General features: G+C 35.7%; 17 protein-coding genes and 2 long non-coding RNA genes across 31 annotated transcripts; 11 read left to right on the top strand and 8 right to left on the bottom strand.

The window, feature by feature from the left end:
- The first annotated feature begins 12,154 nt into the window (after positions 1–12,154).
- On the top strand, positions 12,155–27,896 carry LOC109010978 (nudix hydrolase 3). 3 transcript variants are annotated; one of them, XM_018991969.2, is made up of 22 exons: positions 12,155–12,383; positions 13,182–13,361; positions 14,107–14,184; positions 15,249–15,345; positions 16,134–16,267; positions 16,719–16,794; positions 17,394–17,480; positions 18,285–18,391; positions 19,679–19,850; positions 19,931–20,184; positions 20,287–20,368; positions 21,905–21,970; positions 22,836–22,913; positions 23,160–23,255; positions 24,865–24,971; positions 25,135–25,303; positions 26,276–26,359; positions 26,791–26,885; positions 26,971–27,061; positions 27,143–27,289; positions 27,461–27,533; positions 27,676–27,896. In XM_018991969.2, exons 1-21 carry the CDS (start codon positions 12,298–12,300, stop codon positions 27,512–27,514), a joined length of 2,340 nt encoding a protein of 779 aa, XP_018847514.1. In that variant the 5' UTR covers positions 12,155–12,297; the 3' UTR covers positions 27,515–27,533; positions 27,676–27,896. The 3 variants fall into 3 exon arrangements, with proteins under 3 accessions (XP_018847514.1, XP_018847511.1, XP_018847513.1); XM_018991966.2 differs by having other exon boundaries at positions 16,713–16,794; XM_018991968.2 differs by having other exon boundaries at positions 16,713–16,794; positions 27,670–27,896.
- A 1,860-nt stretch (positions 27,897–29,756) lies between these two features.
- On the top strand, positions 29,757–33,110 carry LOC109010979 (tubby-like protein 8). Its single transcript, XM_018991970.2, has 9 exons — positions 29,757–30,413; positions 30,502–30,616; positions 31,316–31,492; positions 31,653–31,708; positions 31,824–31,920; positions 32,047–32,136; positions 32,225–32,317; positions 32,489–32,556; positions 32,699–33,110. The coding sequence occupies exons 1-9, from the start codon at positions 29,953–29,955 to the stop codon at positions 32,772–32,774; spliced, it is 1,233 nt and encodes a 410-aa protein (XP_018847515.2). The 5' UTR covers positions 29,757–29,952; the 3' UTR covers positions 32,775–33,110.
- Positions 33,111–34,884: 1,774 nt separating this feature from the next.
- LOC109010998 (AP2-like ethylene-responsive transcription factor At1g16060) lies at positions 34,885–38,328 on the top strand. Of its 2 annotated transcripts, XM_018992004.2 has the most exons (8): positions 34,885–35,268; positions 35,417–35,499; positions 35,666–35,674; positions 35,949–36,037; positions 36,338–36,411; positions 36,562–36,612; positions 36,815–36,891; positions 37,504–38,328. In XM_018992004.2, the coding sequence occupies exons 1-8, from the start codon at positions 35,120–35,122 to the stop codon at positions 38,037–38,039; spliced, it is 1,068 nt and encodes a 355-aa protein (XP_018847549.1). In that variant the 5' UTR covers positions 34,885–35,119; the 3' UTR covers positions 38,040–38,328. The 2 variants fall into 2 exon arrangements, with proteins under 2 accessions (XP_018847549.1, XP_018847550.1); XM_018992005.2 differs by lacking the exon at positions 35,666–35,674.
- Positions 38,329–39,948: 1,620 nt separating this feature from the next.
- LOC109004300 (probable folate-biopterin transporter 3) lies at positions 39,949–44,506 on the top strand. The gene is made up of 5 exons (XM_018982816.2): positions 39,949–40,427; positions 42,186–42,445; positions 42,882–42,977; positions 43,051–43,221; positions 43,682–44,506. Exons 1-5 carry the CDS (start codon positions 40,061–40,063, stop codon positions 44,270–44,272), a joined length of 1,485 nt encoding a protein of 494 aa, XP_018838361.2. The 5' UTR covers positions 39,949–40,060; the 3' UTR covers positions 44,273–44,506.
- Positions 44,507–44,618: 112 nt separating this feature from the next.
- LOC109010997 (aspartyl protease family protein At5g10770-like) lies at positions 44,619–48,532 on the bottom strand. The gene is made up of 2 exons (XM_035683553.1): positions 48,198–48,532; positions 44,619–46,750 (listed from the first exon to the last, which is right to left on the bottom strand). Exons 1-2 carry the CDS (start codon positions 48,370–48,372, stop codon positions 45,486–45,488), a joined length of 1,440 nt encoding a protein of 479 aa, XP_035539446.1. The 5' UTR covers positions 48,373–48,532; the 3' UTR covers positions 44,619–45,485.
- Positions 48,533–50,164: 1,632 nt separating this feature from the next.
- On the top strand, positions 50,165–56,348 carry LOC109010983 (phosphatidylinositol-glycan biosynthesis class F protein-like). 2 transcript variants are annotated; one of them, XM_018991976.2, is made up of 8 exons: positions 50,165–50,581; positions 50,661–50,726; positions 51,029–51,071; positions 51,618–51,672; positions 52,141–52,189; positions 55,007–55,074; positions 55,251–55,359; positions 55,602–55,866. In XM_018991976.2, the coding sequence occupies exons 1-8, from the start codon at positions 50,366–50,368 to the stop codon at positions 55,638–55,640; spliced, it is 645 nt and encodes a 214-aa protein (XP_018847521.1). In that variant the 5' UTR covers positions 50,165–50,365; the 3' UTR covers positions 55,641–55,866. The 2 variants fall into 2 exon arrangements, with proteins under 2 accessions (XP_018847521.1, XP_018847520.1); XM_018991975.2 differs by lacking the exon at positions 55,602–55,866 and adding an exon at positions 56,051–56,348 and having other exon boundaries at positions 50,169–50,581.
- A 142-nt stretch (positions 56,349–56,490) lies between these two features.
- LOC109010985 (protein HEADING DATE REPRESSOR 1-like) lies at positions 56,491–60,960 on the top strand. Its single transcript, XM_018991977.2, has 3 exons — positions 56,491–56,884; positions 60,053–60,381; positions 60,545–60,960. The coding sequence occupies exons 1-3, from the start codon at positions 56,776–56,778 to the stop codon at positions 60,743–60,745; spliced, it is 639 nt and encodes a 212-aa protein (XP_018847522.1). The 5' UTR covers positions 56,491–56,775; the 3' UTR covers positions 60,746–60,960.
- On the bottom strand, positions 60,785–65,326 carry LOC118343980. The gene is made up of 2 exons (XR_004797796.1): positions 65,239–65,326; positions 60,785–61,567 (listed from the first exon to the last, which is right to left on the bottom strand). It is a non-coding gene; the product is annotated as an uncharacterized LOC118343980 (long non-coding RNA).
- Positions 62,387–66,754, top strand: LOC109010981 (putative leucine-rich repeat receptor-like serine/threonine-protein kinase At2g24130). Of its 2 annotated transcripts, XM_018991973.2 has the most exons (3): positions 62,387–62,993; positions 63,139–65,601; positions 66,053–66,754. In XM_018991973.2, the coding sequence occupies exons 1-3, from the start codon at positions 62,945–62,947 to the stop codon at positions 66,463–66,465; spliced, it is 2,925 nt and encodes a 974-aa protein (XP_018847518.1). In that variant the 5' UTR covers positions 62,387–62,944; the 3' UTR covers positions 66,466–66,754. The 2 variants fall into 2 exon arrangements, with proteins under 2 accessions (XP_018847518.1, XP_018847517.1); XM_018991972.2 differs by having other exon boundaries at positions 62,387–65,601.
- Positions 66,755–71,219: 4,465 nt separating this feature from the next.
- LOC109010982 (heat shock 70 kDa protein-like) lies at positions 71,220–73,888 on the bottom strand. The gene has a single exon (XM_018991974.2). It carries the CDS (start codon positions 73,410–73,412, stop codon positions 71,466–71,468), a length of 1,947 nt encoding a protein of 648 aa, XP_018847519.1. The 5' UTR covers positions 73,413–73,888; the 3' UTR covers positions 71,220–71,465.
- A 1,433-nt stretch (positions 73,889–75,321) lies between these two features.
- Positions 75,322–76,086, top strand: LOC109011001. The gene is made up of 2 exons (XR_001999285.2): positions 75,322–75,504; positions 75,610–76,086. It is a non-coding gene; the product is annotated as an uncharacterized LOC109011001 (long non-coding RNA).
- Positions 76,087–76,877: 791 nt separating this feature from the next.
- On the bottom strand, positions 76,878–82,356 carry LOC109010986 (shikimate O-hydroxycinnamoyltransferase-like). 2 transcript variants are annotated; one of them, XM_018991978.2, is made up of 3 exons: positions 82,229–82,356; positions 80,838–81,366; positions 76,878–78,031 (listed from the first exon to the last, which is right to left on the bottom strand). In XM_018991978.2, the coding sequence occupies exons 2-3, from the start codon at positions 81,246–81,248 to the stop codon at positions 77,132–77,134; spliced, it is 1,311 nt and encodes a 436-aa protein (XP_018847523.2). In that variant the 5' UTR covers positions 81,249–81,366; positions 82,229–82,356; the 3' UTR covers positions 76,878–77,131. The 2 variants fall into 2 exon arrangements, with proteins under 2 accessions (XP_018847523.2, XP_035539779.1); XM_035683886.1 differs by having other exon boundaries at positions 80,838–81,358.
- A 6,493-nt stretch (positions 82,357–88,849) lies between these two features.
- Positions 88,850–91,361, top strand: LOC109010987 (chaperone protein dnaJ 8, chloroplastic-like). Its single transcript, XM_018991981.2, has 3 exons — positions 88,850–89,425; positions 89,725–89,793; positions 90,986–91,361. The coding sequence occupies exons 1-3, from the start codon at positions 89,201–89,203 to the stop codon at positions 91,166–91,168; spliced, it is 477 nt and encodes a 158-aa protein (XP_018847526.1). The 5' UTR covers positions 88,850–89,200; the 3' UTR covers positions 91,169–91,361.
- A 918-nt stretch (positions 91,362–92,279) lies between these two features.
- LOC109010989 (magnesium transporter MRS2-1) lies at positions 92,280–97,140 on the top strand. 7 transcript variants are annotated; one of them, XM_018991988.2, is made up of 7 exons: positions 92,280–92,461; positions 92,541–92,660; positions 93,284–93,890; positions 95,305–95,433; positions 95,792–96,124; positions 96,221–96,268; positions 96,585–97,140. In XM_018991988.2, exons 3-7 carry the CDS (start codon positions 93,300–93,302, stop codon positions 96,813–96,815), a joined length of 1,332 nt encoding a protein of 443 aa, XP_018847533.1. In that variant the 5' UTR covers positions 92,280–92,461; positions 92,541–92,660; positions 93,284–93,299; the 3' UTR covers positions 96,816–97,140. The 7 variants fall into 7 exon arrangements, with proteins under 7 accessions (XP_018847533.1, XP_018847534.1, XP_018847535.1 ...); XM_018991989.2 differs by having other exon boundaries at positions 92,281–92,461; positions 92,547–92,660; positions 93,281–93,890; XM_018991990.2 differs by having other exon boundaries at positions 92,281–92,461; positions 92,547–92,664.
- Positions 97,141–97,196: 56 nt separating this feature from the next.
- LOC109010988 (putative receptor-like protein kinase At1g80870) lies at positions 97,197–99,890 on the bottom strand. Its single transcript, XM_018991982.2, has one exon. The coding sequence runs from the start codon at positions 99,571–99,573 to the stop codon at positions 97,411–97,413; it is 2,163 nt and encodes a 720-aa protein (XP_018847527.2). The 5' UTR covers positions 99,574–99,890; the 3' UTR covers positions 97,197–97,410.
- A 720-nt stretch (positions 99,891–100,610) lies between these two features.
- LOC109010999 (probable N-acetyltransferase HLS1) lies at positions 100,611–103,181 on the bottom strand. Its single transcript, XM_018992006.2, has 3 exons — positions 102,848–103,181; positions 102,478–102,608; positions 100,611–101,535 (listed from the first exon to the last, which is right to left on the bottom strand). The coding sequence occupies exons 1-3, from the start codon at positions 103,055–103,057 to the stop codon at positions 100,665–100,667; spliced, it is 1,212 nt and encodes a 403-aa protein (XP_018847551.1). The 5' UTR covers positions 103,058–103,181; the 3' UTR covers positions 100,611–100,664.
- Positions 103,182–106,364: 3,183 nt separating this feature from the next.
- LOC109010991 (photosynthetic NDH subunit of subcomplex B 1, chloroplastic) lies at positions 106,365–109,016 on the bottom strand. Its single transcript, XM_018991991.2, has 6 exons — positions 108,290–109,016; positions 107,925–108,115; positions 107,576–107,833; positions 107,230–107,335; positions 106,821–106,906; positions 106,365–106,688 (listed from the first exon to the last, which is right to left on the bottom strand). The coding sequence occupies exons 1-6, from the start codon at positions 108,872–108,874 to the stop codon at positions 106,523–106,525; spliced, it is 1,392 nt and encodes a 463-aa protein (XP_018847536.1). The 5' UTR covers positions 108,875–109,016; the 3' UTR covers positions 106,365–106,522.
- A 579-nt stretch (positions 109,017–109,595) lies between these two features.
- Positions 109,596–114,319, top strand: LOC109010992 (DNA-3-methyladenine glycosylase 1-like). Its single transcript, XM_018991992.2, has 5 exons — positions 109,596–110,357; positions 112,462–112,519; positions 112,652–112,735; positions 112,958–113,099; positions 113,488–114,319. Exons 1-5 carry the CDS (start codon positions 109,904–109,906, stop codon positions 113,776–113,778), a joined length of 1,029 nt encoding a protein of 342 aa, XP_018847537.1. The 5' UTR covers positions 109,596–109,903; the 3' UTR covers positions 113,779–114,319.
- A 108-nt stretch (positions 114,320–114,427) lies between these two features.
- Positions 114,428–116,326, bottom strand: LOC109010993 (probable WRKY transcription factor 40). Its single transcript, XM_018991994.2, has 5 exons — positions 116,074–116,326; positions 115,918–115,977; positions 115,456–115,800; positions 115,213–115,329; positions 114,428–114,977 (listed from the first exon to the last, which is right to left on the bottom strand). Exons 1-5 carry the CDS (start codon positions 116,155–116,157, stop codon positions 114,615–114,617), a joined length of 969 nt encoding a protein of 322 aa, XP_018847539.1. The 5' UTR covers positions 116,158–116,326; the 3' UTR covers positions 114,428–114,614.
- Positions 116,327–116,861: the final 535 nt, after the last annotated feature.

The raw sequence follows: 116,861 nt of genomic DNA, 5'->3' as shown, positions 1-116,861 counted from the left end.
CAAGCAAAACATACATCCTTCATCACTATTGAGGCGCACGCGGAAGTTGATCAAATAAAAGGAAATGTCCAAACGACTTAAATGAACTTTTTCTTCTTCAATCACTGGAGGGAGAGCTCTAGAGAGAACATATTATCCAGTAAGTAGATCTTATACTCCCATTGTACAGTAATAAATGAGAGTCTATGAGAGACTGTAAACAAGTATATTATAGTAAATTTTTTTCTCAAATGCTCGTGGACGTAACCAACATGTCGAACCACGTAAATATGTGTGTTCATTTTTCTTTATTTTCTATGCACTTGTTTTCTATTCACCGTTATGAATGTACACACCGACATCGTATAGTCTCACCAGATCACTGTCGAGGCTTCAAACAATACTGATCGAGGCCCGAATCCTCATAGCGGGCCGGGAATGACTATTTTTCCCATTCTAACCTGTTGTGCGATTTTTCATGCATCAATAAGTTGGTTTATACTTTATAATTTTCTTATACTTATTTTATAACTCATTTATAAATATAACTGTGCCATTTTATTATTTATAGAATTCCTTTTACAACTTTTTATATAATTATATTTTAAAATGAAGATATTGTATGCCTATAATTTTTTTTTAAATAATTTTAATTTTACATGATTTACTTATAAAATAAGTGACAGTTTATTATTTTCCTTCGATATTTCTAGGCAGGGTTGATGTGGTGCTTAATTAGATAAATAATTGAGGTAGTAAAACTATATTTAATAATTGATTAGTGAATCTATGAACCAACCTAATCAAGTTTTTTCACATGCATAAGTGCTCAGTCTAGCATGGCTCGGTGTGAGTTATTTATCCTAACGTTAAAACTTCGACCAGATGACGTGTGTACTCAATCAATTCCCAATGTAGGTCCCATGACCCAAAATCTGATAAAAAAAGTGTAAAATAAGACACATCGGGCTGGTGATTAGATCCCATTTGAATATAAAAACGAATTTATTTTATTTCAATATTATAAATTTTTTAAATTTTTATATAAAATATAATAAATAATTTAATTTTTTTAAAATTTTAAAATAATATTAATATTAAAAAATAATATTTTAATAATATTTTATTAAACTTTCAACTTTCATATAAAACCATTACACCTCATCTCATTAGCCAAACGGGCCTATTGAATTTGGATCATCACATTAGCCATTATCTTTGGCCAAATGAGGTCACAAATGTATTTGATAAGTTTATAAATGTACCGTGAGACTATCACTTATTTTAAAACTGGAAGTGCAACTCTCTCTAAAAAATCTTCATCGTCAATGGTGCCCTCGAAAGGAAGAGTGAGAACCACGGCATTAGGGATGTGATACGAAGTCTTCAACCTTGTCAAGTCCCAAGTAATAAGTGTAGAGCGTCACGTGAACCCCTCAAAGAAATGTAGAGTTTGACCATCAAAGGATTCAAGAGCAGAGTTGGAGGAAACCATTGGTGGGGCTTTGGTAGAAGCTCGACGGGGAACACGAGAAGAACCACATTGAGCCATTGCTGTCTAAACTGGAAGAAACAAGATTGAAAATGGTGAAGGGTTGCAAGTTTTTCTATAAACTTGAGAAGAGGAAAGCACAAACAGAGGGTTATCACTACAATCATCCAAAGTATTGTTTGAAAAAAAGAAAATAAAAGAAAGAAAAAATTCTTCGTGAAGGTGGAGCTGCTGGAGGCTTTGAAGGTGAAGGCGTGGACAAGAATGCGTCATGCATAGTACTTTGCCGAAAAGCATCCATGAACTGGCATGAAACCTCATCAAGTCTGAAGGCATTGTGATCCAACCGCCTCAAGTCAATTCGAGGATGTGCCAGTAGGTGAGGTCGTAAGTGGGCTATGCTAGACCCATATCCATATCCAAAGGCCCATATTTATTATTTTTAAATAGTAATATGTATTATGTAGAATTTTTACTTAATATTTATTGTTTGTTGTAGTGTAGTATGGTGTCTCTTTTATAAATTGTCTTGACAATACAAATCTCATATTTGAGCAATGTGAGATTCTTGTATTGCCTTGACAGAGATTTACATAAAGTATGTACTAAAAAATTTTAAAACTACATAATTTTTAAATTATAATCATATTTATAAATTTAAATTTATAATTTGGATCAAAAAATTTATTTTTGATCACTTTTAGACCTATAAATAATTTGTTAGCCTAATGAATTGTAATCAATTATTGAAGTGAGTGAGATGCGGGGGCGGGGTTTGGGGGTGAGAACCCCCCCATCATGCAGGGTGGGGCAGTTAGGGGGCTACATAGTGTTGTAGTGTGCAGGTAGCACCCTTATTTAAAAGTGTAAGTTGAGCAGAAGATAAATTTAATTATTTGTATTATATTTTTAACATTTTTTTAGTTTATATAATTAAATAGAATAAAATGAAGAATCAGAATAAATTTAAGATCATTTCTATCGTGATATAATATGAAATCATTACTTATCTAAAATTAAAAAAATATATAATAAATTTAATTATTTATATTATATTCATCGTTCAATAAGGGATTTGATATTATGTACAGCAAATATCATTTGGAAAACGACAATGTGAATATAATTCAGTATATCACATGATATCTGGATCGAATCCCCATGTCAGGGGTTTCCAATCATACTGCGTGCACACCCCCATAAGAAGCAAAAACGCAAGTCGTTCTCACATCACATGAAATTCTTCGGATAATCACGTCAAATTGAGCTTGGTTAAAAGTTAGAAAAATTAAGTTAAATTCTATACGTTATATTATTATTTTATTTTTATCTTATTATATAAATTATGGTATATTTATTATCATTTGATGATTATTTATTTGATAATTTTTTATTATTTAATAATAATAAATATATCAAATCTTATATAATAAAATAAAAATAAGATAAGAAATCGATGTATTTTATTAATCAAAACGTAAACATTGACATCTTACCAAAGAAAAAAAAAACACGAAAATATAACGTGAAAAATAGAGATTAATCGAGCAGGCTGCAACTGCAAGATAGATTAGTAGTTATGACTTCGTTGACGGTACAAATTTCAAAGCAGAAGCAACAATAATAGCGGTGTAGTACTTTTGATTGCTTAAGAGCCACGATGCAATTACATGATCTCATACTCATGATCAGACTGAAACTGTTGGGAAGATTGCTTTCGCCATTGCAATTAGAGACAACATCTTATTATAAAAATGAGTTAATAATAAACCACACATCCATCATTCACGTAAATGAAATTTAAATTTTATAAATGAAATGAAATTATATTGTGTGATGCGGAGAGACCAGCTTCAAATAACTACCATTTTGTGGTAGGGTCGGGATCGATGTGGACTAATTTCGGTACCCAGCACTGATTAGAGGTAGCTGGGACGTGTTAGTGCCGGTGGAGGATCAGACAGATCGATGAGTCAAATGAGAAATTAGTCGCTTGCTTAAGTAGTCGGAAGTTAATCATTACGTAATTAAAGTGGTGTGATCATGAGATGAACTCACTCACTAGCTAGTGCATGCACTACTACTCGGGTCCTTTTTTTTTTCCTCCACTACTACGAAATTGTCCGACGGCTGCGTTTGGATATTGAGTTGTGTTGAGTTGAGATGATAAAGTATTATTTTTTAATATTATTATTAATATAAAATTTAAAAAAATTATAATGATGAGTTGAGATAGGTTGATGATCCAAACGTACCTAATCATCATGACAGACCGTTAGGTCTTGTTTATTTTCACAAATTTTTTCAACTCATTTTATTTAATTATTATAATTTTTTTAAATTCTTACACAAAATAAAATAAACAATTTAATTTTTTTAGATTTTAAAACTAAAATAATATTAAAAAAATATATTATAATAATATTTTATTCAACTTTTAACTTTAATCTCAATTCATCTCATCTCATCTATAAAATAAAAAACAAACAAGGCTTATTCATGCAAATTACATGCATGGCTGATCTGATCTATCTAGGTAGCTGCTAGCATCAGAGTTTCAAATCGAGCTGTTGAATCTTAAATTTGCTCGACATATAGAAATTAATTAGGTAATGGCATGCATGCAGGGTTCCTCTAAAGATTGAATTATATATAATTAGTAAGAGATGTGTCGAATATTGATCGACATTATAAAGATCTTAGATAATTAATGTTGCCGGAAAACCTCAATTATACAATTGATTATTATAATTTCAAGAAAGATTAGATCGCGATGGACAACCAAATCATCAAAATATCTCATGTACTTATAATAATTAATTAGAAGCTATGATCAGATCATCAATTGTATTCGTTCGCCATGATCAATGGTTCTATTAATAAAATTATGAAATATCAAGCTCTTTCTTTAAAAAGAAACAAAAACAAAAACAAAAAACAAAAACCATATAATCATCATATAATCAAATGTACTTTTGGACCAAAAAAAGTAAAAGAAAAAGAGACAAATTAGAACATCCCAGACAGCGAAGTACATACTTCTCTTTGATCATGATCAGAAGGCCGTCTGATGCTAGCTCGATTAATGATCATATTACAGGATCACAGGAGCTTATAAAATAAGGGACTAATTTAATTTACGAATTAAGGACAGCCTTCTTAAGGTTCGGCAGCACCATCTATCGAGCGGTACGGTACTTAGATGTCGTAAACTATTTTGAGAAAAAAAAAAAAAAAACATGATGACTGTCAATTCAAATTTCCTTCTCAGCTTAGAACTCACTGGAATTCGAATTCACACATATACATGATGCTGATATACGTGGAAATAGAAACACAGAAAGTAGTTAACAAGCTTAATATCCCATATATAATAACTCCTCATATTTTATCCATCTGCAAGTTTGCAGTACATGAAACCTCTGATGATCGATCAGAATCTCTAGTTTCTGTTTGAACTATAAGAAGAGAGAGACAAGTGGTGGAGGAGGATCAGGAGGAGGAGGGGGGACTTTCTTTCTAACCTCTAGCTTGGGAAGAAAACTGCAGAATCACACATAAAAAAGTACGTACTAATTACAAGAAAACAAGTAAAACCAAATTAACTACCTTAAAAACTTCCTAGGCTTCGAAGGAGTAATTCTAATAACAAGTCCGGGGAAGACATCATCTGGGTCATGAATATGAGGGTTCTGCTCAACTATAAAGGGGTCACCGCACTTATCACTGATGGTGTGAAGCGTTTCGCCCTCTCCGACCACGTAAATTTCGTCGCAGGGTCGTTCCAAGAGCTGGGTGCCCTTCACAGCCTCGAACACGTGAGTGGTGTCCCTAAAAGTGCTTAGCAATATAAGCGCTACCAGAACAAAGGCACAGTACCAGGAGGCTGCATCCGCTGCATGAGATATTGATGCCATGAGTACTACATGAGGCCGTGTCTTTGCTTGCTTGGAAGCCATGATGACCAGGAACGAAAAGAGAGTGACGATGATCAAATTAATTAAGCAGAAAAAGAATCTGAGAGATCAGAGAAGCAAGTTGGTGTTTGTAGTTGATAATAAAGAGAGGCAGTTGTGTTGAGTAGTGGGCATGGGCGGTGTGAGGGTCAAGTTTGGCGGTTTTTTATGGGGGGAGGGAGTTGGGAAACTGTAGAAGATGTGACACGACGGTGTTACGTGAATCACCTTCTTTTTCTTCCCCAAAACTACCCGAAAATGACCTTTTAAGAAAAAAAAAAAAAAAATCAGAGACCTTTTTTCTTTTAGTTCATTGGCTTTGCTTTATCCACAATTATAAATGGACAGCAAACTTCAGAAAGTAGTCATGTTGATACTTGCAAATTCCTCGTTCGTTCGGATAATTAAGGTGGCTTAAGGCTTAATACAGACAGCCAACCGTAAGTCCAATTGCCACCGCCTTTGTTTACCAACTTGCCATCACAGGCGACAATTACTATAAGTTGGTCGCATCACAAATGATGAGTTACAAGAATCATGTATAGATATTCTCAACCATAACTCTGCTATACCTTTAGTCACTCATAAGCAGAGCAACACACAAATAGCGCGCAGACATGCATTCTAGAATAAAACTGCCGAGGCACTGCACCGTTATTCTCTACTGTGATTTGTAATAAACTTATATTCTCTTTTATTCTTTCCACGGTGTATATATACATACTGCACTACAATGAAATACAATGAGAAGAATTCCTTTTCAATTGTACTCTGTTTGACATGGTTTCATAGCTGATCAACTAACAGTCACTCTGATCCATTGCTGCACCATCTTCTGCCCCTCCTCCTCCACTCTCCTCCATTACCTCATCCTTCTCACATGTTGTCACCACAAAGCTGTCTATTGAAAATTACCTTCTTTGGAAGGTGTAAACATCTACGTACCTGCGTGGTCATGATCTCTTTTCCTTTCGTTGATGGCTCATCTTCTTGCCCTTCCGAATTTCTTCTTGATGGTTCTAATGCTATCTCAAAAACCAATCCAACCTTCCTCTCTTGGCGACGTACCGACCAACTTCTCTTGAGTATTCTCTTCTCCTCCCTTTCAAAATCCATCTTAGGACATGTACTCTCCTCTACTATAACTCAAGAACTATGGACTTCACTTTCCTCTATGTTTTCCTCCCATTCCCAAGCCAAAAAGTTTCAAGTTTGTTTTCAACTCACAAATCGCACACAAGGAGATCAAACAATCTCAGATTACTTTGGGAATGCACACTTACTTGCTGATTCACTCACCGCCACTGGTAACCCTTTATCTAATAAAGAACTTATTACTTATCTACTGAATGGCCTAGGACCCTCATACGAGTCCTTTGTAACTTCTGTCACTACAAGGGTTGAACCTCTCTCCTCGCATGAACTTTACCAACTTCTCCTTATTCATGAAAATATAATTTCTCACAATAGTAGAACTATAATCTCTTCTTTTAAGCCCCCTACAAACTTTAGTTCAGCAAGCAAAGACCAACATGGTTGCACTTTCACTCGAAGTGGACGATAAGGTCGTAGCAGAGGCCGTTATCCTTACAATGGACGTGGCAGACACTCACCTTCTTCAAACAATCCATCACAACAATATAATGCACAGTGCCCCACTTGTCAAGTATGCAACAAAGTTGGGCATGTTGCCCTCCAATGCCGACATAGATTCAACCACTCCTACCAACTTGAAGCCCCAAGGACCTTCTCTGCAAATTATATTGCACAAAGTTCACTTCCAGATTCGGCTTGGTATCCCGATTCCACAGCAACTCATTACATTACTAATGATTTATCTAACTTGAATTTATCCTCCGAGGCGTATACAAGTGGTGAGACAATTCGAGTGAGTGATGGCACAGGGCTTCCCATCCAAACCTTTAGTGACTCTTCTCTTCCCTGCAATTCTTCCTCCTTCATTCTTCGCAACTTATTTTATGTTCCCTTCATCACTAAAAATCTTATTTCTGTTCTTAAATTTTGTATTGATAATGCTTACTATTTGGAGTTTCATTCCACTCACTTTTTTGTGAAAGACAAGCAGACGGGAATACTCCTCCTCACCGGTCCCATCCGTGATGGCCTCTACATTTTTCCTTCTAAGATGCCTTCCCCGTCTCCATCAGCTCATGTTGGTGAGAGAACTTCCCTTGATCAATGGCATTGACGGCTTGGGCATCCCTCCTTAGCTATAGTCTCTCGTGTATTGTACACCAAGTGCTTGCCCCTTTCTCACACATAATCTATTTTTCAATACCCTGAATGTCCCCTTGCAAAATGTCATCAACTTCCCATTCATGCAAGTCAGGCCCATTACGCTTGACCTCTAGAATTATTGTGTGCTGATCTTTGGGGTCCAGTCCATTATGTCTCTCGTAATGGTTATAAATATTATATTTCATTTGTTGACTATTATACTCGTTTCACATGGCTCTTTTCCCTTAAATTAAAATCTGATGTACTTCAAATTTTCTCATCTTTTTTACCGTTTATTGAACGATTGTTTAATACCAAGTTAATTACTCTTTAAATGGATGGAGGTGGCGAGTTTAAATCTCTCACCACTATGTGTAAACAACTTGGTATAACTCATCATTTTTTATGCCCACACACACATCAACAAAATGAGCTCGTAGAAAGAAAGCATCGCCATATAGTTGAAACCGGACTTGCCCTTTTGGCCCATCTCTTCCTTTCACTTACTAGGCCGAGGCCTTTGAAACGATCGTTTATTTAATCAATCTACTCCCCTATCTTGTACTAAAAAACAAATCTCCTTACTCATTGGTATACAAATTTGATCCTGATTATAAATTTTTAAAAGTATTCGGTGTTGGCCCAACTTAAGATCATATACTTTCCATAAATTAAATTTTCGATCCACCTCTTGCTTACAGCCCAGCTCGTAAAGGATATAAATGCTTGGGTCTTAAAACCAACAGGTTGTATATTTCTCGTGATGTCCTTTTCAATGAGACTTCTTTTCATTTTTCAAAGATGTGGCCTACTAACCTTTCTTTCAATTTGTTCCAGATAAGGCCTTGTTACCTCTTTTACACCCTTACATTTTGGGCCCTCATCCAGATCCATCCACTCAAGTCTCAATCCCGTCACTACTCGGCCCGGGCCCAGTCCTTTTATCATAGATCTCACCTACCCCACAAATATCTTCATCTCCTTCCTCTCGACCCTTTGCTCCTACTAATTTCGAATCTTCAATTCATTCGATTCCCAATTCTTCTTCTACCATTCTTGTTCCACCGCGATCCCCTATAATCACTCTGGCTCAAATGAATTCCCCTCGTCCCCGACGGTTTACTAATGGAACCACACCGTATCCCGCTCGACATTGTCTCACCGTCTCTGCAAATGTCCTAGATGATCTTTCAAGTTTTTCAGAAGCTGTTAAGTTCTCATAACGGAATGATGCCATGGCTCAAGTGTATGATGCACTCATCCAAAATCATACTTGGACTCCTGTGCCCCTGTTCCTCACTCCAATGTTCTCGATTGTGGATGAGTTTTTCGCACCAAAACTCATGTCAATGGGTCTTTTGAAAGAAGGAAGGCACGTCTAGTTGCCAAAAGTTTTCATCAATAGCTCGGCATTGATTTTCATGATACCTTCAACCTGGTGGTTAAGCCCTCTACAATCTGCTTAGTCTTTTCCATTGCAATGTCTCGAGGGTGGCCTTTGTGCCAAACTGACATACAAAATGCTTTTTTGTATGGTTTACTAAAGGATGATGTTTACATGTAGCATTCTCATGGCTTTGTTGACTCTACTCGGCCCAGTCATGTGTGTAAGCTCCACAAAGCCATATACGGCTTCAAGCAAACTCCAAGAGCATGGTTCGCCCAGCTAAGTTCCTGGTTACTTGACTATGATTTTCTTGCATCTAGAGTTGATCCATTACTTTTCATTCTCACTTACAATGAAATTCAAATTTATCTACTGGTTTATGTGGATGGCATAGTCATCACTTCATCTACATAAAGTCTATCATTACAACTTTAATACCTGATTTAGGAATTGCTTGTAAAAGACCTTGGCTAGCTTTCATTCTTTCTTGGCATCGAAGTAGACTATACCAATGATGACATTCTACTATCATAGCGAAAGTACATCAACAACTTGCTTGCTTGAAGCAAAACCTATGTCCTCCCTCATGGCAGCCTCTCTAAAACTATCCAATCATGATTCTCCTGACTTTGAGGATGTCACTTTGTATCACAACCTTGTGGGTGGTTTACAATACCTATCTATAACCAGACTTGTCATCTCTTTTACAGTAAATAAGGTCTGCCAATTCATGCACTACCAAAACTTCTTCACTAGAGCAATCAAATGTATTATACGATATTTAAAAGCCTCCATCAATCATGGCTTGTTTTTTGCATCAAAGTCTAGCCTTACTCTCCAAGCTTACTCTGATGCATATTAGGGTGGGAGTCTAGACGACCGTAGATCAACAAGTGGATTTTGCATATTTTTGGGAAAACACCTCATCTCATAGAGCTCCAAGAAACAACAAACTGTGGCTAGATCATCCATCGAAACATAATACAAATCCATTGCTTCCTTTACTGCTGGACTTATTTGGTTGCAAACTGTCATCCGTGAACTTGGCATCTCATTATCTCAAGCTCCAATCTTGTGGTGTGACAACTTTGGAGATATATATCTCTCGGTCAATCCAGTGTATCATTCAAGAACAAAGCACATGGATATCGACTATCACTTTGTTTGAGATAGAGTGGCTGCCAACACTTTTAGAGTCTCCTTTACCAATTCTAAAGATCAAATTGCTGATGTGCTTACAAAGCCTATTGTAGCTAACAAGTTCCTTCAGTTTAGATTGACTCTCAATGTTGTAGATACACCACTGGACTTGATGGGGCATATTAGACTATATAACTCTGCTATGCCTTTAGTCGCAAATAATCAAAGCAACACACAAACAACAGACATGCATTATAGAATAAAACCGTAGAGGCACTGCATTGTTATTCTCTACTGTGATCTGTAATAATAAACTTATATTCTTCCTTTTCAATTGTACTCTATCTGACACTCAATTCTAATTGAATTGTTTGATACGATATTAAATGTTAATGTTGGATTTATATATATTAATATTAAAAAAAATTTAAAAAAAAATGTTAAAAGATCATGTAAGACACATCCGACATATGCGTATATCTCTCCAAGATTAGACGGTCCAATTTGTTTAGAAAATTGAAAAACATATTTATTATATATGTTTTTATATATACACATGCATATATTATTCTTTAATTTTACTTTCCTAGACTTTAAGGTAGGGGTGTTACCTGCATCATACAGTGCGGGGTAGCCCCCACCTTGCCCCCCCGCCCCGCATGAGGTGGGGGATGGGGTTTTCACCCCTGTCCCCTGCCCCCACATCCTGGGGGCGAGTTGCGGGGTGGATTTCCAATCCACCTTATTTCATGTCTACTTAAAAAATAGACTACATTCCATTAAGTTTAAAAATTATTCCTAAGCCTAAAAGTGATTAAAAATATATTTTTAGACTCAAATTGTAAATTGTAAATTTTATAAATATGACTATAATTTAAAAATTATGTAGTTTCTAAATTTGTTAGTGCATATTTTGTGTAAGTTGTAGTGTATTAATTTTTAAATTATGTAATTTTTAAATTTGTTAGTACATACTTTGTGAACAAGTCTAATAGATTGTAATATATATTTATATATACATAATTTGTACAATATAAATATATATTTATGTTTATATAATATATATATATATATTTAAACATGTAAGCGGGGCCAGAGCGGGAGAAATGCAAAGCTGGGCTGACGGGGGCATGGCCCCGCTGCCCACCCCTACTTTAAAGGAGATGTTTTGGAATAAAGTAAAAAAAATTGAGGCAAAATTTTCTTGACATATGTAAATATCATATTGTTTATAAAAATGAGTAATGAGGATTTACAAAATTGTATTGTGGGTCTAATATCTCACTCTGTATAGGAGATAGATTTTTTAAATTGAGATCCTCTCGTAAAATTAATAGCCAGATGCAGAAATAAATAGATATAATATTAAATATTTATATAAATTTATAACGTTAAAAATCTTATATGAAGTGTTAAACATTATAAAAGTGACAAAGTGCATAATTTTATATATACAATTTTAAGGTATGCAAATTTCACATATTTTTATTGAAAAATTATGATAGAATCTACTATTAAAAAATTAATTTTCTCATGTTAGTCTCATATTTAACTGAATAATAATATATATATTTATAAATTGTGCAAGCGATGCGCATTACATTTAAAAAATAATGAGATTCATTATTAAAAAAATAATTTATTTATGTAAATTTCATAGTTATCAATTTTTTTAATAAAAGTACGTGTCATTTGCATATTTTATGATTATATCTAATATTTTTTTTAAAAAAAAATATACAATACTAATACACTCTAAAACTGTAAATATCATTTCACTTATCACTTCCTTATAAATTAATAATTTATCAACAGCAACTTGCGTAAGGCCGTTTTAAGTTGCGCTAGGGAAATGGTGAACTTGAAATTAATTTTTAAAAAGTTTAAGGTCTATATGGATACAATCAAAATTCCAGGGGGTAAAATTGAAATTCAAAAGTTTAAAGGTTCAAGATTGACTTGACGAGTTACGTCGGACTGTCGGAGTGCTGATTGGGACTTTCAAGGATCAAGATTGAATTGCGTGGGAGTGCCGATTGGGAATCTGAATTCGCCTGTAACACAGGGTTTCCGTGATCAACAAGGAAGTTAACGGTCACAAGCAGATGGCTCAGGAAGCTCATCATCTTCAGGAAGAGCACCTCGACGTCCTCACCGAGTCCGGTCTCAAAACCGGCATTTCCAAACCCAGGCATCTCTCTCTCTGTATCTGATATCAGTTCGCCTTGTGTTATGCGTTGTAAATTTCACTTCAACCTGCAAAACAACGCGAATCATGCGATTTTCATCTGCTTTATTTTTTATGAAGAGTTTCTTGGATGAGAACAAACAAGCTTTTGGGATATGGTCGCGCTGGTGTGAACATATTAAATAACTTCTTCATTATGGCAGAGAGCAATCTTATTATTTGAGTTATCAGCATCGCAGGAATATGCGAGATTGTATTGTATTGTGTCAGTAAATGTACATGAGTTGATTGACTCAATCCGGATTTTATTTGTTCAATTCCACATTAGTTGGAGTACGTTCTATTTCGGTCTCTTGCTCTTGTATAGTTGTATGCTCTGCACTGATATGCAAAGCCTATTTATGTTTCTGCAAACTTGAACTCATGCATGTACTGATACTTCTCAAGTTAAAGTTTGTCAAGTTTATTTTGTGTTTTGTAATGTTTTATCATCTTCCAAGAAAGTTACATAATTTATGCTAGTAATTTTTGCTAGACTAGTTCGAGTGGCATGTATTAAGGTGAAAAAGCCTTGTTATAAGTTAGTCAATATTTATCCTATCAGTGTAATATAAGAAATTTCAAAAGCCTTTTTGAGTTTTGAAAATTTAGATTTGTTAAGTACTCATGGCTCATATCTATCTACACAATATGGGAAATATTAATTCCTTGTGTCCTTTTGACCTTTTCTTTTTACCTATAAATGTTAGAAACCTATGAAATTTTGACTCTTATTTTTTTTTGATTATTTTCTTTTCATAGGGGTGATATTCATCGAGATGGAGATTACCATCGAGCTGTTCATGTGTGGATTTTTGCCGAAAATACTCAAGAACTTCTTCTCCAGCGTCGTGCTGACTGCAAAGATTCCTGGCCTGGGTTGTGGGATATCTCCAGTGCTGGCCACATATCTGCTGGTGATTCATCGCTTGTGACAGCTTGGTAACAAATTAACAATACTTATTTCTCTAGATGAGATTTTCATTGATGCTATTTTGTGCAAAGATATTATTCATTTGCAGAAGATCCCATTTCCTTTATATTCTTTGCTATATCAGCAATGATGAGAAAAACATGTCTTCCATATCCCATGCCATGACTTCCTTATAGAAATAATACTTATCTAATTAAAATAAGAGTTATAAACCTCTAGAGCATTCCTTTCTTAACCAGGCATTTTCTGCATCAGGCTGTTGTGGCAATGGAGATAGAAACATTTGCTCTCTTTTTAGTATGAAGTGGCTGTAGGAGAAAAGGGTGAAACTGGAAACTGTTAAAAACATCTTTTAATAAGAACTAGCATAGTAAACATGTTTGCTAAAAACAAGGTACCATCGCCTCACTTTGCGTAGTTTGACAAGTGAAGTTTGCATTATGTTCAAGTGGGCATAGAAGGGTTGCTATTCTAGCATTTATTTGTGAAAATTTACGTTTCCTTTCTTCCTCCCCACCTACTCCAAGATTTGTGGCAAATCTACCCGAATAGAATACATTTAATTAAAAAAAAAGCATTTTATATTCCTTCTTTTACTTAGATCCCTTGTTTTTATTTTTCAAATAATGTCACTATGTTTGGTACAGTGATTTTTTTTTGGTTTACTTGTTCAAGTACTTTACTGCTTGATGAATTAAATTTACTGCCTGATGTATAACGCTTATCACTAAAACAAGTAGTTTATGCTTTTAGGAGGGAGCTTCAAGAAGAGCTTGGTGTAATCCTTCCTAAGGATGCATTTGAAATGATATTCATTTTTCTTCAGGACTGGTTAGTAGATCAAAACCCCTTCCTCCAGTGCCGTCATTTGAGCTCCTTTGTGTTTCAGGTTTAAAAATATTTTTTATTTTGTTATAAATGATGCTTATTGCTAGTTAGGCTTTTCATTTCGAGATAGAAACACTTGTTTTTAATAATATCATGAACGGGTCCGTTCAGGCTTTCATGGCTTAACAAGTCCTATATTTTTCTTAAAACAGACTGTTAAAAGGGTTTATTTTCAGTGATGATATATTGAAGTTTAATAATTATGCAAATATTTTAGGAATCAAAAGATGAAAAGCTTCTTGTTGGTGTAAGATATTTATACCTTATAAGTATGTCTTGCTGAGAATTCGCCAGTGCTAAATCTGTAATTGCCCATTCATGTGGCCTGTTACAACTACTTATGCTGCCAAGAGTAGTTATCTCAAGTTTGATTTGTTATGTTATAGCATATATCTTGAGCTTCACCTTCTCTGCTGATGGGAACCTCTGTTATCAGTCTTCTTCTTTTTTTATTCTTTTTTCCTTGTGGTTCCTCTGTGATTACTCATTTCTTCTTCTAGTCTTCTCTAATGCTGGTGTTGTGCTGGTTGAAAGAAAACTCGCCGTACAATCTTAAACGTGTTTAGAATATCGAACAGACTTGAACATGGATATGTAACTGATCTGCACTGGCTTTATAGACAGCTGTGTACAGTTTGTACCTCTAAAGGAGGGAAAAAGATCAATTTGATTATAACAATTGAAGAGTATAATAATGTCTGTTCTTATTCTATTGATGGATACAATGATGGTTTCAGTTGATAGAAGGAGAAAGCTATATGTACATACTTATGTATATGCCTCTATTTGTATACGGGTATGTGCATGCATGGGCCTTATATCAAGTTTTCAATTAAAAGAATAATTGTGATTTGTATAGGTATGTATGAAGGAACATATAGATATATGTTTCCTGTGTGTACTTATAAAAAAAAAAATGTTTCCTGTGTGTGTTACATTTTGTAATTTAACTCGCTAATATATGCTTTGAATTAAATAATGTTAGGTTAACGTTTTTGAAAATGCAGTGTCATAAATGACGGAAAATTCATAAATAAAGAATTTAATGATGTTTACCTGGTTACAACTTTGGATCCAATCCCTCTGGAGGCCTTTACTCTTCAGGTGAGAAGGTTATTGATTATTGTCAGATGAACTTCCATTAAATTGATATATATTTTTCTTTGTTCCTTACATAGATGCTTTGAAACCATCTCTCTCTCTATGGGTCCATTGTCTTCAGTGAGAATCATTGAAGACAACCTGCCCTGTTCTTTTTCCTTTTTGGTATCAGTGAGGACTGAGGAGCCTACTGCCATTTTTAAGGAAGGAGGTGGATTGTGCTTTAGAAATTAGAAGCATTGGATTTAGTCTTTCATTCTTACGGGCAATTAGAACCTGCTTGGGACAAACCGGCGACATTAACTACCCTTAGGCAAATTACCTAGCATGTTATGAGAAAAGGAAAATTCATGATTCATGGGCCGCGTGTGCCACGGGATTGAAGTGATTTTAAATTTGCCATTTTGGATTTGTTCCATACATTTTCCTTGGAATCTCATAGTCAACTTAGTTGCTTCACAAACCCAACCATGTTTGTTTAAATTCAGTGGAATAGAATGGAGTTCAAGAAAGGGGATAAGACACTATATTTCAACTTGAACAATTCATTCCTCTTAAATTAAGCATTTTTGTTTTATAGATTAAATTAATTTTCAGTTAGCTATATTGGGTGATGCTATTGTCTGTTTTAAATTTGTTTTCTAGGCCTTTACTTTTAAGTAAAGACGTTTTATGAATTTTCCACTGTTGCAGTTTTGGCCAGCAAATACAGCTTTCTTTCATCTCATGGCATAATCTGCTATTAGATGGCTCAAGAATCTGATTGTGTCTTGCTTGTTCTTTACTTATAGGAAACAGAAGTCTCTGCGGTTAAATACATTTCTTATGAGGAATATAGAAGCGTACTTGCTAAAGAAGATCCGGAATATGTCCCTTATGATGTAAATGGACAATATGGCAAGCTTTTTCATATAATTGAACGGAGGTATGTTCAACAGAGATCTAGTCCCTAATCATGGCTGCCTCATATGAATATATTGCTATTGTGTGTTTTTTTTTTCTTTCCCGGTGTGTAAGAAATTAATTGATTAGGGAACCAATTTACCATTGATGTCCAAGGTTGCATCTAGTTACTTCTCTAGGATATGCTTAAGAAGTCAACGAGTTATCTAGAAAACAAAACATTCAACTACTTTTTTGAACGTAATAAAATGTACTTTCAATGTTGAATTCAATGTTTTTGGTTACTTGCTTCTTGAAACTTGTGACATGTTTCCTCACTGCCAAGGTATTTATTCATCATTGGTGTGTAGAAATTTTCACTGGGTAGCTTTGGATTTTGTACCCTGTAAAAGAGAGTTAAACATGGGTAAACTTTGCCATCTGATCTCCATGGTGTTGAAACTTTCAAAATAAATATTTTGTTGAAGGTACAGAGAAAGCACTGTGGCACGCAGTTTGGCTCTACAGAAGCAACTCCGTCGTTATGCTCCTGTTTCACTTGATGCAGAGGTTCTCAATCTTTTGGCATTTATTTACATCTATTTTCTGCCTTCTATTATTGGATATATTTGTTTAGGGTATCGTTAACTTCAATTTTTTATTCCTGTCATTTGAGATGGTGCGGTATCATGTTTTTTATTTAATCAGACCATGCTCCATATTAGTTGGCATTTGCTATTTTGAGGCTTTGAGCACATAGTCACACTTAAATGGATCTTCAAGTTATTTTGTCTGCCATTGTGTTCTTTTATTGCTTATGCATCCTACGTACTTTGGAGAAGAGAATTCTGTATATCATTGTGCCTAGTCAATTTTTTACTTTTTTCTATAGACTTATCACTTCTCTTTATTTCCTTAGTATGTGTTGAACACTACATGGAAGTAATTTAGAAGTTATAGTAGAGATTACAAATTAAGAGGAAAAATAACATTTTTCTTTTTTTTTTGTTGATTTAGTGTACTGTTAATTTGATCTTTTTTCAAAATTTAGTTTACTAAGCTGTTGGTCTTTTTTCATTTTGTAGTTATTTTCTGCCTCATGCATCTTATGAATTCAAAATGAATTCTCTAATATTTTTATATATTTTCGTCTATTTAACTTGATGCAGTTGACTGGGCTTACGGATGCAGACAGGGAAGCTTTGGTTTTACTTGTCAATGCTGCAAAAGTTATGGACACAATATTTTACCTGCAGGTTGTATAGACAACACACTCACAAATTTATTTATGCTTCCAATATATCTAAGTGCATTTAGATACTTCGTATTCATGACTACTCGTGAAAAAGATATTCATGAACGTGATTTTCCTGTTGTCTGGCACACTTGACTACTGCTATCTGCTCTGCATATGATGGGATTTATAAAGGGAGTTCATTTTCTTGATTTAGATAGTGTTTTAAGCCTTTTTTTTTTAATGTAATAACCAAAAAGAAGTTTTCAAGGTAGTGCATGTAAATTACAAAACAATAAAACATAATTAAAAGCTTATCATTTTAATATATCCCTCCATTGAAAAAAGAAGGTGACTATAGTTGTTGTTTCATAGTCCAAACATACGGTCAGCACATCAACCACTGTAGCTATGGTTCACCGTATACTTCTCTTATCAATTATGTTTGTTGGGTTTAATACTCACTGCATTGGTCGATTGCAATTGCTTTTAATGGCATGTCTTTTCATGACTTCCTTGTATCGCCAATTAAATTTTTTTTACTGATAAAAAAAATACTCACTGCAAATGAAAAGGATAGTTTCTACTTCTGAAAGGCTGCAGAAGGAGCTTTATATTGCATACTTGTGCTTTCTTTAAACAATCAAATAGCTGTTTTGTTTTGGACCATCCATTTGGACTTAATTGAGGTTGCTATAATCGATGATATTCACTCAATTGTTTTGTACTGTTACATATATATAAAAAGATTGTTTAGTACTGTTAGGTTACCAAATTGGCGCCTTTTACTAAAATTTAGTTTGTCCTCCTTGATTTTTTTATTCAGGTCTGGTATAGTAATCCAGCTTTAAGAGATTGGTTAAAGGAGCATGCTGATGCATCAGAGTTAGACAAGTTAAAATGGATGTATTATGTGATTAATAAGAGTCCATGGTGAGTCTTTCTCAAAGTGACACACTGTAGCTTTGTCTCTGGTGTTAGAACAAAACAAGTGCACACGCACATACACACAGACACACCTCTTGAAACACACAGAAAGTCATGTTCAAAATGCTTGTTACAGAATGTGTATTAAAGACATGAAAGTTATTGGTAAATTTATCGAATAAATTTGATTTTCTTCAGAAAGACATAAAAAGATTAATCATTCTCTGACTTTGAGAGATATCCCTAAACAAAACACGTGCACACGCACATACACACAGAGACACACACCTCTTGAAACACAGAAAGTCATGTTCAATATGTTTGTTACAGAATGCGTATTAAAGATATGAAAGTTTTTGGTAAATTTATCGAATAAGTTTGATTTTCTTCAGAAAGACATAAAAAGATTAATCATTCCCTGACTTTGAGAGATATCCCTTGTTAGGGGAGATTGGATCCTTTGAGCTTTATTTTACTCATATCCTAGTTCCTATTTCCCTGACTCATTATTGCAATCTTCTCTTCAAAGCCAGACCCGGCCTTAGAAAACTGCAGGACCGGGCTTTCTTCCTGTGACCTGACTGACTAAAGCCTTTTTTAGGCCTTCGAGTAGAAGGAAGCAGTTTCCTTGCCTGCCAAAAACAAAATTATTTGGTTTGTATCTTCATTACCAAAATATAGAGATTTGTACCAGGCTCCTTGATCTCCTCTGTTTTCTGCTAAAAAGATGACCTCAAGAGGTTTTTGTCAATCCTAATATTAGACACTACCACAATAAATTTTTAGCCTTTGCATCGGGTTTCTACTCTCTCTCTCTCTCTCTCTCTCCCTCCATATATGCATATATATATATATATATATATCTTTCTCCTTCTGAACCAGACTTGCAAAAAGTACAGAGACCTAGCCTATTTTTTTTTTTTTCAATTTTCTGGACACTTCTTGACCTTAATTCATAAAAAGTTGGCTCTTCAAAGTTTTACTCTTAGCTAAGTGTTATGTGCATTTAATCATGACTCAAGACTATTACAAATGTACAAATGTATCCACATACATAAATGATAAGCAATGCGATCTCATAAAGAAGCAAAAAGGACCCTGCAGCTAAGGGGTAAAAAGTGATGGGAATGAGGAGCTACACAGCGTTGACACTTATTGTATTCACACATACTGCAGTCCAACTGATTCTTTCTGTTGTGAAATGTGTAAAAATCTCTTGATGAAGAATTTGTCCAATTTTTTGATAAGTACATTTTTAAGGAGAAAATCTCTAATATTGTTCCTTATCAACAGGTCTTGCCTCGATGAGAATGAGGCATTTTTAACAACTGCCGATTCAGCCATTAAGTTGCTTCCTGAGGCCACAAGGCGAGTTAGTCATTGGAAGGGCCTTGAATATAGAGCTGCATTCCCCATGCTGAAACCACCTGGTGCAAACTTCTATCCTCCAGACATGGACAAAAGGGTATTTTCTGGAAAGTTCGTCATATGCATAAAAAAGTAATTGTTTTACATACATAAATACGATTAGTTTCTCTTTTACAGGAATTTGAATTATGGAAGAGCAGTCTAACAGCGGATCAACAACAGGATGCAACTGGCTTTTTCAATATTATCAAAAGGCATAGTGAATTTGGTCTGGAATCTTCTTTGTCTCATGATACAGCTAACATAACACAACATTTGGTTGGTTCCACCCATGATCTGTACATTGTTCCTTTCCCTCAAGAGTATAAGCCCTACCTCAAAAAAGCCTCTGAATTACTGCAAAAAGCTGGGGATATTACTAGCTCATCTAGGTAATTTTGTTTTCAGATTTCTGTTGATAGTTCGTTGTTTAAGCATATGCTGATCTTTATTCTACTCACAAATACGTGCTGAGTCTTTCTTGCCTTGTGTAGTTTGAAGAGACTGCTGCATAGCAAAGCCAATGCTCTGTGTTCAAATGATTATTATGAGTCAGATATAGCCTGGATGGAGTTGGTTAGTATTTGGCATATAGTTCTCCACTTCTCCTCTCCTTTGTAATTCAGTTCATAATAATGCATGCCCAAAGCAAAGTTTTACGCATAAGGAGAGTGACATCTATTTGTTGATTCTTTCTAAATAACTTTGTGTCAGTTTCCTAGTATGTAAAACCTGATTTCGACATAGCAGCTTGAAGAATTAACATTATGATCTTCTTAGTCGCTTCTTTTACCTAGAAAGAAAGTAAAAGATTTCATGAACTTTCCTGATTAACCTCCCTCTCTCTTCCTCCACATACACACATTCTTATAATAATGTATATCCAGTTTATCATATAATAACAACATTCTAAAATGAGGTCCAAAACTTCAGGTGAATCTAGAAATTTGAATAGAAACGGACACAAACACCAAGACTAAAAATGAAACAGGAGTTCCCAGAACCTGAAAAATGATATGCCTCTTATGTAAACTTGACTTTGTTGCATGTTAGAAACCACTAATCCTAAAAGTTTGAGCTATCAGAAAGTAAGCCAACAATACCGATTACGTGCATCATATGCTAACAAATTGAAAAATGAGGGGGGAAGGGGAGGGAGGATCAGTGTATGATTTGAGAGTGAACGTTGTCCTAGATAAACAAAGAACTATTGTGGTGCTGACATATTTAGCCACATTTATGGCATGGCTTCGCTTACACTCCCGTCCAAATACTTGCGAGATGCCTGATTAATGGATTTAAAAAACTCACCTTAGCATTATCTTACTAATGATGGCCGTCATTAGGAGCACATACTGTCTAGGGAATTGTTTCTTTCCGCAGAATTGTTTTTTGAGAAACCTAATTAAAATTGACATTTTAGGCTGAAATTCAATGGCCGTGTATTGTAATCTTCATCAAAGTCAAAAAGTTTGTCGTATGATATTTATGCTGGTCAAATTCCATTGAAGACGTTGTCCTTCTATACATATTTAAGAACAGTATTGAAGTCCCAGGATAAAAGTTCACATGGATCCATCAAGTTGGCTGATAGAAATATTAGTCCCTCTTGTAAAGAGAATGAAGTTTGCAGTATGCTGAACTCTGATTATGAACTACTTTTTCCCACTTTTTTTGAGGGGTTTGCGTTTCTAGTTCACAATCTTTGTTGATTTCCATCACTTGTTTCATCAAGTTTTACATATTTTGAAGCCATTGCATTTCCAGGACATCAAACTATAAATAAATAAGCATATAGGCTAGCTTGAAGAGAAAGTTTAAAGTGATGTGTTTTTTATTGCCAACTACCAAGTTATAAGAGTCTAATCAAGGCATTGATTGAACTTTTACATGCATCGCTATATTAAAATTGTAAAATTTATATGCTGATACAGGAAAGAAGAATATGATAACACAGGAAACACAAAAGACACAATTGTGGAAGATTCATTGTAGCTTTTCATCAAATATCAACCAGTTTTTTTCTGTTGCTATGGTTTCAAAATTTTAAACAAATATTTGTAATAGTCTTTTGGTTTCACTGTTAATGTCGATTTGGTCCCTTTGGTGTAGGATTCCAAGCTGGATGTTACTATTGGTCCCTATGAGACATATGAAGATACACTTTTTGGGTACAAGGTATTATTTTTATGGATAGCCTGTTCATGTTGCTCGCATTTTCATCACCTTTACTTGTAGTGTAAGATTGAGTTTCTTTTCAGTCGTAACACTATTCTGCATGTGCCTCGTGGCCTTTAAGCACCAAGTCTATGGATGTACAGTGAGTTTATGTATTCTAGTCTCATGGGCTGTGTGGGTTGATTACCACCCTTTAGCTAGTTAGATGTCTCTCTTGTATACTACTTGTATACTCGAGTAACTCCATTTTTGATTCAACAAAATCTTATCCTATATAAAAAATAATCTTCATTGTGTGCCTATACAATGAAAATTGCTTTAAAGTTAACCAAAGCTCGAAGGATAGGATACAAGAGATGACTTTATTTTTCTGCCTTTGCTTGATATTTATGAGTAACAGATCCTATTGGAGCCCAAAATCAAAATTAGCTTCGGTAACATGTAATCATATTGAAGTGTTCTGAAATTGAGTAGTACAATCCGTTAAGGGCGATCACTATTGTTATCTTGTTGGGGATTTTCTCTGGCTACTTTTGGATGAAGATTGGAATTGCTATTGCCATGTCATATGTACCTAGCCGGTTGACTTGTATGCCCAGCATTGCTTAAAACTAGTAATGCTTGAAATAGATATTACTGTTATTCTGTTGGTGAAATGATTGCTGAAGTGAGGATAATGTTACATTTTCTGAAAGACACATGGCAGGGCTGCAGGAGTCTTAGAACAAAACTGAGCTTTGTAGAAAGCATTAAACCTTGTTTATCTTTTTTCTGAAGCTGGAATTTATCATTGATCACTCATATTCTTGTTCACTGTACTCAAATAGCACATATAACTTAATAGTTACATTGCATTTAATTGCAGGCTACATTTGAAGCATTTATTGGAGTTCGGGATGACAAAGCAACTGCTCAGCTTAAACTCTTTGGTGATAATTTGAAGGTATTCTTATCCTCTTCTGTTCTCATTCACCCTCTTCTGTTCCCATTCACTTTTTTTCATCTTAGCAATTGGTTGAAGAACTCTAGCCTCATAAACCCCACCAACTATGGGTTGAACCGAACTTCTCCTTTCAGATAAGGATATGTACCATTTGGCTGATGGGTCAGTGGCCTACCAGAGGTGTAATAGCTTTCATTTTTCCTCTAATTTTACTTTACAATTACTAAAAAGGATTCTATTATACAGATTCTTGAACAAAATCTGCCAATGGAAAGTGTGTACAAATCTGAAGATGTGACTGCTGCTCCTATTCGGGTCATTCACCTTCTTTATAATGCAGGGGTGAGTTTGTAAAATGTGTGAAAACTGAAAGGTATCTTCCATGATGGTTCTATTCTATACCCAATTTATACTTCTGTATGCCATGAATCAAGCATGGTAATTCAAATATAACTAATTGTAAGATATCTGCAGTGCATTAGGGGAAGCTTAGAAAGCTCATTTATCAACAAATAATAATGAAGATCATAAATGATGATCCAGTAATATTGGTATCCTGACAACCCACTTAATTACAAGCTCTGTCCTAAAATTATGGTTTCTATCCATCTTTAGTAGTGTCACATAATGAGAATAGGCCCAGAGTATGCATTAATTTGAAATTACTGTAATTTTCTTTTAAAAAAGTTTCCCCTTTTTTTCGTCTTTCCTCTGATCTAATTTTGCAATCTCCATTCGCAATAAGTGCCTGGAATGTGTAGGGGTCTCAAAGTTCTGAACTTCTGGTTAGGGTCAGCTGAGTGTTGTACAGTAGTTTAATATAACATATTTTAGTCTACACTTGTGCAGGAATTCTTTGCAATTAAATCCTGCCACTTCAAATAGTTTATAAACCCTAAAATAATTACCTCTGTTATCCTAAACTCTAACCACAAAGCTCATGTAGGGAGGTGTCCTAAGCTGTCCTTTGTCAGAGACAAAAAGCGAACTAACGAAGATAAAGATGCAGATGTTAGAAATATTAGTGTAGCATATATGCTTATATCTATGTGGTTTTACCATATAGTTCAGTGTATCCGTTGGACATAAATATGCTAATATAACCCTTAATCTGCCATCCCAGCCTTAATTTTTCCCCAATTTTCACACCGTAGTCATAGGATGCCTTTAAAATTTGTGTAGGTGTGTCTGTGCCTGACCCAATACCTACAAATTTGAATTTCGGTAATTAGTTTATATCAAGATTTGTAGCCTGTATGGATGCTGTCCTGCCATGGACGCTAGGATGACTTGTACTTTGTCTTGGCTTTTCTGGGTTCTTTTTCTTGTCAATGAGAGTCCATAGGCTGTTTTCCTTTTTGAGTCTATTTTGCTCATTCCTCAGTGAGTGCTGACCTTGGATCACTTCCTGAGATTAAAATGATGGTTTTCCCCAGTTTTCAACCCTCTAGAGAAGTTTCTAAGATGATCTGCATTTGGCTGGGGCCCAACTATATGAACTTATGGTTTGAGCTTAATTTGCTTAGACATCTCTCTTGGGTGGTTTGGTTTTTGTGTCTTTTTGTACACTTGAGGACTACCTGGCTTATTTTGGCATTAAACAGTTTAACTTTTAAAATTCTTTGAGTTGGTGATAGTGCACCATGAGATTGAGAGACAGGACCTGGAATTAATATATTAGTTAGATGTGCTTGCACTCTTTGTACAAGTATTATTTGTGTGTTGAAAACTTAGCTATGGTTAAAACCAACAACGTAATTAACTTACTGTTTGGAGAGCTATAATTTGCTCTATGTTAACTGGTATTGGCAACTTTAGTCTGTTTGTTTTCCAACTATAGTTTTTTTCTTGTGTTAATTTTTTGTTCTTTTTATCCACACTTAATTGTTCTGATCTAAGTGTAGTATTATTTAATAAAAAAGAATGCTGATGAGATTAAATTTTGCCTCAGGATGTAAAGGGCCCTCAAACCGTTGCTTTCAATTTGCCAAATGATGAGCGTATAGTAAAAGATCGAGGAACATCAATGGTCATGCTTAAGAATGTTTCGGAGGCTAAGTACAATTCCTTCCTTGGAATTTCTGTGATCATTATGCTTTTTTACTGCCCACTATTTACATTTATTTTGATTAATTGATTTCCATCATCGCTTGCTTTCCTGAAATCTGGGCATTTCATGTTGATAATTTTTTTTTGAATCTGACGTGCCTCTACTCACCAGGTTTAAGCATATTCTTCAACCTATAGCTGATGTTTGCATTACAAAGGAACAACAAGGACTTGTAGATTTTGAATCCTTCTTCACTCACACAATTTGCCATGAGTGTTGCCATGGGATTGGGCCCCATAGCATAACACTTCCAAACGGTGAAAAGTCTACAGTCAGATTGGTCAGTTAAACAATTTTTATTTCTTAATATGTTTCTTTCTTTTCTGTGGTTTCACTTCTTCTTCTTCTTTTTTATTTATTTTTTTAAATTCATACCCAATTAAATTTAGTATTAGAACTTGTTCACATAGTAACTCATCTACTTCTATATTGAAGTAGAACTTTTACATGAAGTTAAGTTTCTGTTCATTTAATAGCTATACACCCATGTATTGGGCTATGCGCACTTCTCTCATCAATAAAGTTTTTCTTTAGCAATAAAAGAAAAATGACCATTTGACTATTTAGACCAAAAAGTGCAACTAATGTTAAGCAAAATAGAACTTTTAAAATTGCGACACCATAACACCAAGTCAACATGATATATATATCAGCATGAAATATGTTAGCTGCTTTAGGTCGTTTATTGTGTATACATCACATGTACTATGATTGCAACCCTTACTGCACTTTTCAATTAGATTTATCACCTATGAAAGAAAGAAGATGTATTAGCTGCATCTCTATGTTTCTTGGGTGAAGGCGAAAATAATTTGGTCATGTGTGGCAGAAGTTTTGAGGAGTTCCTCTTTGTTTGCAACTTGATATGGGTTTGTGTACTTGTTGGGCCTCTTGACTTTTAGGTTGGATGCTCCAACTTTATATCAGTGTTTGGTCTTTTTTGTTCTTGAACTCCAGGTATTGCCTTTATTTTGGATTTTGTTGGTCATTGGGCCTGTTTGCCTTAATTTTGGTGTTGTTTGGGCATAGATGTGAGAGGATGCGTTAAGTGACTCATATTAGTTGTGTTTAGGACTTGGAACCTGTTTATGTACTTGTTGAGCCAATTCACCTATTATGAGTTTTTAAAAGCTTACAAAAGTTTGAATTTTTGAGTTCGGATGTAATGTCATTTCCCTTTTTTTTTTTTAATTTTATTAAATATAGTATTATATCTGATTCTTCATGCTTTCTATATTATACTTTGATACAGGAACTTCAAGAACTCCACTCAGCTTTGGAAGAAGCAAAAGCTGATATAGTTGGTCTTTGGGCTCTACGTTTCCTAATTCACCAGGTCATTAATTAGTTATGCAATTCACAATTATTTTTTATGAGTCTCATTAATAGGATCATTTTCACATGCTTTAGACAATGCACTTATTTTGTATCATTAATTCCCTTATCATTATACAACATACATGGGAATGAATCAGAAGTAAATTTATTTATTTTTATAGGTAAATTTAACAGAGAAGTAAGTTTAAAATAAAAGGCTGCAGCTGTTCTATAGGCTATAGTCATAATTGGCTTCTAATTGATCGAAGGAAATTTAAAATAATATTGGTATTTTCGTCAATAGCCTTTCATCTAAATGGCACCACAGGGTGGGTGAGTTGCTTTCAAATAAAAAGGATGGGTCTTTTGTGGATTTAAGTTCCAAAGCTCTATTTTGATGGTGGAAGCTTAAGAATGATGTTCTTACTTATATCTCTGTGGTGAGACTAGGATTGGCTTCCCAAGAGTTTGTTAGAGTCCATGTACGTTTCCTTCCTTGCTGGATGCTTCCGTTCAGTACGTTTTGGCTTACAGGAAGCTCATGGGTGAGCTAGCTATTCATCCTATGATCATCCACTATTTTAACTGCTATCACCAAGCATCTTATGTATTTGCAATATATATCTTCAGGAAAGGACAAGCATTGCAATTTAACTGGCTATATGACAAAGGAGCCTTCATTTTGCATCCCAATGAGACGTTCTCTGTTGATTTTTCTAAGGTATAAGTATTCCATAATTCCTCTTCCATGGTTCTTCTTTCCTTTTCTTCTGGGCCATAAAGTTTGTTCTACTTTCAAAAGGTTGAGGATGCGGTCGAAAGCCTGAGTAGGGAGATACTCACCATACAGGCAAAAGGTGACAAAGAAGCTGCAGATGCGCTTCTTCAGAAATATGGTAAAATGACACAACCATTAAAGATTGCTCTGCAGAAATTAGAGGACATTCAGGTGTGAGCCACAACAATCTGTTACTTTCTCACTGCCAGTATTTTCATTAGTCGAAATGTATCCAGGGTTTTCTTACTATGAGAAATGCTACTTATCATCCTCACACCAAACACCGACATGCAATTTGTCATTTTTGTCCTTCTATTCTTTCATTTTCTCTTTGTATCTCAGGTTCCTGTGGATATAGCTCCCATCTTTCCCATTGCCAACAAAATATTGGAATGAAAAAAATGCCCCATCAACGGTAATCCTTCAGTCTGATTTTTTTACCGCTACTTTTGATACCAAATCTTCATCTTGTGCCAAATCTTCAATGCGTTAAAACTTAAAATCTCGACCATTATAGTCCTTCCTTCCCTCACATTTCTCTATAATTCTAGCTGCAGGTTGTACGTTGTCAATGGAAGATTTGATAGAGCTGTGCATGATTTAGCCTTGTGGCTGTTGTAGTAAGGCTCTTATCAGTGTCTCCGGAGTTGGGTGCTGGGTAGTTGTTTTAAATCTTTTTTTAAAGGTACTATTACTTTTGAATTTATCTTCAACGAATCAGGCTTATGCACTTTTCAATAATAAGTTGATACGTTAACTTTTTGCTTAAAAAAAAAAGGTTCATCCCTACTGAATAAAATTTAATCTACAAAAATAAAATAATAGAATGGCTGCCCACCCTCAAAGAGTCAAAAGGGGTTGGTCTTGCCGGATGAGGCCCAATCACCTTAGGTTCTTGCCACTTTGACACGGTAGCCACAGAACCACTCCAGGAGGGCTTGTTTGTGTTCCCCTCACATTGGAGTGGAGGCCACCTCTGTTGCTACACAAAATCTGTGCATTTACACACCACTTATTATGAGATTAATTTTACTTTAAGAAAAATTAAAATACTAATTATTTTTTAAAACAGTTGATGTGGTGGTGTGTTGATTGCACAAAAACTGTTTTTTCACGTGATTAATTATTCTATCTTGTATTTGCAGCACCTTGCAGATATTTACTTTTTATAATTTAACGAGGCAAATACAATATTTGGACTTCATTACATTAAATATTGAGAAAATCTATTTATAAGTTTTATTTTTTGCACACTCAACATGCACGCTGATGTAGAAATTTTTTACATAAATTATGCTAAAAATGATTGATGTTTTAATTTTTTTTAAAATTATAATTGTTCTCACTGTAAGTTATGTTTTAACACTTAACACACAGGTTAGTGTATAGCAAAATTCATAAATATTATATGTGAAAAGTTTGGATTTCACCATTAAATACAGTAATGTTTATATTTTTTTAAATTGTAAAAAAGTATTTAACTACGAAAATTTGATTCCATAGGCTTTGTAGATTGTTTTTCGTCTGTCTCGTGCAAATAAAACATTCCCACTCATTAGAAAAAAAAACATATGATCCAACATAATATGATGAGAACAATTTTTTAGATCTGTTTAAATAGTAAAAGTGTTCATTTTATTTTATCATTATAATTTTTTTAAATTTTTATTTAAAATAAAATAAATAATTTAATTTTTTAAAATTTTAAAATAATAATAATATTAAAATAATATTTTATTCCATTTAAATTTTATTTAAAATCATCTCGTCGTCATATTGCTATTCCAACCGCGACTCCTCTCGGTAAACCTCTTTTCTAATAAAACCCCCTCGATTCGGTCTCCAACACAGGATCTCAAAGATAAAAGGAAAAAAGGTCAAAGATTTTGAATAGTTACCGTTAGTATTCCGACCAAGCAAGCAAGCAAGCGCACGCACATAAGAGCATTGGCAATGGTATAGCCATTGTCAAGTCTAAAGTTTGGCTAGAATCTTAATTTTTAGCTATAATATCAATTTTTTACTAGGTGAGTCCACATTAGACTAGCCATTATAAAGTTAAAATCATAATATAATATTATATTTTTTACTTTTATTTTTATTTTTTTATTTGTAAATACAATTTATATATTTCTTAGGTTTTCATGTTTTGTAGAAATAATGTGTCTACTCTATCAATTAGTAGAAATGATGTGCATGCCATGCATGTTTTACCATTTAAAGAGAGAAGGAAGTGATGAAATAATTAAATATTGCTTTCCATTGTGAATAGTAGCTAGCCATATTTGGAGAGGACTTAAGATTTACTATTCATCAAGTCTTAAACTTTGGACCATTGGCTAGTCCAATGTGGAGGCTTTTTCTCACATCTAGCTAAAGTTTGGACTTGCATTAGTATTTGGCTAGTCCATTGCCAATGCTCTAAGACATTAGTTCCCACCATCCAAAAACAAAACGCTCACATTTCCCAATGACCATTCAAATTCAAAAACATCCTTTCGATCCGCATCACTCAGTTGCATCATATCTCACCCCCACCTAAGTCATTGGGGTCCACTGAAATGTACTGTTTCTACCCACCCTCACAGCAATTGGGGACCCACTCAATGTACCTACGTGGCAAAATCGGAGCCACTGAACTCTTCTCAGACAAAATCATCTACGCACAAAAAGTAAGTCAAATCTTTCCCAAAGCAACACATTTCAAAATCAATCTCCGTGCCAGATGTGACTCGTTTCAAGAAGTCTACCAAAATCCCAAAACCAGACACAACGTCCAGCATTCAAATCCAATACGTCCAAGGATTAACGAATTTTACCTCCATCGAAACCTCATGACTGGTTGCAAGAGATCCTCAATGCCACGGCAATCCTCATACAACTCCCTCTATGTCAACCCTCTCAATGACCTCAGGCACAGCCGCAGCAGCAGTGAAGGCGGTGGGGGCGTCTGCTCAACCCCACGTATATTTACCGACAACAAAGAGAACGATGTGCCCAACAGGAAGCAAAACGAGAAGCCTGCCTTTTTTGGTACTGACAAAGAAAATGTGGTGCCCCCGAATGGGTTTGGTACGCCCAAGCGGTTCACCGCCATGAAGTCTCTCTCCACAAACGGCAGGGTATTGAAGCCATCCTCGCTTCAGTTTTGCATGCAAATGAATGAGCCTGAGAAGGCTTTTGGGCCGAAAATTTGGGACCCTGCCGAATCGGAAACCTCCAGTTCTTTGAATATTTGGGACTACTCAGATTCTGAGGCTGCCCCGGCTTCTTCTTGGTCTACACTGCCTAATAGGTTGGTTTTCTGTTCACCGTTTTGGGCTTTTGACGCAAAAACCCTGTTTGAAGTCTTTTTAATCTCAGTTTTGTATATGCTTGTTCAGGTCTTTGTTATGTAGGCCATTACCTCCGGATATAGGAAGGTGTACTTGTGTAATTGTGAAAGAAGCATCGCCGGAGGGACTACATGGGGGTACTCTATACGCTCTTTATACGAATGTGAGATCCCCGTGACTTATAAAAATGTTTCCCCTCTCTTTGGTTGTATATTAATTCTATTTGTATAAAATTCTGGATTTTATCTCATTAGCATACGGTTCCGGAGTCTTTAAAGTTTTCATTTTTTATTTCCCGGTTTTTGCAAGTTGGATTGGTACGTATTTTTTGTATGCATATCAACCCTGACATGGTGGTATCTTTGAGCACCTGTGCACGAGAAGTCGAAACCCATGGGGATATTGCTAACGGTTGTTTCTGTAGGGGAAGGCCAAGGAATCATATTTGTAACTCAATGTTGTTTTTTGTTTACTTTCTGTCTTACTCATAAAAGTCTGCGAGAATTTTGCAATTCTGATGAAAATATTATTATACCTTGGATGAAATAGCGGACAAGGACGATGAGTTTCTGGTTTTGGTAGGGTACTGACATCTAATAACTTCTGCATGCCATCTTCACTATTTTTCTGCATCACGATACAATGTGTAATTTGTGGTATAAATGCTTTTGCTTCATCTTTTCCATGCAACTCTCAAGTGCACCCGCTATTCTCTATAATTTCTCTTTTAGTGTGGCCCCCTGTTTGATTACTTGATTGCCTGTATCTGGGTTGTTCATGGTTTTTCTTGTGGAGCATGGTAAACTCCCTTCTAGGAGCAAGGTTTAACTCTTGATTCTTTTATCTGGAATTATAAAACCAGGAAGGTCAGGGACGACAGAATCGGAAACTAGCTGTTGCCCACCACAAGAGGAATAACGGGAAGTCCGCGTTCACCGTAGCTCAGAATACGAAAGGAATATTGTCTAGCATGGACGATAGTTTTATTGGGGCCGTCACATCTAACCTCATGGGTTCTAGATACCATATTTGGGATCAGGTCATTTCTTGGAACTTTATATGGTGTAATGAATTAGATAGGTAGTAATAGGTAGTAACCTATCATTATTCTATTACATATAAAATTGTGGACTCAGTTTTTTGATTGATTTGTGGAAAGATTCTATCATGAATTTGTTCAGCAATGATTTTAATTGCAGGGGAGACGCCTTAATGCCCTAACAAATCAGTCTAAATCACTTCTAGCTGTTGTCAGGTAAGCCAAGTCCTCTCTCTCTCTCTCTCTCTCTCTCTATATATATATATATGTGTGTGTGTGTGTGTAGTCTGTCTGTCTTCTTCTCGTTACATAGGATTGCTTTGCCTTGCAGATTCATGCCTACAATAGCCACCTGTACCGGTAGTTACAGAAGTATGATGGTATACATACCCAAGCATCAATCCATGCAGCTTAAGATCACAACTCAGGTGAGCTAAACGGTTTCAAAGATTCTTAGGTACTTACCCTATTATAGCATGAAAACGTGTGCCAGGATTTTATTTTTTAAGTCTAGTAATATGTGTATCATAATCCAAGAATTTTGTTTCTGGTAGGTACAACACATTCATGGACTGCCAAAGGATTGGGAGGGAAAAGTCGACAAAGTTCATCAGCTATTCTCAAGAGTTCCGCATTACAACAAAGTAAGAATATAGAAAGTATATTCCTCTGTTAAGTTTCAGGAAGTATATTAATTATCGCTGTGTTGATTGGTTTCTTTTGCTGCTTCAGATTTCAAAGCAAAATGAGTTAGACTATAGAGACAGGGGTAGAGCTGGACTTAGAATCCAGAGCTCTGTAAAGAATTTCCAGCTAACTTTAGAGGTATCATTAACTTCCTTGATTTATGGTTTCACTGGGAAAAACATGTGCAACAATGTGATCAAGATGCTTAATTTAAAAGTGTGGGGAGAAGATTGGGTCGGGAGGTGCCGAAATGAGTGTAGCGAAAAGATATAGTTGGGATGCTAACTTGTTTATGGTTCGTTCACTTAGGAGAATGGAAAACAATCAATCCTGCAGCTTGGAAGAGTGGGGAAGTCAAAGTACGTGATGGATTACAGGTATTATGCAAGAACCATTTCTGCAATTCTATTGATTTAAAGCAAAGTTGATCATTATATTTTGATACGTAGGACTACACATTTGATTGATAGCACGTTAAGAAAGAGATATAACACGAGATCTTATGCCTTTCTTATGCAGATATCCTTTGACGGGTTTCCAAGCATTTTGCATATGTTTGGCTTCTATGGATTCTAAGCTTTGTTGCATGGTGTAATGATTTTTATATGCTTCTACCTTTTTGCTGTTCAACCTCTGAGCGCAAACTTACATTCCAACTTTTTATTGTTAAAGCTCTGCTTCTCATTCCGACCCAAGAAAGAAAAAACAACAAACTTCATCATTTTATGTAGATGACAAGCCGGATGAATGGGGGGCGTTTTGATGGCATTGGATGGTGAAGAAATTCGAGCTAATATATTTTTCTTCTTCTCTACATAAATGAGCACCCCTTGGGTACGGCCTAAAAGCCCAATAGTCCTATCACAGAGACACCCGATTTCAGAGAGACTTGCCTGCCAAGAGTTCAAAGGGCTCAGTCCATGTTTTGGCCCAGTCTTATGGCATGTTTTTTGAGAAATGATAAATGTTTTTATTTTTAATAATATTTATTAAATAATCTCAGAGTATATAGATATATAATTTTTCTATCTTATCATAAAATAAAATGACATTTAATTAAAAATACGACTTCCCCTCCCCCCTTTTTGTAGGGGAGTTGTTGGGATGGAAACAACCCTTTTTTCTATAAAGCTTAAATCGTTTTGAAAAGTGATTTGATTTAGTCAACTAGAAAGGACCCCTCCTGTTATGGGATGACACTATCACCGACTACCAATTAGGCGTTAGAAGTTGGGAGCTACCCCCACCCACCTACTTTTTTCACTATTTTAATACCTCTCCTCCCAAATCCACTGAGTTTCCTCCATCCAATCCAAGTTAGCCAACAGTATGACCGACTCTTTTAGATATAGATTGCATGGGTGCCAAAAATTATATGAATAATATTAGATATAGTCAACACGGATATATATCGTGTATTTCTTTTGAACAGAATGAGATATCAAGATCCGTTATTAAAAAAAGTAAGTTTTTTTTTATCTATTTTTTAAAAAAAAAAAAAAAAAAAAGTGCAATACAATTCTGTAAACGATAAATCACAAGTTAATTAGATAAATATATAATCTTGTACGACTGTAAACGATAAATATTATTACTGATCGCCCGCTACGTGCTACCACTAATATCTCCTCGATCCCAAAGCTTCGCTCGCTCGCTGCCTTCATACTCACGATGTACTCAACCATTACATCATAATAGCAAAAGGTTAACAGGTAAATGATAAATCTATTATATTTTATTGTGTATAAGTCGATGTGTTAACACATCATGTATTTATAGTGAGACCTATTATAATTTAAAAAAATTAAAACATTATTATTTTTTTATGTGTAAAAAATAAAATAAAACTTATAAATAGATTTTCTCGGTCATTAATGGTCTTCATTTAATTTTTATGGAGTCAATCAAATTAATTAAATTTGATATTCCGTCGGGCGTTCTTGAATATATCCTTAGAACCGAACCTACCTACCCAAAACTATTTTTGACCCATAACCAACAACCATGTACTACTCCACATTTAAGATTGAAACTACTTACATCCATCCACATGTAATCACTGTATCCATAGAAAATCTGCCACCAATAGTACTACTACTAGTACATACTATATATTATATGCTTCTTGAAGATCATATATCATGAGTACTTTTCATCTTTAAATTGCATGAAATTTTTATTATTAATTATATATATAATATTTGTCAAATCTCATCCATCGGCCAAGAGCATGCGTGTCTTCAAACTAGCAATTTAATTTAAGCATGCATTAAAACTATTCCCCAAAATTTGATCCAATATGCATGAATGATTTTACATTGGTGGAAGCTGGAGTACTAGTAAAATCTATGAATCTTAATAAATAAAATAAAATAAAATCTAAATTACGTCCTTATGAAATGTAGAGAAAACTTAATAAATTAAGAGATTGGAGAAGGAATTAAGCTTATAAATTAATTTCAAGCTAGCTAGCCAAACTCCTTATAAATTCCACATGACATTATATATAAAAGTAAAAATATCAAGACAATGACACACCAAACGAGAGAGAGAGAGAGAGAGAGAGAGAACAAAACGGTGCATGTTATAATTAAAGGGCTGCTATAGGGAATAATTAAGTAAAATAATTAAAACCCTATTATGCGTAGCACTGAGGAGTACATACATGTAACGCGAAAGAACAAGCAGGACTGATCATGAGGACAAAGAGGAAGAGACTCTACACAAGTACTCGCTTATAAGAGATAGCTAGCGAGACGGCCATAAAAACCCTTCTCCTCCTCAGCCGGCTAGCTAGCTAGCAACTACTCCCAAACCCTTCTTATAATTGGATATATATATATATTGACCTACATGCACATCTCTCTCTCTCTCTCTCTCTCTCTCTCTCTCTCTGTACCATTGCGACGTTCTCTCTCGTGAAGTTGGTTAATTAATTCTATGGCGAAAATCTCAGTCAAGAACACTGCGAATGCTACGTCGAGTACTAACCCTAGCAACAGCGCCGCAACCAAGGTGAAGCGGAAGCGCAAAAGTGTCGCACGAGACTCTCCTCCACAGCGCAGCTCCATCTACAGAGGCGTCACGAGGTTGGATGCATCGATCCACGAGTTTGTGAAAGAGTGTTTTCTCTCTTCGAAATATCATCATGTCTAGTACACACACACATATATATAGGCTTTTTTGTTACACTTTTTCTTCTGGTTTTAATTTATCGACGCTGCCTGAATGATTTAGGCATCGGTGGACTGGTCGTTATGAAGCTCATTTGTGGGATAAGAATTGCTGGAACGAGTCGCAGAACAAGAAAGGAAGACAAGGTTCTTCTTCTTCTTCTTCTCTTTTTATTTTTCGGATCGAAAAACAAAACAAAATTCCCATTATTCATATTTGCATCACGCAGTACTCTTAACAATCTATTTCTCTTGTAAATTCTCTGTTCCTGGTTTGATGGTGGCGGTGGCTTGGTTTCCGACTTAAATGCAGTATATCTAGGTAGGTTTGGTATTTTTTTTTAAGAGAAATTAATGGGAAAAGTAGTACTGAATTTGTTTGGCATCTTTTTTTTTTTTTTTTTTTATGCATTTTCGTTTTAAATATTTTCTTTATTAATTAATCCTTTCTGCATCCTCAAATAACTTTAGAAGGAAATGTCATGCTCAAAAAAAAAAATCCTTAAGAAGGAAACGAAAAGCTGGAGAGAATCAATTACATGAGTTCCTGCTTTTTGAATGTAAATAATTGAGATGTTGGATTTCTATTTTTGAAGGGGCATATGATGATGAAGAAGCCGCTGCACGAGCTTATGACCTGGCAGCATTGAAGTACTGGGGACAGGAAACCATCCTCAATTTCCCGGTACTCGCTATTTCTCAATCTCTTCCCATAATATTTATCATCACTTTCATTAATTTCTCTTACTTTTCTCTCTCTCTCTCTGTATATAAAAGTAATGCTATGTATAGTTTTTAAATAGAGACGATATTGTAAGTCTAATTAATTTTATTTTTAAATTTTTTTAAAATTATAATAATATTCTTATTAAAATAATATTTTTTTCATTTAATAAAAAGTTTTCATATGCAATCTTTAAATAGGGACAGTAAATAGAATTTCTATATATATATATATATGATAAATATTAATTAATTCATGTAGCTATCAACCTATCAAGAAGAACTCAAAGAAATGGAGGGGCAATCAAAAGAAGAGTACATTAGTATTTTGAGGAGGTAATAATTCACAAATTTCTGATCATGAATAATATATCATCATGTACTCGCGATCGTTAATTAATAATTAATTATTTGAATTAAATTGTGTTGATGATCAATTGATTTTTTTTTTTTTTTTTCCCCACATTGTTATCCGATCATGTACAGAAAAAGTAGTGGGTTTTCCCGTGGGGTCTCAAAGTATAGAGGCGTGGCAAGGTAATTTAATTAAAGATTATCGAATTAATTTCCCGGCCCTTTTGATCATTCGGTCCTCATGAGATCATGATCATGTTATAAATTCTAGTCCTCGGCCTGCTACATGCAGCATGCGTGCGTGCGTGCACTGCATGCTCTGTACGTGTTATATATGGTCATGATTAACTTAAGTTTTTATTTCGAAATGATCAATCATGTGCAGACACCATCACAATGGAAGGTGGGAAGCTCGCATTGGCAGAGTATTCGGCAACAAATATCTCTATCTTGGAACTTATGGTACGTACTAATATATATTGGATCGACGTCGTTCCAAAACCTTGTTCATGTATATCCTTCTGCATTAGTGCACTTAGATCAGATCAATCTTTTATAAGTAATTTCGATCTTTACCATGACATGTCAACACAAACTTAATTGTCATGCGACGTCACTAAAAATGAATGTCGGACAAACATTAACAACAAATGAATACAGTTACGTCCTATTAATTAATTAATATATAGGCCAGGAGATCGATATATAGATATAGTACTAATTAATTCATATATAGACAGAACGAATAAATATTAAAAAAAAAGGACTAGTTATTCATGAATGTGTAATCAAATCGAGTTGGTTGAGATATAGATCACCAAACCTCAACTGCTTAATTATGTACGTACTGAACAAGCTATTTAAGACTAGTTATTCATGAATGTGTACGTACGGACGTTGTTTGGGAATATTAGATATTTTTTCCAACTAGATCTCCACCAAATTTTGCATGCAAATTAAACTTTCTATATTAAATATATATTTATCTCCAAAACATGACCCTTCTCTATACTTTTTACTTTTTACTATTATTTATTTATTTATTTATTCTTGTACACGCGCGCATTGATGCAGCTACGCAAGAAGAAGCAGCAGCAGCATATGATATGGCAGCTATAGAGTACCGTGGACTTAACGCTGTTACTAACTTTGATCTCAGTCGCTACATCAAGTGGCTACGTCCGGGTAATCAAAATAGCCCCACTAACCCAAATGACTCTGAACCAAACACTAATAATTTAGAGCCTGGCTTAAGCTTAGTCTCCAATCAAGCAGCCAACTCGAGTACTACTGCAACTGACATGACCCTAGCTGATCCAGTACTAAGGCCGCGGCCTGGTGCTGGTGGCTCTGCATCTTCAGCACTAGAGCTACTATTTCAATCATCTAAGTTCAAGGAAATGCTGGAGACGACATCGGTGGTGGACAGTAGTCCTCCAACGTCGCAAGAGTCAGAGCCACCGCGTCGAAGCTTTCCGGATGATATTCAAACATACTTCGACTGTCAAGACTCTGGAAACTTGTATGCTGAGAGCGAAGACATTATTTTTGGAGACTTGAACTCAATTGCTTCAGTACCAATTTTCGATTGCGAACATCTTGGTCCTTAAAGACGATGGTCATGTGAATGAATATATGGGTGGATAAGAAGGATAGAGTAAAGAGAAGATTAAGAATTTTCTTGGTCATTTAAAACAGAAAACAGTTCAGATTCTTCGTTTTTTATTTTTTATTTTTTATTTTTTGTTGAAATTCTTATCTTCTTTCATTGGAATTAAAGTGGGTATAGAAGGTGTTGGGCCGGCTATATTTCCTAGTTTTTTTACATGTAAATACGGACGGAGCTAGACATTCTTTTATCAGATATATCTTTCAATAAGACAATATTGTTTTTACAAACCTCGTAGTCTCAAAGAATGCCGAATTTACACATGCATCGTTGAGTCTTTAAATGGTCGAGCTAGTCACCCAGCTTTTACATACCCGGCCATAAGTATAGTGTTTTGCCGTTTGGTGGTTTTTACTACTCTTTCATTAGCAACAGAAATCAAATTGTAGTGTCTAATTAAGGTTTCGTTTATATATTGAGTTGAGCTCAGCTGAGTTGCGTTCTTTATGAATAGTGAAGAAAGTTATGTGAGATCTATCTAAACTGAGTTTAAAGTGTGTTTAGATGTTAAGATGCTTTAATACTTTTTATGAGAAATTCAAAAAAGTTATAGGTCCTATGTATAAACATGTTTTAAGTTGAAAAAAGTTGTGGATCTCACGTATAAGAAAATTTTGAATTGGGATGAGTTTAATAATTTGAGAGTTAGGTGTTTGATGCTAGACTCAGCTTAAAGTTAGACCAAACTAACTGAACTCAGCTGAGTTTGGAAACCAAACGTAGCCTTGTCTTTTTAATCGCCTTTTTGTCCCAAATTCGCGTATTGTAGATTTGCAATTAGGATTTTTTATAATTTTATAATTTTGTTTACTAGAAAATTTTCTAAAATTTAGAGAAAGTAGATTCTATATGTGAACTATTTTATATTTAATGTTAGGTTGAACAAATTAAGCAACTATTAGGCTGCATTTGGATATTGAACTGAGTTGAGTTGAGATGAGAAAATATTATTTTTTAATATTATTATTATTTTAGGATTTGAAAAAATTAAATTATTTATTATATTTTATATTAAAATTTAAAAAATTTATAATAATAAATTGAAATGAATTGAGATAAATTTAGAAAGCAAACAAAACTGCCGGAGAAAAAATCTTCAAGTTAGAGAATAAAGAAAACTAAAAGTCTAACATGAATTTTGAGAGGTATGGGCTTGTATATATAAAAGTTGCAGGTGGGTTATGGTGTGAAGCCCATTATTGGCAGACACTAAGAAGATCCATTAAATAAAAATATTAATGGGGCTGGGCTTACTTTACAGATTAATGCAACAGAGATTTTTTAATTTACTCTACCACTCTTAAAAGAATTATGGTTAAAAACTTTATGAATATTATTTTTATAAAATATAAATTAAGACAAAATTTTCGGGTTTATAAGTTTATTGGTGTGAAGATTTTGCTATAGATGGAGTGTAATGCTAAATAGAGTAGTAGAGTGTATAAATGTTGGGTAATTTTTTAAAAAAGAATTTAAATTTATTATTAAAAAATTAATTTTTTTATATATCTCTCATATTTATTTAATATTTTTAAAGAGATTATACTATATTTACATATTGTATGGCTATAAATATTATTTTTTATAGATAAAATATTTAACGCATCTGATTTGCATATCGCCACATTATTCGATATTAATAATATTTTTAAATTATCTAAATAAAAAATATTAGTTTTATATAATCCGAAAACATGTGAAACAACCAAACATTACTTTAGAGATTATTTAATTCTATAATGAATGATTATTAAGCAATAGAGATAGTAAAAACCAGATCAGACAGATAAATTTTGGTTGGATTATCAAAGAAATATGCTGGCACTCTATATGACTACAAATATTGCTTTCCCAAGTCAATACCGCATCCAACTTTGGAATTTGACCCATCCCAGATCATAAAACGCTAAGATAACAAGTCACTTTTTTGTGTTTCCAAATTTTGCTCGAGAAATTTTGCTAATGGAAGACCCAGAGAAAAATGTTCATGTTGTTGCTCAGAGACAGGAGAAAAACACAGGAAAAATGGGGTTCTGGGGATTGCTAACCAGTCCTATAGATTGGTTAAAAATGCTTTGTGAAGAGTTGCATTGGAGCTTTGTGTTGGGCGTGGTCATTGTGTATGGAATCAGTCAGGGTCTGGGTGTGGGACTGAGTAGAGTTAGTACACAGTATTACATGAAGGATGAGCAGAAAATGCAACCCTCCGAAGCTCAGGTGTATTTTGGGATGATTCAAATTCCTTGGGTTATTAAGCCTCTCTGGGGTCTCTTCACTGATACCGTTCCAATTCTAGGGTACCGGAGACGGCCGTATTTTTTTTCCGCAGGTATATGTTCCTTACCCATGTATGGTTTTTTTCACATACGGTGTAGTGCCGAGAACTACTTAATCAAGATGTGATTCCATCATGCTTTCCATTTTTTACTTATCCTCCATGCGTTTTGATAGGTTTTTTTTTTTTCTTGTTTTTTCGTTTTTGCTTATCCATGCTACAAATGTCATAGGGAAAACTTTTTTTTCAAGTGTCTCATTCTTGTTTCTTTGTATTTTATAGGAGGAAGGAAGAAACTTATCTAGTTTCCTTTATCTGTTTAAGAATGCTGAGAATGAACTAATCTTACATACTTGTCTTCGTTTTGGTAATTAATATCTAGGTCTTCATTACTAGTGCATTAAATAAGAAGAAGCACATTTCAATACCTTATTCACTCAGATGATACTGCCTTCCTTTTCCGTTGAGCACATGTTTAATCCTCTCTATATCTTTATTTTTCAAGTTGTAGAAATATCTGTGTTTCCTAATAGATATATGAATGTCGGTGTATCTTTCGTTAGCTTTCTGTTCTTGGCTTCTTTGGTGCATCCTCTGTTATGCCATCTAACTTCTCTCCATTGATGGGAACTTAGAAGGCTTTAAAAGAAACATTATCCTATAATTCCTTACATAGCTGCCAGGAGCTTCCAATAAACTACTTGTTGTTGTAGTTTGGATTTTTCTCTTTCTTTCATTCTTTTTCTTTCCTATCCATGCTGATTTACATTGAGCCCCATCAGGGTCAGGAATGTAGTAGCTCCAATTGTTAGAAATGAAACCTTGTTTGCTTTTATCTATTTTCCTTCTTTGGGGAATTTGGTATGAAGTTTGTCCTATACAATGGGAAAGAGGAGATGCAATATGAGGAATAAAGATATAGTTTGATGAAGCTAATTTACTTGGAAAACATTTTTTGATTGAAGAGGGGAAAACCATTGTGTTCGCTGCAAAATCTGCTGTATATGATAATAGGATAAAATGTATTTATTTTTCTAGATGTAGCTGCTGGAATTCCTTATGATATGCCAGAAAATTCATAGCCTTTTGTCCACTGACAACAATAAAATTCTTCTGCATAAATCCAGGGATGTTAAAATGGATGTGCATATTTTGGAATACAAAATTAGGTGGAAGAATCAATCCTGTGTTCCAGTGAAATGGTTTCCAGTGCAAGTATTTTGAAGCCACCCAGCTAAATATCAAATAAAATAAACTATTTGAGTGACTCATGAAAACAAATTTGCTGCATCAAGTTTGAAGGGAATAGCTTCAGAAAGTATGATCCTTGATCATGTCTGTAGCATTTTGCTCTTAGTTTCCACATCAAGTAATCATATTGTGCGCTTTCACATGCATTCTGACTTGGATATTTTTATTTATTTGCTTGCCATCTTAAGTCGCATTAGCTTTGATACAACGATTCTGAGTGTAATGCCTGCCTTTTTCATTTGTTTTTTCTACAGAAAGTTGAATTTTCATTAGTATTATGATTATTGGCAATTTCTATGCGTGATATGACTTGAAGATTTAAAAGACTAAGCGGTATGCATTACCCTTGAGTTCATGTTGAAAGAAGGGGAGATCTAAAGCTGAGGTTCATATCTGACTAAAGCCAAAAAAAGAAAAACCAGATAGATGGAGAATTTGGATGCCTTTGATTACCTAAGAGTTTTTCCCTTGATTAAGTCTGGTTTTGTGCTTAATTCTCCATGGTTGTGCTAGGCTGGATGCTTCTGTTTACTGGATTGTTACTCCCACAATTAATTTCAGGTTTTATTGGCATCAGCTCCATGCTTGTGCTATCACTACACAAGAGATTGCATCTTGCATTTGCGATGTTTTCTCTAATAGCAGGCAGTGCTGGAATAGCTATAGCAGATGTTACCATTGATGCTTGTGTGACGCAGAATAGTATAAGTCATCCCTCCCTTGCTGGTGACATGCAAAGCTTGTGTGGACTGAGCTCTTCCATTGGAGCACTGATAGGATTTTCACTCAGTGGCTTTTTTGTTCACCTAGTTGGGCCTAGGGTAAGCTTCTGTCCAACTTCTTTTGCTTTATTACTTTGACCATTTCATTTCTTTGGCTTTTCTTGCGACTGTCTCATATCCTTGTCCACACTTGGATTATTTCTTCTTCTTCTTTGCGGCTAAACAATGCAATAACCTTTAGTTATTCATCTTATTAATCAGATATTTGACAAGGGAGATATCTAGATAATTTCCAGGCTTAAAAAGTTCCAGTCCAAATGCTTAATAATATAAGGCATAATACATGTTGTATTTTCACATCTGCATCTTAGAAATTAGCATGTATAATAAGAATTCTTTTAGGACGTAAATTCTATATGGTCAATTTGATTATCCAATACTATAGGAGTAGATTTCTTTAGAGATTCGATAAAAACATTTTCTATTATATTTCAGAATCCCTTCTCAGGTAAAATTGGTTTCTCTTTCTTGACAGGGTGTTTTTGGGTTGCTGAGCATTCCGTCTGGACTGGTTGTTCTGGTCGGAATGCTGCTGAGGGAATCCCGTGTTCATAACTCTGGGTACAGGAGGGTAAGGTTACCTTACTTTTTTAGGTATCCCCTGTCATGCTTTCTTCTAAATTCACATAGACCTTTTAATTTAGGTAAGTGAGAAGCTAGTGGATGCTGGTAAGACTATGTGGACAACATTGAAAGTTCGGGAGGTGTGGAGGCCATGTTTATACATGTACTTATCACTTGCCTTGGCCCTGAATATCCATGAAGGAATGTTTTATTGGTATACAGAATCCAAGGGAGGCCCATCTTTCTCACAGGTTCCTGATTCTTCGCCTATTCTTTAAGCATTTAGATAAATTGTCTTCAGAAGTTCAAAACAGCTTATCAAAAAAAAAAAAAAATACAAAAAGAAGTTCAAAACTATCCATCTTCCAGCCATAAAATTTTATTCCATATATGATCATGACATTGCACGCAGTTTCAATTTGCATCTTCTGTATCTATTATGGAGAATATTAGCGCATAAGTCTTACTTGTGTTCCATTCAGAGCAGTATGTTCTATCTCAGTTATTTTTATTGCCATATGTATCCTGCACTTCTTGTCGTATTGCTAGCTTTTCAGTATATCGTTTATAAATCCACATTTTCAGACAAAAAAAAAAAAAAAACACTTAAAATTTGCAGACTTTTCTTGTTTTGTAATGTTAAACACTAGTTGTTTACTGATTTATGATAATCTAACAAATGGAAACTCATTATTCATATGCTTCATGCAGGAGGTTGTTGGATCCATATCCGCTATTGGTGCTGTTGGCTCACTCTTTGGGGTTCTTATCTACCAAAACCTTTTAAGAAACAAACCTTTTCGTGGCATACTTTTCTGGATTCAACTGCTATATGGTGCATCCGGATTACTAGATTTGGTGTTGGTTTTACGCATAAACTTGAAAATTGGTGTACCAGATTACTTCTTTGCGGTAATTGATGCAGCCATTTCTCAAATGATTGGGCGTATTAAATGGATGCCTCTACTTGTACTTAGTTCCAAGCTTTGTCCTGCTGGTATAGAAGGCACTTTCTTTGCTTTGCTTATGTCAATTGATCATGTCGGGTTGCTTACGTCATCTTCAGCAGGGGGCCTTTTACTCCACATTTTGAAGGTTACACGGACACAGTTTGACAACCTTTGGGCGACTATATTGATTCGGAGCTTGTTGCGAATAGTTCCAATTGGGTTCCTATTTTTAATACCCAAAAGTGATCCCAACTTGTCTATTCTTTCAACTGAGATGATGAGGACAAAAAAAGGTACCAGTGTCTTTGAACCTGAGACCGTTGAAATGGTCTCCCTTATCAATAGCTCTTGACCAGAATTGGGGATGTAATAAAATGCAGCTTGAAAGAAAACAAGCATGTTATAGGAAATTATGCTAACTGCATTGGAAATACTGCTGATTATCCACAACCTGGAAAAGGTTTGCCAAGCAATGTGATCGGAGATTCCTGCTGACAGTTCCTTGAAAATACTGACTCATTTCTCTAGAAAAAGTTGTTGAAGAGGGGGCCATTCTCTGATTCGGAAATCGTATGGACTGATTTATTTTCATCATACTGTCGGACTTAGATGACAGAGATGTAATTCGATCAGGATTCCACACTGCTCCAGACCTTGTAGGATGCCTCAGGGGTTGGGGTTGGGTGTCTTTTGAAGTCTTTTTTTTTTTTTTTGGTAAAAGCTTCCAAAGGCACCATTATTGGAAAGTGCTACGCATCCATGCATATGGTAATTTTGGTGGACTGTGATATGCAGGGCTCAGATCATAAGCCAATCCCAGTGACAATTCAGCTCTAGCTTTGGTATCAGCTTAAATCAGATTCTGTTTCTCTAATTATTTGCATCATTGGAAACAACAGTAGCTCCAAATTCAAGAAATTACTCCAATGGGCGAGGACGTTCATGTTTATTTTCTGTGAGTTTTCGAAATTCTTAGAGAACATCTTGTTCTACAAAATCGTTGATCTAATGTAGCACCACACCACATTGACGTGTAACCTCTTTTGAACTTCTTGAAGACAAAAAGCTTCTTTCAGTTTATTCAGAAGAAAAACAAAAATGATCCTTTTCAATATACTTTGAAATACCTGCACAAAGAGTTTTCTGCTGAAGCTCTGTAACCTCTGTTGTAAAAGAGTTGGGAAAGATTAAAATTTTGTGATGTTTCGAGAAACTCTAGGGTCAAAGAGTAGCTGTACTTTGAAAGTCTCTCAGCTTTGCGTTGTCTGCAGCAATAGACAGCATAAAATAGGTTGCTATATTCTACTGTTCACAAACCTTCAGCAAAAGCTTATATTGAAAGAAATTTTACAGTAATGAATATACCATTCAAACTCTTCTAGTTCTCCACATTTGGAAGTAACATTATTACACGTAAGAGAGTCTGAAAACCACGAATTTAGATGTTCACACCTTTCTCCATCGAATAACATAATTATTTATATATGTTATATATGATGCTGATGATGATGGCTCTTGATCTCTGCTTGTGTTGACATCAAGTCACCTTTATCATATTTTTCTGTTCATCTGAAACTGCAAGTTTCTCCTGCAAGTCCCAGCTTAGACTGTTTAGTATCGTATATAATCCTTTGGTTCTTCTGCTGATAATTCCCAACAATACCGATCTCATCTTCATTGGAGAGACTTGCAAGAGCCAAACAAACCTGAGACGCATCAGTTTTTACGAGATAAAAGATGCCAGTTACATCCACATTCAGCTCAGCATTACCCTCAAAGTGAAATTCTAGTGTAGGAATATCCACTTCCTCATATCCACTGAGGTTAAAGCAAGTATCCAAAATAGAAAATCCAGGTGCCGGAGGAAACCCAGAAAATTGTTTCAGAAACTCTGCTTTCACTGCCTTGTAAACTGACGGAGCAAGCCTTGTAATAATAGTCCCAGAATCGATCAAAACTCCACCCTTAGCAAAACTTGGAGCTTGTACAGCCACCCCACCAACACTTATGCCAGTGAGGTTGAGAAAATAAAAGTTGGACAGTTGCGGATTCGGAACCATTTTGGTGTACGAGAAGGGAGTGGAATTCTTGAATAATGAAGAATCCCCACCCATAACCAAAGAACCAGAAGCCCCGGCTTCAGTGGAAGGGAGACAGTAAGAGAAAACTCCCCCAAATAAGGCAGTACTTTGAGAGATCACTGAAACAGTACTCCTTCCCAGACCCATGAGGCCTGAAGCTCCCCCAAAAAGACCTTTGTTATCTCTACCACAGCCAAACAAAAAATCTTTCACCGGAGCTTTTCCAAGGCTAAGGTGCTCCCGCGCTAGCTCGCCCCTGGTGTAGGACCCATCTCCATAGTTAACGACATAGTTGCAGATCGGTTGTTTGGTCCCACATAAGGGTGAATTCCAAGACCCATATTGAAGAGAACGACAAGCTGATGTATTGCACAAAACTGATTGGTATGAATGGGATGCAGAAGGGTTGAAGAGAGATTGTTTCTGATTATAACATGATTTGCATGGCTGGCATTGAACCCACGTCAAATCGCTTCCAGTGTCTACAATCACTGTCATGTTTTGGCCTCCCAATTCGATGGTTACGATGTAGTTTAAAGTGTGAAGGTTTATACCAGAAGTTAATGGCATTCGAGCTTTCATCGCATCTTCGGCGCCGAATGCCATGTTTCCTATCCGGGACTGCAGTGACTGGACGTGAAAATTGTCCAATATTAGGCGTTTCTGCAGCTTCTTACTCCAGTCGACGATCTTTCCTGAGCAGTAGTCTCGGTGTTTCATTTCCAATACAGTTGCACCATTCTCCCTCCCTATTTCTCGGAAGAGATCAGAAAAACACAAGATATATATAATAATTGCAACTTTTTCTTTAACGAAAAAATAATTAATTAATGGGTTATATGAAAATTATTGTACTGATCGCGTGCATAAATCTCGCCCAATTTTCGAAGTCCACCCTTTGAGAAATATGCATGAGCTCATTATAAAGTCATTCGGTCAAATACTCTCTAAAATCGCTTTCTGTCAGCTACCAAGATAAGAACACAAAGATCAGTTCCAATATATGATGAATTTATATATATCGCGACTTATGAATATATAAGTCGGTTCAGTGCCTGTCAGTGACCCCACATCACATATGGTGCATGGTAGTACTACTGCTCCATTCACCCGATTAATCAACACCATTAATCTATACCTTGAAAAGAGAGATCAGGTGGGGGTAATGACACGAGTTTTTTTACCCTAAAGCAATGACAAGCTACTAGTCATGTAATTGAAATATGAGCTAGCCTTCTTGTAATTTCATAAAGCAATTGAAATATTAAGTGAAAAACTGAAGTAGAACAAAAAATAATAATTTCTAATGGCGGTATTCGTTTGTGACTTAGCTACGACACAAAAAAAAAAAAAAAAGGCACCCGTGATTCTAAATTTGACTTTAGGTTTATGCATGTAGATAAGAAGGCCGGAGGGATAAAAATAAAATGTAAATGATATTTATAATTTTAGGATGAGTAAGGTTCACATTTTTTATTTTTAAAAAATTTAGATAAATATAGAATTCATATGAAAATTTATTTTTTTAATAATATATAGATCTTATTTTTTTGAAGGTTGTGCACAAAATTTATGCTGAGAAATAATCTCACATTACTTGTGAATAAGGTCTTGGACATGTTTATAAGAAATGAATAATCATTAATTTCTTGTAGAACCAATAATTTTATGAGATGACTAAGTCATAAGTTTTTTCAATTTGCACATCTTAATTAAGACTTTATCTAACATTATTCATCAATAAGAAGACAAATATGGAAGAAAAAGAGAATGATATATCTAGGAAAATTTGATTATTCATCTCTACCGTTGAATTTAATTAAACTTGAGAATGTTAAGGATCGAACTGTTTCGTTCAGGCGGTGTCAGTGAAACTTTACAAAGGACCGAACTCTCAGTACTTTGCTTTACTTACTAAAAAAAGCTTCCGTGAAACTTGTCGAAGGACAGTTATAGCGAGTTAATAATTTCTTTTCGAAGACAATACCGACCATTGTATTTAAGCATCTTTCCTAAAGCATAAAAGCAGTCAAGTAAAGAGAAAGCAATCGATGATAACAGCTGATCATCCAAAAATGGAGATAAATAGAATAAAGTACTTCTGAAAGATAATGGCCATTGGCCGACACTAGATTATAAGCAGTTTATGAGTTTTACTTCTAAATATTCTCTGATTTGCCAAAACCTAAAACTCACTTGATTTCCCGGAGAGGCAACTTAGTGAATGGCCACTTGGCTGAATATTCCATTGAAGTCTTTGCAGGCTGAAGGCCTTCTTCTCTCCATAACAATGAACCCCATTTGCAATGCTGAGGTAAAGAAGAATAAGAGAAAACATCAATGGAAAAAGAGGCGTCGCATCCACCATCATAACGGAAAGTAGTGCAGAAAGATAGCAAATATGTTTGGAGCTAGAGAAAAAAGAAAAAGAAAAGAAAGAAGGGCATGAAGAACAATAAGAGGGCAGCTAGAGAAAGAAAGAAATGAGGGAAGAAGTGGTGGGTGGACTGATTCTTGGGAGTTGGAGTTTGGCTTGAGAACAAAAGGGGAAGGGCTGGCTTTAGGACCCACTGGTGCATGAGAAAATTATTGGGGTTTCACGTGCACGTATTGGGAGAGGAAGATCACCAAGCACAGAGAGAGAGAGAGAGAGAGAGAGAGAGAGAGAATATTAATGGGTTGCTGTGTTTTTAGGGTACGTAAGAATGACAACTTGTTATCAGAACAAATTTCATTGGTTTAGTGAGCTTTTTGATCAGGAATCAACTGTCATATATGGTACCAGAGAGAGGCATGCATTTTTGTGTCCCATACTGTCTCCTATGATGGGAGTTGCCGCACGTGAAATGCAGACGACTTCCATATGTATTAGGTTTCGTCAATTTCCTTCAAATATTTTGTACATGGCATGCTTATTTGAGGGAAGAATAAAAGAATTGATATTAGGGTTTTTGTAATCTTGTGTGTATACACGAGTGTAATAGTGTCTATATATACACACATACACTCGAAGCTTTCTGGTGTTCTATACATATATGTGCTGGCAAAACAACCATCACGTCACTACAAGGAATTTCCGGTGTCTATGTTATCGGCGATTGTTTATGCATCGGTAAAATTATATTTTTGCTGGTGCTTAATGTTTACGGTGTTAAATAATTGAATTTTTCAACGTTTATATTATTACGCCGATAATAATATATAACTTTTGCGATGTTTATAAAAATGCCAACAATTGATGAAGTTTACACTAGCAAATTATTGAATTTTTCAACATTTTTATTGTTGAGCTGGAAATGGAAATAGTATGTAGCTTTTGTGGCATTTAACAAAATGCCGGCACTTGTTCAATTTTATTGAATCTTCCGGCATTATCAATGTACCAATCGAAGCTTGTCACGGGACTAGATAGCAGGAGTGCATGTCATGTCTTTTACCTGAAGCTGCAAGAAGTCATCACATTTAGTCGACGACGACGACTCCTCATGCAGTGTGTGTGTGTATATATATATAAAGTTATTGAGACAACATCGAAGCAACAAATATTACTATTATTTTCACGTGCTCTCTCTAACTATTCACGCAAATGATCATTGATATGATTATAGAGTACTGATCGATCATGATATATACAACTTTTTATTATATTGATCATTAGGGATCGAATTGGTTTGGATCCATTTCAACTAATGTTCAATACAAGTCATCACTAATGTTGAATACATTTCAACCCATCACAAAATTATACACAACTACAAAAATCAGCCCATCACAAAAATATTTGAGAGATGGCATTATTTGTGAATGTGCTCATATAGAAAGGGCATTATCTGAATCTTGCAATTATTTGAGAAATTGATGCAGGAAAAGTACAATAGAATAAAAATAAGCTTTGGTCAATTGTACAGTAGACAGTCATATATGACCCACAACACCAACACATGTAGTTAAAAGTCATATATTTTTTCATTTGGATAATCCAGTAATTTTATGTAAAATAAGTCAAACTTTACATTTCACGACGATAATCCATTGTCGGTGCTCTAACAAGTCATCCTAGATGGTTCACGAGCGGCTAACTCATGAAGGGACTGTAGAAATGAATCGTAGGCCCTTTTAACGTAGAGCTAAGGGCTGGGTTTCCAGGATTGCCCAATAGCTTGGGTTCGATTGATGCTATGAATAATATCTTTATTTATGTCATTGGGATACTGAGGCCCAGTAATTCAGAAAAATGGTCGGAGTCGTTCATTTCATTTCCTTCCATGGTTTTCGCCAAGCAGAACCAGGAAGGCGAATGCAAGTATTTTTCGCCTCTATATCTTTCCAAGTATTTTTCTTGACGGTGCTCGTACAGAGAAAACATGAAGGCGAATGCAACGTCGTCGTTTGTGAAATCATCAGCAGAACCAGAACTAGAGGAAGAAGTCAGTGTCTCCTCCACTTCCATCTCAGCCCTTGAGGCACTTTCCGTACATCTGATATCTGTGCTGGGCCTGGTTCTAGCCCTTCTGCTGGCCCACACTTTCTTCTCCGTCAACCTCGTCTCTCACCCCTCTCCCACTCTCCTTCTCGTCTCTGTAAAACCTCTATCTGATTATGTTTTTTTTTTCAAATTTTTTTTCTTTTGTCTAGTTTTTTTAATTTAATTATTTTCAGATCATTGAGTGCCCAATTGTGATTCTTCTCTACAGTCGTTACCGGAAGAATCGTGATGAATGCACGGTAAAATCCACATTTGCTGTCTCATCTGTTTGTTTGCCGAGAAAGTGTGGGAATTATTTTATTTTTTGAGTGTTATGTTATTTATATAATTTTGATTTCCAGGAATTGAAAAACCTGGGTCAATTGGACCAAATGGATGTGCTAGGTTCAGTTCAGTGGATTTATTCATATCTTGAATCGATTTTTTCCTCTCTATTTTCTCAGCGACCAACATTTTTTTTGGCTTTATGATATCTTGGATTTATATTGTGGTGTTTTTTTTTTTTTTTTTTAATATTTCACTTACGAATTCTCTTTTTCAGTACTTGAAGGCCGTGGGACAGGGGCTACTAGGACTTCCTGTCGGTTAGCCTTTTTTTCCCTGATATGTCTTTAAGTCTTGAAATTTAAGTTTTGATAGATATGTAAATTTTTCTTTGTTTCTCTTCATTAATACTGAATCGTAAATGGCATAGTATAAGTGATCCATAGGTTTGCTTGTCATGTGTGTGATTAAATTACTAAGTAAATATCCTTTAATTCATGTAAAGCCTAGGCTATCGAAATCAAAAGTTTGCAAGTAGCCTGGATATCCCAGGTAATGTATGCCAGCCTATAGCTCATATCGTTATCCTGGAAAATGGCTGGCCATGGGTTTTACTTGGTCATGCTCTTGAGTCATGTCATGGCCTTCATTCAGTTTAAGAGGTTGTGCATTATCTTTAATATTTTATCCACTTCGGTGCAGGCTCATTAGACATTTAAATTTTAAGCTCATGTTAAACTTGCCTAGATGTGGCACCATTCGTGATGACATTGCAAGGGAAAAAGGAGAGAAGGAAATGTTATTACTTGTGTTTCTGCTTTATAGGGGCTCTAGTTAAAGCGATGGGAAATGTTTCTGCTTTGCAGGGGCTCTGGTTAATGCTTTGGGGGCTATTGCATTGGGCGCACCTGTTGGCACTCAGTATGTGATTAAGGGCCGAATAGACTTTGTTTTTATCAGTATAACTCTGAAAATAGAAGTTACTTATAAAATAAAAAAATTTGAAAATTGAAGTCACATTTGAGGTTGGATGGAAATGATTTCACACCCTTATATTTCTTTCTGAAACAAGACTTCTTTTTCATCATCGTCACTATCCGGTTTCTGTTTTTGGAGTTTTTTTTCTCTTCTTCTAGACTTTTTAATGAAAATGCAATGAAAACCAGTAGCTTTGGATATTCCAAACTTCAAAGCTATGTTGTGACCGTGCAACCTCAACTGTGAGTCATGTTTTCAGAATTATGAAGATTTGAATATATCTAAATGCCCCCTCTATCAAACCCTATTTCAAATTTGATAAACTATGGTTGACCATTCTTAATGGTTTGTTATCCAATATTTGTTTGTATTGCAAGAAAGTGTTGATTTTGTGACTCTTGTTGGACGCAGATACTTTTTAAAGACCATTAACTGGTCTCTGATGATGTCATTGTTCACTGTGAGTATGAAATATGCTTCCCTGCTTTACAGTTTCAATGTTGTAACATTTTAGAGTATTTGGATTGGAATTCCTTGACCTTTTTGTTAAAACTAAATATATTTGTTCTACTATTTGATGTATCTGATTATTATCCTTTTCTTCGATGTAAACGATAAACGATTTTAGTAATATATGTAACACCCCCTTCCCGTAGGCTGGGTGTGTCACGTATTTTTCATGAAAATAAACCCGGCAAACGATTCTCTAATTTCATAATTGAAAAATAAACTGAAGTAATTTATTATGAAATAAAAGGTCTAATAAAATTGTCTTTCCAAAACATTAAAGGAATAAACTGAATAAATTCATGATCTAAAAGACATTTTTTTTTTAGAAAGTCTGAACAAAAACTAAAATGCTCCTTCTACTCCTGGCCTGCCTGCTCGTAATCATTATCTTCACCTGGGTGGTTAAAAACATAAAAATAAACTAAAATGAGTCGATGACTCAGTAAGAAATCTATCACAATGAAAACGTAATAAACATAAGATTTTCATAAGAACTTTCATGCTGAGCTTAAAATTCATGACTATTCATGCTAATGCTTATGCTATGTATGACTGAATTATCTGAACTAACTGACTGATTTATCTTACTTATCTGACTGGCCAACACACTTAACCCTGTGTGTAAGGTTGTGCACCAGCCCCACATCTCGCTGCAGCAAGGGGAACTGCTGATAGTATTCTAGCATACTATGGTGGACCACGACTGAGTTCGTGGCTTGCACACCACCCTGAAACTGAACTGCATTGGTACCATGCATCTGAATGGCCATCTTATTAACTGATCTGAACTTATCTTACACTTGAAATTAAGATGGCTTACGTGTCTTATACACATGAGATGCATGACATATTACATACATAAATCATAATTTCTGAATTTAAACGTGATGCGGAATGACATGATCGTATGCTATGCTGGATGACATGCTTGCATATGATATGAGCGGTTCATAAATAATGGCTATCAAAGAACTGGCTTGAATAATACATACATATAAGCTAACTGTGATGATCCTAATTTTATGATCAAATTTACTTACCTCGATGCGTTTCTTCTTGAATAATACTTCATAACTTGAGACCTATATTCAATAAATAACTATCATTAAATTGTTTGGAAATACATAAATAAATACTAATATCTTACTTAGCTAAATTTGGAATTCTAAAAGATACTCAAACAAATATTTGTTTAACACTAAAATCGATAATTCATAGTATTTAAATTACTTAAAATACTAATTTATAATTTAGTAGAAATACTCGAACTATTTTAAAATAATTCACAAAACTTAAATTCTTAAACTAAGTTTCATTTCTCAACGCAATTATTAAATCTTATAAGAAACTTAATAAATTCCATTAAATTCTTAACATATGAATTTTATTAAAATCTTACTAAATTGACAAAGGAAATATTAACTCAAATATTAGACTTAAAATTATACTTTAAAACATATTTCCAATTCTTTAAACATTTTTATTAAAAAGAACCTTTAACTAAATATATTTATTTAATAAACTCAACTAGTAATATTAAACTCAATATAAATCACTAAAACAATTATTGAAATAAAATAAGATCAAGTCTAACTTAAAATATAAGTTCAATTAAACATCATTATAATTTGTAAAAAGGTTAAAAACTCTGGCCCATAAATATAATACTGCAAGAGCCCAATCAACAGAACAGGCTCATCACACATACGCACAAGGGCTTAGGGCCCAACGGCCCCATAAGACCCACGGATTCTTTCAAGAATCCGAAAACATGTCTAAAATGAAAAGGAAAACAGAGAGTTGAGAGAGAAAGAGTCTGCGATGGAGGAGCTCACCGAGGGAGAGGGGCTAACTCGACGGCGGTTCTGGTGGCTGGGAGTGGTCGGCGGCGCAACTAGGGGTTCCTATGGTGGTGCGGCACCGAGTGAGAGAAAGAGAGAGAGAGTTTAGAGAGAGGAACTACTAGACCGAAACCAAAAGAGAGAGAAAGAGAGTTGTGGCGTCTGAGGCCTTATCGGAGAAATGAGTGGCTCGACGGGGGTTGAGGGTCGGCGGCTTCTGCGTCGTCGAGGAGAGGTTCGGCGCCTCTTGAGGTGGCTACCGAGGAGGAGAGGCGATGGCACTGGTTCGGCAACAGGGGTTTTTCGCAGCTCACAGGTTTGTCTTCTCATGTACGGGTAAGCACGTTTTATAATGGTAGATGATAGAGAACTAGAGAAACCCTAGTAGAGCATAGACGTGCACGTGCAAGAGAGTGGAGACGTGCATGTATAGAAGATACTCGACAACAGAGTTGGATTTTCTACTAGGATGCTAGCGAAAATCACTCGGGTTTGGTGGTTTGAAGTTTTCAAACAGAGGCTAACAATGCGATGAGGTTCGGTGATTAGAAGAAAAATTAAACTTTAAATTTCAAAACGAAACCGTAGTAAACATAATCTGATATACTTTAGAAATCCTTATTAAAACAAAACTCTAACAAATCATAAATAGCAACTATAATAGAAAATATAAAGATAAATTAAAAATAAATTCTGATAAAACTATACCCATAAAATATAAATTCTAAAATAAAAGTTTACTAGGAAAAAAAATTACTAACATACCCTAAAACCAAAACTGGTATGTCACAATATAAGACTATTTATGCTACAAATTGCTTTTTTCCTCAGCTTACTCCTTGTCTTCCAGTTCTCCTAGGGCTTAAATATTTCATTTTAATCATGCTTTGCCTCTTATATATTCAATACATTTTGTCTTTTGGCAGATTGTGCCTGCAGTTTCTGTATTTGGTTCATCGTGGAAGGATTGGCAACGCATATTTGCAAACACAAAGTTAGTTTCCAATCACTAGTTTTTTGGCTGTTAAAGTTGGCCAACGGCTTATGTTTTTGCTTTATCACTAACGGGGATGGATATTTGTCGATGGAAACTAGTATTCTGTTAGTTATCCATTGGGTCAATTTCATTGATTTATGTGCTGACGCAATATCTAAAATATTCTCTTGTAGGCCAATTGGATCTTTAGGTTTTATAATTTACCTACCGGCACATGGAGCCATCATTGGAGCTTGGCTTGGGGCTTTGCCAATGCCGCTTGATTGGGAAAGATCGTGGCAGGTAGTACATCCATCCTTTTTTATTCCTAGTTTACTACTTCAAGCATTTACAGGTTGATAGTTGATTAGTGTTAGCGATCATCACTCTTTAGACCACTGTGTCCGACTTAACTGCAGATATGAAAGTGATCAGTTCTGATTGAGAAAAGGGCCAAAGAATCTAACTATTTATTCTTAGGATTAGGCTAGTGCCCTTGCACCAGTTTGGCATTGATCTTGGTGCTTTTTGTGAACTTTGCACAGCGAATTTTACACAATGGATTGATTCATGAGTCCAGATAAGGGTGAGATAATCAATTAGCCATGGCAAAAAACCTGGTATTTGTGCTAATCCTTGAAATAGTTTGAAGACAGCAATTCGTAGGCAAATATATCACTTCCTCGAGCGATGACTTCATGGAATGGATCATGAGGTTGAGATGCTTTTGGAACTTGCTTCTTCAATTTATTTGTATCAAGTAACTTTAAAATCTTGGTCTGCAATATAGAGCATTAAATTGTTGTGACACTGTTTATGTGGTTTATTGTTTGGATTATCCTTTGTCGATTAGTATATTTTAAAGGTTTGATAGATGTTTACTCTCAACTTGTATGTTCTCAAACCGAATAGTTTAGTTGGAGTTGCTCCATTTATTTGTGGTGGTGTTATATCTTTTTATTGAGGTTTGAAATATTTATATGTCGTGATGTAGGAATGGCCTATTTGTGTGAGTTATGGAGCGATGGCTGGGTACCTAGTTGCCATGGTGGCCTCATCTAGCCTTATCCTCGCACGTGCCAGATTTCAGCATGTCAAAGTCAACCGAGACTAACGAGCAACTCTTCCTTCGATTATTTCTACCTTGAAAAACAAACAATCAAACAAACAAAGTAACTGGATGCATTTCTGGACATGGCCTTTGACCGGAAACTCCACTCAAAACTTATCTGCTTTTAATTAAAACTGAACAAACCACAAACGTCGTCCTATTAGGACGGGATGCAACCTAAGACTAGGTTTTTTTGGGTCGTTAGGGTGTGTGCTTAAATTCGTTATCAGCCCATTCCACGTGGATTAGACCATCATATAGAAATATAAAAATAAAATGCAAAATAATGATAGGCGGGGCCCACGTGGCAAAATAAAGGAGGCCAACTGTTGACATAAAATGCTTCACCCGGAATGCAACCAATCTAAACCGTCCAAACAAATCCAATAGCGTAAAAAATATGACCGAATATCATCTCTCTCTCTGCTGAGCGACCAAATCACAAGAATATAGGCTATAGCTGAGATGCCCACAAACAAAAATATCCCATTCCATCCCCCAACAATTTTTTCATCTCTGTGTGTCTCTAAGAAAGCTTCTTCTTCCTTGAAAATCGGACTTGGAGTTGAAGGTTTTGTTCTCTCTTCCTCTCTTCTTCTTCTTCTTTCATGGAAAACCAAAACCAGATTAGGGAAAGGAAGACGGTGGATGGAGCTTTGGTAGGGTTCTCTCCGGTCTCTTCCACTCGGATTTTTTGGAAATCTCGAAAGAGATCAGGTAGTATCCATCGTCTCTCTCTCTCTGGGTCGCTGTTTTTGTGACATTTATATGATTCTGAAGACAGACCTCACCTCACCGACCCTTATCCTCCTTGAACTTCTTGTGTTATACTCTGTATAATTCAATTCTCATCGTGATTGTTGCTTGTTATAGCAAGATCTTTACGTACGGCTGTTTTTGGTCCAGTTTCTTATTAGAGTTCTGCCGCTGTAGAGATTCTCCATGGCGTGCTCTTTCTGATTGCTTTTAACTCCCCCGGTCACCTCCCTCCCTGAAAAAAATAGTCAAATTCGTCAAAAAGTTAACGATGGATTATTAATCTGAGCTATAAATTTTTTTCGGAAAAAATCCTATGTAAACTTCTTTTTAATTATTCATCTTTTAATTATATTAAATTATTATCATCAAAGAATTCATCTACCTCAGGTCCACAACCATCTGTCATCTGTGTTGGGGGAAGGGGTGGTTGAAGCTCGAGAGAAACGTAAAAGTAAAAGTTAAAACAGAACGAGTTGCTGACTTTCCACCTCGTAAATATACTATAATCGTTAAGATGAAATGGTTTTTTTGAATAAAATATTATTTTTTTGAATATTATTATTTTTTTTAAATTTTAGAAAGTTAAATTGTGTACTAATTTTATATAAAAATTTTAAAAAATTATAATAAAGAGATAAAGATTAGATAGATTGAGAGTGATGAACAAGCCCCCTCTCGTAAAGAGAACTGCTACGTGCATTTTAGAGTGATCAAGTTTTACATATTTTTATTTAAAAAAAATAAAATTTATTATTAAAAAATAATTTATTATGCCTAAAATTTGTATATTTGCTTTTTTTAAAAAAAATGCACGGACTTGCTTAATACAAATATTTATCATTTTCCATGGGTCGTCGTCACCTTCGCCTTCTATGAATGGAACATGTGTTGCAGAAGTTTTCTTCTTAGTATTATTGTATTACATGGGTTGTGCATTTTGCCCTCTCAAATAAAAGCCATTTCTTCTTTTGAGCTCTTTTATTGATGATCCGTCACGTTTTTAGTACAAGCTTTTCTATATTCCAGTTTAGTCAGGGAAAACTACAGTTAACTGAGGATAAAGGGACACAGTATTTCATCCAGTGACTCCTAAAACCAAGTGAAGGGGCTGGTTCGTTTTTGCAAATCGGGAGACATTGATGAGCATTTTATTTTTGTTGTGCTTTACCAAATGGGTAAAAAAAACTCTACATTTATAGTGGATATGCTATTATTCTCCTTGTTTAGAACCACACAATTTTCAGCCTATTTTTAGTAATAGATGTAGTGGAGAGATTTGCTATAGCCACATTAACTTATAGTGGCAATAGAGGTTGTGGACTTGTGGCCAATGACAATGTGACATGCATAAAGCAGGTTGTTTGTACGAATTGCAAATAAAAATGTGGTGTCATTGAGTAATGTTATATACAATTATAATTTGTGCAAGTTGCACTCTTTAATTGGAGTTTGCTATCAAATTTTTTTTTATGTGGATGCCAAATTTACTTACTTTTTTCAAAGTGAGTGTGCAAAACTTGCACAATCTAAAATTACAAATATCATTTATCTGATCTAAGTAATAACATTTGGATCCGAATGGTGAGTGAGTATGACTCTCTTATTGATCTCATTGAGAATGCCTGAGAGAAGTTGCGGTGCTGATGAATGCATATGCTAGCTAATATGTATGGTGCCCGCGCTTGACTCTTTTATTTTTCATGAATCCTTTACCCCTTTTCTTATGTTTTGATGTAATGCTAGGCTGGTGTCTTATGTAATGAGTCCGGCTTCATTCCAGTCATAAAAACACCATCTCCTGTCAAGTTGTGGAATGTTATGAAAGCATCGTTCATGTGAAATTGAATACATCTAAATGGAGATGTCCAGTTATAAAAAGAAAAACTCTACTTATCATCTCCTATACCACACACCAACATGTAATTTGTTATTTTTACCTTTCTATTTAAACATACACATATTAATATGTAAATATATGTATTTAAATAGAATGACAAAAATGACAAAAATGACAAATCACATATTAGTTTGTGGTGTTGGAATGGTAAGTAGTATTTCTCGTTATTTTTATACTGAAGCCAGACTCATTATGTAATATTACATTACTTATGGTAATATATACTCGTCCTTGATATAGACATTGTGCTGAACATTTTGGGATCCGCATGTTCACAAACATATGTATTTTTATATGGTGCTGAAGTGCCTATTGAGTCTAAAACCCAATTCTTTGGAGCAAAACGTATGATTCCCAAGGATGTAGTTTTATATTACTTTAGAGTCTTCAATTGAAGGACTCTGTACCTAACTCTGTTGCTACCATGCCTAAATGTTTCACACCTTTCCTGTGCTTCTTAAGTTATTTGGGCTACTGAAAAACATCAATTTGTTGAGTCGTGTCAAATTAGCATTAACAAGATGAGTTATTGGGAGATTAGTGAATCATGTACTGAATTGATGAAGTATTTGATTTTTTGTTCAACAGTGCACTTGCATTGCAATCTCCTCTTGGCGTTTTGTCTTGCATACTTTTTATTCATATGCGAAGTAATGCACTTAAATGTGAAGCATACAGAACTAAAAGTGAGATTAGAATAAAAATTGACTTTTATGTTGACTATATATATTGTGTTCATACAGGGGGGATCCAAGTAGAAAAGCGTTTGCTGCATTTTGGGGGTTGACAAAACTTTTCAACCATCACCAGTATTTAGGTCGTAGAGTTGATAGTAATGTAGGTGAACAATCGAGGATTCATAATTTGAAAAGGGCTTATCATTCAAGTTTTTACACATGGTGATAAAATCATTGGTAAAATGACAAAAGAGGATCAAGTTTTGCCTTGAACAAGAGTGGATTTTTCAGTTTCAAGCACCAATATATGTATAGATGAACTTATGCATACTTAGGTTATATCTTACATGTTGGCATTTCCAGCAAACCAAATTTTCGTTGGATGCAATCTCCACCCATGCATTGGCAATTTTCCTGTATATGAACAACGCTGCATAGTAGAAATGGCATGAAGGACATTGCCTACCTTATCATGTTTGATACTTTGTTAGTGAATAAATATACAGCGTGTCTGAGTTTGTTGGAACTAGAATAGTAACTTGTTTCCAACAGCTAGCGGGAGGAATTTAGACGAGGTAACAGAAGACAATGCTAATGAAACACCCAACAAGCAGGGAGGAGAGCCTATGACTGAAGAGAAGACGCAGGACCCTACTGCAATTGCTGATATCTCTGAGCGTCGAAAGGCTCTGTTTGAACCTTTAGAGCCTATAACCAATATAAATGGCCGAAGACCATCAGCTGAGTCATTACTCCCGCCACCAGATTTTGACTCTGCAAACTATCCCCGAGGTTGGCTGATTGGGAAGAAGAGAAAACTTGTCAATGTGGATGTTGTCGAGAGCATGCGGAAGATTGCTATCCAGGAAATGAACAGGAAGGTGCTATTCCCAAAACCCTCTCCTTTTATGATCACAGGCTGCATGAAAATCGACATATACAGATTACAGAGAGAGAGAGAGAGAGAGAGAGAGATGTGTGTGTGTGTGGGGGTGTTATGCCTTTTGCATAACAAAATGAACCATATTTTGGTTATACGTGCAGGACCGGGAGATTGATGGCCTGAATCAGCAATTGGAAGAGGATTCTCAGTGCCTAGAGCACCTGCAGCTCCAACTTGTGCAAGAACGAAGCAAACGTGCAGAGGTCGAGAGAGAAAATGGAATGCTGCAAGAGCAGATATCCATGTTGATGAACATGTTGCAGGACGAGTCAATGGGGGATGAAGGCGCAGAGGAACCATAGTGGTCGGTTGCTTGGTTTGCTTGTTTTTTGTTTTTTTCCTTTTTTTTTTTTTTGTTGGTAGCATACTCGAAAATAGTTTAATTGCAATCATGCAAAAACATCTTATATATAATATAGCATAGGTTGTTGGCACTGGTTGTATATTAGATATATTCCATTTATTTGTAACAAGTTCTATTTGTTTGTAACAAGTTTCAATCTCATATATTTTTGCATATTCGTGTGCTTCATTTGTTAATCTAACAATATTTAGCAAAATGAAAATAGCTGTGTCGAGTATGCCAGCTCATCATGGAGGAACACTCACTGACACTCGCAAGACCAAACAGCATCATCTTCTCCATAGGATGGAACTCTCAAAATATTCATGCTTCTTATAAGATGGCAATAATCGAGCATCACTATCTAACCTTGATTATCAGAATCTTCTGGCAAGCTAAACGAAAACTTTGGGAGGGATGCTATCCTTGGAAGATTAAGCAGCAGCTCTGCAAACAGAGTCCTCCCTCGACTTGGCTGGTACCTGTTTGCAGCCACAAACACCATTGGACTCACCCCTCAAGTGTTGGAGATTTCTCTACAGGCTTATTTTCATGTGCTATTGCAGCAATCACCATTTTCATCAACATCTTCATCACGTTCAGCCTTCAAGTTGAGTGCAGTTTCAGCTTTCAAGGATCTTTCTGCAGAAGGCGGGAAAGAGTATTGACCCTTAACATGAGTGACTGCTCATCAGAAGCCGATGTTAATTGTGAGTCGATAAACAAGTACTAGGTAGAAACTTCGAACGCTAGCCTTCAATGCTCCTTATTTCTTCAAATACTGCATGAGTGTCCACCAATAAAAGACAGTAATTAGACTAGAACAAGGTGGCGTCGTCCGTGTAAAAAATTAAACAAAAAAATAATAATATTCTTAAGATGGTTTGATGTTATGAAAGGGCCACCCTGAGGAACTTATTCAATAATAACATAGCAAAAGAAGCCCCTATAGATCTGGACGGCATACAAAAATAACAGCAAACATTGAGTGACATCCATCTGCTACCAAACCCACCAGACAATATATCAACCAAAAGAGATCCGAATCACTCATTTATTACTTGTCATCCTATTAGCCTTGTTCATACCATCATAGATGGATTTCTAGAGATACACTCCCATTAATGGAAAAAGCATGCAGTTATCATCCCATTAGGTTCTAATAGTACAGGAAGAAGAATGTGGGGGTATGTTAGCTATAATTTTTTTTAATATGAATCGACTTTCCAAGCTCACAATTTTACCTGAGCTGAGAGAAGTTTCTTGGGAAAATTTTTCAGGAGCTCTACCAATGAAATCTTTTTCATTTCCTGGGAAAAGTTCATTTTCATCTTGGAGGCCTACTGGGCTTAGAAACTTATTTACTAGGGAAAAGCAACTGATTTAATTGGTTTTGGATAAATGTGATTGCCGAGTAATATGACAATATCATTGTAATTTGTTTCACGTTGAGAAAATCCTGAGTCTAAATAATTGGATATCTATAAGCAGAACTCTTTTGGAATGCAAACTACCCCTAAAATGCAGAATTGGGCAGACAGAGACGGGAATTAAAGCAATCAATTTGTCGTCTTTAGTATTTTGTGGAAATTTTCTGCCATCTAAAAGAATCCAACTGATATGCACGGATAGTGCTGTTTTCTATCTAGTGAATATCCCAAAAGTGCATCTTTCATTCTGTCCTCCAAGTAGAATTCCTGTCCTAGAAAACTAACCAAACTCATGAATGGCCTTAGACACATCACACAAGTTGCAGAATTGCTCTAGATAGAGCATTAAAATGTCAATTGCATTTCTCAATCTCTGTGAGTGTGAACACACAAATGTCAACTGCATCAGTGTTGGTATGTGTGCAATATATTGCCGGCGACAACAAAATTGTATCCACCAATCTTTTGCATTGGTTCTTTTAGTGTCATCTCCGTGGGTATTCCACTTTAGTTGAGCAAAAGTCTACGCATCATGGTAGCAACCATGATGAGAAAGATAGGGGTATTCTTCTAGTCCTCTTTACAAATCATTGCCTCCATTGAATGCGTCTTTCCAAAGGCTTTATTAAAACCTTCTGAAGACTTCCCTCCTATGCCCTGAACCACCTCTGCTCTCTCCCAGCGTCCAGTTGCCAACTCTTCTGCTAATTCCATAAGCAGATTATGATATGAAGCAGTGTGCAGGAAGGAAAAAAATAGAGGAGACTTCCTTAAAAGGTAATATTATCAGGCACTTCCAACATGCCCATCTCAAAATTCTTCATAAAATCCTTGTTTCTCCTGTTACTACAACATTTGACTTTGTCTTCTGATAATAGAATCTTAGGCCATCACAATCCCCCTCATCACTCTTTGATTTCAGATAAGGCTGCTCTGTTGGCATTCAAAAAGACCATACTACTCGATCCAAATTCCACCCTTGCAAACTGGGATGAGGCTGTTGAGGTGTGCAACTTCACAGGTGTGAGATGTAACAAACATCATCACCGTGTATCACAACTCATACTGGAAGATACTGAACTTGTAGGGAAGCTTTCACCCTTCATTTCCAATCTCACCGGCCTTCGTATCTTAACAATTGTCGGCAATCACTTCTCGGGCAACATTCCACCTGAACTTTCCTCCCTTAGACGTCTCCGCAGTCTCATGCTTGAGAGGAACAATCTACATGGTTCAATACCATCCTCCTTTGCCCTTCCATCCGAACTTGAGGTACTACAAATTTTCCAAAACAATATAAGCGGTAAACTTTCACCAGTCCTCTTCTCCAATTGCTCTTCGTTGAAAAACATAGATTTGTCCGAAAACTTCCTCACAGGCACAATTCCGGAAGATATTGGAAACTGTTCACGTCTATGGAACCTCTATTTGTACAATAACAATTTTACTGGACAACTTCCTTTCTCTTTAACCAATCTTAAGTTATCCGAACTAGATGTGGAGAATAATCTTCTCTCTGGCGTACTGCCTTCAGAGATTGTGAGGAACCTACCTGAACTTCAATATCTTCATTTATCATATAATAATATGGAAAGTCACGACGACAACACCAATCTTGTTCCATTCTTCAATGCCCTTGGAAACTGCACTCATCTAAAGGAGATTGAACTCTTTGGCATTGGCCTTGGGGGGCAGTTGCCTAGTTCCATTGGTCAACTTGGTGTCAATCTAACAGCTCTGTCACTACAAGAAAACAAAATCTTTGGATCAATTCCTCTGGAGTTGGCAAATCTTTCAAAGCTTGAAAACCTGAACTTGGCATTCAATCTTCTAAGTGGAATCGATGCAGAAGAGATAGGTCGATTGTCAAGATTGGAACAACTTTTGGTGTCACATAATGTCTTCACCGGTGCAATTCCTTCAAACCTAACCAAGCTTGTTCACCTGGGTCTGCTAGACCTATCACACAATAGGTTCTCTGGTGAAATCCCGGCTACTTTAGGAAATTTGGTTCGATTATCTTCTCTGTTTCTGAATAACAACCTTCTTTCAGGAGCAATACCTCCAACTTTGGGAAACTGCACAAATATTTACAAGCTTGATTTATCACATAACAGATTGACAGGCAACATCCCTCCAGTGGTTGCAAGTATGCGTGAGATCAGAATTTTTATAAATCTTTCACATAATCACCTTGAAGGGCCTTTGCCAATCGAGCTTAGCACGTTGCAAAATGTGCAAGAGATGGATCTCTCATCCAACAGATTTACAGGAAGTATCTTCTCTCAGATATCGAGCTGCATTTCATTGATGAAGATCAATTTCTCAAACAACTCTCTTGAAGAGAATCTTCCAGAATCCATAGGGAAACTAAGATACCTGGAGTCTCTTGACGTTTCACTAAACCACTTATCTGGGACAATCCCAAAAAGCCTCAATAATATTCAATCACTAACCTTTATAAATCTCTCCCATAACAACTTCGAAGGAATGATTCCCACTGGTGGAATCTTTGACACAGTAACATCTATGTCATTCTTGGAGAATCGCCAACTCTGCAGAAATATTTCTGGCAAACTTATTGGCATCCCAATTTGCAGTAGAAATAATTTGTTTCATTCGACTGTGTTCTTAATTATATTTGTCCTAGTGATATTCATATCAGTATTTTTATCCACTATATGTTGTGTGATTGGGATTCGGCGCATTAGAGCGATTATTCACACTCGGACAACTGAAACAGTCAGAAAACCAACTCCAGTAGAACCGATCCACAATTTCCCAAGAATTACCTATAAAGAACTATCAGATGCAACTGCAGGCTTCGATGGTCAGAGACTAGTTGGGTCAGGTAGCTATGGACGTGTCTATAGGGGAGTTCTTCTAGATGGAACGACAATTGCAGTTAAGGTGTTACATGTGCAATCTGGAAACTCAACAAAGAGCTTTAGTCGAGAGTGTCAAGTCTTAAAGAGGATCCGTCACAGGAACCTGATAAGGATTATAACAGCATGCAGTTTACCTGATTTTAAGGCTCTTGTTCTTCCTTACATGGTCAATGGGAGCTTGGATAGCTATCTTTATCCGCACTCAGACACAGGTTTGGTTTCAAGTTCTTCAGATTTGAGTCTTCTCCAGAGATTGAACATTTGCAGTGATATTGCTGAAGGGATGGCCTATTTGCATCATCACTCTCCAGTCAGAGTCATACACTGTGATCTAAAACCAAGTAATATTCTTCTCAACGATGAAATGACAGCTCTAGTATCTGATTTTGGGATCGCGAAGTTGGTTATGACAGCAGGAGGGGGAAATAGTGGAGCTGTTGAAACGGAAAACTCTACTGCAAATATGTTACATGGATCTGTTGGATACATTGCACCAGGTACAGATTTCTCCCTTACCTTCTGCATCTAGAAAAGAAATAAATGAAAGACGATGAATTTCTATGAACTGAATTGAGATTAATGTGAATTGATACTTATATTGGAGCCCATATAAATTCGTTGTTAACAGAAAAAGGGCTTACTTACACATTTCTAGAGACATTTTGAAGAACTACAGAAGTTTATAAACTTGATTCAACTATGTCATGCATTACAGCATTAACAACAACAACATCCAATCTAATATGTTTAAGCCACCTGCATTGGGCATATTGTGTGAATTCTTATCCCTTTAATCACCATAGACTCACATAATTACAACTGAACTCCACATGTCTTGTTCATCTACACTAAAATTTGTTGTGCACTTTTTACCTTCTACACATTTGTACATTTGTTAAGATTTTGAGAGCACAAACTTTTGTCATATTTTAAAACCTCCTAATGCAGAGTATGGGTTTGGATCTACTGCATCCACAAAAGGCGATGTCTACAGCTTTGGCATTATTGTGCTTGAGATGGTAACTAGAAGAAGACCAACAGATGACATGTTTGTTGGCGGGCTAAGTCTGCACAAATGGGTGAAGAGTCACTTCCATGAAAGGGTGGAAAGAGTGATAGACACTTCTTTGGTGAGAGCATCAAGAGATCAAGCCCCTGAAGTGAAGAAAATGTGGGAAGTTGCAATTGGAGAGTTAATTGAACTAGGTATCCTTTGCACACAGGATTCCCCATCTACTAGACCTACAATGCTTGATGCAGCCGATGACTTAGATCGGCTCAAGAGATACCTTGGTGGGGATACTACAGTAACTTTCACCTCTTCTCTAGGAATTTCATCTTCCGCTCTAAGCGATGACTAACAGTTTATCCTATTGTTGTACATGCATCAAAATGCTATCTAATTCATATTAATGGTAAAATCTTAATGAGGATGTAAATTGTAATTTTGTTTAATTATTCAACGTGGGAGCCAAGTGAGAGTGCTTTTATTGGAAAAACAAGTTGTCATCCCTTTTTAATGGCAAACAGAGATATGTTTCTTTTCATATTAATGACAGCATATTACCCCCAAAGCTTGAAAGTGGATAACAAGAACAATAAGGAATAGGCAGTCGTGTGATCCATTACAATGACCTCTGACTATTTTAGTTAGTGCACTTTGAAACAAGTTTTCCTTTTGATGATTATGTAGTTCCAGAGTATCCGTTAGGCAAAAAACAGAGAATAAGGAAGAGAAACCCTTTGTAGTTGCAATTGGCAATGTCATTGCAGTTTATCCACTCGAATATTATCACATTTTCCCTGGAAAATGCTACTTATGGATTATGACAATTGCAAAATAACAAGTTCTTCCTATTGTTAGTATATGAAATACGTACAGGCGTACCTTTTATTATATTTCTCACAAAGTATAAATGAGGCACCAAGGCAAAGACATAAATTAAGGCAGAAATACATTAGATGAATCAATAGATAATGACAAAAAGGTGTAGTGATGGTAACATATGATGCAAACTGCAATTCAGTTCATAGTGTCACAGAAAAGTCTCCTTACCAGTAGACATGACAAAAGTAACTCTTTTAAGATTATGAAAATGATAGCACGGATAATTGAACAAGTAATGATAATGGTACCCACTTTTATGATATCATTATGGATGCAATTACCAACACTTGAGATGAAAAATAATCGCACTTGTACTTCTAGATGCCCATTCATGTTGCCAAACTACCTGTCAACCAAATGCTCTAAAGAAGTTTAGTGCACTGAGGATGTGAAATTGCCTCGTTCTGTAGCAAGATTTTCCAGAATAGTTCTACAGGTTTAGCGTCCTAAGCAATTTCAATTCCAGCTCACTGTTGATTTTCGCTTGACAGTGGTATTTTCATCCCATTGCATGTTCATCAAATAATTCCAACTCTCAAGGGCAGCATCATCTCCAAGTTTACCCTGATTTGCATTATCTTTCCCCCATTAATTCATATGCAATACCTCTCAAGAACATTTTAAAAAAGAACTGTAAGGTTTTGTGGGGTTTGGGATCTTCAGATGGCGATAAAGATGTCTGTGGCCCGTTCAGAGTGGATTTATATGTGATTGGAACTGGAACACAAATCTCATTTTCCTTACAGATCTGTGTAACTATATTTTCTCTCCTCTCCTAATTCTCAGGTCATCACGATCATGTTCCTTTCACCATTAAAGTTTTGCCATTAAAGTTTGGTCATCCCACCACTTCATCTTTCATATTTTCGAATATAAAAAGGCCACTAATGAAAAGGGTGCTATTCAGAGTCCACTGCAGTGGTCAGAAAAACCACATCTCTATAATTATGAGTCCTGGAGACAACTTGCCCTCTAAAACAAAAAATGGAAAATCATCCTATGCTGACCTAATTTACCCATGTTCAAGAAGATTCTTGTGCATCACCTAATTTACCCATGTTCAAGATGATATGCTCATTATGTGCGAGGCTGATCAAGGCCAGTTGAGGACTGTGAAGGCACTGTTGCTGTGTTTTGAAGCAGTGTCTGGTTTAAAAGTGAATTATGATAAATCCGAGTTGGTACCAATTGGGGAAATTCAGGATATAGGGGTGCTGGTTGATATACTGGGTTGTAAGATAGCGTCTCTTCCTATGACTTATCTAGGATTGCCGCTGGGTATAGCGTCGAGGGCACGCACAATTTGGGATATAGTGATTGAAAAAGTAGAGAGGAGACTAGCAGGGTGGAAGAGAATGTATTTGTCTAAAGGGGGCCGGATCACATTAATCAAAAGTACACTTTCAAATCTACCCACCTACTTTCTATCATTATTCCCTTTACCGGCAAGTGTGGCGGGTCGACTCGAGAAATTACAGAGAGAGTTTCTGTGGGGGGGCTTAGGAGAGGAGTTCAAATTCCACCTAGTTAAATGGGAGATGGTATGTCGTCCTATCTCCAATGGAGGTTTGGGTGTCAGAAATTTGAGGTTGTTTAACCGGGTATTACTTGGCAAATGGTTGTGGCGATATACTAAGGAACCAGAAGCCTTATGGAAGACTATGATCGAGAGCAAATATGGTGTTTTAGGGAAGGGGTGGTGTACTAGAGAAGTTGGAGGAGCTCCTGGAATGGAGCTATGGAAACATATTAGAAGAGGATGGGTAGTCTTCCATCGTCACACTAGATTGCAATTAGGGACAGGTTCTAAGATCAGATTTTGGAAGGATGCTTGGTGTAATAACAGTGTTCTACAAGATCTGTTTCCGTCTCTTTTCTTGATTGCAAGTACCAAAGATGCCACAGTGGCGGAGGTTATGGAAGTCTCAGGTGGAAACATCCATTGGAATATCAATTTCAACCGAGCGGCACAGGATTGGGAGATGGAGAGTTTTGTTGATTTTTATAGCCTCCTTTATTCTGTTCGTCCAAACATCCAGCAGGAAGATGGGTTGTGGTGGTGTCTTGCAAGGAATGGGGTGTTTTCTGTTCGCTCTTTTTATAAGGTTCTCACACAAGTTTCAGAGATACAGTTTCCCTAGAAAAGGCTTTGGCGTCATAAGGCTCCTCCCAAAGCCTCTTTCTTTGTGTGGACAGTATCGCTGGGTAAGATTCTCACTACGGATAATCTAAGAAATAGGAGGATTATTATTGCAGACTGGTGTTGTATGTGTAAAAGCGGGAGTGAGTCGGTAAATCATTTACTTTTACACTGTGAGATAGCCAGGACTCTTTGGGACGAGGTGTTTAAAAAAATGGAGTTAATGTGGGTTATGCCGCAAACAGTTTTGGAGGTATTGGCATGCTGGGCTTCGATTCATGGGGTGAGATAGATCAAAGCAGTTTGGAAGATGATCCCTATCTGTATTATGTGGTGTCTATGGCAAGAGCGCAATGAGAGAACATTTGAGGACAAAGAGAGAACTTTAGAGGAGCTTAAACTGTTTTTCTTTAGGACTCTTTATACTTGAGCCATAGACTTTAATGGCATGAACCTTCATGTTTTCCTAGTTTCTAATGTGCCTACATAATTAGGGCATTTTCTCTGTATTCGACATTTGGTATATTAATAAATTCTTGTTTTACTTGTCAAAAAAAAATCTTCAGCAAGAAGATTTCATTAAATCAAGATGGCTATAACTTTGTCTTGACGCCCACTTGCTAAAGAAACCAGACAAAACATTAACGATAAACAATTGAAAAGAACTAAAATGGGTGATTGTCTACATCAAGAGCATGTTAATCCATAGATTTGAGCTTGCGAAGGATATCTTCGACGATATCAAATTTGATCATGGATGCTACAGATACGGAATATCCGCAGCTTTGAGCAATGGTCAGGAAGCAGACAAAATCATTGCAGATTTGAAGATGACATTGAAAAATCAGAACTTTTGGTCAAGAGTGGTAAACTGAATAAAAAAGCAGAATTGTATAGGGTGCTTAAATTTTTATTTTATTTTATTTATTTATAGAGGATGTAAAGGATTGGCTCACGATGTCACGAACAAGATGGCCAAGATGTATATCTCAGGTATCGATACGTTACATGATTTTTGCGTACGGATCATAACTGTCGCAGGATAGAAACGCTACTCCAAATAAATCTACAAATCGTCCAAAGACAAACCAATTGTTCACAAGAAAATAAAATTAGACTGGGAAAATTAACTATTGAGTCATAATTCCAGAATCCTGTTGTAGGCAAGTGGGTCGCAATAGCGAGGAATGCACTGTAAATGACTGGATTGAGGTTGTCATGAGTGGCATCCCACCCCCATGTTGCGCTTAGAATTCTATCCTCCAAAGCAGAAGACTGCAAATCTATTGTGTCAACCAGACATGCTCGTATTAAGAAAAGTGGGGAAAAGCTGCTTCTTTGCAATCAGATTCTCCTCAAGACTGTATGAAAAGAGAATTGAGAAGTGGAAAGGCCGTCTGACAGCAAGAAATGGGAGTAGGGGGAATAAGGGAATGAAACGAGGTAGGTTTAAAGCCCATGTGAAAGCAAACAAAGCCAAACTAAAATGGGTAACATCAAACAGATCAGATCAAGGAAAAGGATATCTTTCTCACGGTAATTCCATCAAACAAATCGAGACCAACTGGACATTACATTTACAAAAAGTCGGATCGAAGCATAGAACCGATGATTTTACCTTCACCGATTTGGTTGCCCTGGAAGGACGGTGCTCCTGGCGGGTACTTCGAACGACGAGAGGACAGGCCGCTTAAAGTCACATATCTGGTGGCTGGGGGATGAAAAAATGACAGAAGGGAGGTCTTGGGCCGAGGTGGCCGCACCAGCTGGTTTCTTCGGTGGCTGCAGATGAAGATGGGAAAGAGGAATACGGGAGCAAGGGTTGCCGAGGAAAATTAGTAAAAAGACGAAAGGAACCGTGCATCACCGTGAAGTTAACACGCACCCCCCCTGTTTTCTAGATGTTCCTATTCACGTTTCTCATTTTTAGGATGTTGCCCATGAGGAATTTCGAACAGAAATATGATGAATTAGTATACCGTTTAGTACTTCAACCTCGTTTCAAAGGACTTGCGAAGAAATAAGCACCTAAGGCATTCATAGCAACATATATTCAAACAAAGAACAGAAATTGAAGCTGTTATGAATGAAGATAGAAAAACTGCAGTATTTCAATATTTACTCGGAAAAAAAAAAAAAAACTAAAACTTTACATTACATAATAAATATGCAAGTGTTCTCTTTTTCCTTTCTTTTTTTGTTTCCATAATTGTATTTGCCTCGAACCTCACCAAAGTCCAAACACTGATTTATTGAGAAAGCAGTCAGGCATAAGCCAAAACAGAGTGTAGCATGACAGCAGATACCAGAAACAAGCTTTTGAATTTGAAGCCTCAGTCAACCTCTTCGATTGTAGGCCCGACTCCGGAACCAGCAGGTGAAGCCTTGTCATGTCCACCTCTGGGCATCTCACCCCCACCAGCGGCCTGATACATCTTCGCAATGATGGGGTTGCATAAGGCCTCCAACTCTTTCAACTTTTCCTCAAACTCCTCGACTTCAGCCAATTGGTTCCTGTCCAGCCAATCGATCGTCTCATTAACGGCCTTCTCCATCTTCTGCTTGTCGGCTGGATCTAATTTCCCACCCAATTTCTCGTCCCTCACCGTACTCTTCATGTTGTACGCGTAATTTTCCAGTGAATTCTTTGCCTCCACCTTCTTCTTCACCTCCTCATCCTCCGCCTTGTACTTCTCTGCCTCTTGCACCAACCTCTCAATCTCTTCCTTGCTCAGCCTTCCTTTGTCGTTGGTAATGGTAATCTTGTTCTTCACTCCTGCAGTCTTGTCCTCAGCAGAAACATTTAATATACCATTCGCGTCAATGTCGAAGCACACGTTGATCTGAGGAACGCCTCTTGGAGCCGGCGGAATGCCCGTAAGCTCGAATTTTCCGAGAAGGTTGTTGTCCTTGGTTTTAGCCCTCTCACCTTCGTACACCTGAATTAGCACTCCTGGCTGATTATCTGAATAGGTCGAGAAAATTTGCTCCTTTTTAGTAGGAATCGTTGTGTTCCTTGGAATCAAGACTGTCATTACACCTCCGGCGGTCTCAATACCAAGGCTGAGAGGGGTGACATCGAGCAAGAGCAAGTCTTGGACCTTCTCATTACCCTCACCGCTCAGAATTGCGGCTTGAACGGCAGCCCCATAAGCGACGGCCTCATCGGGGTTTATGCTTTTGCAGAGTTCCTTGCCGTTAAAGAAATCCTGCAGAAGTTGCTGGACTTTGGGAATCCTCGTCGACCCGCCAACGAGAACAACCTCATGAACCAGACTCTTGTCAATCTTCGCGTCTCGGAGACACTTCTCCACCGGTTCCATACACTTTCTGAACAAATCCATGTTCAATTCCTCAAATCTCGCCCTCGTAATAGTAGCATAGAAATCAATACCTTCAAAGAGGGAATCGATCTCAATAGTTGTCTGAGAGGTCGAAGAAAGAGTCCTCTTCGCCCTTTCACACGCAGTCCTCAACCGCCTCAAAGCTCTTGCACTGCCACTAATGTCTTTCGTGTGCTTCCTCTTGAACTCTGCCACAAAGTGATTCACAAGTCTGTTATCAAAATCCTCACCACCAAGATGGGTATCACCAGCAGTGGCCTTAACTTCAAATATCCCTTCCTCGATTGACAATAGTGAAACATCGAAAGTGCCACCCCCGAGATCGAAAATAAGCACGTTCTTCTCTCCGGACCTCGACCCCTTCTTGTCAAGTCCATAAGCAATGGCAGCTGCAGTTGGCTCATTGATAATCCTCAACACATTGAGTCCCGCGATAGCGCCAGCGTCCTTGGTGGCCTGCCTCTGCGAATCGTTGAAGTAAGCCGGCACCGTGATCACCGCGTTCTTCACAATATGACCCAGGTAAGCCTCGGCAATCTCCTTCATCTTGACCAACACCATCGAAGAAATCTCTTCGGGTGCGAATTGCTTCTCTTCGCCTTTGTACTGCACCACTATCATCGGCTTTTCTCCGGGTCCTGCGACGACCTTGAAAGGCCAGTGTCTCATGTCGCTCTGGACCGTCGGGTCGGAGAATCGCCTACCAATAAGCCGCTTGGCGTCGAAGACCGTATTCTGAGGGTTCATTGCGACCTGGTTCTTGGCTGCATCGCCAATCAACCGCTCGGTATCAGTGAAAGCTACGTAGGAGGGAGTGGTTCTGTTGCCTTGGTCATTGGCTATTATCTCTACGCGGTCATTTTGCCACACGCCAACACAACTGTAAGTGGTGCCGAGATCAATGCCAATGGCCTTGCCTTCAGTCTTGGATACCATTGTGAAGAATTCAGCAAGAATGTGTGTTGGAAAGGTTGGTACCGACTGAAGAAAACAGGTCAGAAATGAATGTAGATAACTTTGACGTGAATAGTGTATAGGAATTAATGGTCTTCCTGTGCTTGTACTTGGGAACTTTCTTTCTTTTGCTGCTTTTATAATTTTGATGGATTTGACGATGCATGGTGGTGGGTTGAGGTATATATACGGGTGCGAGAGAAGGGTGAAGAAGAATCGAGATTCGAGAGGAGAGTGGAAAGGTAAGAGAAGCTCGGAGAAGAGAAAGGGACCACCCAGAGATTTCTGGAGGTTTGGCAGAATCTTAAACTAGTCTCTGGATCAATTTCTTTACACGGTTTTGATAAATAATTTATTATCGATACTCGTAGATATAGGCCATGGATTAAGGATCCATATCATCATTGTGAAGTTCCGACGTAGATTCGCGATTGTTCTTTAATATAAATAGCTCTTCATTCTTATCACATATCGTGCACTATATTTTTTTTTTAATTTTTTTAATTTTATTTTTTTAAAATTAATTAAATTCTTCTATTTATTATTCATATACCATATATTTGATAAGAGAAAAAAAATTTAAAAAAAATATAGTATGTGATGTGTGAGAATGATGAATATAATTTTTTTAATATAAAAATAAGAATACTACTCATCATCCCATACCACACACCTTTATATATTTTAATATTATTATTTTTATTTTATTTTATTTTTATTAAACTAATTGAATTATTCTACTTCTCATTCATACATCACATATTTATTATAGAAAAAATTTAAAATAAATATTAAAATAAATGTGATAAGTGATGTGTAAAGATAATAAGTGGAATTATTAAAAAAGACAAGACTTGTGAATTGATTGCCATAAATTAGATACGAGGAATATTTATCACCTTACATTTATTTTATAATAAGAATAGTTTTACGATCTAATATAGTATATCAACTCACGTTAATCTTTAAATTTATTTTTATATAATCTTTTTATAACTAAAATATTTATGTATTGCAAATAACAAAACGATATCTCTCTTATGACGTAATTTAATATAATACATCATATTATAAAACTCTTTGTACTGAATGCATATAACATATAATATTAAGCCACATTAACGTATAAATTTTTACTTGCAAGATTTGTGCGCGTAGACCCAATGAAATTAAGAGATGCATTAATATGTGAGCGCATCGCGTAATCCACACACAATACAAATATATGATATATCTTTGTTCGATCCACCTTGCAATTCAGGTGGTGAATCAAAAGATCATCATGTCGTGACACTTGCTTAAAAAGGTTGTAAGCAGAATAAGATCATGAGGAATCTGATTCTTTTGTGAGCTGCGAATTTTACAGCAAGCACTACGAGCATTAAGCCTTTATTCCTCGCACTCGATCGCTAGATGGCTTAGTTCTGTCATCTGTCATTACCGCATAATTAATTTCATCAAGCTTTGGGGCTGAAAAAGTATGTATACTCCTTTATTTTGCACCAAAAAAACAGGGCAAATTAAAGAACCTATCTCAAATCTGACCAATACGATGATAAGTAATGACTGGTGAAGGTCTAGATTAATGCTCTACCCGTAAAAAATTCTGCACCATAACTTTTGAATCAACCTGATCATGAGTTATAATCCCAGAAAATGTCAAAAACAGAAGCCTTATTAATATGGCAACACTCAAGAGTAACTAGCACATGATGGATATGGATATTGTCTATTTCGGAATTTTAATTTAAAGAGTTTGCTCCCACTTAACGCAACCATTTTTACGTTTTCTTTTACCTTTTTCTAGATACAGTACAATAAATACCCTCTCGCCCTGTTACCCATTAGATCAGTTCATGTACCCTATCCCTATCCTAGAAACCCCAAAAAAAAAAAAATCTTCAATCCATATATATAACGTGCATGATGTGCCCAGGAAAAATGAAATTGGCAATCTTTTCATGCTTGATATTGTTGATCTCATGCACCCAAGTCCTGTCAAGCTCCGTTCTTGGAAACTTTTCAGCTTTAGAACACAAAGGCCCGATGCAAGAGCAAGAAGTAGATGTTGATGGTAAGATAATTGTGTTGTTTTGTTTTTCAATTGAAGTGCGAATCAATCCTTTGTGCTGTGAGTGTAGCCGCGTGTTAACACATTCATGCGCCTGATTTTCTACAGAAAGACTTGATATTGCTGTTAATGGAACTATATATGAGCCGGGGAAGTCGCAGAGAGGGAAGGGTGGCGGTGCAAATATCCCTCATCGACCACGCCCCGGTCAAAAGAATGCGGCGTCGACATTGTTAGCAGCACCCCCATCTTTCATCTCATCAACCTTTATAGCTTATCTAAGCTTCGGTAATTTGATCCTTGTTTCTCCCTTCAGATTGCTCTAGGCCAGGATAAAAAATTAAAAAACAAAACTGTTTTGTTATTATCGTCCTACACACGCACACACATCATCGGCCCATTTTTCCTAGCTGGTTGTGTTTGGTATGGCAGATTTCGGGTTTCCATATGAGGAATATCGATCCAGCTTGTACTCGGTGTACTGTACTGGCCGTGATTTTCAAAAATCTTGTTGTAAACCTGTAATGTTAATGAGTACTGTTTGTAAAGTATGGTATATATATAGCATATATAATTGGTGTGGAATTTGGTGATAATACTATGTTGTTATATCATCTCTAGCATCATAAATTGTCGTCACCATTATCTCCTAAATCTTGGGTTGAAAGGTACTATATACTTAGAGCATTAGCATTGGATTGGCTGTCTTATTCTTCAAATTTTAACTAATATGTAACTTTTTCAATTTTAGCTAATCATTCAAAACTTGAAGTCTATATTAGATTAGTCATCACACTCTCTATAATAATAAAATATTATTATTTATATTTTTTATTAATTTTTATTTTATTTTCATAATCTTTAATAACCTCCAACAAATCACATTCATTTTTATTTTCACAATCTAACAATCTACAATATAATAATCTCATATATATATATAGATAGTAAAATCTTATATAAATAAAAATATCATATTTATAATATAATAATCTTAAAAAATACTTTTAGACTTGTTATAGTTCTTTCCATATTTGAAAAGAAGAATAGATTTATTGTAGCTTATAATTTGGATGAAAACAATTTAGCTAATTCAATGTGGAGCAAATATGGATAATGTTTGTTAAATTTAAAGATGAAAAGGCATTTGGCTAATCCAATGCCAATGCTCTTATACATCGAAGAAACATTGAAGCAAGGAAGTCCAATCCCGGCCCCACGATGAAGGAAAGTCCATAATCCACCCCGCCCGTCTAAGGACACAGTTTATCCTTTCTATATCTTTTGTACGTTTACAGCCCCTGCTATCTATAGGTGTAGACGGATCAGCAGATGCTATTCCATCAATTAATAACTTGCACGATCTAAACGATCTATTAATAATATAAACATTATGCTTCTTATAAATTTAATATTAAATCAGAATACATTTTTTCGAAGTCCAGTACTAAAGTTTAATTAATCAACATGTCAGATTTCAGCTTAAACAAGTCTGTGACACAAATTATAACGAATAAAAAAGCACTATGGAAACAATAAAAAAACAACCACCTAAGGAAAATTTGGGGTATACCCGAAGATGAGACGCCACAATTCAGCCTGGAAGGGTTCCTCATGCTTTTTCATTCCCTCAAAACTCATAGAACAACTTTTCAAACACTTTCATATGTTCATGTTGCAGAGCAATGGCTACGGATAAGCTATTGTCAGTACTACTCGAGCTTGGTATTATAAATGACAACCCCTCGTATGGAATCCCACCAGGTCCCATGAAAATGGGTCTACCCCACCCAAAATCAGCGTCGTGGATAGGCAGCCTGATCCAGCTGGTTATGCCAAGGTTTGGACATCTAAAAGTATGAGCACCACGAACAAGAGCCGAGAGATCAGGCTGCAGCTCTAGATAGTCGAGCGCAGATCTCAAATATTCATTGTCCATCCTAGCCAATGCATCGTGAATCCTGCTAGCAGCATACCATGTCGGTTTCGACTGCAGATCGCCCGCTAAAGCCATTGGAGTCGCGGTGAAGATCACATTGCCAAAGTAACCAGGCGGCAATGGAGGGTGCAGTCTGGACCGACCATCAGTCGCAATGTACAGCTTGGTCTCCTGATCCTCAGGGAGTCCACGTGCCATGCACGTGCATCTCCACACGTGACCCGACAGCATCTCGTATGAGCTGTAGCTGACTGAGTTGCCATCTTCTTTGGACTTGGCTTTGAGGGTGTTGAGCTGGTCCCTGGTTATTTTGAAGATGGAGACCAAGGCAGTCTCGGGACCAGGTTTTGTGGAGTTTACAGGAGGGTTTTTCATGGGAGGAGGAGGCTGGTATTCGATGTGCTGGAATGCAGGTTGAGGTGGGTCCCGGGCAAGGAGTAGGGTCCGGTCAATGAACGGTGGAAGGGTGAGGTCGAGACCCCGAGCCATATCTGACCATGTGTTCACAAAGTGGAGACCAGAAAACCCATCTGCTGCATGGTGTTGCATGCCAACACCGAGTGACACCCCACCACATTTAAAATACGTTACCTGCACACACGGAAATCAAGTGAAATATTGTTCAAAAACCATCCACTCAACTCAAGTCAATCAATCATGCAAGTAGATTGAAGACACAATGCTGATCGTACTTTGCTTGAAATTCGGCTCAACTTTCAAATGGCCTAGATAAATGTGCTCCTTCGATGCAAACAAAGTTTGGTGTATATAACATCCCTAATGGATAAGTAAAACTCGTATTGATGTAAAATTTAAAAGAAATAACTTAATATAGTTCATCTAATGTATTATGTATTTTACAACTAATATCCAGTTTGTTACGATACCATTCCTACATTTATGAAATACTGTTCATCACACGTGTGTAAATATTTAATTCATTTATTTCTCTACTTTTTATTCGTTATTTATTTATCTATCTACTTTTTACTTTTTACTTTATTTGAAATGAATAAAATATATTAAAAAATATAATATTTAAATAATACAAAGAAAAAATGGATAAAGTGATGCATGTCATATTGTACCAGTCAGTATGTAAAATAGAAAAAATAAGTTTTGATAATGTATTTTAAGGATAGGATGAATAATCCATGCTCCGTTTGAAAGTTTCATCTCGTTTTATCTTATATTAATATCTAAACATTACTTAAACACAAACACTTTTTTAATTTCTCTCATACTTTTTCATATAATCATTACAATTTTTTTAAACTTTCATCTAAAACACGAAAATAATTCAACTTTTTTCAAATCTTAACAAAAATTATATTCTAACAATATTTTAACTTTATAATATTTTTATTCTAGCATTTTCTTTCTCATTTTCAAAAGAGTGATGCTAGTGTACCACCCAACTTTGACTGCTGGGCGTGCCCACTAGTACAAATTCTATATTTTTTTTTCTTTTCCTTTTTAAATTTTTTAAACATATTTATATATTTAAAAAAAGTACATCAATATGTTAAAAGTCATTTCTTTAACTATTAATTAAAAATAAATAAATAATTAATTAAACACATGAGCTGTAAAAATAAGGGGCAAACTCATTGGGCATACTAGCATTTTCTTTTTCAAAATTCAATAAAAATCTTAACTCAAAATATTTCACCACTATTCACAAATTATCTCATTACTATTTATAAATTTTTCATCTCATCTGACTATCCAAACTATGCCTCTTGGAAAAACAACTTGAATCTCTTCTACGTTCCACCAATGAAAAAATATACACCCATAAATCTTGAAAAATATGACCATTACCCCGGCTTTACAATATCATCTAACCCACAATTGCTAAAATTATATATACAGCACAAATTTCAGTTAGAGGCTTTTTATCATGCTAGAGGGTTTATTTGTATTTGTCATTTTCACGTTATTCCATAATATGATATTCATGTCAGATCATGAACGTTGAGATAATAATAATGAATGGTATTTTATTACTATTTCTTCCCAAAACAACCAATGAAACAAGACAATGGAATCAATTTTTGAAGTGATATTGCAGTGTGTGACAGTGTCCCCTAAAGAAATTGTTAAATACACATTGCACCCCTAAACTCTTAAGTTATTTTAAGAGCAAATTGTTAGCCACCAATCAAACTGTTGTTGAGCAATCGAAATGTTGAATGAATTGGCATTGTTTGGTTATACAGATGAGATAAGATAAAAAATATCTAAATAATAGTGAGATAATTTGTGTATAATAGTGAAATGGTTTGAGTTAAGATTTTTATGAGATTTTTAAAAATAAGAAAAAAGATATTGAATAAAAAAATTATAAAGTTAAAAAGAGAGTTAGAATATAATTTTTTAATATAATAATTATTTTAAAATCTAAAAAAATTAAATTATTTTCATATTCTATTTAAAAATTTAAAAAAATTATAATATTTAGATGTGGAGAAGAAATTCATGAAATAAGATAACCTAATGCTTTCCATTGCCGCACGAGGAAAGGCAAAGAAAGCATGCATTTTAAAAGAAACGATAATGATTTGGTCAAAGAGTTGAAAAGGAACAAACAACCGTTGAGATTTTCAACTTGAGACCAAGAAAGGGTAAAGCAGTACTCGGCTCAGCTAGCTGTAGATACTACTTTGACTCGAAGTTTAAGAATAAATTTAATGTTAAATTAAGTTGAATTGAGATAAAAATTAATAATTAATAATATTATATATTTTATTTTGATTATATTAAATAGTATGTGATATATTTTTTTATTATTAAATGATAAAAAAAATATATAATAAATAATCATTTAATAATAATAAATGTGTCATATTATATTTAATGAGATAAAAATAAAATGATAATATGATATATAAAATTTTCTTTTAAAAATCATGTGATTTTGTCTCAAATTAATAATCACTGGTGTTTTGCATAACTATTTATTATTTTCATACATAACATTTATTTTTATTTATTTTTAATTTGTTATTCTATTTTTTTAAAATTAATTAAATTATTCTTCCTATATTATATATTTAACCAGAAAAAAAAATTAAATTAAAAAATAAAAATTTTCTTTACTAATTAATCAGACATCTCATCCGTCCCACCTACTTTTTTAGACCCCACCGTACTTTTTAATTTTTATTTGGAGTCTGGACGCCACAACCTACTACGAGTACGACCTTTATATCTGAATAATTAAAAAGAAAAAAAAACTACTAAGTCTAGCACTTCTAATTTCTAAATAATAATAATAATTTAAAGGAGAGTTATATATATATATATATATATATAAATAAACATAGTTAAAATATTTGTACCCTACAAAAGAAATAACAATAATAATAATTAAAAAAAAGGAAAACAAACGTACCTGCAAGACCAACAGGGGATAGGACTCGATCCCTTTGGAATAATCCACAGCCGGAATGAGTTGCCGCAGCTCTAACGTGGGCGCGAAATCGCCGAAATCGTCGACGACGGAGGTGGTATCAGCCTCGACGAAGAGCACACCCTCGGCGTTACAATCGATCTCGATCCTACCATCGGTGTCCCGCTTGAGGCGGCCGGCCATAGGATAGAAGGGGACGAGGGCCTTGCTGAGTGCCTCCTTCAGCACCCAAGCGTCGAAGAAGTTGGACGCGCCCGTGGTTGGCCTGTAAAAGTACACACTCGGGGTGTGGAAGCGCGGTACCACCAGGTCTACGTTCGAGTTCCATAGCGCGCGGCGGGGGGTCTCCCCGCCTGGCCGCACCATCGTCGACTCCTTCACGTTGATGATCATTTGTTTTTGTTTTTGTTTAGGTCTGTTGCTAAGCTGCGCCGGTTCTTGTTTGACCCAGTACGAGGATGGTAGGTCCTACGTACGTACGTACCCACGAATCACCTACGAATCTACGATGCTTTGGAAATTACAACAAAAAAATTGTTAGGTGGGTTGGTCGGTCGGCGAAAATCCTGTTACAGCTCAAATTTATGCTTTCAACATTTTGAATTTGTCAACCTCAAATTTGGCTGCTACTTTTGTTTACTCAAAAGATAATTTGTCTTTCAATTCAACATTTTCGTTGACCTAACTAGCTAATTACAACTAACGTGAGCTTGGCCGGAAATCAGAGGTGCCAGGCTCCTCCGTCGTGCCCAATAATGAAAATTATCCTCTGGATCCTAGGACTAACTATGATACGCAAGATATGCAGGCGAGCGAACATAAAGGGCAATAAAAGGCATTGGGTGATTTTATTCTCACGCCATTAATGATTTAAGTCTTATTTATTTTTACAAATAATTTTATTTTATCTAATTATTAGTTATTTTTCACTATATAATTTAACTTTCAATTTCACTATATAATAAACAATATCTCATTCCACCATCAGTTTGAAAGTAATAACTCGGTCTTAGAATCGAATCCCATCACGAAAACGCTCATGATTATTGGTGATCCATTGACTCATAAACCATTGATATCCACGTGAGGCTAGGGTCATACTATAACTCAAGTCCGACTTGTAGAGAGAGCATGAAGTTCTCGTCATCTAGACTCTACTCTCCGACTACGAGGAAGAAAAAAAAGTATATCCCAAATCCAACTTCTCCTAATATGCCCATAAGTAGAGGGTCTAGTGTTCAATGTTCATCATTAAGTCGGAAAAGAAGATCGATATCACAAGAAAGAAGAAGTGACAGGGTACTGTCATTTGCAAGAATAAAAGAATCAACAAAACAAAAAATTGGATCAAAATGCATGGAAGAAGTAATTACCGGTGAAAGAAGATCACGAACACGTTAGCGATCGATGGCCGCCGGAAAGGAAGGCCTTTTGTTTTGTTTGGTGTTGAGGTTCTGATTTGGATCTGTGAGCGAGACCTTTAAGAAGAAACACCCAAGAGGGATGAAGTACCGGTTTTATCACTCACCTACTACTTACGCGTCGCCAACTAAGTTGACCAGAACAGGCCAACCGTCACGTCAGCATGTAGAATTCACTCAATCCTTTAAGTTGAGTTTGGATAGATACTCCAGATAAAATAAAATAAGATATTATTTTAAATATTAATTAAATAAGATATTTTTAAATTATATTTTTTAATATTATTTTTTATTTTAAAATTTTAAAAATTAAATAATTTATTATATTTTTATATAAAAATTTAAAAAAAAATTAATAATTAGATAAAACAAAAATATTTATCTACCCAAACTTAACTTTAAATAGAAGAGTGTACTTTCAATATTGTGACTTGTGAGGGAGAGAGTTGGTGAGATGGTGACTTAAAGCAGTAGTCGGGTCCCCTGTTATTAGTCTCTTCCTGATCATCCCCCTCCCCCCACCAACCCCATAATCCTCCTATACTCTCTTTCATCACCATCGGTGGAGCTGAAAAAGTCACCAGACGATTCCTTGCTCCCACTTCTTTGATCTTCTTCATCTTTCTTTTTCTTTTTTTTCTATTTTTGGTGTACGTTTAGTGGAAGGCAGTTGTAACATGTGGGAGAGATTAATATAACTCCTCTGTACGTTGGCCCATCATAACGGTGGTAGTTGGGTCGATTAGCACAACGACTGTGCTGATGAGACACTAGGATGGATCGGATCACGTACTTCTTTGTGGTGGGACTGTTATTTATTTGTTTATTGACAGTACAAATTAATAGGCATCTCCCCCACCTTCCCCAACCCAAATGACTATATGACATGTGAGAAATAAATGCGCGCGGCCTTTATTACTACTACATGACATGATGATGTGATAAAAGGGAAATATCTTGTGCGGACAAACCACTCATGCGGCTATGCATGATGAGATTAATGCCCAAATTAATAATAGAGGCGGTCGTGAAATAATATGAGTCTAAGCTGAGGTCAGTTAATGGCCGGCAATAACATATAGTTATAGAGAATAGCACTACGTAGTACGTACGTAGCTCTTGTTTAATTTATAGGCCGCCATGGCGTGGCCGGTCAGGTCTTCCTGATCGTTGAATATATTTGTGTGCCTTTGGGTAGTGGCAATCGTCGATCTGCTCCCTCATGGTCATCATCCCGTGTGAAAGAAAAAAAGTAGTCTTTCAGTTTTCAAAATTAAGGATCAAATAGGTTTGGTGTTGAGATGATTTTCTCAGTCAGTCAGAGGCCACCCGACTTTACTCCGATACCTTATTAGTGATCGGTTTCTTCTAATTTGTTTTCTTCTAATTTTTTTAAATTTTAATTAATATATAACTTTTTTATTTTTAATTAATCATTCAAAACTTAAAATTTACATTAGATTAGTCATCACCCTCTTTATAATGATAAAAATTTTATTATTTTTTATTTTTTTTTTTTTTAATTAATTTTTATTTTATTTTCATAATCTTTAATAATCTCTAACAAATTATATTCATTTTTATTTTCACAATCTAACAATTTATAATATAATAATCTCATATGTATATAAATGGTAAAATCTCATATGAATAAAAATCTCATATCTCTAATATAATAATCTCAAAAAATACTTTTAGACTTGGTATAGTTCTTTTCATATTTGAAAAGAATAATAGATTTACTGTAGTTTATAGTTTGGATGAAAACAATTTATTTAATTCAATGTAGAGTAAATATGGATGATATTTACTAAATTTAAAGATGAAAAAGTATTTGATTAATCCAATACCAATGCTCTTAAAATTTAGCAAGTAGCTGCCAATGCGGGGGCTGGGTAGCGAGGGACAGGCCCCCGCTGCCCATCCCTACTAGCAAAGCGCGCGCGATGGACCAGATCATGGGTGGATTTAGCTTGTTAATCAAATGCAAACAACTAAATAGCATATACAAAAAAAAAAATAATAATAATAATTTACACACAATATTTTTTAAATATTTTATACAACTATATTTTAAATGAATGGTATTTTTATAAAATATCTTATAAAAATAACATTATTTTATAAAAATATCCTCATTTTATAACATTATTATACAATATATTGTGTATATATCATTACTAAAAAAATAAAAAATATACAGAACCAATAGGACGTAGTTAGTCATATAAAAACAAATTGACGTTACATGTATGTTAACTTCCTCAATGATTTGAACCTTAATAATTATAACCTCAATTTGGACCAGTTGCTTAAAAAGTAGTTATATGATAAATGCTTAAATCAAATAACAAATTCTCTAAATCTATAATTATTTTATTAAAATATTAATTTTGATATTTTCATTTATTTTAATTCTAATTATAATTGAAATATTTATTTTTTATGAAAAAAATATATATTAATTTTCTACTGGTCATATTATTTCAAATAATATAATTTCTTAATGGTCCTTTTTTTTACAACAATAAATTTAACTATAGCTATCTCACTACTAGTGCTCTTGCCAAACTTCCTCGGGCTTTTAGGAGATGTGAAATTATATTTATAGTTAGTTTTTGGGGGGTTTTTTTTTTAAATGATAAATGTTGATTTATTAAAAAAAAATAAGTTTCCAATTATTAAAAAAAAAATAAGTGAAGGCCCAATTTGAGATGAGTCGAGTTTGTTTATAAATGGGTTTTTGACCCTTTTGACTTTGTTTGGAGTTGGGTAGGACTAAGGCCCAATTTGAGATGGATGGACTATATAAACTCTTGTGGCACCTATCTTCTTTCTAATCTCTCTTTCTTTAGTCATCTCCATCTCCATCTACATCGATTGATGGATGATGATGCAATTAATTAAATTAATTATCTAAACAAAAAAATTACTTATAATATGACACATCAATTAATTGAATGAGATAACAAAATTCAAGATAATAAATAAATATTTTTCGAGTCCATTTTTACAGGTAAATGCCTCTCTTATTGGAAGACACAGAGACTTTGAGAAGTTCAAAAGGACATGTCCATATAATAACATGTTATATTGGTCACGACATAAAGTTTAAGTTTTCATGCAATGCCCAACTTATACATATTATAGTCTTAGATACAATTATAAGTACTTATAATGAAAGTTGTTTTTTGAGCTAATGTCCTATCCTTTTATTATAGTGTTATTACCCATTAATTATTAGATGATTATATATTTTTTTAAAATATTATCTATGATATTTTCGTCTCAATTTATCATAATATTATCTAATGATAAAATAAAACTTTCACATTGAAAAGGTAGCTATTCACAAATGATTAATGTGACGCATTTTAAAGTAAAATTCTATTTAAAATGTTTGGAAATATTTTAGAATTGCGAGAATTTGTTTGAGATTATGTTTTAGGAAATGAGATAGAGAAAAAAGTTGAATATAAATATTGTATTTGAGTTTGTGAAAGTAAATAGATAAAGTTAAAAGGTTATTTGAATATGATTTTGTAACATAATTTTGTTCTGAAATTTGTATTAAGAAAGGATATTTATAGTCTTGGAGTGCATAAGTGCTGCGTAATCATTTAAAAAAAATGAGTAAATACAGGACCTTACGTAAAAAATTAATTTTTTAATAATAGACCACATTATTTTTTAAAATAATTACACGATACTTGCGCATTTCACTACTATATTTAACATTACTCGCATGTATTTAAATAATAATTATGTAATGATTAGATAAGAAATTAAAAATTGAAAATAGTTTTTAATTTTATTTTAATATGTTTGAAAATGAAATTATAAAAAATTTTGAAACTTTTAAAATATTTCAGGAAGGAAATACTGCTAATGAATGAATATGATTTTTTATTTTTATTTTTACAAAAACAAAATATATATATAATTGTTTCAACAAAATAATGATAAGCTTACTATTTATTACTATCTATTTACTATTTATTTATTTATTTGTACTTAATAATTAAGAAAGTAACTATTCGTAAAATTGTATATATTTTTTAATTTATATTTATTGATTAAGAATGTTAAAAAAATACTTAAAATAAAATAATAAAAATAAAAATATATTATATCTTATATATAATAAGTGCCAATAAGCAGGTATTGGTTTATCTCTTTTTTTTTTTCAATTTTATTCTTCATTTGTATTTCTTTCCCGTTTCTGTCCCTCGGCTATGTTATTTATACCGATTTTGCCCCTATTTTTTTAGTTGTTTTCCCTTTTCTTCCATCGGTTTGTTTTTGTTTTATTCATGATTTTACGTTTCTGCCCCTCATTTCCATGAACAGGGCCTTTATATCAAGAATAATGCTACTCTTACCGCTTTTGGTTTTGCTTTCGGTATTGCTATATTTCTTTTTTTATTTTTTTTTACTTAGTGATTAAGTAAGTATTTTTTAATAATATTATAATTTTTTTATTTTTTTAAATATTTTATAGTGTTAAAAAATATATATATATATAAAAAAATAAAATAAAAAAACACTATATTTTACACTATATGTGGCTCCCAGCGGGACTGAGAGCAGTGGTGTAGAGCCACCCTTATATCAAAGGGCTTTATATCAGAGGTCTGCTACTCATTCTTTCCAAATATGTCCATGTTTTTCTCATTCTTTCTTACGCTCAGTCTATTACCTTTTTTTTTTTTGAATTTCAGTCTATTACTTTTTTCTTCTTTTACTCCTGATTTTATAACCAAATTTAATCATTTTTACTTTCTAGTTTTCCTTTGTAGAATAACAATATTGTCTTCTTACATGAAATCATACTGAACTATGATCTCTGAATTTTTGCACTATGATCAAATAGATCATACCGATATACATGACAGACAATAAAACTCAAACAGACTCAACAATTTTATTAAAAAAAAAAAAAAAGAGACTCAACAATATCTATGCATTTCTATAACAAGAGTAATAAAATCATGCTCATATACATAAAACCAAACCAAATTCAAACACAATTTTTAATACATCATCCATTCTGCATTTTTTTTCTCATTTTTTCTTCTGTTTATAATAATATCATTGGGATACTTAACGATTATTAAAATCGGTCGCATGCATCCCAAAATTGTGACTTGTTTCTCGTAAATTGTTGTATTATAGTTATAAACATTATGCATATCATGTGTATAATATATATTGTAAACAATAATTTTTTTAAAAAAATATAAACATAAATCTGTCAATTTATAATTAAAATTTCTATATTATGATTATCAATATTTTGCACAATATATATTATATTTTTTATGATCAGAAATAAAATTTTAAAATATAGGTAAAACTCTATCATTGATATTTTAAATTAAGAAATTGTATAAATTTAAATTGTTATTTTGTTGTTCATTATGGATTGATAATAACAGATTTTTCATATTTTTTCAATTGGGCACACGTGCAATACACGTGTCTGCCCTTACTAGTAGTAATAAAAGAGTGGTAAGATAAATCTATCATCATTATCCTATTTAGCAACCTTAACGGATAAATATTAAAAAAAAAAAATTGGTGATTGGTCAGAAAACCCGGTGCGTAAAAGGGTAACGAAAAGTTCAAAGTTAAGCTGCTGGCCGGCATGCGTGGTGCCACGTGTGGAGTCATGCAGGATCTCCTTATCCATTCAGTTAAATGCATCCGATAAACCGGATGCTGCTATTTTAAACCATTTTTTGTTTAAATAAAAAACACTTTCATTAATTTAATAATTTTGGAGTCACGAGGAAAATGCGCTTTGGCCACCTTAAATTTTGTCTCAGACCGCATAAATATTACCGCGTGTCAGTATGCCATTGCCAACTGTTTTTTAGATTTTTGCCCTCCGTTTTCCTTGTATTTAGTTTATTTCCCAAATATTTCATCTTCTACTACCCTCATGGCCGGAATTCCCATCTTTTATGCCTCCATCCACATAGAGTAGTGCATATAGTATGTGAAATTTGTGCATTATTGGAAGCATCATGGAAAACGTGACCATAAAGAAAAAGAAAAACTTGGTCAGAGGGGAAGAAATATCAACATGAAAATGCCATTACATTTATATAAATGAAAAGATAACCACATGCACAATAAGAAGTCAGAAAACAAAATTGGGGCAAAACAATTAAGTTGATTTTAATAATAATGTTACTTACAGAATATATAAATATTATATGATCTCTTTAAAAAATATAGTTTATTATTAAAAAAATTAATTTTTTTTATATAAATTTTGTATTTATTTATTTAAAAAATAAAAAATTATTTATATATTTAATGATTATAAATATCATTTTTTTAATTTTAAAAAAACTGAAACAGTGAAAAAATAAAATAAAAATAAAGATTACAAATGAAAATAGGATATACCCGGAATAAAGGATAAACCCCAAAACAAAAGTCTCTATTTCTGACTAGGACCGATTAAGAAAAGGAACAGAACAGATAAGCATAGGATCCTATGTCTCTTCTCATCCACTCCACTCCACAAAATACGACGGAACACGTCACCATAATACCAGACCCATTGGATAAGGACCGCCTATCCCTACCCCACGGATTTTCCCTATATAAAACCATAGAAAAGTCGCTCTTTTCAGTCCTATTCTACTTTTTTTTTATCTCTTAAAGGTTCATTCATCATTCATTCCAGTTCCCAAGAAACTTATACCGTTTCAAAGTTCAAAGCCTTCCTAGGCCTCTATCAGTTTGCCGTGTCCATCGGATCGCTTCAGGGCAAGAACCTTCCTTTTGTGATTGTTTTTATTATTTTTATTTAAAGCAAGTTGTTTTCGCTTTATTTAAAGCCCGGGGCTTGAACGGGTTGGTGGTATTGCGTATTGGGTTTTTGGATTCTCTGGAGTTTACGTTAGACTAATGGCTGCCGCTGCTGCTACTGGACTTATTGGTGGTAATGGGTCTTCTTCTTCTGCTTGGTTTCAGCTCAGGAATGGGCAGAGGAAGAAGAAGATGGTGAATAGGGTTACGGTTTGTTCTGCTTCTTCTTCTTCTTCTGTTATGGATCCCTACAAGACTCTGAGGATCGAACACGGTGCCTCTGAATCTGAGGTCAAGAAAGCTTTCAGACAGCTTGCTTTACAGGTAATTTGGTTTTAAATTCTTTAGATTTCCGGGAACTTGTTTGTGTTTGATATGATTCATCTTGTTCTGGGTTCTGTTGATTCGGTTTGAATTTAGGAGTTCCATTTTAAGATCTGGTGATTGGAAAACTGATTTTCCTTTGTTCTTATTAAAAAAAAAAACATTTATTTTTTGAAACTTATTTCAGATTATTTTCTTGGTCGATTTTTTGTCAATTTTATTGGCTTTATAGTCCTTTTTGTTGAAAAATAAAGGTTTTAATTTCAAAACTAATTTCGTTTGATTTTGGGTTCTTTCAGTATCATCCGGACGTATGCAGAGGAAACAATTGTGGAGTGCAATTTCATCTGATCAACGAAGCTTACGATGTACGTACAGCCTATTCCTTCTCTCTCTCTCTCTCTCTCTCTGTGGATTTCTGGGGTTTTGGACCTGGATTTGCACCATTTTGTTTAGTATTTTCTCGTTTCTTATTATATTATTGCATAATATCAGAGAGGCACATTATTACGCGTAAAACTAATATTATAAGGGTATGCTTGATAGTGAGATTAGAATTTTTTTATTTTAGATAACATTTTAAAATATTATTATTATTTTATAATTTGAAAAAGATGTGTTGTTGATTATAATTTTTTTTAAGAATCTATCTCTAATCCTTACAATTTTTTAAGATTTTTAAATAAAATATAATAAATAATTTTATTTTTTAAATTATAAAATAATATTAATATTAAAAAATAATATTATAATAATATTTTATTCAACTTCATCTCAATTTTATCTAAATTAATTTTTTTTAACGTGTAAAATAGATTGATCAGATTTGTAACAGATTAATTAATACCACCAGCGTTGATTAAAAATAAAAAAAAAATTAAAAAATAATAATCATTATTTTTAAGCCTCGGCAAAAGAAGAAGTAAAATATTAGTGCTTGATTGAAAAAGCTATATATATATATATACTCAATTATTGTATATAAATTAATAGGGCTTAAGACTTAAGAGCACATCTATGCCTCGCATATTCAAAATTTGTAATCATTCCATGGTTGGTGATTCCTCTAAAAGCGGATTATAAACTTAAAAAAATAATAATAATTTGTTTGCTTATCAACCGATAATATTGATGGGACTGGTTCCCACTACACATCACCTTTTGTCCTCATTTTCAATATTATTTTTCCTATTTACGTTTTTATATTTTGTTTTTAGGTAATTACGGGGGTTGTTGGCTAGATGAAGAAAAAATAATCAATTTTCCGGATTGTCAAAATTATATAAATATCTCTCAAAATATTCCAACCTTTTAGATATATATATATATATAATTAATTAATTTCCAGTTTCAAATTATATAAATTTGAACAAACTGAGAAAATTATATATAATTATTTATTAACATTTTTCAAAATATTGCACGGGATAATGACTTCAACTATAATTTTTCTATATATATCTATATAATTATGTGATTGATTTTGGTATGATCGTGATGAGCAGATTGTGATATTTGGCTAACTCTTGATTGATATTTTTGTGTGTGAATTTTAAACAGACCGTGATGAGTAATTTGAGAGAGGAATCCATTGCACCGGAGATGTACGAGTCGTACGATGAAGATGCCGATGAGTCGATGAGAGGAATGAACGATCCTGATTGGGACTTGTGGGAGGAGTGGATGGGATGGGAAGGAGCAGGAATTCGTGACTACACGTCTCATATTAATCCTTATATTTGAATGAAGGCTGTAAATTAAAAATCACTAAAGAGTTGGACCGACTTCTCTCTCTCTCTCTCTCTCTCTCAACCATAATCGTGGTTTTATTGTCTATAATTCACCTTTGTAAATAGCTGAGGCTTAGGTATTGGCCCATCATTTGCTAATGAAAAGTGCAAAAAGTTCCTTAAATATTACTCTTATTTTGGCATTATTATTCCTTTGTGGGTTTCGAATTTACAACTTGGGCTTAAGGGATGGCTCCATAATTGTATTCTTGGTATGGCTATGCCTACCAAATTCAACAAGGTTTTAATTTTAATTATCTTATAAGATTAAATAAAATTTTATAATTTAAATTGAAGTTTCTTTTGCAAAATTTTTTTATGATATCAATAATAATGCACAGATCTAATTTATTAGTAGATTACTTTCACATCAGAAAATAATCTTTACGTTAACTTATAAATAAAATAACTCGTACGCATATGATAATATCATATGGAAGAAGAAATAGAGAAAATAAACTTTGAAGTATTTGGTCTACACAGGAAATTTTATACGAAAATTTTATATATTTACGTGATTTAATATGATATGATCAAATTATATAATTATTTTTATTATAAAATAAATATTATAGATCATGTTAAATCATATATAAGCGTGTAAATTAAATAGTATAATTCTCACAAAGGATCAAATTTTTTTTTCAAATATTAAAAAAAATATATATTTCTTTAACTATTAAATAAAAAAAATCCAATCAGTGGATTTTGTTGATAGGTTTTCTCGGTAAAAATATCATTTATCTTATTTTAAATAAAAAGGTAAAACATGAAGAAAAAGTAATGTTTTCATAAAAATTAAAAATTGAAAAATAATTAAATAATTAATTTTATAAAAGCATTATTAACATGTTTTCAAACAAAAAAAAGTTTAAAAATAAAAAACATAGCAACTTTTAAAAAAAAAAAATTCTCAAAATTAATTTTTATTTTTAACGAAATAATATTTATTTATTTACCGCATGAGCACGGAATCTATAGAAGTATTTTATTGATTGATTGATTGATTCCATGATTGAGCGAATTGAATTAGTTTGAGGGAAAGAAAAGGTTCAAATTGCATAAATCCCCCTAAAGTTTCATGAATTTACCCCCAATTACGAAGAGGCAGAGGAGACCTCTTGTTTTTGTTGTACAATTACGAAAACGACACGACGATCACATTTAATTGGAGAAAAATTCTTGGGCACCAGATTGTTTGGCTCCCCAGCCTTCCCAACCTTCCTCCGAGAGAGTTCTGTCTCTGGTAAATCTAGAGCTTTCCTTTTCTCTTTTTCTAATATTTAACTTTTTTTGTTTGATTTTTGTTCTCTTCGTATTTTAAGCTGCAGATTTTTGCAATACCAATCGGTGCTATCGACGTGGTAATCCATCCAGGATTCCAGGCCATCCATCTGAGAACAACGCCGCCATCCATCTGAGAACAACGCCCTAATTTCTACCTTGTAGGTAGTTACTTTTGTTTTCGCCCATAGGTTGACTACGATGCTTCTTGTTTTTTATTCTTTGTAATAACCTGCTTTATTTACAAAACAAGTATTTGTTTTTTCATGCGCGCGCGGGTGAAACATAAATGCTGCTTGAAGCTTGTTCTTCGAATCATGAGAAATTAGGGCCTGCAGAAAGATACTCATTTTTGCTCCTTTTGCTTGTGGATGGATTGAGTGGAAGAATAAATAAATATGATGTTTTATGTTGTTTAGCTCCAAAAGAATGCAGCATCTTTAGTTGGAGAATTTGAATGCCGTGTGATGTCTACCTAAAAGGGTCTCAATTTTCGAAAGCTATGGAACTCGTAATCATACAAAAGCACATGTTTTTGCTTTGGTCATTTTGTTATTATATTTACTTATTTATCTCCAAGATATTTAATATGAATGTGCTAAAAGCTTAAGATATACTTAACTATCAGAAAACATTCACACAATGGCCTTTAATGAATGAGTGAATCATTTGATATCTTGGGTAAAGTTTAGTCAAGGTAAGCAAGTTTTGTGTTGGTATGATTTTTAATCACGTCGTTGCAACATGTAAATGTAATTGTCAGCTGTTTTATGAGTTGCAGCAGTTTAAGCTCATTGTCAATGGCTGATCTTAAAGAACGATTGCTCCCTCCGAAACCTCATTCAGCCATAAACCTAAGAGATACAGCTTATCGATCTTCAGCCTCTGGGCGGCAACCTTTCCAGGGTATGGATGTTTTGGGGCTGAAGAAACGGGGCCAAGGCCTTCGATCTTGGATTCGTGTTGATACATCTGGTAATTCCCAAGTCATTGAGGTTGACAAATTCACTATGATGCGGCGTTGTGATCTTCCTGCCCGTGATCTACGTTTATTGGATCCTCTATTTGTTTACCCCTCGACAATCCTAGGTAGAGAGAAGGCTATTGTTGTGAACTTGGAGCAGATTCGATGTATTATCACGGCCGATGAGGTTCTATTATTAAATTCCCTAGACAGTTCTGTATTGCATTATGTGGTGGAGCTACAACGGCGATTGACAACAAATGTTGTGGGTGAGGTATGGCAGTCAGATGCCACAGGCTTGAACCGGAGGAGGGGAAGTAGAAATTTGGATGATGTGTTTGGAAGCCCATCACCAGACTATTTACCTTTTGAGTTTAGGGCTCTTGAAGTTGCTCTGGAGGCTGCTTGTACATTTCTTGATTCTCAGGTGCGTACAGAAGCAGCTCTGGATTTCACAACATTCTTGTCATTGCTCTTTCCTCTTTCATCGTTGCATTTATTAGAATTATTTTTTTTATAAGTAAGAATTTTATTAAACCATGTAATTAGGCATAACCCAAGTACACATGAAGTATACAAGAGAAAAACACCTAATTACAAACTAAAGCTGAAAAACAGCACAAAATTCATTTAGACTAGCCCCATCCATTACAATAATCGAAGCCTAAAGCAACAAAGTATGATAAAAGAAGTCTTTAATCCCTCCCACCAAGCATTTTTTATTGTCAAAACAACGCCCATTCCTCTCATTCCAAATACACCACATAAGACAAAGAGGTACCATCTTCCAAATGACCGCTATTTGATAAATCCCTCTCCAACAGGCCAGGAGAATCACCCATTTAATAGAATTATTTTAGAGGGGTTTACGTTTTTGGCCAATCTACTGTTAGTAAAAGACTTAGTTTTGTAAAATATTCACGAAGTCATATATAGTTTCTAGTTTCTACACGTATTCATTGGAGATATAAGCATGGGATATGGAGTTCTTATAGGATTTGTTTTAGAAGCCTTAAGAAGTTGAGAGTTGACATTCCTGAAGCAAAATTAGAGTTAGGTCCTTCAGATGGACTTTGAACCATAGTTTTCTCCTACTTATTTTTGGAAATATTTTTTATACTAATTACTTAACCCGTCATAAAAAATATTTCTGATACTAATTAATGACTACTAGAAGAGAAAGTAGTTGCACCAGAGGTAACCCGATACCCACAGGTGTCTTGGTCATTTGGGGAGAAAAAGAAAAAGAAAAAGAAATATGGGTTCAAATCCAACCATGAATATTTTTTTGGGTTAGAAGGGACTGAAGAGTCCATACGGCTAGTGATTTCTCTTTGTGATCCTTCTCTTTTATGCATCCTGTGGACATGGGCTATGCCTATTTCCTTATAAATAAGATATCTTGATTACCTATAAAAAAATTCTCTTTGTGATCCTTAACATATAACTGCAGTTTTAAGATTATTACATGCTGGATTCTTTATGGTGCCTTGTTTGTGAATTTTGGAAGGGTCTCCATTAAGATTTTGATGGGGAGACTTGTGTTCGAATGGTATGTACCTTGGGCAGAATTGTTCAGCTCCTGTTTAGTTTGGTAAGTCTTGATGGACACAATGTTTCCAAAATTTATCTTCCAATTTATAAAGGAGCTTAAAGCTCTGATGGGCTTTAATGTGATAATATGCTTTATCTTCTGTCTGTGTGTTGGGGATTGCTTGTACTCTTTTCTAATTTGAAGGTCACCATTAGTTTGTTCATCATTTACTTACTGGTTTGGAACATGTGCATTAACCATTATGTGAAAGACTCTTAACTCATTTAATATTTTCTATTTTCCAAAGGCAGCAGAATTAGAAATTGAAGCATATCCGTTACTAGATGAACTTACATCAAAGATCAGTACGCTCAATTTGGAACGTGCTCGTCGATTGAAAAGCAGGCTTGTTGCATTGACACGGAGAGTGCAGAAGGTACTGACATAAAGGACTGTCAATGGATTATATCCTAAGAACCTGTTTATAAAATGATGAAATCGACTTCAAATCCGAAAAAAAGAACAAAAAGCTCATATAAATCAAGTATGAATTCTGTAATATATATGAAATTTTAGTTTCTATTATTAAGAAGACCATTTATCTCTAAATAACTTGTCTTTTTTTAGTATCTTTAAAATAACTTATCGATAATAGGTTTGTTATCTGATAAAAAAAAGTACCGTATATGAACTTGAATTTTTCAAATCTTAATCTGGTTGGTAAGCATATCTTGACTGTACTGCCTGTTGACATCTCTATATCTTTGCTCTCGTTTTTGAGTTGCATCTATTAGGTTAGGGATGAAATAGAGCAGCTCATGGATGATGATGGAGATATGGCTGAAATGTATCTCACTGAGAAGAAAAGGAGGATGGAAACATCACTTTATGGTGATCAGTCTTTGTTGGGATACAGATCAACTGATGGTGCATCTGTTTCTGCTCCTGTTTCTCCTGTTTCTTCACCCCCTGAAGCCCGGAGGCTTGAGAAAAGCTTGAGCATTGCAAGGAGTCGGCATGAGAGCATGAGGAGTTCTGAAAGTGCCACAGAAAGCATAGAAGAGCTTGAAATGTTGTTGGAAGCATATTTTGTTGTCATTGATAGCACCCTCAACAAGTTGACATCGGTACATACAACATACATTATGCTCAATCTTTTCACTTCTCATTTTCCTTTGAGTAAGATGAAGTGACTTCAAATCATTTTCTTAACGCTGTTTCAGTTGAAGGAGTATATTGACGACACGGAAGATTTCATCAACATTCAGCTGGTATGTTTTTCTCTTTAATCCATTTTGTTTCCCTTTCCTGATATAGTGGTGTGTTCTAAATTGAAGGAGTTGATCTTAATAGACAGAACGACACAAGTTTTTTTTTTTCAATTGACTTGCACACTATTCAGTAATGGTGCATATAGGAAAGCATGCTTTTCATTATATGTTTTATTAGGATACAAAACTGAATATCGGGGCAGGCCAGATTGGAACAAGAAATATTTCTGGTTGTAGACACTATTGGCCTTTGAATTTTGTTTGGACTAAAACTAGCATTTAAAATTGGAAACTGAAAGGTAATTGACGCCTGCAGGATAATGTTCGGAACCAGCTGATCCAATTCGAGCTGCTACTCACAACTGCTACATTTGTTGTTGCGATCTTTGGGGTGGTGGCAGGGATCTTTGGCATGAATTTTTCAATACCCTTATTCGATGACACTGGTGCATTTAAGTGGGTTCTTATAATCACAGGCGTTACTGGGGTTGTCATATTCAGCTCATTTGTTTGGTTCTTCAAGCACAGAAGACTGATGCCGCTATAACTCTGCAAAGAAACTGCAATCAGGAAAGTACAGAGGAAACAATCATTATCATTGTTTTACCTTCTAGATGAATTTATGGTGGATAACGACTGCCTCTATTTTAGAGCGATTCTTTTGATTAAGTTTAGGTTTAATTGTAAGAAATTTTGGTAAAATACCTAGTGATCGTGAAAATCTGTGGCTAAAACTAGGCTTCGTATCGAATGTATATTAGCAAGGGTGGTGATACTACCTACGAATATTTATTAGTCGGAAAAGTAAACCGTATATGAAGTAAATGAGAGGCGTATCGTATGTTGATGATGGTACGCTTGGATTTATTGCAGTGTTGTGTCGTGTCGTTTAAGCAGTACCCAGTTTTAAGCAGCACTCCAAGAAGTTGCAAAACATGCAGTCTAAACATAAACTTGCGCCCTCAATATTTGCATTCATTAAGTGGCAAAAAAAATACATTCACTAATCTAATGTACATAGAAAAACATAATTCTCAGAGCACGCACACCTTCCATACCCTGAAACTGTTTCCTGTATGTTTCACAGAGTACCCCAATATGACACGGTAATAATTGGTAAAATGAACATTGTGATCCAAAGGCTACTCTGCATTGCCTTTCTTTTTTCTCCTTGACCTGTTGTATAACTTGGAAGCCGGAGAGGGTGAGAACTCAGGTGGAAGCGGTGGGAGATCCATCTCCCCTTTCAATATGTTGACAATTTCCCCGATATCCGGCCGCAGCTCCGGGTATTTCTGTAAGCAAGCGAGTGCCAGGTTAATACACAGGGTTGCCTGGTCCTTGTTATAATCATCTTTTAGCCTCTCATCCACAAGTTCTAAGACGTTTCCAGCTTGAGCTAATTGCCGACACCAGCTTATTAAGTTTGCTTTCTCAATCTTCATAGGGGAGGCAAGAACATGCAATGGCCTTCGACCAGATACAATTACAAGAATCAGAACCCCTAAACTGTAGATATCACCCTTCTCTATTAAGTACTCACATCCACCATATTCCGGTGCCACATAGCATAAAGTTCCTCTCATACTTGTGGTACTGCTGAGCTCACGACTGAAAAGATCTCCACTCCATATATTGTCACTACCAATAGACTGGGTTCTCTTTTTCTTGCATCCCCTTCTAAAACTGAACTCCCCACTTACTATATCACACTGATTCTGACTCTGTTCCCCAAAGTTCTTTCCTCTTCGAAAGCAAAACCCTCTTCCAAGACCAAAATGTGGCATTTTGAAGCCAGTTTTCCTCCACTTGGTTTCAAACTTTTTAAGCTTACTACCCTTCTTGATAATCTCAGCAAGATGCTCTTCTCTCCACCACTCTTGCATCTTTCTTTGTTCCTTCCTACGATTTGTCTTGCCCCTTGACCCTTTCTTCTCAAACCCTTTATCGAGATTTTCACATCCGACTTCTTGTGATTGGGGTTCATTTAGATCTTCAAATTTATCTAATTGAGTTGAATTATCCAAGTTATTTTGCTCAAAAGGACTCTTCTTTTCTTCAACCCAATCAGGATTTGTCGATGGGCAAATCTGACTCCCTATCCATTCCATAACATAATCCTTACTGCACGATTCACCACTCCTATCCTGATTCCACCACCAATTTTTTCCCCACTGTTTTGTATCCACATCCTCAACAACAGCCGAAGAAGCATTAAAACTCAGCTCCTTACTGTGATCAATGCTAGAAAACTCATCATCATAAGGCATAAATCTGTTGCTCCGATCATCCCCACCATTGTCTATGACCGAAAGCTCCTTCCCCTTTACGCCGCTAGTCTTAACATCTTTCTCACTTGCCATGTTAGCATTATAAGTGGAGGAATTAATGTTCAAAGCTCTAACATTATAAGATATCCTACCATTTCTCGATGATGTAGAGGCTTGTAAAGCAAGAGCAAAATCTACCTCAGGAGCACTCTCCACCGGAGTACCGATTGCTGGAGTCTCTGCAGCCAAATTCCCCGAAAGCTCTTGACTCTTCCACAGCTCCTGACTCTTCCCCAAGTCCTGGCTAAACAAATCCACCCCCGACTCACCCTCCAACTTAACCCTTGACAACCCAAAATCGGAAATCCTTGCTCGGTACTCCGAATCGAGCAAAATATTGCTGGGCTTAATATCCCCATGAATCACCGGTGGATCACATCCGAGATGCAAGAATTCTATAGCTTTAGCAACGTCCATGATTATGTCAAACCTCCTTTCCCAACTCAAACTCAAATACCCATCTCCAAAAAGCGCTTCTTGCAGGCTGTTGTTGGGTATATACTCATACACCAACACCCTCTTGTTCTTTTCAGCGCAGTACCCCAAAAGCGTGACCAAGAATGATGACCGTAGGCCACCAAGAATCTGCAACTCATTCTGAAACTCTCTCTCCGTTTGCGAAGAAAGAACGTCCAAACGCTTAATAGCAATGAGCTTTCCATCTCTTAGTGTTCCTCTAAACACAGTACCCGACCCGCCTTTACCAATGATATTGGCAGTGTCAAAGCCATTGGTGGCTTGCTTTAGGTCTCTGTACGAGAATCTTTGCAGCTTGAGAGGAGCGCGGGAGTCGAAGGGAATGGTTTTAGTTCGGCGCACAATTAGGAAGTGCCAGGCATGAAAAAGAAAGTAGATGAGTGATAGCAATATAACTACGGGGCCAGAGATGGTGAGAATCAAGAACAAAACCCCTGTTTGGGTGAAGAAACTTGACCCCGGAGGGCTAGGAGTCGGAGCTAGGGGTCTTGAAGGCATTGTGAGTTGGTTTGTATTTCCGTGACTTTAGTGCCTGTTGATAAGATCACAGGAATTGGAGGAGGAAAGCAAATGGGCATGGATCTTCGTGCGTATCTCAGTATCCAATGTGGGTTAATTGCTTTACAGCCGGGATTCATATTAGAGAATGTTAGGTTTGCTTTGATATAATCATAGTTTGGATTTAGATAATGAGTTTAGCGCTTGGGAAACGGGGATTAGAAAGTGTTGTTGGGGGGAGGGGAGGGTCCCGAGGTGCTTCTGAATTTTTGACTAAAAGCTAAAGATCCCCTGCACTCTGCAGACAAAGTCCAAACAAAGGAGTAAAAAACTTGAGGAAAGGAAAACTGGACGGAGTTTTCTCATGGACAACAGGCCAAGGGGTTTTGTCTTTAGGCGCATGATGAGTGGGGTTGGACAAGTGCACCGGTTTAGACTTGACTTTGTAGTATGTCTTTTGTTTTGAGTCTTTTGACTCATAGAGGTTCACATGCGAATAGAAATTGAATAATGTTATATATATTTTAAAAAATAATATGATATATTATTAAAAAATTAATTTATTTTTATATAAATTTTATATTTATTTATTTTTTTAAAAATAATTATACAGTATTTATATATTCAATAACTATAAATATTATTTCTCCTATACAATCATTGTTGTTTGTTCACGCCATTCCCTTTCTGACAAGTCATAGATTGTAGATTCCAGCTCTTAAATAAGCGTTCCTCCACCATCATCCAAATTCAACAACTTGACGTAACAACCGCTTGTTTGGTCGAGGGTCCGTCGAGGGAAAAATATTAATTGACAACGGTTAGATATACAAAAAGATTATATAAAATAAATTTATAAATTAATATAATTTTATAAGATTTGTTAAATTTATTTTATAATAAAAATAATTTTATAATTATATCAATTTATAAATTTATTTGTATATAATCATTTTGTATCTAAGATTTTAAAGTATATATATTTTTTGTTTATATGCTGCTCTGATTTATCATATTTTTATTTTAACATAGACACATACGAACACGTCTTCTTTCTCCTTTCTTCTTCGAAATTCGAGGTAAAGTAGGTTTCAAAAATCACGTGGATCGACAAAAATCACCGATGAAGACGATTGAGATTTGATCCAATCAGATGGCTCGCATTTTTCGTTACTATCATCCTGATTGGCATCTACAAGCTTCTTGATGCACCATAAATCTTCGGCCCATGAAAATCTCTTCCAATGAGGGATTGCCTCTCGAGCGGGGTCCCCCTGGCCCACCTCGGCCACCACGGCCCCACATCCAGCATCATCCCTAGCCATGTTATGTGCAAATGCACACAGGGACTTCATGAGACGTGATGCGTATTTCCCTCCCATGTGTAGCCCGTACAAGAAGTACACTCCAAATTGTCTGAAAACATCAGGAAACGATGGTAACCTCAGCCATGGCAGACATGCATCCAACAACCTAGTCCCCATGCAGCACACGTACGTTAAGGCCGACACGCCCTTCACTTGCAGCTTGAACACTTCCTTAGTGTTCCACACACTTAGGATTGCGAAACTCGGTGGAAGAATGCCTGTTTTTGGATCCCACTTGGAGAGGAATTTCTTGGGGAGGGCCACGAAAGTGCCCAGGTTCAGCTTGTTGCGTAAAATGCTGTCTATATCTCTAGGGAAGAACTCTGAATTCGCAAAGATCCTACGATATATTGACTCAGCAAGTTGTGGGATGAGTTTAATAATTCCAATGCCTGAGCCGATTGGCTTGTGGTGAGCGTGGACGGGCTGCACCAACACGGTGGGCGTGCGGAATTTCAGGTATGCGCATTTCTTGGTGAAAAGATTGATAGAGGCCTCGTTGGTGCAGTCGGTGGCCATGTATGCGTACTCTGCACCATTTTGTTTGCACCATTCTTCTAATTCTCGAACCAGTTTTGTGCCAATTCCAAGCCTCCTGCAAAAGAGTTTGAAAGGAATCATAAGAATGTTATATCGTACTGGTTGAGTTTTGAAGAAATTAAGATCTCGTTTGTTTTTACAATTCTTCTCAATTCATTTCATTTTATCATTATAATTTTATCAAATTTTTTTCCCATATGTGAAAACAAACGAGATTGATCTGATAAAAAATGTTGTTATTGGTCATCATCAATAGGTTCCTTCTAACGTGGAATTTGATTAGAAATGGGCTGTCATTATTCTTCGACAACCAATTAAGAACCTAAAGCTACATTGGAAAGCGGCTTTATTCGGAATAAATTAGGCAAGGAACATTTTAGGAGATAATATATGTAAAATAACATTGCAGACTACATTAATTCGTGATCTCAGTCACATCGAAAGGAGGCTTTTGCCTAACGACATATCTAACACTATATTTGAGCGTCGGAGAAAATTTGAGTTGAGAAAGGCCAATCATATACGACATAAAAGTCGTGGGTTTTGAAAATCGTTTGTAGTTGTACCCTACGCTGGATAAAGGCTTATCCTTTTAATGTTTTTGTCAAATTAAAGATTATGAAAAGGATAACAATGATATTAACATCAAAGAATATGATAAGAATTGGCAAAAAAAAAGAAAACAAAAAACAGAGAGACAAAAAAGACACTGGTGGACCATCTCTGTCTGTGTCTCTCTCTCTCACTGTCTTCGTGGAACTTCCACTAGACTGTGTAGGTGAACCAATTTTAGAACAACTTCAAACAACAAGTAAACCAATTACGAAGTTGCGTTTACTCTGCTTTCTTTCGTTTCCATGCTAAGATCGAGGAATTAATATTACCTTCTCTTTATTGTCGAATCTAATCTGTTTCGATCTTTCTTTTTCTTCTTCTTTTTATTGAGGGTGGTAAGCAATGGTATTAGAATCAAGAAAGCACATAGATCAGAGAGAACCTGTGGTTAGGGGAGACCCGTAGCCCCAGAATATAAGCTAGCTTTACGTGAACTGAGTTCCCTCTTGTCACAGATTTTACACACCCTCTTATCACGCCCACAATATTCTCTCCCTCTCCATACTCTGCAACCTGTTCTAATCAGAAAACAGAGAACCAGGAATTATATATGTCTGAAGGAGCATAGCCCAATTCAACTACAAAATTAAGATACTCTATTCAACTATCGATCTTAACTTTCCTTTCTCGTGTGTTGGAAACCAAAAAAGGAAAGTGATAACTTTCTTCCATAACGCTTAACATCAGAGTAAATTTTCAAGCTTATTAATGTAAATAGAATGTTGGGTTGCAATGAATGCAATCAGAAATACCAGCATGATGTGCAGTGGCAAACTTCGGGCGCGGCATAAAGGGTCGCCCATTAGGTCAGTGACAAGCGAAGGCTTGCCCTGCTGCTCCACTTCACACTGCCTTTCCAACTCCTCCACTGCCACCTTATCTCTCTCTTCATCATACTCTCTCACCACCACTCCTTCGTCTGTGAGCCTTGGAAAGTACTCCTTCGCTATCTTCACCGACATATATCACAAAAAATACGAAGGATGGATCGAGGAATTAATTGTAGTAGATACTAGATATAGATAGACTAGTGGAATATTAATCTGTTTGTGCTCTCAGAGGTTGCTACCTAGCTAGCTGTAACCTGATCTATCTCCTCATATATATATATATAACAGATGGTATGCCGACGTGGCCATTCCACCAGTTTCTGTGGACTCCAATAAAAAGAAACATGGCAAGCATTCACACTGGTGATCATATCATAGTATGTCAAATTCTCGATCTCCATGCATGCATTGAATAGTCGATGAAAGATGAATATACTCTATCACTGGCCCGAAGCAGATATTCTTTCGATTATTGCTTGATTTTGTTAGTAGTATATGGTCCGATCGATCCACATGTATCAAAAAATATAACAAAGGACAAAAATCAACAGCACTAACTCTGCATTCTTATAGTGACAAATACCAAGGACAAGTGCTCCTGTTCTATATCTGTGTTGTAGTTGGCAGTGATGAACACAACTGTCTTTTCCTTTGTTTCCTTTTAGAACCAAAAATTATCTTTAATCACCAGGCCATTACGTGAGTTGTCACAAGTTTAATTGCTTTTGACATGTAAAAAAAAGAGGGCAGTCATACAAAAATTTGGCTTAATTCCTGAGCTTTTCCGGTATTTATTTAAAAAGAAATCAAAATAAGTGAACTAAAATGCTATTTAATGGAACTGGAATTTTTTTATTTTCCCCCGGCCAGTGGGATCCCAGTACTATCCATAAGGTAGGATACTATTTTGACCGACACAAACAATCATGCATGATGATGCCATGCCATGTGCTTAAGAAATACCCAAATTATGTAGCCGAAATCCTAAAGTCTCAGACAAGTGCATTACATTACCATCTATATATATATATATATATATTATATCACTTTCTCTTGATTATCACCAATAATTATTGGTGTAGATGACGTGGGGCACCACGTGTTTTGGTGAACATCATGTGTCGATGATCTTGTGAAGATGATGATTACTATCACGTCGGCGGCATACAAATGTTCTGTTCTCTAATTTTGTCTGTTTGTTTATGCTAAGAAAAGGACTGATGTGCATGCTCATCTAGCTAATAAAAGTACTGCTGGGTGGTGTGTGCGGGCGATGCATGGTTAGGTCCCTGGCATCTTCCCTTTATTATATTTCTTAGGTTGTGTGCGTGCTTGTTTTCCTAATTGGAATGACTTTAATCTGCCTTCTGATTTCGGATAATGATGATGCAAGAGTGCTTGAGTACAACCTAATTTAGGAAAGGAAAATTGGGAAATTTTATATGATGTTTACTGACTAATTGGCCGGGTTCTGTTAATTCCTTGAGATATATAAGTACATGCTGCTGCTAAATATGCTATAGATACTTGATTTTTGACCGAAAGGAACCATTAATGTTGTGAATGATGTGCATTTGTATATACTCAGAAAAAAAGTGAGAGATATTGAGGATGACAATTGCTGTACTTTGTCTTCATTTGGGTCAAGTTTATCTGTATTGGCAATTGGCATGCATCCTATATATGATGTGCATTTGTAATGCTCATTCAACCAGCTGGTGGGATTATACATGTATTATCCCCCTTGGCTTATATATATATATATATATATATATATATATATAATGAGATGAGATGAGATGTGTTGTGAAAGCAAATGATGAATTATTCTTACTATTAGAACAAAATATATTATGGTCAAGCATATTCTGTTTGATCTAAAACACTTTTTTGACGAGAAAGCTGATCTTTTAGATCATGGAAAAATATGATTCGATCATCCTCTCCCTTTTAGGATTTCTTCCACATTTTCCCCTTCTTTCTTAATGGTACAAAGCTCGACATAGAACCTGCCTAGCTAGTATTATCTTTTCTCATTTCCTACTGCTTAATAAGAATTTATATATATATATATATATATATAGGTGACGAGTACTGCTTCTAACTTGTACTGCCACTCGTTTCACTGACTTTTAATCTGTCCCTGCAATTTTTGCTTATGTCGTTGCTTAGATAAGATCATGTAAATATTCGGTTCTGATGATTATTATCAAAGATTATATTGACTATATTATTCTCCTTGACGTCCATATTCCAAATTTGAAGTGAACAAAAAGAGATAACATGAAATGATTCTTATATACATATATCATGCGATATTCCTTCAAACGACAAATTAACGAAGTTTCTCCGAATAGGAACTTATTCAAGTTGCCTTAAGAGAAGAGAACCCCACTTTTAATTACATTATACAATCAATGCATGTTCTAAGTGATAATTAGTTTCAATAATCGTCAAGTGGTTTAGTAAAATATATAATTTCAAGGCAAAAATATATCTCTTAATGTGACATGTATATAGCATTAGCATCATGCATGCACTTAAATACATTATCCTTTCTTAGATTACTAAGGAACAAAATAACAAGTACATATTCCTTTATGTCCAGACATCCGACAAAAGATGTGTACTTCACAATCTTAGGTTGTTGATTCTTTCAATGTCCACTTAATCTTCTTTTCAATTAGTTTGGGCACAAATATTTGCACATGCAACCAACTCTCAAAATTAAAATACAGTTGGCCTGTGGTACTTTCAGCAGTAATTGTGCATAGAGTCAAAACTATCCAGCCTCTTTCTATGTTCTGGACCAAAAGATGTTGAGCCACTCCTTAGAATCTGGTCCATAATTAGTGGTGTTTTCCACAGAGCCCATGCTGTCATGCTCCCAATCGCAATGTCAATGTGTCTTACTGTCACAATTCCACTGGCTCTAATCGGATTTTCCCTTTTCAAGTTTTAGAAATGCATGTCTTTCATGCCTAATCTGGAGAAGACAATAATGCATCGGAACCTAAGTTCAGCTTAACTTTTATCTTTTATTTATAATAACACAAAAAAAAAAAAAAAAACCTACTTCAGGGGCTTCAGCTGAGCTCTTGTAATTTGTATCATGTTTTGATCCTTTTTTCGTTTCTTAGATAGCTGGTCCAAGATCCCTCGTTCAGAGAAGAGGGTGTGCTTATGCAAAAGATCCGAAAAAAACTCTTCTGAATGCAGAACGTGGTTCATGATTTGGTACATGGGAAATATATATATAAATATATGCAACTACAAGAACAAATGGAAAATCTCAACAGTCAAAATAAACTGCTGAGTTTTGTTCTTTTCTTTTCCTATCTTCTTGCATTGGAATCATTTTGAATTTCGATTGTGTTGCAGCATGTCATTTGTCTCGTATGATGATATCATGGAGAATTTTATACTGTACACATTCTGCTAAGGAAACCGGTTTGGTAAAGTAATAGCATCGACTTGAATTTGGGAATTATAAGCAGCAGCGTTGATTCAGAGAGACGTTATGCTAGCTTGGCTAGAACATGTACAGAAGGATTGACATTCTTGTATACAATGTAAGGAAGTGACCCTCTTCTTCTTCTAGACCAGAGCTAGGGAGAGATCAAAAATTTGAAGTGCTCTTTTTACAGCTCCAACGTCGATATCTATTAACTTTCCTGTCTTGGACGAAACGATGGCACATCTCTTCTCTTCTGCATTGGGAACAAATAGTTTCCCTTTTTCTTCAGAGCAAAACAATGCGATACTGCAACAAACATGCACCATAGATACACCAAGCTTATGCCACTTTCACTTCTCTGTGAACTTAACTTTTTGTAGAGGGTTTCATTTGCAACTCAAATGAAAAACAAACAAGTTTTCTATCAGATGCAATTACCTAGGTTTTTCTCGTGCATTTGCAAGTTGGATAGCTGCTGTGTTTGTGGCAATTACCCCAGCTGAGTCGTTGATAAGGGCTGCCAGCTGAAGCAGAAGAATCCACAGAATAAAGTGTCCATATTAGAATTTGAAAATACTCCCCCATCTTTTAATCATCTTGCATTATCACCAGAAGAGAGAAGGTATTTTGTGAATGTGGACTTTTTTCACTCAGGTTTTCCTGGTGAATGCCCTTGGCTAACCGAACCACCATCAGGGCTTTGTATAGGGGCCAAGGCAGACGCAGATGGTTTAATTTGTAACTTTTTATCTTCACTTCATACTATCTCACCACAATTTTTCTATCAGTTTTTCTTGTTTGGTAAAATAATTTTGCATACAAGAATAAGACAGGGAGATAAAGTTACCTGGCCAGGAGTTGTGATGAACACAATACTTGCATCATCTCCAAAAAACTCCTCCACATTCTCCCTTTCTTTCTCATGAGGAATGACAAAAACTGGCCTTAGTCCCCTGTTTACAAATACAATTTCATGTCAATCCTCCCACATGACAGTGTGCTGTCCATTTTGTGGGCTGAAATAGGAGAGTTTTATGATTGGTTCTGCGTATAAAGACGGCCTAACCAAGCATTTTAAGTCAGAGAGTAACATAATTTCTCATCCTAAACATTAGCACATTTTAGCACACGAGCCTCCACCTCTTTCTTTTATTTTCCTTGCTTTTCTTTTTCCCATAATAAAAACTCAGTACCTTATAGTGTCTGCTATTTCAGCCCATACTTCGATGGGTAGCAAGCTATCGGGATCACCCCTAGATTGCATTGAGGCCTTTGAATCCGATTTTATCCCATGAATTACAATATATCTTCCTTTCTCTGCACCTGCACTCCTATATTTGGCCTCTGCAACCTCCTTCAACTTCCTCGAAATTGCAACTCTGAGAGGAAGCACAGGTTGCCTTGGCACACTTCGGAATGGTCTCCCCAACCAATCAAGCATCTGATGATACCTAATCCAACAAGCCCACATATTAAAGAGACCCTAAGATTCAAAGACGAAATGGAATTATCAAAACCATAACACGAAAAATCATGACTCACATGTAATATCCACCATCGGATAGATTCATACTGTCTGGTGTAAATGTTTCGGATAGAAGTAATCCTGCCCCAGCAGCATTTACATTTGGGTAAACGTAGCTGACTCTGTCTCGAGCTGTTGTCATAAACAAGAATGCAGCATGTCCCAGCCCTGCCAGTTTAGTTGATAAGACCATGTCATAGTACCTATTCTGCAAGAACGATTGATTTAACTCAACTGAATTATCACTTTTTCAATGAAGAACTAGTTTCTAATAAAAGTGCTATATGATGACTTAGTTCAGTCTACTTCTGCGAGAACAAAAAGCGTTTCATCATTTCTTATTTTGATTTTCTATGTTTTTTTTCTTCTTGAGAACTCCAACCTTAAGAAGTCCAACCATGTCAGTATACTCCGCGGGCTCCGGGAAATCATCATCAGGATCATAAACAGTAGCCCACCTCACATTCTTGTTCAACTCGTATGTTTGCTTCCCCCTTGCCGAAGCCACCACGTCCACCTGAACACCTGGGTACCTATCCTTTATCAATTGAATGGCTGGGAAGAACAGCAAATTCTCATACACACCGCCCGACACCACGCAGCAGCAGCGCCTCACGTCTCCTCTGGTTTTCAACCCTAACGGCGCGATTTCCACGTTGAATCCGGCCGGGAACTTCAAGAACCCATAGGGGCTGTTGGGGTTATCCGGTGGCCGAGGATCCTCTTCCTGCTTGCCATCTGTAAACAGGGAGCCATATTCCATGTCAGGGTCCTCTCCATCGTCGAAAGGGTCGAGCCATGAATTCTTCTTCTTAGCTTGGGCTTGAAGGTTCGGTCTCTTGGTGCAATGAGGGTGGTCAACTGGTTGAAAGAAGGAGAGTCTGGTGAAGTAGTGGGTTGAGGGAAATAAAGTTGGGTTAGAGAGAAAGGGAGACAAGGGTTTGGGCAGTAGAGAAGCTGCGGCCATGAGATAAGATCAGTGATCACAGAGTGAGTGGTTCTTCTCTTTGGTTTTCTGAGTTTCTCATGTTTTATCGTTTGAAGTTTGGAAGCAGTTAAGTGTGTGGATGGTGGTTGGATAAGTGGGTCTCTGAATTCACTTCTTTTTCTTTTTCTTTTTCTTTTGTTGCTTTTTGCTTGTTTTCTTTCAATATATAGTTTTTGAAGAGCAGAACAAGAATCAGCTCATCCTACGACCTGTGTCACAGGTCAAACAACTTACGCAGCAGGGCTTGGCTTGATTACAAAATTAAGGCAAAGATTTTTGTTAGCTTTTGGTTGGAGAGGAGTGATAAAGATGTAAAAAATTAAAAATATAATGTCATAATAATTTTTATATGAATTTTTATATGATACGTTAGATTTATTTTATAATAAAAATAAATTTATAATTAATTATCAAATATCTGCCTACCATGTCGTTATTTTTATATAAAATCTCTTCTAAACTAAAATAAAATAAATAGACAGATTGCCATTATTTGTTTCCAACTAATATCAGGAAAGCACAAGGGAATTAAACAAATTCTGATCGGCTATTGGGTAGTCAAAACTTCAAAAGTTTTTAATAATAATACTACTAATAATTATGATAATAATTACGGGAGCACTTCATAACATGACGTGGCAAGGTGTGATTGGCAGCCTGATTACCTTTTCTCGCTCTCTCTCTCACTTACTGTCTCTCAGATTCGTTTCTTTCTTCGTAAAAAAATCTTCACTCACGTTTTTCCTTCTCATTGCCCGAACTTTTCCCACACTTTCCCACTCTTTCTCGCCCTTTCCTTCTTCCACAATCGTTCCCGCATCAAAAGTCAAACTAAACATACCCAAACACACACTTCCGGCTACAGAAAAGGTCTGGCTTCAGCAATGCAGCTCCAAATCTCTGCCTTGCTTGTACCTCACTTTTCAGCCTGCTGACCAACCCCCCAGAACTGTAAACTTGACGAGATCGAAGGACAATTTCGCAATCTATAAATAAGTAATCGAAGCAATGTCAGGCCCACCGCGAGTCCGGCCGATGAATATCGCCCACTTAGAGTCCCGGCCGGTCCTCGCTCCAGCCGGCAACAAGACCCGGCCCACCGAGCCCCGAAAACCTATCTCGAAACCCACGAAGAAATCTGAGAAAACTCCCCAAGATGTCAAGCACAAGAAATCCACACCATCATCGCCACCCATCGCCGTACCTAATTTTCCTCAACGCGAAACGGCGCCGTCCTTACTGAGGCGGCAGGACTCCATGACCGCGTCGTGCTCGTCGGATGCTTCGTCCTCTACTACTGATACGTCGTCGTTGAGCGGGAGGGTAGGAGTGAGGAAGAAGCAATATGGGTTGAAGAGGGAAAAGGTTGAGAGGGTCGTTGGTGGGGCTGATAGTTTGATGACCGACTCGATTGGTTCCTTGGAGAGCAGAAAACGGTGTGCTTGGGTTACACCCACAACCGGTATGTATAGTTTTATGTTCTTTTAATTTCATGTGGCATGTCCCTTCTGTTGTTTCGACCTTCTTTTGCTACAATTTCGTCAATAACACGTAAAAATTGGAAATTTGTCGACTACTCCAATTCCTTGAGTAAGCTGTTCTGTAATAAGGTTTTAATTATGAAGGCCTCCGAAAAAATGAAGGGTTAGCTGGAGTTCTCAGGGTTTAGAATATCATGATGATTTTTTTTCTTTTATTTTGTGGAGCTGCATTAAACATGAAGGAATAATTTTAGGGGGAAGGCTTATGCCCATACACTAGCTGGCAGACAGGATTATGTTTGATTTCCTTATCAAGGAAAGTCTCCCATTCTTCCTTTAAGTTCAGAAAATAATTTTTTCAAATGAAAATTTTATGTATTACTTCTAATGACGATTGACGAAGGTGGTCGCTGTCAAAGGATGGAGAATTACACTCCTTAAGTTTAGATGCATGTTTGCTGCCCCTAAGATGAGCATTGACCTTTAGGATAGTATATAGCACAACCTTCAAGGGGCTTTCTTTACATGATTGATACAAGTGATCACGTTTAATTCTCTAAGAGGAAAGTTTGTTTGGCTTGATTTGACATGAACATACTACAACTCCTTGCCTTGGGCTACTTAGAGAGAGATGAAATTTGTGCATTCTACTGGATTTGCTTTTAATCAACTTTCCTTGTGAGGTTTTCCTCAATATTCTGTCTTGTTCTGGTGGAAATGGTGGATTCATACTTTTTTGATAAGTAATGGTGGCTAGATTGAGAAGCTATCATAGCAGTGCACACTTTGCACTCACTACGTGGTTGCTTCTAGTTGATTGTTCCCAACACTCACTTGGGGAGATGTGTGGTCTAGACGATGCCACATCATGTGTGCAAAATGGATGCTCCTAATAGTGGTTTCTATCTATATTTATTCTTTCTTAAATCCTCACTCCTACATCTTTATGGGAGAATTATCAGTTGATTAATGAATCAAAGCATTTCCTAACCAAAGTGGTCGATGATCATTTGCTCCAAACTTTACACGAGATTATCTATTTTGTGCACTGTGCATGAAACCATATTATGAGCAAAACATGACTGTTGTCTATTAGTAGGTTGGTCCTTGCATGAGCCAGGTTATATTTCGTATAATTTTCTCAGTTCAACCAAATAAATATTATTACAATAATAAAGGAAGGGATATAAAGGAAAAAGATAAAAGATAAAAATCAAATCAACTCAAATAAAAAAATAAACGATAAACAAGAAAGAGAAGAAGAAGATATACAGGAATAAATATAGTTTAGCTGTCTAGAATTGTGAATTTTCAGTCATGGTACTCCAGTTCCAGCATCCTTCAATTTAAGGTGCCTGGTAGGGAAACTCTGCACACAAGTGACTTGGGATCACTACAAATGCTTCATTTTACCAGCAGTATTCATTGTATATTTACGGAATGATCCCAACATGGAAGCTTGGAATATGAGAATATGTTGAGCACTACTACACAATTACACAATATCCATATGACAGTTGAGGGCTCTATATAAACAATTCCAGTCTGATACACACTTTTTGACATTTTTTTTTTTTAATAACAGGGAAATATCCCCTCAATTTATTAAAAGCCCTCGCTTAAGGCGGAGGAATACCAACATTACATAACCAACCAATAATCCAAATAGCCTAAATCACTAAACCAACCAATAATAGCAAACTAGATATCTATGATCGAAAACTTTGCATTCCCGTCCTATCAATCCGAACAATTCCCCTCAACAATCTTGGCAAATCCCGATCACCTACATAACAAATGGACCTCCCTTCCTCACCTTGTCTTGCAAGAAAATCCGCCGCTTGGTTTCCTTCACAAAATTGATGACCCACCATGTAATTAACCCCGTGAAAGCTCATTAAGTAAATCATCCCAAAAATCCCACTAGTACCAAAGCGAACATCGACCCTTCTTGACAGTTTTGTTTGTCTTGTTCTGGTGATATGGTCTTTACTACTATTTGTGTTAACTTCTAGTTTCTTGTTTTGATGTTCACTATCTAAAATACCAATTTCTAATTGACAATTTATTCCTTTTGTTAAAAAGATCCATGGTATGCTGCTTTTCATGATGAGGAATGGGGAGTCCCAGTCCATGATGACAAGTATGTATATAATGTTCCCATTATCTTCTTACTTAAAAAAAAAAATGTTCCCATTATCTTCTTGTTTTTTATCCCATTCTTGAACTGCATCTGACTGCTTTCTCCAGTCCTAAGTATTCTTGACACATGCAGGAGACTGTTTGAATTGCTCAGCCTATCAGGTGCTTTGGCTGAACGTACATGGCCTGAAATTCTTAACAAAAGGAATATGTTTAGGTATTGATTATACTCTTCAAGTGATGCAATACCTTATGTGGAAAGCTTATAACTGCAGAATATTCCACAAAATCTCATGTTGTCAATTAATAGTCAACAGATTATTCAACTGCCTGTCATACTAGCGTTTGAAACTCTAAAAGCATGTTATTCTTCATATAGCTTTTAGCATTTTGTGGCTTTTTCAACTTCAGCTGATTTGCATTACTTGCATCTGTACAGAGAAGTCTTTTTGGACTTCGATCCAATTGCTGTTTCAAACATAAATGAGAAAAAGTTTGTTTCACCAGGCAGCTGTGCCAGCTCTCTACTATCAGAAGTGAAGCTGCGAGCCATAATTGAAAATGCACATCAAATGTGCAAGGTTGGCCATCTTTTTCTATTCATTTTATCTTGCTATTCAATATTCTTGATAGAAAATGAGCTCCTTTTGAGGTTTTGGAAATTACTGATCCTTTGTTTGGTAAGGAAGATCTTTCCTACTGCTGTTGAAAAGCTTTCTTCTCCCATTTGGGAACAGAGAAATGGACAGTGTATTTACTGTTAATACACTGTCCATTTCTTTGTCTGTATGCATGGATGCCCATGTGCACATCATTTTTACTCCCATTAATTCCAAACCTTATGGTTACCCCTGATAAGCGCACAGAGAGGAGGAGGGGGGGGGGGGGGGTGTGGTGACGCGGGCAACATAAATTCACCATTTCTGTGTACATTTAAAACATTCTTCATCTTTTTTGTTATTTTTCCAGGTAATCATAGAGTTTGGGTCCTTCAGCAAGTACATATGGAACTTTGTGAATCATAAGCCTATAGTTAGTCAGTTTCGGTACCCTCGCCAAGTTCCAGTCAAGACACCCAAAGCAGAGATGATAAGCAAAGACCTCGTGAGGAGAGGGTTCCGCAGTGTGGGGCCCACAGTTATCTATACATTCATGCAGGTGGCTGGACTAACAAATGACCATCTCATTAGTTGCTTCAGATTCAAGGAGTGTATGATCATGGCTGAAGCAGGTGAAAAAGACGGCACCCTCAAGTCTTAAGGTCAGAGAAATTGCACGAGTCGGGATGAGAGCACGAGCTATGGTTTATTTGAGTTTCACTTCAACATAATAATGAAGCTCTTGGTTGAGAGCTGTAAATATGTTTCATCTCTTGGTGTTTGTACCTCCATGACATGGAATGGTTCTACGAAAGTGTTTTCTCTACAAATATGTGCGTGTGTGTGGATGTTAAAAACACCTTAGAAGCAGCTATGACTGGAAATGCTCAAATGACATGGTTATTTACAGAATTGATATTCCGCAAATATTACAGGCATGTGTTCGATTTATGGGCAAAATACAACAGTTATTACACGGCAAAGCATTCCTCAGTGCCAATTGTTAACATTAGTCAACCGCGCTTCTGTCTCGCAACTTGTTTATCATCTATGCGATTCTAAACCATTGAAAAGGGAAGCGTTTGCATGCCTAGCTACAGTTCTCTTCAATTTTCACAATAGATATTTCCTTCCTTTTTTTTACCCGCTCTGCTCTTGGGCAGAACTAGGTACCGCTGAGTCGAACATGATTGTTCTCAAGTGATTCGCACATAACTCGTTTCCTGGTGACCTCAGGTACAATTGCGGACTCATTCCTCAAACTCAAAGGCTTGAGCCATGAAGAAAGGAAAGCATAAAAAGACTGCAGGACTGTGAACAGGAGCGTTTCATTTGCTCTAAAGATTTTACTGCTCAATAATGGAACTACAAATTAAGATGATTTCCTGTGGCTCAATTGAGCTAGGATTTCCTATTGTTCTTTTCCAAACTTTATATTTACATAAGCATCCTAATCCTCACTTTTAAAACACTCGATATTCATTTTCTTGCTGACATTCACCATTTTTCTGTCGGATTTTGATGTAAAAATCTTCCTGAAATGGCCCGGGCAAGTGCTGCTGTGAAATTGGGATCCTTGGTCAAGGAAGACGCCATCTGTTCCACCAAGAATTGTCCGACTTCCGGAGAATCAATTCTGCTTTTTGATTGTTTGGCATCATTACTGGGTTTGGATTTTGCCAAGTCAAGAGTGACGCTAGGTCCAGACGGCCGGAGAGAGGCTGAGGCACCGGGGTGTGAACCGAGGGTCATGCAGCGAGTAGACCCTGATGTTGCCTCGAGTTGAGAAGAGTTGGGATGGTTGTGCTCACCTTCATAGGTTGCAACCAAAATAGATTGGTCTTCCGCACTTCTTTGTACCTGAAGAGCAAAATATGAGAGTAAACACCTTAGCTTGCCTCCATATATTCTTTACTAAAAACAGAATGGATGGCGTAATTAGATATCTTTTGATGTCTCACAGAAAATGAATCAGCTTGTTAAAAACAATGCACAACGCAGTATTTCGAACTCAAATTCAGAGAGCCTTTCAAGCATGCTAACAACGATATTCGCAGATTCAAATTCAGATTGATCATGAATCTCACTCTCTCACCTTCTTTTTTACAGGGCAGCTTGGAGCAAAAGAACATTTGAAGTAAGCTCTCGGACAGGGATTTTCTCTGGTGACCTTTTGTCCATATTTCCTCCACTGATACCCGTCCTTCACAGTCTACAAATAAATGCAAAGGAAAAGGGTATAAATTTTATGCCCAACGCATCCAAAAATAAAAGAAGTTAGACAACTATATATATATATATATATATATATATATATAGGAGTTTATCAAGGACTTACAAGGCTTGTATCAGATGCTTCTGTCTTGACATAAACCCTTGAAATCTTTGCCTTTATAATTTCCTCTCTAGGTTTCTTGCAGGATTCCTCATCGGTTGAGCTGCTTTCCGAATTGCCATAAATTCCGGCGACATTATTATTATTATTGTTGTTGTTGTTGTTGCAGGTATCGGACTTTCTTTTCCTTGTTGGGGTATGCTCCTTTTCCTGCAGATTCTTGCTCATATAATCCGTCAACTGGCTTCGCAAAGCATTGTAGTTCTCGCACATCACCGTTAACATTTCGGTTAGCTTCTTATTTTCTGCACTCACACGTTTCATTTCCGCCTCCAAAGCACCGGAGCTCTGAACATGCCCACACAATGTTTAACTTTTAGCACTATAGCTGAAAAGTACCCACAATAGCAGAAAGGGAACGATAAACAGATAATTAATTCGTAGCCAAAAAATAAAAAAACAAACCTCTTGTTTCACTGAAAGCTTCCTTCCAAATCCTAGAAAGTTGCTTTCCACCTCCTTGTTCTGAAACCAAACACAGAAAGAACTTCTTAAGTTCGTCAATTGAAGAGAATATCACTGGGCATGCCAGAATGAATTAATTAATTAATTTCCACGTACCGAAACATCATCAAGAACTTGACCGCCGGTTGGATTAGTGTTAAGATCCAAGCAAGTACTGATTCTCCATGAAGAATAATCCATAGCTGTACGTCAAATCCGAACTAGCTAGATAGTACTTCGGCGTATAATCTTGTACTAATACCCAATTCCAAGTTTCTACCAGAAGCCGTCTCCTTTTGATCTCCAAGAAAAAAGCCGTAATCCCTCTACGAAAAGTTACAACTTTCGCTTGTTAAATTTGCCGAGTGAACCAAACGAAGGAACATATATATACACACAAATACAAGAGGACAAAAATATCAACTTGCAAGGTAGCCTGGTGGAAAGACAGTGAAAATAGTTGGATAGAAAGAGATTTGAATATGTGGCAGCTGGCATCAACTCACTTTATAATGATAGATTTATTATTTCTTATTATTTATTATTTATTTAATAATTAACAAATTAACTATTAATAAAATTATATATATATTTTAATTTTTTTAATTATTAAAAATGTTAAAAAAATACTTAAAATAAAATAATAAAAAAATAAAAATTTTAAATATATTTTAAAAAAAATAATAAGAGAGTAATAAACCTATCACCATCTAAATAATAATAAATATTATAAAATTCACATATATATATATTCTTCTCTAATTTTATATCTTATATTTAAGACATGTTTAATTTAACAATAAAAAAATTTTATAAAAATAAATTTATAAATTGACATAATTTAATATTATATATATTAAATTATAAAATTATTTTTATTATAAAATAAAATAAAATATTATATT

The sequence above is a fragment of the Juglans regia genome, chromosome 12 (assembly GCF_001411555.2).
Source record: "Juglans regia cultivar Chandler chromosome 12, Walnut 2.0, whole genome shotgun sequence".
Classification (NCBI taxonomy): Eukaryota; Viridiplantae; Streptophyta; class Magnoliopsida; order Fagales; family Juglandaceae; genus Juglans; species Juglans regia.
Note: the sequence above shows the minus strand (reverse complement) of the source record. Positions and strands in the feature narration are given on the sequence as shown.

Coding starts and splice junctions, on each gene's coding strand:
- LOC109010978 (XM_018991966.2), top strand. CDS start 12,298: ATGGCTCAGGAAGCTCATCATCTTCAGGAAGAGCACCTCGACGTCCTC. Junction 24,972..25,134: donor AAGAATGTTTCGGAGGCTAA/GTACAATTCCTT, acceptor TCTACTCACCAG/GTTTAAGCATATTCTTCAAC. Junction 27,290..27,460: donor AGAAATTAGAGGACATTCAG/GTGTGAGCCACA, acceptor TTTGTATCTCAG/GTTCCTGTGGATATAGCTCC.
- LOC109010979 (XM_018991970.2), top strand. CDS start 29,953: ATGACTGGTTGCAAGAGATCCTCAATGCCACGGCAATCCTCATACAAC. Junction 30,414..30,501: donor TGGTCTACACTGCCTAATAG/GTTGGTTTTCTG, acceptor ATGCTTGTTCAG/GTCTTTGTTATGTAGGCCAT. Junction 31,493..31,652: donor GATACCATATTTGGGATCAG/GTCATTTCTTGG, acceptor TTTTAATTGCAG/GGGAGACGCCTTAATGCCCT.
- LOC109010998 (XM_018992004.2), top strand. CDS start 35,120: ATGGCGAAAATCTCAGTCAAGAACACTGCGAATGCTACGTCGAGTACT. Junction 35,269..35,416: donor ATCTACAGAGGCGTCACGAG/GTTGGATGCATC, acceptor TGAATGATTTAG/GCATCGGTGGACTGGTCGTT. Junction 36,613..36,814: donor AAGTATAGAGGCGTGGCAAG/GTAATTTAATTA, acceptor AATCATGTGCAG/ACACCATCACAATGGAAGGT.
- LOC109004300 (XM_018982816.2), top strand. CDS start 40,061: ATGGAAGACCCAGAGAAAAATGTTCATGTTGTTGCTCAGAGACAGGAG. Junction 40,428..42,185: donor GCCGTATTTTTTTTCCGCAG/GTATATGTTCCT, acceptor AATTAATTTCAG/GTTTTATTGGCATCAGCTCC. Junction 42,446..42,881: donor TTCACCTAGTTGGGCCTAGG/GTAAGCTTCTGT, acceptor CTTTCTTGACAG/GGTGTTTTTGGGTTGCTGAG.
- LOC109010997 (XM_035683553.1), bottom strand. CDS start 48,372: ATGATGGTGGATGCGACGCCTCTTTTTCCATTGATGTTTTCTCTTATT. Junction 46,751..48,197: donor TTGCCTCTCCGGGAAATCAA/GTGAGTTTTAGG, acceptor TCCGAGAAATAG/GGAGGGAGAATGGTGCAACT.
- LOC109010983 (XM_018991975.2), top strand. CDS start 50,366: ATGAAGGCGAATGCAACGTCGTCGTTTGTGAAATCATCAGCAGAACCA. Junction 50,727..51,028: donor AGAATCGTGATGAATGCACG/GTAAAATCCACA, acceptor TCTCTTTTTCAG/TACTTGAAGGCCGTGGGACA. Junction 51,673..52,140: donor GGCGCACCTGTTGGCACTCA/GTATGTGATTAA, acceptor TGTTGGACGCAG/ATACTTTTTAAAGACCATTA.
- LOC109010985 (XM_018991977.2), top strand. CDS start 56,776: ATGGAAAACCAAAACCAGATTAGGGAAAGGAAGACGGTGGATGGAGCT. Junction 56,885..60,052: donor GAAATCTCGAAAGAGATCAG/GTAGTATCCATC, acceptor TGTTTCCAACAG/CTAGCGGGAGGAATTTAGAC. Junction 60,382..60,544: donor TCCAGGAAATGAACAGGAAG/GTGCTATTCCCA, acceptor TTATACGTGCAG/GACCGGGAGATTGATGGCCT.
- LOC109010981 (XM_018991972.2), top strand. CDS start 63,018: ATGCCCATCTCAAAATTCTTCATAAAATCCTTGTTTCTCCTGTTACTA. Junction 65,602..66,052: donor TGTTGGATACATTGCACCAG/GTACAGATTTCT, acceptor CTCCTAATGCAG/AGTATGGGTTTGGATCTACT.
- LOC109010982 (XM_018991974.2), bottom strand. CDS start 73,412: ATGGTATCCAAGACTGAAGGCAAGGCCATTGGCATTGATCTCGGCACC.
- LOC109010986 (XM_018991978.2), bottom strand. CDS start 81,248: ATGATCATCAACGTGAAGGAGTCGACGATGGTGCGGCCAGGCGGGGAG. Junction 78,032..80,837: donor ATCCCCTGTTGGTCTTGCAG/GTACGTTTGTTT, acceptor CCGTGTGTGCAG/GTAACGTATTTTAAATGTGG.
- LOC109010987 (XM_018991981.2), top strand. CDS start 89,201: ATGGCTGCCGCTGCTGCTACTGGACTTATTGGTGGTAATGGGTCTTCT. Junction 89,426..89,724: donor TCAGACAGCTTGCTTTACAG/GTAATTTGGTTT, acceptor GGGTTCTTTCAG/TATCATCCGGACGTATGCAG. Junction 89,794..90,985: donor TGATCAACGAAGCTTACGAT/GTACGTACAGCC, acceptor AATTTTAAACAG/ACCGTGATGAGTAATTTGAG.
- LOC109010989 (XM_035683365.1), top strand. CDS start 93,270: ATGAGTTGCAGCAGTTTAAGCTCATTGTCAATGGCTGATCTTAAAGAA. Junction 93,891..95,304: donor GTACATTTCTTGATTCTCAG/GTGCGTACAGAA, acceptor TATTTTCCAAAG/GCAGCAGAATTAGAAATTGA. Junction 96,269..96,584: donor ATTTCATCAACATTCAGCTG/GTATGTTTTTCT, acceptor TGACGCCTGCAG/GATAATGTTCGGAACCAGCT.
- LOC109010988 (XM_018991982.2), bottom strand. CDS start 99,573: ATGCCTTCAAGACCCCTAGCTCCGACTCCTAGCCCTCCGGGGTCAAGT.
- LOC109010999 (XM_018992006.2), bottom strand. CDS start 103,057: ATGTCGGTGAAGATAGCGAAGGAGTACTTTCCAAGGCTCACAGACGAA. Junction 102,609..102,847: donor TGCCACTGCACATCATGCTG/GTATTTCTGATT, acceptor TGATTAGAACAG/GTTGCAGAGTATGGAGAGGG. Junction 101,536..102,477: donor CGGGTCTCCCCTAACCACAG/GTTCTCTCTGAT, acceptor ACTCTTTTGCAG/GAGGCTTGGAATTGGCACAA.
- LOC109010991 (XM_018991991.2), bottom strand. CDS start 108,874: ATGGCCGCAGCTTCTCTACTGCCCAAACCCTTGTCTCCCTTTCTCTCT. Junction 107,834..107,924: donor TCCGATGGTGGATATTACAT/GTGAGTCATGAT, acceptor TTGTTGGATTAG/GTATCATCAGATGCTTGATT. Junction 106,689..106,820: donor AATGCACGAGAAAAACCTAG/GTAATTGCATCT, acceptor TGTTTGTTGCAG/TATCGCATTGTTTTGCTCTG.
- LOC109010992 (XM_018991992.2), top strand. CDS start 109,904: ATGTCAGGCCCACCGCGAGTCCGGCCGATGAATATCGCCCACTTAGAG. Junction 112,520..112,651: donor GTCCCAGTCCATGATGACAA/GTATGTATATAA, acceptor TGACACATGCAG/GAGACTGTTTGAATTGCTCA. Junction 113,100..113,487: donor ATGCACATCAAATGTGCAAG/GTTGGCCATCTT, acceptor TTATTTTTCCAG/GTAATCATAGAGTTTGGGTC.
- LOC109010993 (XM_018991994.2), bottom strand. CDS start 116,157: ATGGATTATTCTTCATGGAGAATCAGTACTTGCTTGGATCTTAACACT. Junction 115,801..115,917: donor AGCTTTCAGTGAAACAAGAG/GTTTGTTTTTTT, acceptor GGGCATGTTCAG/AGCTCCGGTGCTTTGGAGGC. Junction 114,978..115,212: donor GCTGCCCTGTAAAAAAGAAG/GTGAGAGAGTGA, acceptor TTTGCTCTTCAG/GTACAAAGAAGTGCGGAAGA.